Here is a 144179-nt window from a genome sequence, read left to right on the forward strand (position 1 = left end):
AGGCTGAAATGAAAATCAGGAGCTCTCTAAGAGGAATCGTCAGACACAGAATTGCAGGCAACCAAACAGGTATCTTTCCATTTTATTATGCGTTTCTCATGGAGAAAGAAAAACAGCTGCATAACAGCCCACACTCTAATTACATTTTTTAAAAAGGAAACAGCACAAGGGTGCTATAGAATTGATCAGAGAACTAATAACACTGTCTCATTATAAAAGGCTATATATGGAATCAACAATTCCCGTGAATTTCAGGCTTAACTGGCATTTCAGTATTATGAACATTATAAACATCCCCAGTTTTTCTACCGGATTCAGTGGGAGGTAGATATTAATTACATAATAACTGAACAACAAAAGTTATTTTTGAAAGCTTTGAACTTAATAAAACCCTTTGCGGTTATCAAAGGAGTTGGAAAAAAGCAAAACTGGAGAAATAATTGATTTCTGTAATTTCATCTGCCTAGCACTTACTGCCCTCTTTTGGTGGCTCATGTGAATTGTTTTTTAAAAATAGACACTACCTTATTGTTTGGGCTCAAACTCTTGAGCGATTATAGAACTTTGGTCAAACTTATTTACAATTTGTAAACTATTACTATGCTGCAATAGTTTACAAATTGTTATTTCATATATATATATATATATATATATATATATATATATATATATATATATATATATATATATATATATATATATATATATATATATTAGATAGATAGATATATTAGTTTCATAGCACAAGATTGTATTGCACTAAAAATAAAATTAAATCGGACTGAATTAGAGTTTATAAAAATACATAAACGTGTTGTGCTTTTTCTGTTCAGTCTTGAGATACCTTTTCTGCCATTGGTCAAACTCACAGTGACGCCATGGAGACCGCCCAACATCTCTGGACAGGAACTTTCCCGGCACTAACTGTGTAGAAATCTAAGCTGATAAGACGAGCTTGAAATGGACAAAGAAATCTGTTACTCTTTATTCAGAGGTGAACACATGAACAATTGTCAACATTGGTTTAAAACGAAGAAAAACGACATTCGTGAATGCTCGTGCGTCGAAAGATCGCTCAACAGACAAGTCGACAGCTGCAATCCATCATCGCCAATCAACCGCTGATCCGACCTTGTGCTTGCTGCTGATTGGTTGATTTCGGACTGGGGCGGGCTCTGTTTGTGCATCGGGCAGTCAGCAGTGAATTCAGTATTTTTCTGTGAGCAGTTGATGTGCAAGTGAAACACCTACCTGAAACTGGACTGACATCCACAGGTAGGCGGTAGGTTTGCCTGTCAGCTAACATTTACTATTTAATTTACCATTTAATAGAGCTTAATATTTAGTCTTTGGTTAGTGCCTTATGTGTTTTCAAAAGTTGCTGTTTCCTGGGTTATGGGACTACTTGTGATATTAAAAGGTATATAAGGCCTAGAACAACGCCAAATTTGTGTTTCTAATGTTGTCTTTTTGCATTCCAGTTCAAGACATTATGAAAAGTCTCAAAGCAAAGTTTAAAAAAAATGAGGTAAGATGCATCTGGGGTGGGCAGTGTTCAGGATTAAGTGTGTGAACTTTATAGGGACATGTCACTTTCCATGAAAATTATTTTTGTCCTAGCCTAAAACATTTGCTAGTTGCTTTCTGCAATTTATTTAAATGAGTCTGAGGGGGATGTATTAGGATACAGTGTCACTAAACAGCAGGAAAGCAGAACTGCCACTAGGCTGCTGTTATAACCAGTGATCTCAAGTAGCCTTCAATTATTAACATGTAGCCCGTGCAGACACACTGACTCAAACACACTAAAAGGAGTCCTGCTTCATGTCTGTCACTCTTTTCCTAATTTTGGGGGCTACTTTGAATACAAGCAGCAGTTAATAGAAAAATATGTAGCATTCAATTGCAGATTGTTGAACTGCTGCTGGGCCTTTAAACCAGCTGATAAATCAATTATTATATAAATTTAAAGCTACGCTCCCTCTAATGGTTTGTGTGTTTTGTTTGGGCACTGTTATTGATACCTTTATAGAGACCAAATTACAAGTTCAATGATAACAACCAGATTAAGCAATATGGGTGAACATGGTTAAGGGTCTTTTTAAGGCCAGCTACGCAGACAGACTCTGCCACCCGAGCCAGCAGGGCAAACAGGAGCTTATCCCACGTTTCTCCCCCCTCTTTTTGCTGAGTCCTCACATCACACAGGCCCCACTCTGTAGCTGCAGAGAAACAGATCTCACTATGCTGCAGGAGGGGAGCAGGGATTGGAAGGGGGAGCACAGTGCAGGACTTGACAAAAACTAATGGTAGCAAATAAGGGAACTGCTACAGAGAAGAAGGCAGCAGGGGAAATGATCAGTTCAGAGAAATGAGGACAGGAGGGAGGGGTACTGTCGTGGACAGACCGGCCGGGCCAGTGCATGCAGTTGAAGCAAGACGAAAGGAGACTATTTCCGAATCCGGACAGAGGATGCTGTTTTGGGATGTGTTGTGAAGACAGGGAGGGATTGTGTCAATGTGTGTATGTGACAGTTTATAGATCACCAGAGGTAGGATTTAAAAATAGTATAGATTCTCTGCTATGCAGATCTCTGCTGTGATGTTGCTCTGACCTCTGGAAGGTTTTTTTTTTCTTTCCAGAAACTCATTGATTTTTCTGAGAGACTGAAATGTGATGTAGGTATGTAGCATACAGTGGTAAAATTGTACTCTCTGGCAGTGTTTAGTTTTGGTGGACTCTATGCTAGCAATATGGATCCCCAGCAGCCTGTTTTTAGCCTAATGAAGCGGTTCTGTCCTTGTCTCAGCCTGCTGCCGCTGCCAGTAGGTATCTTCTGTCTCTGTTTGTAAAATTTCTAAACAAGAATTGACGTTAATTTATCTTTTTTTTTTTTGCCATTTATAACATATCTCAATGAATAGTACTAGCTGGAACTATTTTACATGAACAACAGCTTTCAAACAGTGTGTGGAATGTTGAGAGGTACAGGACTGGTCGGGTATTTACACATACTCATCATCGGCATGATTTTTAAAGTAATTTAGGACTTTTAATGATACATTTGAACTTCTCTTGAAGTTCTCTCACACAAGAAACAAATATAGTGCAAAATTTTGAATTTACTCATGGGTTCCTATAATTTAGACAGTCAAAATAGCATATTTCCTATTAACACTTGGTGTTGAACCTTAACTATGCAGTGACATAGCCAGTGACATGTGGTCATGTCACTGGCTATATCTTTGATTACTCTTTCACTTAGAAGTACAAGAACTCATTTGGATTAATTTAGGGCTCTTGAACTAGTTTAGCTTTTGACCACAGTCTGAAAAATTCCCTTTCCATAAGCTTAATATTGCTCTGCTACATCCATTTTAAAACCATTTGTAGTGTGAGTTTTGGATCATATTTCTGCTGGAACACCTCGCCATGTCAAAGTCATGTCATTCACATTGTGCAAAGTAATCCCTGGCAACAGCCTATACCATGAAGCTGCTGCCACTACCATGACAGTGGGCGTAATGTTCTGAGCTTCAGAAGCCTTACCGTGACTTTTTCACAATGTACTGCACTGTTGTTTGAGTTATTTGCCCAAACAAATGTGGGCAAATAGCTCCATATTTGTTCTCTTGGACTGTGAAATATTTAAATGAAAGGTAATTGATTTGTACAGGTGGGCAACTGCAAGGTTCAGTCATGGTAGACGTTGCCTATTTCTTGGTCAACATTCTTTCAACCCATGGTGATGCATACTGACCTTCTTACACAGTGCATACACTGGTGTTCCAAAATCTTGGAGTTTATGACAGACTTGAACTTTGGCAATTTCTTAGTTGGTTTTAGCGATATTCTGACCAATTTCCTTTCATCGAAGGTGGTAGTTTTGGTCAGGTGAGGCAAACTTGGGCACAGTTGGGTGTTTTAATGTGACAATGATTCCAAAAATACATCAAAATTGTTTTTTGAGTGATGAAGGAAGGCTAATATTAAACTTTTGGCATTCATGCCACTTATGAGTATATGTAAACTTCTAGCTGGCATTGTATAAAGAGGGTTTTCAGTTTTCATTGGGGCGTTGCTGATCTGGAAGGAAATTTTGCTTTGGCTCCCCCACTCCCATAGAGTCAAGACTGGAGCAAGAGTGATGAAAGGCTGCTGCAGGCTGTGGAGCAGAATGAACCTGACAAAGTCACTGCCCTCATTGTCAAAAAAGGTCTCTGTCCAACCAAGCTGGATGCTGAGGGCAAGTCAGCGTAAGTTGGACATTTTATCTTTACAAATGCTGGAAATTTTGTTCTTGGTGTTAATTGTTTTATTTACTTAGTCATAGCTTATTAGCTCTATTCATTATAGCTGTTGATATTTTAAAAGAAACAAGAAAAAACAATTACCTAAGCACAAATAATTTTTCTACTAACAAAGAAAAAAAAATTTGAGATAAGCTTCTGTTCACACGTTTAATTCACTCTTTACTGCGTGGCCCTTTGCTCATGAAACATGTCTTTTTTTAGGAACATTGACTTGGAGATAGAATTTCTTCTTTATTATCAGGAATCATTCCAGATGATTTGCCCTCACAAAACTTTTTCCCATTTTGGAATTTTACAAACACAAACTTTAGTGTGTTTTTAATTATTATTATTACTATGATTGGTATTTTCTGTATTAGAACAACACAATGTTTATAGTTTTCAAATGTTTTTACAAAATAAAATCTGAAAAGTTTATTATCTTTAATCTGATACCCCCAAGTAGAATCTAGTGCTACTGATTGCCTCAGGATGTCACTTAAGTAGAGTGAAAACTTTTTTTATCAAGACTTATAGAAAGCTCATCTTTTGTCATGCATAACTTCTGTAGTTTAATTTTAATATTTTAATGTTATCAGTTTCAAATATACCTGTGGTCTTTCTTGTAACGTAGAGACTAAAATATGCCTTCATTTTTAATAAAAAATATTTGGTAAAAGGAATCATGGCAAGAAATATCAGTAAACGCCAGCTGTATTCTTCTCATTTGTATTGACTTGTTAGTATATCTTCTGTCAGATTCCACCTCTGTGCATCTAGAGGCAGACTAGATTGCCTGGAGGTAATCATATCTCATGGAGCAGATGTCAGCGTCACAGACGGAGCTGGTATGATATCTGATTATGGGAAGCATGTTATGTTCTTTAAGCTAAGAATAGCCTCTGCCAGATATGCAAACATATATTTGGATTTTCTGTTTGCAACCTGCTGGCTACAGGTTTCAGCGCACTTCATCTTGCAGCCAAAAATAGTCAGCACGAGTGTTTAAAGAGACTGCTGCAGGTAAAAATCAGTGACACTGTATCTGATCCAGATCATGCAAAGAAAAAATGTTGCCAAATTTGATCGTTTTGTGTGGCGCCTTAGGAGAGACTGGCGGTAGATTGCACAGACGGCATTGGCAGGACACCACTGCATCATGCAGGTACTAGCAATGTTATCTGCAAATATCAAATTCTTCTTTAGAGTTTCTTATCATACCTTTGCATCTAAGAGTTATTAGATGCTGACACCAGTTGTTTGAATCATACAATGTTATGACATTGCAAAAGCTGTTCTATATTATTCTTTTATTTTTTATTATTTTTTGATTGGATCGTAAAGCGATCAGTGGCTGTTTGTCCAGCACTGAGACACTGTGGGACTTTAAAGCCAACCTTGATGTCCAGGACAATGTAAGTTTGATGACTGTAGTTATGTTATGTGTTATTTGGTTGCTGTAAGAATGTAATGCTCTAGGTGATGTTTGAATGATGTCATTTTCAGGACGGAGCCACACCGCTGATCCTTGCGGCCCAGATGAGCAGAGTGGAGCTGTGTGACTTTCTGTTGGGTCGAGGTGCCAATGCAAACACACAGGACAACCAGGGGAGGTACAATGTTGCTCAGATGTTTTTCTCCAAGACTAGAGAATTTGCTGCAGTAGTAATAAATGTCATATCTTTCTACATTTATTCTCTTAGCAGTCAGACTCAGGATGCATGGAGAGCTCCTAAGTTTTAGAAAATGCTGTACTAGTTACATGTTTATGAACCAGCTGGGATCACAGGCTCTCACTGTTTCTCCAAATGGCAGGTTCCGAAACGCGAAGTGGAAGTTCTTGAAATAATCCAGATATCAAATTAAATTATATTTTCTAATTGCAAATATTTTCACAGCAAAGACAATCATCATAGATGGAGAACAAATTTCAGACAGCTTTTGGAAATATAATGGACTTTCTTTTTTGAGTGAACTAACTAGCTCTCACTAGGGTTATTGTAGGATATTTTTTATATATCTTAAGTGATATTATCGAACACTGGTATTTATTATTCTAATAATTGTTTCTTGATGGTCAGGTCGGCATTGATGCTCGCCTGTGAGAGTGAAAGTGTCGAGACTGTAGAGGCTCTACTGAGAGGGGGCTCAAGCACACAACTGGTTGACCAACTTGGCCACAAAGCTGCTGACTATGCCATAACTACAGGCAACCAATGCATTGTTCGCATGTTGCAGGATGGAGTACCCCCAGGTACAAAACAAGGCCTTCTGGGTGTTTTGTGTCATTCTTGTTCTTTTGAAGTGCATAAATTTATTGTCCTGAACGGGTTCACAAGATCTCCTGTGAAGCTAATTGAACCGTTTATTTGTCTTACATAATGCTTCCCCAGAAAGTATCTGTAATTGTTTGATAAGAAGCACAACTGGGTGTGTTTGTAGACTGGGGTAAAAAAAAAAAAAGAAACAAACATTTTGCCCAGTGAGTCTGTGTGCGCATATGAAAACAGATGGGTCATGATAATGAAGATTTGATATGCACGTTAAGACTAACCATGAAATGATGTTTTAATTTGGTGTATTTACTTTGAGATTCATCAACAGCCCAGACAACAATGAAAAAACTGGTGGCAGGGAAAATTCGCCAAGTTTTCATTTTATTTCAATGTATCTCTTACTTTTAGCTCACTGTGTCTTTTTCCTCAATGCTTACATAGCTTCTCAGAGCGCAGGCGAGGAGGTAATGTTGCATAGTTGTATGTTGCATCACTGCTTCCATCTATGAGACCATGACTTATTTTGGCCCATCATATTGTGCATGTTTCCAATATGAAGTCATTCTTTCAGTGTGCTGCCTTCATTTTCATGGCTTTCTCTCCTCTTTGTCACTGACCCTTTCTGTTATCTTGGGTTTTCTTCTGTTCTGTTTCTTATTTTAAGTTCAGCTTGACCTCTGCTTGTCTGTGATCCCCCTCTTACTCCCACGCAGCCCATTCAAATCCCCTCAGCCGCTTCATCAGTGCAAGGGGGGACAACCCCCCGAAAACGGAAAGCTCCTCCACCGCCTCGCTCTCCTCTCCAGGTACAATAACAATCATTTCAACAGATGGCAAGTATTTTTGCATTTATAGTTCTCAGCCTTAATGTACACTCATCATGTCAGCTTGCTATCTACTATTATTTCACCCACAGTACAGATTTAAATAAATTGATCTTTTATTTCAGATAAGAAATATGTTTTGGATGATTATTAAAGTATGTGTACCTTAGTTATTGGAATTTCCTGCTTATAGTATCTAATGTTTTGTCAAAAGGACAGCACTTAGTGCTTTCTAATAACATTTCACACATCTTTGATCATTATTCATACAAATCTCTCTAGATCATCCAGACTCCTAAAGGTCTTTTCTCATGTGCTCATTTCTTTAACTCTCACCACATGTTTTCATTAAGATTTAGGTTTGACACTTAGTCATGGGAAATTCATTGTTTTGTGTTTCGTGAACTATTTCTATTTGGATCAATATCCTGCTGGACCACCAACATCACACCGTTTTCAGTTTCTAGCACAGACCAGCAGGTTTTTAATTAATTGTCCTTTTAGTTCAAATAATTCATAATGTCATTCAATCCAACAAGGTCCTCAAAACCTAAACCTTTGGTAGAGAAATGGTCCCACATCATTACACCTCCTACACCATGCTGAACAGTAGGCATGAGAAACCTTTCCCACAGTTAAAGTCCAGCAAGATGTGTTGGTAGTAGGAACAATATATCTCCCAATAATCAATTGGGACAGGCAGTATAGTTGTTATGGAGAATTAGTCAACCCAATATTCAACATTCTGCATAGTTCTGTAGCGCACTTGTCACAATTCTGGTTATTTAAAACTTTTCAATTATTGCTCTGATTGTTACCCTGCAACCGTGGATGTGCGGAGAGTAATGCAGGAATAATTTTCCCTCAGCGTGTGATGCTGGGGTATGAGAAAGACGAGACACACACACACACACACATTGAGCTTCCTTCACATTCAACCGAAAGATTTATTTTTCTTGTGTGCTCAACCTTTTTATGCCACCATCGCGGCAGCACCCCTAGCGGTTGTATGTGGTATTGCACAGATTAACTGAAATAACCCTAAATAACTTATTGTAACAAGGAATTAAAGATACAAAAAGAAATGTTGGGGTGCCTATTTTCTTACTTATTGTTTTCATTTACTATTGACTTGTTTTTCACCTCTCTACAATTGCATATGTCGGCAAATTTAAGTAGGTATAGTCACTCTCTTGTTGTCATTTGCTGACTTTTTACCTAAGACAAAACCATATAAAGAAAAAAAGACATTTGTCTCAATCTGTGTTCCCATGTAGATATTCCTTTGGTAAACATTTGATTGGCGGTATCATCTCTCCATTGACACTTTTTGTTCTTGTTCCAATCACAAAGATCCAGGACCTCTCAGCGGGATCTGCCAAGTCTTCAAGTCCAGCGCTCCCTGCCAAATCCCCTGAGTCCCAGAAATCCCAATCTCCATCTCCCCAACCCCCTGAAACTCAGCAATCATCTCAGGTAAAGCTTTACTTTTACTACATTTTCCTGATTTCTTTGGTTCTCATGCTGCATGAAATTCTGTCTCTGATTTCTGTGATTGTCTGTGTGGATTAGGCAGAGGATGAGGAAGTGTTTGAGGAGATCCGACGGCTGCGACTGGAGAGAGGGCGCCTGCTTCAGAAGATTAAGGCCTTGGAGCAGCAGCAGCAGAGCGCCCTATCTGCTCTGGAGGAGGTACAGACTTTTAGAGAAAAGTACTTTCTTCTGCTTTTATTGCTGAATCAGTCAATTTTATTCATAAACTAAATAATAAGAACTAGCTCTAATCACCAGTTGTACGTGTGCACAATAGCTGTCCCAACTAAAGCAGCATCTGAAGGAGGCAGAGGCTGAGAGGGACAAGCTGCTGGAAGAGCTGAAGGGGGCTCATGGGATAGGGGCCAGTGACTCAGAGGATATGGATGAAATGCTGGACTTCCCTGGTATACAGTCCTGAGAACTTTCCCATTCTAGGAATGGAACATGGATAGACTTCCCTGCATCAGACCTGTCTGGAAGACAATTGATTCACTTTTGTTTTGGTCTCTCCTGAATGTTCCCTGTAGAGAAGCTGCTCTCCAAGCGTTCTAGAGTGTCCCCTGCCCAGGATGAAGCCTCTTCACAAACAGATACGGACTCACCCGGCCCGTCTCCTGCTCCTGCAGACCCAGGATCAGTCGCTGAGTTGCAGAAACAAATAGAGGAACTAATTTCACAGAACGCCGAACTTGTCCTTAAAGTGCAGGTAAGGCAAAACAGCATAGTGGTGTCAATTAGATGTAGGGTTTCCCTGCTGAGTGTTCCTGACTCGCACATTAGTGACAATCACCAAAAGAAAACTCATCATGATGCTGCACTCACTTGCAGGTGACGGAATTGGAGAAGCTTACAGAGACAGAGACAGTTCATGACTAAATCCCTGAGAGAGTCATGAACAAATTAGCATCAGATGGAATCATTTTGTAAACATCACCCTTCATCTGGATAATTTTGGTTGCAGAAAATAGAACTCTTTATCTATGAAGTTTGTGTAAACCTTTTGTTGTTTGTTCGCCACCGCAAATATGACCATCAGGGATCCAGTCTCAGAGTGTAAGATTAGCATTGCTGCCTGACAAAAGACCTCACAGAGAAACATCAGCTCAGAGATCAGGGATAAAACCAAAAGAATAGACTTTGTAAGGATGGATAAAAATAAGAAGCAGAAAAATCTTCTAGTGGCTGATAAGCAAATGGCAAAGTGAGTTTGGTTCGCAGGTAGACACTGGTGGCTTACTGCTTTAAAACACTAAATATCTATGGTAAGGTTTGAAGTTGTTAAGCCCTGTTAAGAATTAAATGTATACTAAACTTTTAAAGGAGGGACAATTTTCAAAACTGGTTTTAATCAATCATTTTTGCTCCCGCACTCTGAGTTTCAAAATCAAGTATGGTATCAACTATTGACCCAGTCAAGGCCGTAATAACCTCATGTTTTTTGTTTTTTTTTTCAAGCCAGAAAGAAATCTGAGATTCTCATGACAGAAATAATTTGAGCCTGTGTGAAATCTTGATCGAAGAAAATCACAATGAAGTTAAACTCCAAATGTAGTGTTTTTGAATTGATAAAATGATGTATTAAAATACATAAATAACTTAAAGTACAAAAGAGAATAGTAGTAGACTGTTCATATGTCTGCATTATTAGACACACATTATTCACTACTTGAGCAAACAAAAGTCCGCTCCTGAAAGTTTTTTTTTACAGTATGAATATAAAATCCACAAAAAAGGAAGAAAAAAATGTGTCCCTATAAGATTTAACTCATCTTATTCGACTATGATTCTTTCTGTATTGGTTACAGATGCTGGAGATGTTTGAGAAAGATGATACGGACATGCAGACCACCAGCTCAGACTCAGTGCCCATGACTCAGTATGAGACTTTGAGGAAGGAGTTTGAAGCTCTTCAGGAGCGCTTCTCTCAAGCCCAGGCTTCACTGGAAGCCTACAGCGTTTCTGACGAGCAGTGAGCTGACTTCATTTATACACCACAGGCATTTCAGTGCAGCTTCTACACTTCACTTAGCCATGAATCATCTATTTTTAGATCAGCACAATAATATCTCTTTCAAAATCCAAGTATGTTTTTTTTAAAGGTCCTTTATTCAAAAAAGAAGCCATATATTTACTTCTACGTAGATTTATTGCACCGTGGTTTTCTTTTTATCCTAAAACACTTGTGCAAGGTTGTTAAAGCAATAGTTTGTATTAAAATTATCCTCTTTGTTGTAATAATAAATTAGACTTACTAGATTTGATTATCTTTTTACAGGTAAAAAATATTTCATGGCTAGAAACTGACTTTTGATCTTGTTTGCTGAGAAGTTGCATGTGTTGACGTCACTTTGTTGTCATGTCATGCAGAAGCAAAGGCAGCTCTCAGAATGGAGGCGGAGATCCAGAAATCACAGGAGCTCTAGAAGAAAAGCTGCGTGGTTTAGAAGAGCAGCTGGCCTCCTCCCAGTCTGAGCTGGAGGAGCTAAAAGAGCAGATGCGACTTGGAGTGCTTTCTGTGGAGTGCGCTGAAGGAAACGTTAGTGCAGCAGCTGCAGAAGAAGAAGGTGCGAGCCAGGAGGCGCAGCAGCTGAGAGCCAGGGTGACGGAATTGGAGGAGAAGCTCGTAGAGAGACAGGGCGAGGCAGAGGGTCAGAGCGGCCGGGACAATGACACAATCAAACAGCTGACAGAGAAAGTGAAGGAACTCCAGGCTGCTCAGATAGAGTCTGTGCTCAAGGAAGAAGAAGAAAACAAAAGAGGAGAGGCAGAGAGCGTGAAGTCCCTAAGTGACAGAGTTGTTGAACTGGAGGCAGCCCTGGCAGAGAGCCGGACTTCAGGGAAAGAGGGAGCAGCGGCAGGAGATGGGGATCGGGTCCGGCGTCTTCAGGAGCGCTTGGCTGAATTGGAGGGAGAGCTGAGGAAGTGCGTCCCCCGGTCAGAGCTAGACGAGGTTCAGGTGACCCTTGGACTCCAGTGCGAACAACTTGCCAGGGAGAGGGCAGACGTGGCTCGACGGCTCAATGATGCCCTCCTGGAGCTGGAGAGACTCAGAACTCCTCAACGTGGAGATGAAGAGGAAGAAGAAGAGGAGGAGGAGGAGGGCCATTCAGAAAGCTCAGAGCCCTCCGTCAAATCAGGTTGGCTTACTTTTCTGGATTGGATACTTCTGTGTTTATTGACAATTTAGCTTCTGTTGTCTTCCAACTGTGTCTGGTCAGATCAGTCCAGGCAAACTTTGGCAGCAATGAAGGAGGAACTGGAGGTGGCGAGGCAGGAAGCAGCCCAGGCTCTGGACTGCCTCTGTGCCGAGCGGGAGGGCCGTGCGCAAGACTCCTTGCAGCTGAAAGACGCTGTGCCACTTTCAAAGCATAAAGAGGCACTGTCTGCAGTGTCGGAGCAGCTTGCTCAAACTCTGCAGGAGCTCCAAGAGGAGAAAACATTAAGAGCTCAAGCTGAGGAGCAGGCAGCTAATCTCCAGACAGAGCTGCAGGCCAAACAAGACGCCATTCCCAAAGAGGAGCATGAGAAGGTCAAGGTCAGTGCAGAGAAGAAAGAAATAAAAAAAGTAATGCAAGTAAATCTTACAATTTTTCCCCTTTTTGCTTCAGTTTGTTTATAATATTCAAATCTCCCCTGGACAGATTTTTAGAAACTGAGATCTAACCTGTGCTTCCTTGTTTGAAAGGAAGAGCTCCAGCACGCCCTGCAGGCCAGTGAGAGCAGTGCAGCAGCAGTGCAGGAGGCCCTCAGTGAGAAAGAGACAGAGCTGAGAGAGCTGAAGTCCCAGAAGGCTGCAGAACAGGGTCTGATCTCCAAGGAAGACCACGAGGCACTGCGCCTCTCTCTACAGGCGGAGATCAATGCCATCACAGCACGGTTCAACGACCTCACCAGGAAACACGAGAAGACATGCACGGAGGTTTGTTCAGCATGTTACTGGGTCTGTTGTCAGTCCTCTTTAGTGGCTTCTAAAGCCAAAGTAGATGTTATTGTTTCTGCGACACACTGAGCCGTGCTTCCTTTGGGGCTTCTGTCTACCCTTTACATTATTCATCTAATGCTTTTCCTCTTCATTGCCTATCATTGTTGCAATGATTCCTCTTTGTGCTCATGGATGTTTTAAAAGTAGTGTTGAATTAGCACTCTGTAGTTTTGCTACATGTTGGGCTCTGGTGTTCTAATATAAATACTTGATCGAGATTTTTGTCCTATAATTTGATCTGAGACCTGTCAGTCTGGCTGTTCTGTGGAGATCTTTAAAAGTTTGACAAAATTATTGAATCGACCTCACCCTGAAGACCAAGGAATACTATAGGGATGAAATTGGGAAAAATATTACGCTATGGTTAATTTCTAAAAAAAAAACATTCAACGCTTTAAGCATACTACAGAACACTGTTCAACTCATCACCTGAAAATGTAAAAATGATTTCACAATATCAAACATACCAAATAATGGTCATCTACTTAAACAGTTCGTTAGAGAAGCGGCAAAGATGTTCAAGGTTGGTAAATCTTGAAGAGCCTCATGAATCCACAACTCAGGTGGCCAGTCTCTCAGCAGGACATCTATTAGACATGCACTCTACAAATCTGATCTTTTCGACGAGTGGTAAGAATTAGCCATTTCTAATAAAAGGTCAGAAGATGTCCCATTAAAAGTTTATGTTAAGACATATAGTGAGACTTGCAGTGAAAGGTAATTGTACAGAGTTAGACTGAAGGGGTTTTAGTCATGCTACAAATTAAAATTTTTGTACAAATAAAACCCTATATCCTTAACATTCCAACTTGTGCTGGTCTTTCAACATAAACAGGATAATATACATTAAAGTTTGTGGTTGTACTGTGACATAATGTAACCAAAATCTAGGTTGTACATTGATATCATTGGCTAATGAAGGTGAAAGAATCCTACAGCTGTAATCAGAAAACCCGGTCTGCACAATAATTTTTCTTCATATAACATTTGTTGTTAATCTGGTCTAGGTATTCCAGGTGCAGAGGGAGGCGCTATTTCACAAAAGTGAAAGGCAGGCGGCAGAATCCCAGCTGGTGGCTGTGCAGAAGCAGCTCTCTGAGCTACAATCCCGGTCCAGCCACATCCAGGAGCTCCACAAAGACATCCAAGAGTCCCAGGGTCTAGTCAAAGAGAAGGACCGTAAGGTAACAGAGTACAGCTCTGTTTTTAACAACACGCGTGGTTGAGGTTTTGAGATGGCAAACTTCATCCCGTCTTGTCTGACGTTTGGTTAGATAACAGAGCTTTCCAAAGAAGTCTTCCGGCTCAAAGAGGCCTTGGGAGCTCTCTCCCCTCCTCTCGGAAGCCCATCCCCTCCCTCGTCTTCTTCCATGCAACATGGCAATCCAGGCCAGCAGGTGGCGCTGCAGAACAGGGTTGGCATACTCACCCAACAGCTGCAGGTGAGCAAAATGTGACAGAAGTAGTTTAATGTGAAAAATATGAATACCATAAATATTTGTTGTATCAATTTTAGGGATGTATTGATAAATCTAAATACTTTTTGCACACAAATTAATCCAATGTATACGCATGATAACAACAATCAATGTTTTATTTCAGCAGAGGTTTGTGCAGGACAGTCTGTTGTTTCTAAGCATACAGTAATGCCAAAGGTATTTGGTCTCCACACACTATGATCACATTCAGGTGCTTCTATCAGGTCACAGATGTAAATAAATGTGGACAGCTAATTCACTTGCATAGGAAGGCGGTGGGCAGGGTAAAATGCCCTTTTAAACAATGAGTAAAACCTTGACGCTGCAAAGAGGGGGACCAATACCATAATAAATCCCACGGATTTCATTGAAGCTCCTATGTGTATAAAGGCAGCTCAGTGATTACCTTTGACAGAATAGTGCACCTCTAATTTATGTGAGAAACATTGTTCCTCAATACTTCATGATTCTGCTGATAATGTTTTTCACGCAGAGTAGTTTCCTGGAGTGCTAAGCTAATCCTGAAAAGACTTGTTGATAAATTAACTCATATTTTAGTGCTATTGTAGTTAATCATACTCAAACGTAGCAACAAAAACAAACAAAAAAAAAACTGTCCTCTTTGCTTATAACCTTAGCACTTTGTTTTTAACATAGGAAAATTAAAATTGCTCTCAGGTGAGATCACGCAGGCTGACGAGGAACTGTTGCAGACGATAGACTTTCTCTTTCACTGCAAAAGCAAAAGCCCTTGCAGGGCTTTTGACTTAAAAGCCAGACTTGTTGGATCAGCAAAATAACATGCCTGTGTAGTAAGACTGGGCTGTGATTTAAATGCACAAAAGCACAGATGATACAACAACAACCTGGATCAAGACATTGAATTTAGTCGAGTACTCCAGTATAGATAATTAAAAATAGAACCAACTTAATACTTGGGTTGCATCAGATCAGGATATCTCTAATCAGTACATTGAGTATCAGATACTCTGGCTCTTAACTCTGAAGTGATTTTTTTTTTCCAGGACTGGGAGAGAAAGCACAAACAGGTGGTGGCTGTGTACCGCTCACATTTACTAGCAGCTGTACAGGTCAGTTAAGAATACATGTATATGCACAAAGTAAATGTAAAACTGTCTCATTGTTAAGTGTATGTTACATGTGGTTAGTTGAGTATATGGGGTTTGTTTTATCTGGTTCATTGATGCAAAACTTCCATATTTAGTCTGATTCCTGAGCCAATTAAATTATGTTTGTACTGAGAAAAAAAGGGAAAACAAAATAGATTATGAGCAACTCGGCTTGTTGAATTACAGTTTGGCCAGATAAATATATATACTGAAAAATGTCATGAGAAACTCGAGATGAAATCAGCTTAATCTGTTGATTAGCCTTATACTGTTTATACGTGAAGGTAGGAGAGAACTTCTTGGACTTTTTTCAAAATTACCTGAGCTGACCTAGTTTGTAGTTTTAACTAACAACTATTGGTATGCCTAGGTTGGCCAGTGTCTGAAAGAGTTCAATTAAAGTTCCCAATGTGGAAGAAATTCAGAAATGAACAGTGCTCATGTAATAGTTTAATATTGTTGCAATCAGACCAGAAATTTACAGCATAATTTTTCCCTGGTAATGGGCTTTGGCACTTTGCTCAACAGGGTCGCATGGATGAAGAGGTACAATGTCTGCTGCTTCAGATCCTGAGGATGTCACAGCAGGGACACTGAAGTCTCTGCAACTGGCACCACACATGTAAAGCTCCATCACTCTAATCTATAGGACAAAGATAAGGGAAACCTAAGATAGAATGCCAAACACAGCCAATCCGCGGTCCGACATAGCTGCATGTGTATATTATGAACCTCAAACAACAACCCTAATTCTTGCCTGAGTAGTAATATTCAAGAGAATTGAATGGGGAATGCTTTTGTTTTGTTTTTTTTATTTGTAAGAACCTAATGATAGGAGATATGTAGATACAGAGTGGGTATTTTGATGATAGAATCAAGCACTGATCGTGTGACAAGTCTACTGATTTTACATAAAGTTGTTATAATAAAAAGGAAAACAATTGCTCTCCCTTGTGATTATTTTTCACATTTAGTCAAAAACTTTAGATGTAAAGGTCCACCTTTCATCTGAGTGGCCATGGTGTTCGACTGGCCCTGTCAAAGTTCATACCTTAATCCAATTGAAGAGCAGTGGTATAACTTTCAAATTGCTGTCCATAAATAATTAACAACCAATTTGGCAAAACAATTTTGCTTTATTTGCTTTTGTTAAGATGGTACAAAGATATCTCAAAGGACGTCCAGCTGTAGAATCAGCTAAATGTGTTCTCCTATGTACTAACTCAAAGGGGTTGAAAACATACATAAATGGTTTACTCACTATTTAGCTCCAGTTTTGAAAACTATCTCTTTCCTTCCATTTAACAAATATATAGCATTTATGTTGGTCTTTTGTCTAAAAGCTTCAAAATGAAATGAAAACCATCTATTTTTATTTTTAATCTTTTAACTCAGTAGCATAATTTCTCACTAAAAGTGAGAAAAACACAGCCTAATTTGAGTGCATTAAAGTAATTGGTTTTTACAGTCAGTGGTGTGGAACCAGTTAATCTTCCCAGTAATAATATTTTGTAAAACAGCATTTGGGGTCCATAGACGCAATATTTGACCATTCCCCTCTAGATAATATTTTTATTGATATTAGCAGGTGGGGACAAGGGTCTGTCAATGAATAAAGTTAAGGAGTCACAATTAACAACACATTATTTTATCTGTACCCTTTCATAATTTATTTTATTGACTAAACATAATAGTGAAGAAGGGGAATTTTTTTTTTTTAGAAATTCCTGAGAACGCAAAGGGGGGGGGGAATCATTCAAAAATATTCACATTCTGATCTCATCAAAAGATTTATCTAATTTACCTGTCCTTGATACACAGAAGAAAAAAATGTAATAAAATCCAAAAGTACTACAGTGACACAGATGTAATGAGCCACTTCCTGGTGTGCCCTGACGAAACAACACAAACCTGTTTAGCTTAAATACACAGACATGATCATTAAAGTACCGAATTTTCCTGAGCCGGGACAAACGGAGGGATTGCACATCCTTATCACTATTTTAAGTCCAATCACTGCAGAGAAAAGCAATCGGTGAAAGGAAAAGACATCTTTTCTGAGGATCTCACAAAAGAGATTAATAATAAAAACAGCTGAAAGACTGTGATTATCTAGCAGAAAACGGGAGCAGCTTACATCACTGTTTACAAATATAACAGCTTAATTATCCTGAACTTTGTTTATCTTTTCATTGGCATGACAACAAAATGTAGTCTTTTTGCAATGAGCGCAGAACTGCACATTATGTACACTGAGACAAATGCCTGCCAGTGTAGTTATTAAGGCACTGGGAAAAATGCATGCAGGTACCTCTCAACAAATAATGGAATTAAAACTTAGTTATTCAATTCAAAAAGTAAAACTCCTGACTTAAACCTCTCTCTGAGGTTCAGGTAAGGACAGTTGTCTGCCCAAATAAGCAAAGTGTTACCATGGTCATTAAAGTAGGTATTGGTACTTTTGGCAGTGTAGGCAGTTGCCAAATTCTCCTGAAAAATGAAATCAGCATCTCTTTACAGCTTGTAAGTAGAGAGTTGCGCTAAAATTCCCTGATAGACAGACGGCTGCGTTGATTTTGAACTTGAAAAAACACAGTGGACCAACACCTGTTGACAGCTGTGTCTCTTCACTCTTCCTCCAGACTCTGGAACCTACATTTTCAAATGAAAATAAAAATTTACTTTCATCTAAAATGATGACTTTGGAAAACTGAGCGACAGTACAGTGCCTTTTCTCTTTAGTATGACGCTTCGTATGTCTCTATTGCAGGAGCAACTTGAATACGAGTCATATTCAACGTCCTGTGATCCACCTGTGTGTCACCTTCGCTGAACTCTCCAATAATGTGCTTGGAAACAGCACTTTATGAACAGACAGCTTCTTTAGCAGTGACCTTTTGTGACTTATTCTTCTGCTGGTCACGTCGGTGTTCTCACCTATCCTATCATTGTAGAGCACACAACATGGTCGTAATATAACATTTCTTTGTTGTAATTAATTATTTTAAAAAAAAATTGTAATATTTTGATTTTTTTTCTTGGAAGCATATTTTTGGGACTTAAGTAGCCGTAAGTCATAATCAATAAGATTAACATAAATAAATGCTTAGGAGATGTCACTGTGTGTGATGATGTATAGAATATATGAATTTCACTCTGAATTATATTACAGACTTAAATTATTTCTGATATTCCAATTCATTGAGTTGTACCTGCACAGTTAGTTAGAAGTGGAGACATTAGCTTTGACTCAGGATAGAGGATTCATCGCAGAGTAAGTCTGCTCGGTCACAGGCTTGTGTAAGTTCATTATACTGCGATCAACTCCTTACAAACAGCAAACAAGACCACATTTGTTAATTGATGAAAATGTAGAAAAGCTTCATGTTTTGCTGATACTGTGGCAAAATATAAAGTACAGAAGCGTGTGCAGCTCGTACATCGAACACCGAATCCGTGTTTCTTCTTTGTGCCTTCTCAGATATTGGAGACCGATGTAGAAACAGCAAGTCGTTGCATCCCAAAGAGAGAGACGGCCGTCTGTTGCGTCTCAGACACACAAACCTACAGTCATTTTCTGCATATTTGAAGAAATTTGCTTCTCAATCTGAAGGCTGACATGTCTTGAGTTTATATCTGTGACAGATAATCGGTTTCAGTTTTTCCTCTGGTCAAGTTCATTGTTGGCAGAAAGAATGACCCTTAGTCGTGGATTACTGGAAACACTTGTTAGTTTTTTATGCTTAATGATGTGGCATTCTGGATTCTGGTTCGCTTAATGTCCGCATGTCGAGGCATTAATGACGTACATTGAAACATTTGGTTCAGGCTGACAGCCAGAGGAAAGAAGGAGCTTGACTTGATTCTGCACTTTCATGGGAAGTATCTTCAAGGCAAAAAAGTAGAAGTGTTCTTTCAGGATGAAAAAATCATCTATTCAGTTCTGAGGCCAAATGTTTCCCAGAGTCCAGACGAATTCAGCTGTGAAAAATGGAGAGAAACATATTATGGTTACTGAGGAATAACATATTGTGTGAATCATATATATTTCCATTTAATATAATATATATGTAAACTGCAACTAATATATATCACTAAGATGACACCTCCATAGTCCTGTAGTGACTTAAAAGTCTTAAAAGTTTTCATACCAACAAAATTTGTTGCGGGGAAATGATACTTGATTGTCAGTTGCTTCTTTCTTTTTTAAATGCAAAAGATTCGAGACTGAAGCAGAGGTTAATTTTCCAAGCCCAGCAGAATAAGAAACCTAAAAATAAACTAGAACTACAATGAAAATATTTAGACCAAAGCATATTTATTAGAATGGCACAGTCAATGTCCACACCTAAGTATCACTTAGAATCTGTGGCAAAACCGGAAATTTCTGGATCACAGATAAGCTCCATTGAAATGGACTGAGGCTGAGCTCCAGCAGCAAATAACAGGCAAATAATACAGTGTAAAGTAAAAATAAATCATGCATTATTTTCTTAAACGTAAACATTATAAGTGACTTTGTGTGGCTCCATCATATAAAACTTCTATCAAAGTTTGTGGTAATAACTTCTTTTTCAACACACTGAAATGATTACATTTTTAATCTATCTGATTCTATGCTTTTTTTTTTACCACATCAAAAGCAACAATTGCTCTGATTGGTAAAACACTGAGAGTGTCAGCTGCAATCAACTTTTAATATTTGCATGTAAAACCATTCAAATAATGATCTCTACATTTAAAATTAACACATGCTGTAGCTTACCATCTCACAACAACCCGGGTGGTTCACTGTTTCCTCCGGACAGCTTGTTTAAGATGAAGCTCACTTTCCGCTGCAACAATTGGCAGCTCGTTCTTCAAGTGGTACGTTATAAGATGGCTTATACTCTCAAACAACATGTCTTTAGTTCGGACCTGTATGGGGATAAACAAGTTTTACATTATGCAAACAAAATTTTGGTGTCAAAAAACAAACAAATTGTTTTATTTAAGTCAGGTGTAAATTGAAACAGACTCACTACGCCTTCCGGGTCCACTAGCAGCAGGTGTTTGGGCAGGCCACAGTGCATGCCTGTTAGCACGTACTGACCAGGGTTGGTGGTGCTCTCACGGACCAGGAAGTCCCCATCTCGAACCAGGAGTTTCTCTGCGTCTCTCCGGCTCATGCGACTGTGGTACCACGTTTCCCTGCGTAGTTGCTCCTCGTTTGGGGCCACAGGGGCTCTGCGTCTCGGCGGGCTAGGCCACTGATCCTCTACGTTTCGAACACCCCCACCTCCAACCTGAGAACCAGAACCCACTAATACACTGGACCCAACAGCTCCTCCACATGCCTCATGGAGCTTTAGGGCATCCTCGAAGGGTCCTGCAGAGGCACAAGAAGTTTAGTTATTCAGTTTAGCTGTTCTGCTTCCGTTTTTCCACTCCCTTGGGTATGTCTAGGGTAAATCTCAAGACTCACTCATATCAAAGAGGTCCTTTTTGGGACTATCATGTGCTCTAGCCCCTTTATGTCCATCTGCTCCATGCGTAAAAGATTCAAGGTTTTCCAAACTTTGTGTATTTACATACTGGTGTTCTTCATAGTCCTTGCTGCCTGGAGGCTGACCATCAGCACACAAGTAACCATCTATTGCAAGAAGTGAGACAAAATTACATTAAAATATCACTTTAAGAATGTTTTTATAACCTCCTGTTATTGTGACTACAGTTTTAAAGTTTGACTCTAACAGAGTTGATTAAGTTGTTCCTAAGTGTACCTAAGTTGTTTTTTCATACAAGAATCACACATATCTCTTTTTTAATAACTGGCCTAGAAATCAAGGAGGGTAGAAAAGGATAATATCATCAAATATCCAAAAACTTAACTATAGTAAACTGTTATCATAAATGATATAAAGCGCAGTGTAAAAGGATTAACCTCTTTGCATGTTTCATTGCTGAATTACATGCAAAAGGATCAAACTAATCAAAAACTAAATACTAATACAAGAATGTACTGTAAGTGTAAAGCAATACAAAAAGAGTGTAAGACAAAACTAAGAAATTTAATACAAATAAATAAGTTCACCATGGAACAATGAACAATAATTGCCAAACTCAAAGAATAAAGTGAGAACCTAACACTTACTGATAATGACAGAAATAATAAGCTTCTGAAAACAACAGTGAACCTCCACAGCAACAAAAGGACACTTAGTATAGCTCGTTATTAAAAACACTTTATGAAGGTTGTTGATACTAAGTCAGTAGGTGTAAGGGGACAAATATGTTTTCACATCGGGCCAATTTTGATTGGATGGCATTTTTCTCTTGCTACAATTATTATTGAAAATTTCTTTTAGCACTTACTCAGGCTTTTATTTGTTTAAAAAAAATTGCTTAATGATCTGAAGCATGTAAGTGTGAGGGGAAAAAAGCAAAACAGAAGAATTTTATCAGGGGGCAAGTACGTCGTTTTTAACCAGCAATAACTACTTTCAGCCACAAGGTGTCGCACCTGAGCCACAGGTCGTCTCAGTGTCCCAATGAAGCTCATAACAGAGTTGACCGAGTGGATAAGATCCCTGCTCTCTCCTGACCTGTGAGCCCATCTGTCAACACAACAACACATTTTACACACACAGTTATCTCTTCTCCCCTCAATGCAGTTCTGAAACACACAATTTAAATATTTCCTACAGTACGTCTGTATACAGTGAACAGGCAGCATAGCGAGAGGCATGCAGTTTCTTTTTATGCAATCATGTCTATAATAGTTATGGTGCAGGCACATCAAGATGAATTATAGCACATATATTGGGAGCTTGTGTGGTATAATTCTGTTTTAATGTGGGGAAGCAGCAGACAAATACGTCATAACCAATTTGAGGGATGCTAAGTCAAACATGGCATTTTGGTAATAAACTTTAATTATATGATTATGAAGGTCAGCTGTACTTTATATAACATCTGTGACAATATTGGATTGCAAGATAGCTATTTCACTGCTGGCAGCTTCAGTGTTAAAGCTGAATAAAAACTATAAGTGTATGTCAATATCTAGCTGAAAAATATCAACATTACATATAAGTTATCATGTCAACTTTATAGGTGTATAAAGACAGAATTTCACCTACACTGTTCTTAGCAAAGAGTCACAAATGCATATTTAGAATCCACAGCCTGACCTGACAGGATACCGTTTCCACATTCATGATGCTCACCTGAGTTGCAGTTTTGCTCTGTGGCTGGGTGTGGATGTGACCCAGCAGGGCCCCAGTGGGCCTCAGCCTAGAGTCCACGACTCCCCCAACAGGCGGCTCCTTCCCAGGGATGCTGTTGTAGTAATCATGCTCTGATGCATCTCCGTCCTCCCCCCACACCAGCTCCTCTGTCCTGACAGGCCTAAAGTCAAATGCACATTCTCTGAATTCATGGCTAAATGTCACAGGAAATAACCTAAGATTTTCTAAATTCTTTCCAGTTCAACTTCTTGCCATAATTAATTAGAAAAGGAAATCTCAGTTCACAGTTGTGCACGTCCAAATGTGATCTATAAAACTATGAAGACTTGCTGCTGGTCACAGGAAGGTGGATGTTTATTTGAAACCGGAACAGAAGGTAAAGCTTAGCTTGAGTTTCTGCTTTGTTTGCAAAAGCGTCATTCAATAATTGATGCTTGGTAAAAGTGTGAAAATATCTAAGCATTCAAAGTTTCAAACAAACACGAAAGTAACACAAGAACAAAAGTATTAAAAGATCAACAGTAGATCAGGTTTTCTAATGTAGCCAAAATGCTCTATGTATGAGGTAGCACAAAGGCCTGAAAAGCCCAATATTTAACACTTTTCTGTGTTTTTGTTTTTGATGTTTACTTATGACTTCATGTATGCAGTTGTTTCAGGACTGTGTTACCTCTCAACAGATGACATGGTTTTAGGAGGGCTGTGTAGATACTGTTTGAACTGCAGCTCAAAAGCCTGGCCAATGGTACTGATGACACTCTGGGCTAAGCCATCCGAACACTCCAGGATGTGACATGCTGTAAAAAATCCAAACGGTTATGGACCCATACAGAAAAACAAGTACCCATACACATCATCAGTATATGTAAAATGCAATGTGGATGATACATATAATGAAAAATACAAATTTAAAGGAGTACAAACACTGTGTACAAAAAAATAAACCTTACCTCTTTGATTTACTGGATCTTTGGCTACATATGCAACATAATCTGGTGTGTCCTGCAGCAAGGAAAGTGGAAAGTTCAATTAGACCAAACATAAATAAGAGGTTCTTAAGTAAACTAATTGATTTTTGGGCCACAAAATTAGAAACCAGGTTAATATAATTGATATGGATATGTTAAGATGAAAATGTCAATTCCAAACAGCAGGCATGGAGAGTCTGGGGGTTGAAAATGCCACTCACTGTGTCTCCTCCAGAGGCAAATGAGATGGACTGCATGGGATGGTGTGCAATCACCTGCAAGATACACATGTGTGAACATGAATGGCATGAGACCATTTAATACAATCTAAAAACATGTACAGTCAAATATGCTCTTAAAAAATTAAGAACTTGATTGGAAATCAATGATTCAGCAAGACCAAAAATCAGTGAGTCAGTTAATTAAATTGATTGATTTTTATTCTATTGTATACAAATAGATAAAGATATGAAATAATTGTAATAAAAAGAAGAACAATGTTCTTCATTACGATAATGTTCTTCTTATATATATATATATATATATATATATATATATATATATATATATATATATATATATATATATATATATAAATATATATATATATATATATACAGTATATACTGTATATATAGCCCAATTAAGGAGTCAGAGAGCTCTGTTTCTGCAGCTGCCCTCATACAGATCTGGGACAAATGTTAGGAAAACCTTCAATGTCCTCCTCAGCTCCCCTCACTATCCACTATCTGCATAGTCTACATTGCAGCTGAAGTACCAAGCTGAGATGTAGTAAGTCAACACACTCTCAACAACAGCTTTGTAGAATGTTGTGAGAATGCTGGGCAGGAGGGATATTTGTTTCAATTTCTCCAGAAAGTGCAAGATTCCAGTGGTATTCTTGGATTCAGAAGGATTTAATGCAATACAGTCTTTCCACTGCATTCTTGTGGTTGCTAGGGGTGCATGGTCAGGCGGTAGAAAATTGTAGACTCCTAAGGTCTTTTTGTCCGTGTTACAAATGGACAAATTTGCATCAGCCCTCTAGGTGTTTGTCTTCTTTCCTTTACACATACTCGTTACTTCCATGAACAAGATCGTGTATTGATGCAGACTTGGGTGGTAACAGTGTGAAAAGTGATGATTTGCACGGCCTTGAGACACTCCAGTCCTCATTGTAATAAGAGTTTGTTTGACTTGACTTTACTTGTTCAAACAGAACAAGTAAAGTTTATCTATTTGGAGAATGGTTGTATTATATATAAGTTTCTGGATGAGTGTTTTTGCTGTCCAGATGAGAGAGAGCTCTGTGCAGTTGAATTTTAAAGATCTTCACACTACCACAGATCTTGAAAGGCACCCACACTAAATAAGGAGAGCTGTCTAATTTAGTCTTTCAGGTTGTAGGAGTAGATAATTTCACCTGTCGTGTAGTTGGGACGAGAAGTCCAAGGCCATCTACAGAAATGTTGACAGCGATGTTCATGCCTGCAAATCGCAGGTTACTCTTTCCCATGACTGACTGTAGAGCTTTATTTGGGGTCTAAATGAAAGGAAAATGAATGCAACCACATACAGATGTTAATTGAGTTAATTAAAACCATTCATGTTTTGGTAAAATAATACTTATTATAAGCATATGACACTGAAGTAAAGATTCAAGGTAAAATATTACTACTGACCTTTTTCCTCCAAGCCCCTTTTCCACCAGGCACTGCCTCACAAAGCCTGTTGATGGCTTCCCTGATAAAGAAAATGTGGAGAGGATGCTGGTCACACTAATGAAAAATACATTGGTCACTTGTCATAAATAAGTCTTCTGAAGTAAACTAACGTCCTTTATTGAATTACAAGAAATTGGGAAAATTAGGGCAAATTTTAGTCAGATGTGCTGTCCCAAACCTGTTACAAGTGAACAACTGTTTTCTATCTGGCCTGTTGTTCACAAACTGATCTACAAAATGTTATGTGAAAGCTGAGATTCTCTGCTAAATTACAGAAAGAAAAAAATAAAATGCTTGTTGTGTTTACATGTGTTTTGCACAAAGCACCTCTCTCTCCAGGATTGCTCTAACTCTGCAGTGAAACGGCTGCAACCTGTGGGAATGGTTGACCTAATGGCTACTGAAAGCCTGATTTCTCCGTGTGTCTCTGATGGTGGGGGTGAAGAATAATGTAGACTTGAGGCTGTAGCTCGCTATCTGTCCGCCATTGGATGGTAGGGACAGAAATCAACAGGCCCGGCTATCGAGTAGCTCATAAATATTTAAAAAGCAAGCGTCCTGGGCCTTGTCTCGGGTAAAGGTCTTCTCAGGGATTTTTGAAAAACACCACCATGTTCAAATGACTCATGCTGATGAAAGCAGAGGGAGGTGGAGAGACAGGAGGAGAAGAGAGAGAAGTTGTTGTTATTGTCTGCAGTGCTGGTCTTTCCCTGTTAGTCCTGGTATCTAAATGCTGAGACTCATTACCAACCTGTGTTCCCCATTAGGAGCTGAACGTTTTCCTATTTTTCTTTTTTAATTTTCATGAAGTGGTAGTTGTAGTCCTCAAATTGGGAGAAAAGAGAAATAGGTCAACCCACTGGGTCTTGCAAAAATATTAATGCCAATTGAACTTTTTGAGATTTTGTCACATTATTAACTGCAAACGTATTATTTTTTACGTATTATTTTTTACATGATAGATCAACACAAATGAGTGTTGATCTCATGGAAGAAAACATAGACGAATCTGAAGTCTGTCATGAATTGACTGAACCACCTTCTAATTATACCAGTAGTTGTTTTGAAAACTGATCAATACCAAATTTGTATATATAGACCTTTTTCCCTAGATTTCTTAGTATTTTTCAAGCTCAGTCAGATTGAACGGACAAGGTCTATAACGATCAATTTTAAAATCTTGCCACAAATTTTCAGTTGGATTTAAGTTAAGAGTTTACCTGGGCAAATCTAACACCTAAATATAACCGTTCTATAACCTAACCCTAACGTATCCCTGTCTGGTTTCTTCCTCTGTCTTCATGATGCTATTTGTCACTAATATTGACAAAGAGGTAAAAAAATAATTACCTGAATTTATCTGAACAACCAAATCAAATTTAGGAGGAGCAAAAAGAAAAAGAAAATATGTCCAAAACATAAGCAGCCAGAATTGCCTTAGCAGGGTTCATGCCTTTGTTTTTCTTTTGCTGTTTTGTTTTGCACACCCGTAACCTCCTCCCTCTCCAGAACTTGCAGCCAAACACATTACCCAACAGGGTGCGTTCACAGAGACCACTGCAGCTTTCCACTGTCATTAGCAAACATCATCAATTATAGATCCCCTCCTCTATCACTCCATCTCTGCTGCATCCTCCTTCTCCTCCTCTCCCCCTGCACTTAAGCTTTGGAAGCATGGTAGGCTCAGATTACTGATGATCGATTGTAGAGGAGAGATAGGAGGGTGAGAGGTGGAGGGGAAGAGAGACAGAGAGGAGGAGGGAAGAGGAGTGCGCTGCTTCTTTGGGGTTGAAGATGACAACAACATCACATGCAGCGCAGGGAAACAAAAAGGACAAACAAAAAGAAACTCGCATGCCAAGAGTTTCAAGTCTGAACTGCAGGAATTGGAACCATCTTTGATGCATTTATGAAAAAAAAAATCTGCTGATCCACCAATTACTAATCAAATTAAGTGATTTAATTAAGCATTTTGATCTAAACATTCATCTAAATATACAAGCACTTTAATCTTTCAGCCATGCACATGTAAATAAACACTATGCTTATTGGATCAAATTCTCCTGACTCACCCCGGGCAGTAAAGACGGTTGCTGACTTACCTTGTCACCTGAGTCCGTGTGTTGAAGTCCAGGGAGCGCATTGACTTCAGCACTTCAATGCAACCCATATACTACAGAGGAAAACATCAAATCAGATGGGGCTCTGCAATATGTATAGAAACATATTTTTGTTCTGAGACTGACCCTGTTGGGCACTTAAAATACAAATGTTTTTTTTTTCTGATGCACCATGCTTTTAGACTATTATATCTTCCATTGTTAAGCGTGATAATTCCCATTTATATTTTATGTTACATCCACACACTAAACATGAAAGCAACTGTCTAGCACAGAGTTGCACTAATGGCTGTCAAATCAGGGTGCTAATGGCACCTTGACTAGATTAGCATCACTCAGCTCCAGATTGCGTACAATCTGCAGCTTCTGAACCCTCTAGGGGGGACGATCATGTGTGAGGGTGTTTGATCCTGCAGGCAGTTCACATGAGAATGTCGTCTTGTCTGCATCGATGTGAGAGAAAAAACCTGTCATAGAATAAAATCAGGGATATTTCTGTCTGCTACAATTAATAGGGCAAAATCATCTCCAGGAACACTTCTCGATATCTGGTTGATTTTTCCTGCTACAAATGAATAATAGAATCAGTGTACTGAAGTGTCACAAGGTTTAGATCCTGAAAACTCTCATATTTTGTCTTCTGTCTGGTTAGTTTAGTGTTGAGCAGTTTTTAATACTGTTAACACTTCTTATGTGAAGTGCTCTCAAAAGTGTTGCTTTTCAGTTTGTCAAGCAAATGGGATAAACGTTACAGAAGGCTCCATGACATTTTTAGTTTCATACATTGCCTTGATAAAATTTTCACATTTTCTGAAGTTATAGACCCAAACTTCAATACAATAGAATTATTGTTATCTGTATATTGCATAGAGAGGAAAGAAAAGCATGGTTTTCAAATTTATTTAATGAATAAAAGTCAGAAAAATGTGGCATGCATTTGCATTCATTCCCCTGTACTTCAATTAAATTGTCAAATAAGAGTTCAATTTGATCTCAGCACAAATTCAACTGTTCTGTTAGAGAACATTAATGGAGAAACAGCATCATGAAGATCAGGGAAGACAGCAGACAGGTCAGTAAACAAGTAGGAAGCTTTGGGTATTAAACAATAACTTAAGCTTCATAGATCTCACAAATCACAGTACCCCATACATAAATAGAAAGACACAACTACAAACCAAAAGGCTGTCCACCTAAGGTTTGTAGGCTGTGCCAGGAAAGACTTGATCAGAGAAGCAGCCAAGAGGCCCATAGTAACTCTGGAGGAGCTGCAGAGATCCAGAAACCAGAAGGGAGAATCTGTCAACAGGACAATGCTCCACAACTCTTCAACATTATTACTGAAGCTGTTAGTAGTGCATATTATAGTTTGTAACAAGGCATAAAGGAGACACAACAAGCATTTGCAAGAAGATTATCTGGTCTTATGATATTATGATTGAACTTTTGACCAAATGCAAGGAGAGGAGAAAAACTTGCAAGTAAACATGGTGAAACATGGTGGTCAGTAAAAAGTACAATAGAGGGTAGTCATTGAAGAAAAGCCTGCTAGAGGCAGCGAAAGGTTTGGGACTGAGAAAAGGCCATAAACATACAATCAAAGCAACAGTTTGAAAATTGTCCTTTTCATTTCACTGTGTTTTAACATATAAAATCCCAACAACATACACTAAAGTTTGTGGATGCGACATGACAAGATGTGGAAAACTTCAAGGGGTAGGAAAATTTTACAAGGCAGCGTATTTGGAGGATAGTTCTTTGCGAGAAGCAACCACGCAGCAGAGATTAGGAGACAGATAGAGGACCTCTGAGTCTAAATGAGCTTAATAAGCTCTCTAATCAGATTTAGGCTTGAGGGAAGTCTTCCATCAAGAAATTTGTCCCTTTTTTTCATTTCCATTTCATCTGCTGATGCAACGTCCCCCACACTCACAACCTCCACCTTTTCTCATCATCTGGATGTTGTCCTTCTGGCCTAAAGCTCTGACTTATACATCCCATGACTAGAGATACCGGGTTCTCAAGAAACATTCCTTACAAATTTAATAAAACTGGTATCCTCTTCTCAAACTCTGTTGTAGATGCCTCTTTCTTTGAGATTCTGGCAGCTGGGTTGTTTGTCATGTCAGGGAGTCAGAATTTTGTATCTGGAGGCAAGAATCACAATAGATGTTGCATAATGTTGGCTAAACAGACAAAAAACACCAAACAGATTCTCCTTTTATAGAGCTCAGTCAGTGAATGTCATGCCTTTTCTGCGTGGGAGTAAAATGTTTTTGTTTTTTTGTAAACTTAACAAGTCACATTAAAGAAGATCAATATGCATAAGATGACTGTTAAAAAACTGCAATGAAACAGAGTACAAAGAGCTTAATATGTGTAATAATAACACCCGCTGTGGCAGCTGCAGTGCTTGTTTTAATGGCTGCGGCAGTGCTCTGGCTGACAGAGATAGCAGACGTACGGGAGACACAACACATGACATGTCTTGGTGGACACCAGGAAGATATAAACACATGACTAAGAAATCCATATGTCTGCCATGAAGAGGACTGGAAGTCTGTGAATGACTGACTATATGTGCAAACTGAAACAGAGAGAGAGAGAGAGAGAGAGAGAGAGAGAGAGAGAGAGAGAGAGGTGCTCACTGGGATGATTACAGTGCAGCACCAATTCACTGTCCCTCTGACACTAATACATGCAGCGAATTGCTCCTCCCTGCATGGATTTGCCACTGAATTGCTCAAACAGGAGCACAGCAATCCTGTTATTTTCCAAACTGCCTCTTACAGGTCGTCTGTGACGACTGTTACCACGCCTACAATGCCGGACTCTTAGAAACACATACGGATCATTAACAGGAGACATTGATCAGAGATAAGATGAGCCCGCACTATGAAGCACGGAAAGCAGAGCTTTGTGACGAGAAATCACTTTTACGAAACATTCCGACCTCCGCTGCTACTGATCCAACTGCCTCATCCTCGTCACATGATGCAAATAACTGTGATTAAACGTAATTGAATATAGGAATGAATGGTGCTCGTATAATGTCATTAGAAATTGCACTCAGGTCCCCAGACTGCAGTAATCAAGAGCCGTGTCATTAAGTTTGAGGAGGAGGGGGAGGGAGCAGAGGTGAAGTGTCATCAAGGAGGACACCATGGGGAGACGAATGATAAACAAGACGCATAAGGATTCAGATAGCTCGGATTTATGAGATTTACCATCTAATAATTACTTTATTTACCCTGATTTTATTTATTATTTATAAATACCAATAAAGTTCTTTAATCTCCTAGGTTCCCCTAAACAAACAACAGTATATTATATTCATAGTTATGATTATAAGAAGCAACAGATAAAATTGATGCATAAAATCAGTCTATTCGCTTCAAAGATAAATGTAAACAGGCTCATATCCACACAAAGAAAACCACTCCCACACTCAGAGCTCACAATCAGGCAGATTACATGCTCCATAAACACAGTTTTTGTTTTAAATACAGTGTGACACAAGCCGTATTTATTTAAAAGTGTGGTTGAGCAACAATAGTCTCCACAGTCAGGAGACATAATTTCATGGTTTATTTTTTCTCTATACTGAAACCGTAAATGCAGCATGATACAGACTCTTAACCAGCAGCACCAAGCCGTCTATCTGGATGAAATTATGTATTCCCTCGGCACTGCCACATGAGCTGCCTAACAAAGTGCCCGCTGTTGAGATGCTTTGGTTTGTTTTTTCACATTCACATTTGGATGAAAGTGAATGAATAAAAAATTGGAGCCTTGATATTCTCTTCTTCCTATGAGAGTCTTTAATTATAGATGCATCACTTATTTTGCATCAGAATGGTCAAATTTTCTCTTAATGAGCAAGATAAATACAAAAAATTCAGATTTTTTAAAAAGATATATATTAAATGCTACACAACTGAAAACTCCAAACATTTCTGATCTATACATAGATCAAAGAACAATAGATAGGGACATAAGTTTTGGTGCATAAATGGGAACTCAGTCTATATCTGTCAAGTAAAAACAGATTAGTGTGTCACTAGGGTTAACAGTTAACTAATTATCCTCCTTTTAAATGTACTTACCCTAACAATGTAAGAAGCTCCTTGTCCCAGAATTTTCTTGTCTGGGTGCAGCCAACCCTGAGAGGGCTTGTGGATGAAGCTGCCCTTGGTGTGGAGCTCATCTCCCCCCAGCCACATGCCCTCCACCCTTGTCCTGCGGTTCATTCCTGACCTGGAGCTGCTGGAGACACCAGGGCTCACCATGACCTCTGCTGCGACCCCAAATCCATGTCCTGCTGGACCTCCAGAGGCTGCAGCTTGTGCTACGGCCCGCTGCCCTCGGATAGCCTGCAGGGAACAGGGGGTGACACAGACAGGGTCACAGGAGTTAAGTACGGCTGCAAGGCTGGCCACGGGGCCGCTGGCTGGGCTCGCCCCACTGGTCCTGTTTGATGGTGATGAAGATGAGGCCTGAGAAGAAGCTGTCTTGGTTGAGTCCTTGCTAGAGCTGGAGCTGGATGGGCTTCTGCTGAGCAAGGAGTTGGAGAACTTCCACTGGGGCATCTTGGGGATGAGCATGCAGAAGGTTGTGGTGGCCTCCTGCTCCCCATCCAGGCAGGGGGAGTCTGCCAGGGCTGCGGCCCCAACCGAGGAGGAGGACCTGGCGCTGGGATCCAGAGGAGGCAAAGGAGGCAGGGGGAGACTCTGTGCGGAGGAGGAGACCCCCGGTGTGGCCACGACTTTGCTGCTCATGGCTAAGCTCTGCATCAGGTCGTCAGAGGAGGTTACAGACTCGTTGCGAAAGCGGTCATACTTTGGCTTAAGGAGCATGCCCGGAGGAGCCGCCTGAAGCAGGAGCTCAGAGAGGGGATAACTTTCAGAGGATGGAGGAGAGAGGGGAGTGGGGAGGGGGAGGGATGGAGTAATGAAAGAGGAGAGGAAAACAAAAGAAGAAAAATTCCCAGACCGAGTCCTATATCCTTGTCAAAGTCAGCTCAGCGCTGTGTGCACCTCCGCCTCTCAGACATTGTCCCGCTCTCATGCTGCTGCTGCTCAACGCCTCCTGCTCTGAGCGGGCCCGCTTCCTCTTACTGCCTGAGGAGCGATTGCTTGTGCGCTTTCGACTGTCTCTCCTTCTTCATGGATGATGTCATTGGCCTGTGAGTCCTGCCCTGCCCAGCTGCTCTCAGACAGTATTTGCTGAAACACACATGCTTTAACCGCCCTCCTCTGAGACACAAACACACATTCTGCAGGTCACCTGCGGCTTTGCATGAAGCTACAATTCAGCAAATTACTCCATTTTGGGTTATTCAAAAGCAAAATCCTAGAATGCACCCAGAGATAGCAATGCATTTCTAATTATTAATGGGTTTATGTTGCTGCTAATTAGATGACAATAATAAAAGTCTTACTGGTCTGATACTGGCGTAAAAGAAGGTGGTAATCAATACTGTTGCTCAGTGTGTTAACCTGCAATCAATAAGATGTTTTTCTTTTCTTTTTTTTAAATCAATAAGACATAGGCTGAATACTAAAACAGAGGCCCAACAAATACGCAACAGAAAATATGATGGTACTTTAATAAAGTAAAAATTAACCCATGAACTTATAGTAGAGACATGGGAACAAGACTAAACCAATTAGTTGAAGTGAATTTTGTATGAGTCAGCATGATCTCATTTCACCCAAGCTATATAGAAGCACCTAACAAAAGGAACAATGGAGTCACCACCTTAAAGGACGACCCATCTGACAACATCCAATCTTTTCCATTTGCTTGGATTGTCTTTCCCTCCACCCTCTCATCCACCTCTCAGGGGAGCAATCAGGCATCTCAGCGTGACCCTTTTAGCTCTTTACTTGCACCTTCCCCTGTGTGTTTCACTAATTCCCTGCCATTTCTACTCACTTTTCTACTCTCTCATATTGAGTGGGGGTTTACTCAATTAACCATAACATTATGAATAGTCAAGGGATGGCCTAAAAACATCTGGGGATCCCTAGGGTGTGTACTCATATGTTGGGATTGTTGGGATCTTCTAGCTTCCTTAAAATGGAATCAAATATTTTAAGTGGATATACAGTAGTTTGGTTGTTTGAGGGAAATTTAAGCTTCTAACCCTGGTGGACTCTACTGTCTCACTGAGGATGAAGTTGGGGGAAGTTACTTCTGTATTAAGGTTCTGTTCCAAATATAGCAGAGTTTGAGTGGTTGCCAAAATTGTGCAGCTGGTGATATGTGTAATATTAACATCTAATGTCAGAGCACATTTTACCAAGTTGATAAGTGTTACATTAACTGTCAGTTGATATGCTGCATTTAATGCATTGCAATTTAGACCTCTGTCTTTTTAAGAGGTTCCTGCTCTTTTTGCCACTTCGCCTTCAGCACCTTATCACAACAATGTTTCTCCATTAAGCCTTTAACAACGTTCTTGAGAGCATTGCACCAAGATGTAGGTCATATGATGAGTTCTGCAGATATGCAGTTCCACCAGGTGTTTCCTAATTGCTCCTGCCACTAGTCTGGAGGAACTCTGTGGGGGAAACACAGGGAGGGATGTGGTGCTTGGTGAGAGCAAGCATTAATGCACCCCAAATGGTTACCAGGAAGATTGAAGGATTTCTCTAACATACTTGAAAGAATAAAGCAATGCTACAGGTATGTTTTGATGAGGGAATAGCATTATAACTTGAAGTAAAGCTCAAAAAAGTCACTTAATACACCACCTTTAAAACAAGATGTTTGTATGTAATATTTTATCTTAGTTTAATACTAGAATCACATGTAATTTATTCTTAACTTCAATTAGATTTCCTAAATTGAAAGAAAAAAAACTAACAAAATAGTATTTAAAATATTATTGCATCATTTCTACTTCTTGAAATTTACCACATCTTAATAAAAATTTTCTCTGAAGGAAACATGTAAACATTCCGAACAGTACCAAGCAAAAATATGTTTGGTGTACAGAGCCATGAAAAAGTATTTTTCCATGTACACATTTCTATTACTCCTTATGATTGCTTTTACTAAGGAGTGTTGTGACCATGATTAGGTCACAACAGTAACAGGTCCATAATTAATCCCAATATATAAAAATGAAAAAGCATTTCAGGAAAATAATGTCCATACCTATAATAAAACATGGTGGTGGTACTGTTATGGTCTTGGAGTACTTTGCTACTTCGGACTACTTGTCATAATTAATAGAATCATCAATTTGTAGAGCTGAAAATCCTTAGGGACAATTTCCAGTCATCAATTTGTGACCTCAAGAACACTCAGGTTATTTAGCAGGACAATGATATGTGGCACACCAGCAAGTTTCTCTAATACACTTAAAACAACTGAAGGTTTTGAACTGACCCAGTCACAGTCTTGATTTAAATCGACATTAAACAGATTGTTTATGCTCGGAATGCCTTTCCTGTGGTTGAGTTAAACCAATTCTGCTAAGAATTGTGGAAAAAAGAGATGCAAGAAAATACAGATTGTGGGTGGCTGTCATGAAAATACAGCTGTTGCTTTCAAGGGCTGCACAACCAATTATTAGATTTTGGGAGGCATTTACTGATTCATGTACAGACAGGTTGTTGTCATTTTCTCTCAACAAATGGAGTCGTAATTTGAATACGGTGTCATTTATTTTCTCAGGTTAACATTGTCTGATATTAAAATCATCTATTGGCATATGAGACTTAAAATTATTTAAATAAGCAAAGGAAATCTGTAAGGAAACACATACTTTTCACAACACTCTAATAGCGGGAAATAATTCAGAATGATATCAGGATTTTAAATATTTACCTCAGAATGAAAAAAGATCAAGATCTCCTCATGTCTGGCAACTTCTAGCTGAAAACATCTGATACGACGTTTGCTTCAGCCTCCAAGTTCTGCAGGACAATGAATGAAAGTAAGAGCAACTTATTTTTGTAATGGATAACATGTAACATATAAAACCAGTGTGCCTTTTGGTAAATAACCACTTCTTTTTTGTTTGCTGCTTAGTCATAAAGTTACTGATAAACCAGATGTAATCGATGTATGCTGACTGATGCAACAACAGCGAGCATTTCTCAGTATGTTTTGTTCTCTCTTTCCAAGAAAAAAAAACCCTACACTAACACAGATAGTGAGAAAAATGTTATTTTTTTATTCAAATTAAATCCAATAATCAGATGTTATTACTATGCAAACGGATCCTTTTTGTACTTTCACATTTATACTGGATGTTAAATTGATCTCAGAAGAATGATATTTGCAGTCCTTGTTTTGACAATAGGAAATTAAATGACATCAGACTTTTATAGAGCCTTTCAGCAACCTCAAAGATGTTTCACAAAGAATTAATTTACATTCACACACACACGCCCACCCCCATAAACGCACACCCCAGCAATAGTCAATTCACACATTTGGCCTAAACCTAACTCCTAACCCAAAAATAGTATTTCCCCTCAGGGCCCAATAAATTTTATTGAAATTTTCAATAAGGAGCAGTGGTTCTCACAACCCCACACTGTAGACAGAACTAGATCCCCACAAGGATATAGGGACCTGGTTCACACACACAGCATATAACTTTTGAACTTCACTCAACCTTTGGTTCGTCGTCGGTCTTTTTATGTCTGCTTTGCTTTTTTGGACAAGGTAGAAATTATACTTTGGTTTTGTACATCATTGCGAAAGGTGTGCGTACAGTATGCTTGTCATTCTTGTTTACGATTTTATGGAGTATTTGCCCCTAAGTCCTGTAACGCAGAGATAGAGAGACGCTAAAGCTCTCAAGATTTTCTGCTTACTCAAATCCCACCACGAGCCAGTTTTCGAACTAAACATAAATTTAGGCTAAATATATACAGTTTTCCTATTCAAAAGAAGAGAAGACATCATAGAAGCTCATATTTCTGGAAGAAAAATATCACTTATTTCAACTTACAGTACATCCTGGCTCTTTTGGTTTTGCGTTTGAGTGGCTCATCTTTCTACAGCTAGACGATCACTCTGAGTCCGCGAGCTGCCGTCTGGCCAATCAGGAGGAAGCGGGTAACGGTCGGGATTTGAATTGTCGTTGGAAAACAGCGGCAGATGACAGCAGGTTGTTACGCTCGTAACTAACGCAAGCCAGTTTATTCACTCGGGAACAGGATTATAACTGAGATAAGATGTCCAAGAAACAAATTTTCTATTCTGACAAGTACAACGATGAGGAGTTCGAGTACAGGTACGGCACTGTTCAAGTTTTCTATGCTGGTTTTATAGGCTAACGTTAACATAAGATCACGATTTCTCAGTTCTCTAGCTTTGTGGCTCATCATATAACTTAAGATATACTGCCAGTTTATTTTTTGATTGCAACAGATGAGTTAATTGACTATTATAAATACATCAGTATTAAGTTACAGTTTTCCTGTAGAATCAAAACATCATCCGGCTAACTGTTAACCATGCTAACAGGCTTATGCTAACCTCGGTCTCATTAATATTTAAATACGTGTCTTTGGACGTGGCAGATTGTTTCAGATGTGATCCTATATACCTCCTTACAGGCATGTTGTGCTTCCGAAGCAGCTGTCTAAACTGGTCCCCTCCTCCCATCTGATGACAGAAGAAGAGTGGAGAGGACTGGGGGTGCAGCAGAGCCAGGGCTGGATCCACTACATGATTCACAAGCCAGGTGAGTAACCAAGGATCCAGTGGACAGGCTTCTGAATAATGTAAAATCTGCTCTGCAGAACTTACTTGTTGCTCGAATATTGCTTAGTGTTCTAAATTTCTACAGTCGCATTTCTATACAAACATATAAACTGGAATTTTCTTAAAGAAATCTCTGAGCAAACCTGAGATTTTGTCATGAGAACTATAAAAGCAAGTAAAAATGTAACATTCAACCCATCATTTCACAGAGGCAGAGGGTATTCAGTGCTCTATTATGTGCTGATGTACTGTTTTGTCTTTAGCAAAGATCAGAGATTTTATGGACAGAGGGGCACCAATGAGGCTTTTCCTGGATGCCACTGTTTTCTGAATTTCTTTGAGCTCTGACCAGCTTGTTTTCATCATATCAGTTTTTTTCCTAAAGACAATATGCAAAGAAGGAAAAATAATAATAATATATTGTATATATATATCTATATCTAGCTATCTATAGATAGATAGATACTCTTTGAAGAATATAAATTAATGAGTTACAACAACATTTAATTTCCCTTTGGGATTAATAAAGTATTTTTGAATTTAATTACATTCAGGCAGAGGCTTTTCAATCAACATAGAAGCCCATGATAATTACAAGATTATCTTGTTTGTGCATCATAGTATGTGTCCCTCTGATTCTTTTTAAGTTCTTAAGTGTGTAGAGAATGCATGTTGTTGGTAAATGTATATAGAGAAAATACATTTGGGTGTTCTGAGTTTGAAAGCGAACAAGTGGAGTTGGTGAGTGTCTTGTTTCTTCCCAACATATAACCATCATTGATAGAAACCCATAATGGGGAAAATTGTCCCATTCCAATCTCTGGCCAATTGTAAAATAAAACTAGAAACTGGTGTCAGCCAAATTGGTGTATTTCTGCTTAATCCACCTTTACCTCTCAGTATAAAGTTATACGTTATCTAGCTTTGATGTAACATTTTAGATCAGGGGTCTCAAACTCCAGTCCTCGAGGGCCGCAGTCCTGCAACTTTTAGATGTGCCTCTGCTGCACCACACCTGAACAGAATAATTAGGTCATTAAGGCTCTGGAAAACTGATCTACACAAGGAGGAGGTCATTAAATCATTTCAATCCAGTGTTTTGTTCCTGTGGCACATCTAAAAACTGCAGGACTGCGGCCCTCGAGGACTGGAGTTTGAGACCCCGGTAGATGTCGTTGATGATGAATCCAACTTTTGTCCTAAGCCAACAAATCAGTTGGTATCATTTCATACCAATTTGATGTAGACATTGAAACAAATTTGCGTCCTACATGAAAGATGTTGGAGTTAGTTGAGCAATTCCAAAACTGTTTACACTCTAATACTGCACTATTTGTGCTAGGCTTTACCACGCAGTGAAGAGCACACCATGGTGGATGTCGATGATCTCACATAGTAGTAGTAGGGAGAACAGAAGCACTCTGTTATTATTAAAATAACAGGAATCAAATTTTTCTGCTTTTACATTAATGTATTTTTGGAGGAAATACCTTCATTTAATATTATTCAGTCTTTTCTTAAAATTTAAGGTTAGAATTTCAACTTATTACAATTCAATAATATTTTTAACAATGTGCAGAGATTTAACCTCCTTAAATCTGTTTTTTATGTTATTTGTTATGGAATCCCACTTCCCACATTGTGCTCACTTTAAAAAAATTTTTGTATAAAAGAGTATTTATACAAACTCTTACTCAAAATTAAGGAAGAATCATACTTTAACAGGTAGCAATCATACTTGTTACCTTTTCAGGTAACAAGAATCATTATGTAAATGAAGGGATTTACCATAATTTACTGATTGGAAACATTTCTTATTTCCATCAGTTTAGTTTACACCGTAGATCAGAATAAACCACTCACTACTGGACGTCTCTCATCATATTAGGCATGACTTGGCTTTTATGTACCTGAGGACAAAATCACACTACAAATAAAATGTTCTGATTTACAGTGTTCTACACAGTCATAAAAAAGTGCAAAAAAAAAAATTATTAAATTTTCAGAACTAATAAAGTATGAAAAAAATCTTTGACATGGTTACTTATTCAGTTTTCCCAAAAAATAAGTCTAAATGTCTACAAATTATGGGCTTTTTCTTCAACAATTTATAAATAAATTCAATTCTATCTTTGTTTTGTCACATCACAATTTGATTTTAACATTTTTACAGTTACTATTTTTGGTTTTCTAGATCCTATCTGATAACCCACACATTAATTCACAGCCAGAAACATGGGTCTGTGTCACTGCTTTTATGGCCTCAAGACAACTTTCAATCTTGGATTCCTAAACTTAACACGATGAGATTACGTATTATGCAGCTCATTTTTAAAATCTTCAAAACAGAATAAATTTATCATGGATCAAAACCACCTTATAGAGTCAGTAGTAAATTGGAAAGCTTAAGCATTATATATTTTGAAATGGAAGTGAACTTAATAAGTTAAGAAATCATAACGCATTGACATAGAAGTCCTTTACCAGGAACTGAAAACTAACTCCACTGCTTAGTTCATGATTTATACAGACCTAAAAGTCTAACTTCAAGAATTTAATGTCCACAATGTTATGAAAACTGAAATTGATTATTATTAATAATGTTTTTTTTATTTTAAAGAATATGTTTTTTCATTCTTAAAAATATAGAGTCTGCTAAAAATAGTTAAAATCTTTTACTGAGTTTTTTTTATAGGGTTTGGGAAACTTTTCTACTTGGCTGTGTTTTATTTTTTTTTCTACATTGTTGACTGTTAAATCCCCTGTTTTTTGTCACTCCCTGTGAGCAGAATGAGCCGTATTGCTAATTATGTTAAAGCAAAACCACACAAGACTGTCCTTATTTTATCCTCTATATAATCTGATTTGTCTTGTCTTCTCTTGCTTTGACTGTGCAGAACCACACATACTCCTTTTCAGAAGGCCTCTTCCCAAGGAATGAATGGGAACAATCTTCAAGCTGTAAAGCTCCTTTGCATCATTGAGCTGCACTTCTCTTCTACTTATATATCTCTGAAAATGTTCTAATGATTTTTGTAGAAACCTTTCCATTTTCCTTTCAGAATCCCTATATCTTTTTTTGGCTTGTATTGCGAGGCAAGCTGCTTGTGTTCACTGTGAATAAAAACCTTGTATATGCTATTATATGAAGGGGAATGTTTACTTGTCTGTTGTACACTTTAAACATATTTTTAATGTCTTTCCTTGTTCTTCAAGATGCATTTATGTAGTGAGTGACTATAGGGTTTTTTTCCTGTTAAACTTTTGTTTGCGTTATGTAAATTCGTTATTAAATGTTCGAAATGTTGCAAACAAGTACCTTGTTACTTAAAGAACAAAATAAAATGTTAACTGCAATATGTTGTTGCTTGTTCTTTTCTTCTTTTTTTTTTTTCAAATTCCAGGCTTGTTTATTTGACTCTGTTAGTCAGAAAACCCGACCACTAGTGGCGTGACATATTCTGAGTGTCTGACCCCCATGGAGTATGCTGGTGCTCTGGTCTTGTGAGCCGTGACGTTCTCGGGGTTATACGTCCCTGGACCGGGCTTTTTGGTCTTGTCTTTGGGTACGTCGTGACGTCCCAACATGGAGAACGCAGGCTGCCGCGGCCGATACACACTAGGGTCCGTACTGTTGTATCGGCAGGGCCCGGGAGTCTTGGCCAAATCTTCAGATGGTCCCCCGGTGCTGAAAGTACCCGGCATAGTGTAACTTGCGCTGGCTCTCTTATTTGGGATGTGAGATCCTAGGAGTGGAGGCAGGCTGTACTTGTTGGGAGCCGGGACCGGGTCTACGGTACGGTAGCGGGTACGACGGCCCATCGTGTAGGAGGGCGGTTTGCGCTGCAGGTTGCAAAGTGGAGCTTTCTCAGGACTGTATGTACCAGGTCCAGGTGTGCTGAATAACTCTTCTACTGATCAGAGAACAGGAAAATATAAATACAAAATAATAATGGTGGAGTGTAGTAGGCCTGTCACAATAAACATTAAATCAAATTAAAAGAAACAATAATTCCCATTTGCTTGATGTATCGTTTTCCCTCTTTTCTTTCTCTTTTTGCCAAAAACTGAATGATCGTCAGTCTGGTGTTTTGGTCCCAACTAGCCTTTTTTTGAAAGATAATTTTGTTTACAGAGACTTTGTAATTCATTTTATTTGTTGTTTTCTTTATTTTAGATCATTAAATTGTCTTCCAGTTCCAGTCTTTAAATGTTATTGATCCTTGAAAATGTGCTCTTGCGTCATTGTGCCATTATTACTATTGGCATTACTATTACTATTATATTACTTGAAAATGGGCTCAAAACAATGATATTATCGTTTATTACAATAAGTTCTGGGACAATTTATCATCTAGCAAAATTTGTTATCGTGACAGGCCTAGAGTGTAGTTCATATAGTTCAGACGTAACAAATGAAACTTAATTTCTGGAAAGATCCAAAGGAAATATAGATGAATAAAATGTATTAAGAGTTAACATCCATCCATAAAGAGTGAGAAAAAACTTACTCTGTGCTTTCATTCTACTCAACATTGAATATGCAGGTGTGCCATCCTTTCCAAAGCGAGTGATTTTTGCATCAACATGATACAGAGGCCCTGGACTGGAGTCGAGAGAAAGCACTGCAATAATAAAGTAAAATCATTCAGAACCCGCTTGACGTGAGAACTATGAAGTGCTATCTCCCCCTAGGGGTACAGAGCCATTACTACACCACACAATGGAGTACAATCTGGTGTGAAGGATAAATCCTGGGAAGATGAAATCAGTTTTAGAGTTGCTGTTTATATATAAATACATGAAGAAGCATTTTGATATTAACTCAGATGTTTTCACTTTTTTTTTTACCAATATCTGACCAGATCATTTTTGAACCCAGCGCAATCTGACTGTATGTAGCGTGACAGTGAGAAGAAAATAAAAGCATCTCCACAACATTAAACCTTTTTTTTTTTTTTTTTTATTTTCTTTTGGGTGAAAATGTTTGAAAACCAAAATCGCTTTTCACATGTTTTGGAACATGTGAAAAAGTTTAGAGACATACTGCATCTATAATCCTGATGCCACTCACTGTTATTACTGATCCTGCCGTGGAAAGAGTAGGCCGGGCTGGTTGGTTTTGTGAAGTCGTGGCCAACAAACCCAATGGTGGGAGGCAATCCATAGCGCCCAGGTCCTGGTCCTGGAGACAGGTGTCTGATGAATTTGCTCATACACAACCTCACGTAATCTGTATACTCTATTGCATTCACAACACAAATGTTTAAATGCACAGCTACAAATAAAAACCAATAGTAATTTATTGTGTACTGTAGCTTTGTGAAGGGAGAGAGTTTCCATTTGACCAACTTAAATCCTGACGAATTATTGTTAAGCAACTGATTCTGCTCCAGAAGATGTGCGCTGTGGAGCTGCAGCAATCATTTTTCTCAGAACAGAGCGAGTCCTGGCAGGTCGGCACACTGTGTATATTCCCGCTTTGCTCATGTCAGTTAAGTAACCAAAAGTGACTGCAAGATTTAATGCTAATGGTGTTTATATGCACACACACACACACACACACACACTATAAAGCTAGATAAATCAATATCAGCATTAAGATTTATTATTTCAGTCAAGCACTCACCTTTCTCCTTCCCTGCAATTGCTGGGTATTTCTTCTCCATTGGGCTAAGGGTCCTTCAGGATTTAAAAACTGTAGCAGCACTACAAAGATATTCATGCAACATGTCAAACTGGATGGAGGTGGAAAATAAAAGAATTTAAAAAAACGCCAGAAAAGCGAGTTATGCACCTCATTGAAGTCAAATTATCATGTTAGCCAAAGGTGAAGCAGGGTATGCACCAGATGAGCATCAGCGGTGCATCTTTCTCTCTACTTTATCCCACCATGGAGAACTTTTCAGCAGCCATTCAAGGTCAATCCCTAGTTTTTCTCTGAAACAATCAGGAAACCTGACACCAGTAATGCACATCAAAATGACAACAAAGCGCTAGACTCCTCCCTATAGCTCAAATTGTAACCCTCTGCCAGCTTGCCTCTTTTGTATCAATAATTCGTCCAAAGCAGCTCAGACAGGTGAATAGCCTCAGTCCCAAAAGGGTCGGACATTTATAGGTGCACTGAGCTGGTACTTAGAAACAATGTCATCACTCTGATTCACTCTCATGTAATGCTAGCTGTCCCCTGCAAAGCATGGAACCAAGATCCCCGTCTCCCCCTTCCTCTTTTCACTCTTTCTGCTCATTGGAGCGTGGACGTGAAACATCACTCTTCAGCCATGCATGCAGTTGCCACAGAGACTGCCTTGGGTAGCGTGTTGCAGTCAGCCCCCCTGCAGTGGAGGCTTGTTGTCTAGAAATGTTTTGATCAATCGTGAATGCTTAGATACAACAGATGCAGCAGCCACAGAGTATTTGTCTGGTGTATCGGACTTTCACTTTTGGAAGTTGAACCAGCAGCCTCTGAGTTTATCTTCTTATAAACATTTGGTTACACTGTCTTCATTGTGGCTGAATATCAGCAGCACACTAGCTATTTTTTTTATTGTATCTAGTGATTAGAGACACAGAGGTCTGACCTGCAATTTGCTGGAGGTTGAGGTAACAGAGGGGGCCGACAAGTGACAAGTGCAATCGCTAAACATTAAACTTTAACACGGTCTAGCTCCCTCTCAGCTGTTGCTTTGGTGACATGAAAACAAAAATGATGTACCTCCATATTTTGAGGTACACACTTCCAGTTAGAACTTTATGGTCATCATTGTCTTGTAATTAATTTACAACAGCTTTCCACAATTTGAACCAAAAATATGAAGCTAGTGTAGAAATGAAAAGAAACTAATTTTATCAGTTCTTCTGTTTTCTACAGCAAAATGACGCCAATTGAACAAGTTATTTCTATTAAATATTATTGTTATTCAGAAGAAGCATATTTTTTGGTCACCAAAGTTTTATATTATTCTTGAACTATACTGTAAAATTACATTTTATTTTGAAAATCAAATGCAAAAATGGCTCTTTCGATTGTAAAGGTTGCTGACCCTTGTTCTACATACAACTAACCCATTATAACATTGTAAAATGTTTTTATTTTTAGTTTTTTGCCTATTCATTAAAACTAAAAAAACTAAGAAATCACATTTAAACAATTCGCAGCCTTAGCTACGCAGCTAAAAAAAAAAAAAAAAAAAAATCTGTTCCACATCCTTCAGGTGATTCTACAACTTAAATGAAGTCCACCTGGTAAATTCAGTTGACTGGACTTAATTTGGCACACATCTTTCTATATAAGGTCCCACAGTAGTCAGACCTAATTCTAGTTGCTGAGACGCCAGTGTCATTGTACATAATCATGAAAGTTTTACATAAACTTTGAGTCGGTGCAGGTCAGGAAAGAAAGCTACATCCCAAGAGAAGACTGATATTTCTAGGTAATCTTCTCAAGAAATTAAAAGCAAGAAAGGTTTTGTATTCAGACAATTGTTGCCAATAGCAAAACCTTTGGAACAGACAAGGTGAGACTTTCAGGCCAAAGGTCACTGTACAAATGTCAAGCATGGCGGCATCATACTGAGGGACTATTTTACAGCCAGTGTTGGAATAATAAAGACAAACAACTATCTCGCTATTCTTCAACTCAATCAAAACTGTTTTAGGAGGAAATAGAGCAAATTAACATTAACCTCCTAAACTTGCTCCATTCTTGACTGTGCTTTAAAGCCAAGCACATGCATAGACACCAACTAATTTAAATCCACTCTAACAGTTCTGATAAAACAATTGGTCAAATATCCAACCAAAAATACCCCCGGAAGCTAAGGAACAAATTGCTGATGTTTATTTTTGACCTATATACAATTGCACTGTATATGGATTAAAGAAAACCCACCATAAATTCAATCCTGGAAACAAAAGCCTGGTTTGTGTATAAATTTTATTCTTATTTGTTTCAAAAACAGTATTTGATATGAATCAGGATTACATTTGGTCAAATTTGGTACATTTACATCAATCAGTTTCCTCAACATCCTTTAGTTGATCGACAACAAAATAGCTTATGATCTGTACAATCAGCTTTCCTGGCATGTAAGGTGAATGGTGAGAGATGGTGGTTGAGTAGTTTCAGAGACAAATGCAGTGTCCAAATGCAGCGGCGTTCAAAAGTTCCAGTAACATCAAAGTCTGTAGTTTGACAAGACCTATCCCATGTCGCTCTCCCTGTTTATGTTTCCTGTCTCTTCAAAGCTGTGCAACAAATAAAAAATGAAGATAGCATCTTACAATGAAAAAGTACATCAGCTTATGTTTCTGTAAAGCATATGGTTAGCATATGTGTTTCTCCAGCAGCATACCAGCACAATAATTTTAATCAGACCTTTCAGTTATTCGGTGTTAAAGCCAAAAAAGTGTTTAAATAAGCACATCAAGAACCACAATGGGAAAAAAAGTAGTCTGTGTGGGCAGGTAATGACTTTAAAATAGAAATGAGGAGTTCTAACTACAAATAAATACCACAGATAGAAAATATAATAAAACATATTGCTTAACATTGAGTGTAATTACAAACTAGTGATTATAAACGCAGGACACTGGATAAAGATTCTACGTTGACTATTGATGAGTAAAAAGGTCCGGAGGATTCTAGTTTTAAATCATTCTCATTCACACAAAAACAGACATACATGATGAAAGCATCCACTCTGACTCCATTCAACTAAAAACATAAACTCAGTTCCCAGACCACACCAACTTTCTGTCCAAGCCAGTCTGCATAGTCTCCATTTTCTTTCCATTCACAAGCATATTCACAAATATGGTACAATTTTAAGGTGGGCGTATGGCTTCGGTCTGTGTATTTCTGTGGACGACAAAGAAAAGAGGAGAGACGACTTTGTTACAAGAGTACCTCAAAAATCATGCAGGTAGTTCCAGTCAGAACAACCAGAGGAATATCAAATTCAGAGACACACATACCATCGCTCAGGGGTGCTCTTTGTGTCCATTGTGGGTAGCTGGGTATTTGCTTGTAGGGGCACTTTATGCTGCACACCTCCCCCACCTTCTGGTATGTCAAAATGGTCCCCTCCCTCTCCATCAGCAAGGAAAGGATCAGAGTCATATTCGTAGGAGTAGTAGGACACCTCTGGCATGGAGCCTTGTTCCTCTTCACCTAGAGGGACAGACACACATTCAGTTAAATAAAAGCTGATGATAGACAACTATGGCCAATGATTGATCACAATATCCACTGTGTAAAGGAGAAATTAAGTTGTTGAGCAATAAATTACCGTCTTAGTAGCATTCTAGAGTAGTGTTTATGATTCTGTGCCCAGAGTCGCTGTGTCCAGTTGAGCTTGGTTTAGCTGCAGAATCATTTCTCCAGAGATGGAGACTAATTTAAGACTGCTGTTTGTGCAAAGGGCAGGGAATTATGAGACAGCCTTGATTATAAAGGTTCATATTTAGGATATTGTATACAAGGACTTCCTAAGATGGAGTACCAAATGTTGACCAGGAGGGGACCCCCTTTCATAAGTTGTTTGAGACAGCATGTGACTAAGTCTATTTTTCTTTAATGTTTTATGTGACTAGAGGTATTAGAGTTTCACTTTAAAGTGACTCAGATGGAACATTTTGCACAAAACACCACATTTAAGGACTTGCACATGTAGAACCCAAAACAAATGATAAAAGAAATACCATAGATCAAATAAAGCCTTCAAGTCTGTATTTGACTGTATGTTGACCGCTGCAGCAGGTTCATTAATAAGACAAGTCTGCACACGGAAAGTAATTCCAGAGCTTCAGCTTCCTTCGGTGCGTCTCCTTTTCTTGGCCGAACTCATCTTTACCTTTTGCTTTCTTGTTACCACAGAAGACTGAAGTTTAATGGTTTACAGTGACAGTGATTTTACAGTTTATATAATAATAAATCTAAAGTATCACTATAGCTGAATGTTTGTGTCAGTGTGGCTCAAGAGACTGCAAAATACATGAGATATAATAATTAGCATTTTGCATATTTGCTTTTGATTGCAAGCAACAGGCATATACCTGCATTTGTGCACTGCATTCTTGTGTTGAGCATTTCGCTTTTGTACTGAGGGAGACCTTTGACTGAGAGAAGCTTTGTGAGGAGCAGCTACTGGGAGTTAGAGGCTGAGAAACAAGTCAGAGCAGGTCACACGACATCAAACATGCATGCACAAATGCACACCTGGATACCGCTAAGAAACTGTAGATAGGACTTAATGTTATGTGCCCCAAAAAAATGAACACCCCTTCACGCCCCCCAACCCCCCACACACACAACATTAAGGTGTTAGAACTTGACACTTTCAGTAATGTGTTTTCATGCTGTCATTGCCAAAAGGTAATACAATTACATCCTACATCCACACAGTGAAACATCTTTTCAGCAATTCTCTGGTTGCTTATCAGGAGAAAAGGTAAGCTTCCTGACAGCAACAAGCAACCCCGGTGTGTGAAACTTATCCTCCCATTTATCATACTGATTGTAGACGTGAGGTGGTGGCAGGGGAATGTGCCGCCACACACCTACGAATCAGTTTAACCCTAATCTCCTCACCCCTTTTCCTTTGTGTCTGCTCCTTGTTCTCTTGTTTACTCCTGCTTGCTTCTCTTTTGACTTTTTTTATGCTTTGTCACCCAACAACCATAAACTTAATTTATTGGTATTTCACTTGACAGACCAACACAAAGTAGAGAATATTTGGCAAGTGGAAGAAAAATGATGTATGATTTCAAAAATGAATGACTGAGATTCTTGTTCAATCTTCTTTGCAAAATACACCTGTCAGACTGAATGGAGAGCCTCTGTGAAGAAATAAACATCTTGCCACAGATTCTCAACTGGATTTAGGTCTGGATTTATTTGTGCCATTATAACATGTGACTATACTTTACTCAAAGTATTTTTTTTTCTTTGCGTGCATGGAAGGTAAGCCCCCTGGCCCAAATCCAAGTCTTTTGCAACTTCATACAAGTTTTGGTTCAGTTTTGTTCTGTGATTTGCTTCACCCTTCTTTCCATTAACTCTCACCAGCTTCTCCATCTCTCCTGATAAAAAGTATCCTCACAGCACGAGCTGCTTTCACCATGTTTTACTGTGTTGATGGTGTGTTTAATGTAAAATACACAGTTACTGTTCTGTATTATGGGAAAAGCTAAATTTTGGTTACATCTGACGACAGCACATTTTCCACATATTTACCATGGCTTGTTTGGCAAACTGCATTATAAACACAAAGGTGTTTATGCATATAGTAAACACCTTTGTGTTTTGCATATTAAGAATGTGTGGAAATATGTTGTAAATGTTAACAAAATGACATTAATCTGACATGACAAGCTGCCTCTGATTGATAAAGAAAGTTTGCACAAGCAGAATAACGGCCTCTTTTAGTAAACACAGCTGCTGATTCTTCCAGACGTGAATGTGAAGAATCAGGAGACAAATGTGGATGTGGTGTATGAGGAAGGTGTGGTATGGTTACCTGTGTGTACAGGCACTGAAGGTTGTTCAGTTTCTTGGTTCACCACTGGCTGGTTGTTTATAGTGGACTTTCCTTGACAAACACACACAGAGAAAGACTTTAGATCATTCACATAAATGTGGCTTCCACTTTGCCTAAAACAAGGAATGCTGGTGTTGTCCTCAGCTCTGGAGCACCTCACTGATAAACAGCGAGGTTTGCTTAGTCCTAAGAAAGACTTTCGTCAAAATGTATCCCTCCAAAAATAGAAGGAGCCAAATCATGAACAGTTAAACAATAACAGCCTCCTTTTCTTTCCTCAAAATGAGGAAGCCGTGTAACAAATCTGCCCCTATTGAAGCATACACAAACAAACAAGGTCAGGGAGCGCGTCAGTCCTTTTGATCATTTACAGCATGAAACACTTGGCACAGGCTCAGGACTTTTCCCACCAAAGTTTTGTCTATGCCTTTTCCCCAATCTGCTCCGCAACATGAAGGCTCCTTTGTTGTTGGGCTGTGCGTCGGAAAGGAATGTGACGAGGATTTCTGAGGAAGGACAAAAGCACTCTGTCATTTGGAGAGAGCCCTGTAATATGACGGAGAGCGAGTGAGGATTGGGGCGCAGGGGGGTAGAAGATGGGTAGAAGTTTTTATTTTCCTCTGAGGACTCGTCCAGTAATCAGCTCGTCACCTGAACAGCTGTTTCCTGAGCTCAGATCAAGGCTCAGACACATTTACAGGTGCACGCACATATTGACAGAATGAAATTGAGTTGCAAAGCAAAGTGTGTACGCAGCAGTCTCACATGGACCAGATATGCACATGGACCAGTAAATAAAGTATTTCTGCTCCTTGAACGTTTTCATATTTTGTTACGCTGCAACCACTAAAATCTGAAAACTGTGTGAATAAATATTTTTGAGCCAATATTTTATATAACCATCTTTCTCTGTAATAACAGCTGTAAGCCTTTTGAGGTAAGTTGATTCCCGCTCTGCACATCTAATGATGTTTTTCTCTATTTTTAATTTTTTATAAATAGCCCAGTCACATTGGATGAGCAGTGCTTCTTAGCATCAATTTCTTACTCACAGATTCTAATCAACTGTTTTATAAAAATGTATTTTATAGCTGTAGTCATCAATTCACCACTAGATTCAATACAGGATTTTTTTCTGTACCATTAACAATAAGATAAAACATGATTTTATTTTATCTGTGTGTATATTTAGGCTTGTTGTCTTGACGAAGGTGAATACCTAACTCATCTCTAAAGTCTTTTGCAGGATTTGTCAGAATTCTGTCCAATATCTTCCTGGATTTAGCTACAGGAATATTCAGTTTATATAAGCAGCATCACTGTCTCTACTGAAGAAATTCATACCCACAGCATGATGCTGCCACCACCATTTTAATGCAGGAATGTGGGCTTAATGAAATGTATGTTTGACATAACAACAACCATAACAACCTTTAAGGGTATTTATCTTTAAGGATATCAAAGGCACCTTTGATCTGACAATGAATCATGTCAGATTGCATCTTTTTATTTATTGAATATGACTGTATATTTATCTTTTTCTTCTAGTTGTATGGTAATTTAAATTTGATCATAAATGTTCACATAAATCTTTTATTTATGTGAGTGTAGCTTATTTAGGTCCTCAAGCTCTCACTTATGAACATCTTTCACTGTACCAAATAAAGGAGGATAAAACAGTAAAAATTAAAGAACCATATAGCCTAACAAGTAAATATCATTTAATTCTAATTATGTTCTCATTGGTTAAAATATATTTTACTAGTTGGAATTTAAGATGAGCTACTTTTTTAGTTTTAGGTTTCATGTGTAATAATTTGTGTATAAAAAGTAACAACTAGAAAGTCCACATGCAGTATTTTGAGCACTTACTGTGTGAACACTGGGACATGGGGACCTGTTTGATGCGAGTCCCATTTCGACAAGAAGACACCTCCATCTGACACTGGTTCTGGTAGAGATGCCCATCCGACCCACAAACGGGCTCCCCGTCGTAGCCACAGTCCCTGTAACATGTGCAGCGCTCAATCTGCTCCTGCTCCAGGCAGCATAATACATTGTTGCACTGGTTTCCCTGTACAAAACCTACAGAAATTGGTTAGATGACAGAGGAACAACTAAGGTGCATGAAAATCATTATGCATTTGTTGTGTTTCTCACCTATCCACTGATTTGTTGAACTCTCGACCTCATTGCAGGTGGGCCCATCACAAAGCTCCCGTGCAAGTGGGCTGCTCTCGCTAACGTTGTAGAACCTGGTGGCCTCAAAAGCTGCATGACAAGCACAACGCAACACCATATTTGCTACTTTGCAACATGAAAAGTTAAAAACTTGGCAAAGAAGAAACCTTAGTCAACACAGGGAAAAATTTAGATCCTTTGGTTTTTAACACTTTACAGAAATGCACCAAAAAAATTTTTTTAGAGGCATACCTGGTTCATAGTAATCATAGATCTTGACCGGAACAGGTGCTGTCTTGCCCACAATGTATTCCCTGATAGCTTGGAAGGCCACACATGTCATACATTGACTGGGAATCTAAGACAAGAAGTAGCACATACATACACATGAGCACTGTTGCACAAACTACAGATCTGAAATTTTGCACACCTCAGAATCATTCAATCCATACCTTTATTTCTACATACCTCATCAAAGTAGAACAAAACCTTTCTGCCATTCAGTTCATATCTCTTCAACCCCACTCTTTTATCCATCATCAGCTGTAAAGAGATACAGAAAACAATTATCTGTCAAAATTTGGATCTTTTTATTGTAAATCGACACAAAACTATTTGTACACTGAAGGTAATTTGAGATGTAATTATCAGGATCACCTCAGGCAGGTATAAGGTTCGTATGTGCAAAAAGTTAAACTACAGACTTGATAGAGCGAGTCAAAAAGTTAACACATTTATTGCACCCATAAGAAAGATATGGAAAAAAACGTAAACTTCCATTGCAGACAAATTTAATCTTAAACAAAAAAGAGAGAAAAATGCAACCTTTATTTTGAGCACATCTATTTAATGTGATACCTTTTTCACCATCTCATGAAAAATGTTGTATATATTTAGCAATAAATCTTTTCAGCAAGCAGGCAAAATATAATTAAAAATAACTATTTACATTGCATAATGTTTCAAATTCACAAAATTACTGTTACGACTGATACATATTTTTGCTTGATTTCCTAATCATGCAAGTTGAAAATTGTCCAAGAGAGATAAATAGGGACATTTGCAAAGAAGTTGAAAAGCAGATATCTGCAGTTTGAAATCAAATTGTGATAAATGAAAATGCATAAAATTCATCTTAATAGATATTAATAGCAATCAGCACCACAGCAAACTGGACAGCTCCACATCACCCCAGCCTAGTGCTACTTTTCACACAGAAGAAAATATATTTTCTGTGAATAAATGTTGTAGACCCATAACCAAAGCTTTAAATAGTTCCTATTGTCTACATGCCAATTTAGAGACTCTACATGTTTTATTACCACTTGTCTGAGTCATGATCTTCAACTCAAGCTGCCCTTGTGGGAAATAGAAAGGTGACTGCAAGGGCTCTCCGCAGAAAATGACTGGCAAATATAAAGAGTAATGAGCACACTGTTGTGAATCTGTGTGAAAATAATAATAAAAACATCCCATAAGTTTGTTCCCCCAGTCAAAGGTGGCAGTCTTGGGACAGTGGGGGGTTTATGAGGTGCTCACCTGGAGCTGGCGCCACAGAGACACTCGTATGTAGACACACTCTAAAAAAAAAGCATTGTTTGTTCATATAGCAACGCAAACCGGTTGTGAACGTCCGCAACTCAAACACTAAATTCACAGCGTCCTCTGGGCTGTTAATCACAGCTCGTTATGTCGGGGTGACAGGAGCCCTAAGCAGTTACTGGACTAATCATTTATGTCCACAGCACCTATGAAATAAGATGAGGCCAAGCTGAAGCCAGGGTTGCCACTGTAAACTTGAGGAATGTGAATGGCAGTCAGCAGTAAAACCCAAGGGAGGCCAGCAGGGGTTTAAACTCAGCTTGTTAGGCACCACCACTCAGGTCAGCCTCCAGTGACATACTGACAGCATGCTGTGTGTGTGTATGTGTGCATGTTTTACATTGCTCCAGGTAGCCACAGAGGTGTCTCTGTAGTAATGGAAGCCTGCAGACTGAGGCCCTATTACAGCCCAGTAATGAGGGACATGCTTCTGACGGGTGACTGGGGAGCTGACCTGGATTCAGCCCCAAAACCTACTCCATACTAGCTGCCACCTTTCTAACTACACACATTCCTCAATATACCAATGCAACCAATGTCTAATAATGCTTTAAGTTACTCATTCCTTGCCTAAGAAAAACAGATTAATTGTTTGTTAATGTGTTACTGCTTCCAGCTGGGTTGGTATTGCTTTTTTAGAGTAAAAAGACCAGATGATTTACAGCCGCGCTATGTGTGTGTATGCTACACCGTATGTCTATAAAGTGTTGGTGTGACTTCATTGAAATGTTATTTTATTATTTTTTTAAATCTGCCTACTTTTCACTGCCTTTGGAGGATCGACCATTTCTTTTCTCATTGGCCTTTCAGTCCATGTCAGTAGAGAACTCATTTCACTGATAATAACGCTGTCTTACTATCTCCAGCAGCATCGTAACATAACCTTTCTTGTTGTTCTGAGGTTGATACGACAGTGGGATAAAAATACATGGTTCCTATTATACAGTATAAAGCGAAAAACTTGTATCATTGCTCTGTTACTCTGAGGAACAGCGACAGTGAGTGAAAGGTGTGCATGTGTGGCTGAGTGATTCCATACTCTTTCCAGGCTTTCAACATCAGCTCTGAAACCAGAAATCATGGGAACTTCTATGACTGCCATGTTGGATGAGCCTGAATGGAGCCACCTAGACCAGAAAATTAGAAAAATAATGAACAAAATCATTTTTTTCCCAATCAGCTCTGTACACGGGAACACTATGAGTCTCTACCTAGCGCAAACTTCTAAAGAGATGTGGAAGCTCAGTTTGTCCTGGTGGGCCGCCGGGTCGTCATCGTCAATGGGAGCCCGACGCTTCCGACTGAGCTCAGAGCGGTTGTCAGCTCGGCTTCGGGAACGTGACGCAGAGTGCTTGGAAGTAGAAGATGAGGAGGAGGGCTGTAGGCGTCGCTCCTGTAAAGGCTCTTTCAGATCCACATTGAGTTGGAAAGCTGGCTTTGCTACTGGGTCAGGCACGTTATAAGACACGTCAATCTACAGGCAGACCAAAATAAAGAAGCAGAAAACACTTCAGACAAACCACATCTTTATAAACATATAATATATTTTTTTAATTATTCAGATCTGGTCTCCTCTGATTGGAGCACTTTATTTCACATGTTTGCCATATCCCACAAATAACTTGTGGCAAACAGGACATTTTATGTCTTTTTTTAACCCAGGGTTTCTTTTTGCCAATCTCCCCATCCCCAAAAAAGCATGGAGTGCATGACTAACAATTGTCCTGCATGTCAACCTAAAAAATAAGATTCTGCAGCTCTTCCAGAATTACCTCGGTCCTCTTAGGGGTATAAGATATGAATACTTTTGAAAAGCATGGTTTAGAAATTTGAAAACATACTAAATGATCATTTTGACAGTCTGCTTACAAACATGTGCATGTGGGGACTATTTGATTGCCCAGCTCTTGCATTTAATTATGGCCCAGATGTGGCTTGGCTAACGGGCAGCAATAGATGCACAAAAAAATGGGGATTGAGTGAAAGTTGTTCTTTTTCATTAACTTGCTGCAGCAGCATTTGACACACCTCTTTTTGGCAGATCAATGTGAGCCATAGCATTAGAGCTTCAATTTAGGTAATTTTCCAAGACGGCAAACAGGCATTTACACAAGCTTGAGTGCATCTAATACCTGCATGAGACAGCAGCCTTCACCTTTGGCGCTGACAAAAAGGCCTGTGGGGATACTGGGTATCTACAAGAAAAAAAAAAGCAGGAGAAACAAAGAGTCAGAGGGGGCAGGGAGAGGTGACTGAGTCATTTATCAAGTGAATGAATGCTGTAGGCTGCTGCACTGATGCTAGTGGCTCCCTGGCTACTTACCAGCAGCCCTAAATTGCCCCTAATTAAGTTGACACCCCTAATCATAGCAGAAAAAACATGCCTGGCAAAGGAACTGCTTGCATTCTCACCTGAAAGGCGTTGTAGTCAAGGGAGATAAACCTATCACTGTCAAGTTTGTTTAATGTGTGAGTAAACATGTCAGTAAAGCACAGATCCCTAATCAAGAAACCAACAAGATGCATTTCAAAACATCCACCAGGCTTGATTTGTAAAAACAGAACACAGAGATCGTAGCTTGACTGTGATAAATAGCTGTTCATTAATCACTAGATAGCCGTGTATATAAATTGCAGCTTAACTGAATGAAATGCCCCATCCATCTTGGTTATGACATCTGGAACTAATACATAAATTTGATAAAGTGTATTAATTATCAGCATGCCAAACTGGTGTTTCCATTCCATTTGTGTGGAAGAAGAGTGAGCAGCCTTGAAGCGGCAAAACAGGCAACTAAACACGCAGAGCAGTTGTTCTAACCCACATTCACCTTGGCCCTTTGAAGGAGTTTTTTGTTGTCCCGGTTAAGCTCAAAGGCCTCCTGGAAGTCAAGGTTGGTGGAGGCTAGAGAGATGGTGAGGTTGACCCCTCCTATGTATGAAAGGATGGCATACTCCGACAAGGCATGCAGGGCCACACACGTGTCCTGAAGAGATCGGTTAGCACAACATACATTTAGAACAACTACAGTGTTGGTCAAACAGTCTTACTTGTTTTTGTTGTCACACTTTAGTGTTTCAGGTTATCAAAACATTTTTTTTCTTTACATCAGAGAAAAAGAACTTAAAAACGAACAAAAAGTGTTTTTTTAATGAAACATCCCATTTATTTATTGTCAACACTCCCCTACAATATAGCTGGTCAGAGTTGATGCCTAAATGAATAATGCCAAATACAGATCAGTACAATTGGAGCTTAGAGTAAGAGAAATGTTTACCTTGTAATAGGTATAATAAGTACACCCTAACACCCTAAAGTTGCATTTTATCTTGGTGTCATAGAGCAGAAACTCTGCAGTCAGTCTTGAAACCTGAAGTTCAGACACAATCAGTCTGATCTTGAGATATTTTGCAAAAAAAGAGGGGCAAATATTCAAGAGACACACTTTTTGTATGTACTGCATTACAGGATGAAATCTCCAAACCATATATATATATATATATATATATGTATAAATAACCTTTGTCTGAATATGTATGTTTTAATTGTACCTTTAACTTGCTACTGGCGAACCTGAATTACCCCAATGTGGGACAATAAAAGATGCTTCTATTCTAATATAAAAAAAAATAATGAACAAAGTTACCTGTGTGGAGGAGAAACCACCCAAAGCATTCCTTTGCTGGGAGAGCCATTTGACAACAGGCAGGGCAGAAGCAACATCACCCAGGACGGTGTAGGTCAGAAGACCATAGGCTGTCATCTCCACCTCTGCTGACACAACTTGGAACAAACAGCTACATTTACAGACAATTCTCAGGGTTGTTTTATTTGCAGGAATTAAAACTAAAATTAGAACAGTCCAATCACGTCAGTCCCCAGATATTTTTCCAAAAGGTACCTGACTGAGAGAGACCATCGCTGAAGCCCATGAAAGTATCTTCGTCTGTCACCGTGCTGCCAGTCAGACTCCAGTGAGTGAGCCCATCTATGACAACAAATGTAGTGAAATGAAGGGAAACAGTAAATAGACTAGTTTCCAACAATCAATACCAATCTCTTAATTTAATGTTGCCCTAATAAGCGCTAAACATTGTTTCTGTCACTGAAATTGTACTTACTAATTGTTTAATCTACACTAGCCTCAGGTCACATTATGGAAATTGCATTTATAAGATGAGATCTCTGTGGAGTTCTGTACATGCTTTTAATTACTCATCCTCACACTTGGTGGGAGTATTACTGCAGCTTGAACTCAGGTTTTTGTTTCTTATTTTGTTGCTTATTTCTTTTGTAAATATGTTTTTTTCATGGTATGGAACTTGAACTGAATCACAGAGGTAGCAGTACCTTGAGTGATGGCCATGTGGTTGAAGCGACGCAAAGCCAACGGAGCATAAGGGCTGCGAAGCAAAGACAGGGTGTATGCAGACAGAGCTGTGGTGTAAGGGTCGTCAGCAGAATACGTGTTGCTTTCCAAGAAGTCCTTTGCTTTAGCCACTGCCACCTTCTCTACCTGTACACAACAGTAGGGTCAGAAACTCATAGAGTACTGATTAAAGTGATTAAAGTCTGATAATCACATTAACACATTAATTGTCACCCCAAAAACGTTTACGTATTAGTCAGTTAGTCATGACGACACCGATGTCCTTAAGATAGTTAAGGGGTAATGAATAAATCTAATATATATATATATATAAATGACCTTTGTTTTTTGTTATAAGTTATAGTCCATATTATTTTCTTCTTATTTTACCAACTAGATACATGTACTCAAATAAAATGCTAAATTTGTCTGAAATCTTCCAAGTTAGATTAACAAAAGAGGGACCAACAAATCTGTCCACATCTAAAGTTCACAATTTATTCTCCATTTTGTGTTTACTAGCACATTAAGAACCTACTATCTCCTCAGTTTAGATGCAAAAACCTCCGGTTTACTTTTGAACCGACCGCCCGCCATACAATGGCTCAACGGTTCCTTCTGCCCAAATGGAGTTGTTATATAAACACTCATTATGTCCTTAGAAAGTTTAGTTTACTTTCTTTTCATCCATTAGATTATAGTCCTCTAAAGTCATCTTGCTGTAAATGGCAGTGTTGCCTTTTAATTAATGGAAACTGGAAAGGAGGTCAAGGTATGGCTTTGAAGTTAAGAATACCTTTTCATTTTTTATCAACTCTAAAAGGGCAAATACTAAGAAGAATCCCTGTGGAGATAGACAGCAGCAAGAAGGTGGAGAGACAGATGGAAATGGGCCAAAGAGATGAAATTCCAAATAAATTCAACTATTTAGAAAACTGGTAAGAAAAGACAAAATGAGTTTCAAGAATTTGCATCCTGGATATTTATCTTTTGAGGACTGATTTTACTGAAGAGAAGTTTTTCAAAAAAACTCAAGATGGTTACATGTCCATTGAAGAGTGGATGAAAGAGTGAGAAAAGTACTAAAGAGGTGTGTTTTGTGAGGCTAAAACTGTCGCTGCATGTCAGCCTGAATGTTTTGAAGCAGGTACATTAAAAGTGCTGGGGCATAACAAATTTGAGTGGGCCGACTGCCAACACATCCATCTTCACAACTTTCGGGAATGCAGTGATACGTCCATACACGAACCGGCCCGGTGGGATGGGCCTCCTTCGCTTCTTTAAGTGGGTCGGGAATAACTCTGGGTGTTTACTCTTATGATAATAAAAACCTCCTTTAGTAAATTCAACAAAAAATATAAATCGAATTCCACATCAGGAAATTTTGAATCAACGTTGGTTTTTAGATTTGTTTATAACTGTCAAATATAACTCTATTTTTCCATCAGAAAACTCCCTCTGAAGACTGACTGTTAAATAAAAGAAACATGTTTTTGAACTTACCTCTGTTGTTATCCCCGTCTCCAACAGAGCTGCTACCACATAAGCAGTTAGAGATATCTTGCCATGGATACCTCCCTACAAAAAAACCCATCATAAGTTATTACCTTATAAATGCCCTGCAAATCCTCTCCTTAATTATGTACCAAAAAGATGTTGTAAAGGTTATATTAATAAAGTTATTGAAAGTATATTAATAAAGTCATTGAAAGACCATGCTATTGGTATAACATGGTCATACCAATAGCATGACCATGTTATTCATATTCAATCTTTAACATCACTGGCACATTACAGCAGTGATGAATGAGGGGATGGATAGGTGGATGGATGCAATATTGTTTCAAAAGGAACATTATTTCTTTTGAAACAATGTTTCTTGGCAATAACATTTATAACTGTTGGAAAGCCATGTAATTTCTCTTTAAACGATGCCACATTTGTAAAGAAACTGCATTTGTTGAATAGCAGACTTGAACCCACTAAAAACTGCCAAAAAGCTTTTTCTGCAGCGGAGTCTTGCTTAGAGGTTCTGTTACTTGAGGTGATGAGAATCAGGCGCCTGATTAACAGTACCTGTGAGCATCGGTCAAATAGCGTCTGCTCTAGTCTGAGAAAAATCCATGCCATTATGGCAATTTCAGTCCTCCAGAATGACAACACTCACCTCCATAGTGTGGGGATTATTAGGGACAATCCACAAAACTTGGAGGAAAAGAAAATGTGCTGTTCATGCCAGAATGACCAACACACCCAGTGGCTGCCGGTGTGGTTGTGTTGGTGAGGATATCATCACACAGCAATGTGTGATGTCTATGGTATCCAGAATTAGGCTGAGGTCCCAGGCAATTATTCCATGCACTACTCAGGCAAGGAAGTAGTGCATGTAAAATGAAAAAGTTGTTAAATTCCCAATCTGCCATGTACCTTCAAACATCAACTATACAGTCCAATAAGCAACACATCAGAATGAGCTGTTTGGCATTGACAGATACATTTTTCATGGGTGGAATCCAATTTCCTTACATATGAGTCACCATTTGACGAAACACTAGCAAACAAACCCAGATGGGGAGTACTGGAAAGAAACAGGGATTACCTGATTAAGTTAATTAAGTCTTAAATATGACAAAACCGCAGCCAGCTTTCTATATTCTTTGTTGTGTTACTGATTTCAATTTAAATTGGCAGGTAGAAAAACGGCAAACTGCTTTAAACTTACATCCATCCAAACATAGACCTACCTGCAGGTCTTTATTGAGGATGCGTCCCATAGCAGGAAAGGAACCATCTTCTCGCTGATGTTTGATAAGCCAGGACTTGGCTGCCTGGAGCTCTTCAGGGTCAATGAAGATAAATCCCCGAGACTGAGCAAAGGACTTCAGAACAAACGCTGTCAGCCTAGAGGACAGGTGAGTGGAGATGAAAGAGCAGGTAAGAGGAAGAAAAATTAAGATCCTTAATGAGCATTTACAGTACTTTCAAACAAACATCTGTAAATACACATCACCCCTTACAGGACAACAACTAGCATAAAAGTGTTTTTCAAAGAGCCACCCGCTTTCAATTTGTCATCAGAGGACAGGAATGTATAGATGATTTGATGAAATGGAAAGAAGAAAGGAATGAGGAGGGAAGCAGATGGGCAGTTTGATCAGTGCAACTGGATGCAACAGCTGTGCTCTTGAGAATGTGAAACTGCACACAAGCCAATCGAGCATGTTTCTGGTTGGGAGTAAAACATTCCCCAAAAGCATTCCTCAACTTATGAAAGCACAGATCCTAGGGATGAAGGTTTGTGAATCCGGACGGCCTAGGAGTGCGAATGAAGGTTCGTGAGCTACGGTTTCAGTGGGCTGAAGCGGAGGAGACTCTGTGGAGCGATAGAGTTCAGCCAGGTCAGTCCTGGGTTCATGACTGAGCTCATAAATATACATAAACAATAGACCTCCTGGTAGTGAGTGCTGTCTTTGGCCAATAACTGATGTGACAGCAAGTCTTCCATTACAGCAACCCTGACCAGAGTTAGGTAACTATAGGTGAGGTAAGTTGTTTACGAAGCAAAGAAAGAAAAATGAGATGGAAAGGAAGGAAAACACAAACATTCACACTTTACTTTCCTAATGTGGCCCATAAGTGAGATCATAGTCCAAGAAAACAGCAACAGGGGAATAAGTAGGAAAAAAAAGAATGGTACGTACACTCATAAACCAAAAACATAAAATCTTTCCTGACTGGAAGCTGGATTATTCCTCCCCTGAGACAAAACTGATGCCACAGTTCTGGCTTTAAATGTTCACCCTCAAGGAAAAGCTCTGGAGAGCGTAAATGTGAAGTGCTTTTGGAAAGGAAGGAAGCACAAGGGAAGCTGACTTCCGATCCTCAACCCCCAAGCTAGAGAATCCTCCTAGTAATTTTCTTCCTCTTTCCCTGTTTTCTAACTTCCCACTTAAAAATCGCTCCTCTCCAGCTCCACTCTGAGTGTATTTAAAAGAGGCTTCATGATAAATCCAATCCGGCTGCGGTTTTACTAGGAATGTTATGATTTGGACTTAAAACTGTCCAGATTCTCTCCGGATGATTACTTTATGGAAAAACATTATCAATCAAAAAGATAAGAGGACAAAGTAGTAAAGTGTGTAGACTGGGTATTTAGCCACCTAGCCTTATATAGGAATCTATTGATAAACACATATTGCCTGATAGAACCAGCTTGTAAAAATAAAAAAAGCTTTATTTTAAAAAAGCAACTGTTTTTGAGACTTTACATAATTTATGACAAAAGTATGTTTCTTGAAAGCCAATTTTTAGATTGTACATAACTTTATGTGTGTGTGTTTTTTGACATGGTAATGCTCTCTTGATCTCATCTACTTTGTGAAATGCAGCAGTCCTTCATGCAGAAAAATACCCACAAAACATGATGGTGCAAATCTAATACGGCACAACTAGGATGGAGTTCCCAAGCTTAGAAGCATCTGTCTTTTTCCTCCAAATTCAACAAAGATCATTAAGCAGTTATATTTCAGTTCCTTCCAAAAATTTACATTTTTGTGCCTTGAATGCATTTTGCAAACTCTAATCTGAGTTTTAATGTTGCTTTTGTAAGACAGTGGCTTCTTTTTCTCTGAGTGAACTTTCAGCCAATGTATGAATAATAACACTCTCTCACCAGCTTCAGTTTAGGTCTTTACAAGGTCTTTTGCATTATTCCACGACTAATACACACATTTTGTACCAAAACAGGCCTTCCTACTAAACGCAATGGCTGACTATTTAACTGATACATGTAATTGGTTAAGTATATCAATTAAAAAGATACATGCCTCAGATTTGTATTTATTGAGTGTACTGTAGTACCTACAACATGTGTATATTTTACAGTGTACCTTAAGTATGTTAGATAAGAATTGTATACATACATTAAATTACAGTAGCTGCTGAGAAGTTAGGCTTCTGAAGAGGACATTGATAAGAGGAAGTAAATATGTGTTGCTAAGCATATTTGTTATTCCTAACAAATATACCATCTTCTCCATGTGAATAAATTAAAAAAAACTGGAAGAATTCTGTCTGATTTAATGTCAGACAGTAAGAAAAATATATTAGCCTTTTTATACGTTGAATGTAAATATCTGATTCCAACTGCAAAACAGCATTGCCAGTTTTGTTATATACCAAAATCTTACTTCAATAAAACTTCACAAAATCAAAATATTCATATGAAAACAAATGTTTTACCCCAAGACCATAAAAATGATCATACTTCATGAAAATCTTATTATCTTCAGCTTTTGAACAAAGTACAAGTACATAAGAATGAATCTTTATAATTTAGATTAGCCAGACCAAGAGTCAATATTTGATAACATAAACTAAATTGTTGATACTGCTTTTACATAAGGTAGGTCATCCATTTCTGTGATTTCAGAATGTAGACACAGAGAGTATCTTGTCTCAGTTTATTTTTAGCCAAATACAATGGGATAACTAAATAAGTAAACATTAACACATATATTGGAGAAATTAAAGGCTGACCCTTTGTTTTTGACAGTGAGCAATGCATTTCTGCATATGGGAGGAGGAGGAGCAGCTTGATCTTTAAAGAGATGATTTGTTTTGCATTCTGCTATGTGAAATGTAACATGGTGACAGTTTTAACAAATATGTAATAAACATATATTTTTAAAAAGTTGTATGCTGCAGATTTAAGTCTTAAAGTATGGCACAATTCATGAAAAAACAACAACAACAAAAAACAGTCAATCCTTCTAGCTAACCTAAAAAATACTGAGCTCTTCCTTCTAAGCAAGAGTCCTCCTAGCGCTAGTCGTTTAGCTTTAGGTTAATTCTGTGAACTTTTAACTGCCCTGGAATGGAAAACCGTAAATACTGCAACCTAATTCACTGCCAGCTGCTGTCATTTATTCTGAATTACTATATTCCACCAATTTCCCCTGTAAAATGTTTTTTAAATGCTGGGAAATATTAACACAACATTACAGCAGGCAATTAAAGCACTGCTCCACTCATGAACTCTGGAACAACAACAAAAACCGGGCTTGTTTTGGAGGCTAATGTGTTGCTGATTGATTTATAAAGTGTCTTTTGCAGGTTTACTCATAGTTCACTATTTATTTAGTGCCCACAAACCACATTTCCTGCCCCGAGCACCGCAAGAAAGCCCCAAACTACTGCTTGTCACATCCTCACATGCTCTCATTAAGAAGATTTAAATCCTACCACAACAGTTTAATATCACCAATTACACTAAGCATAATGAGTCATTAGATAGCATTCATAACTTTTACTTTACAAGGAATAAAAAAAGGTAAAGGCTCCAGACAACATATAATACTGACTCCAATCATGGCACTTAGAGTTTACAGGGTCAAAACTGCATAGGTAAATTTTGATGAGAATAAATTTTACCTGCCTCAGGGACCCAATCATAATGTTTGTTTTCAATTGCCTGTCGTTTATAAAACCTGCTGTTTTACAGTCTTAGCTCTATTAAACATCACAATACCCACCTGAGCTCATAAATCAACAGGAGGAATGAACATTAAGAATGAGACCTTAAATTACAAGCAGAGGAACTCCGCACTGCAGGGATACATTTCTGTTTAAGAGCTAACTGGCTGTATGGAAAATAAAAAGTACTTCATTCAAATAAATTAAATATTTTATTTAGCAAATAAAATATTTCACATAGTGTATGCATACAGTTACGTAAATAAGTAAAATTGCATGCTAAATTAAAATTAGGGTTTTTTTTGTATTTTGTATTTTTTTTGCATTATAAATTCTCCACTCTTACCAAATACCTTTATTCCAAAAAACTCTGAACGACTCTGCTGCTCTAGACACGCCTTGTGCGTCTGCATGTAAAACTCATGCACTACACTTTCATTGGCTTACCACATACTGCCTGAGGAATCCCTTTCACCAAATGCACTGTACGAGCCATCCTGCCGTTTATAGGTCAGCTGTCTTTGGTAACCTGGATAACAACAGAAAACAGGTTTGCTGTGAAGAGGAGAAATATCTGGAATGATTAACTCTCTGAGTTTCCCATGCAGAATTTGTGAATACTCTTATTTTCATGAGTAGCGTGACCAGTATTAATAAAAGTCTTGTCCACGCAACAACTTTTGATATTAATGGAAGAAAATGTCAAAAGAGAGAAAAATAATGTTAGTAAGGCTGAGTGATGCAATTTGTGATATACAATCCAAAATGTAAAAGTTTACAGTATATGTGCTCATAAGTTGATTTATGGAAACATTGAGTACTTTTGTCACTCATTTCAGAAAGTGAAATTCATAAAATATATAGATTCATTACACACAGAGTGAAATATCTCAAGCCTTTATGTCTTGTTATTTTGATAATAATAGCTTATAGAAACGTTTGTGTCTGAGAAAATTTGTGATAATGTTAAATAGTGGGAACTTATGAGGGGCCGTTTAGGACAAAATTTACGTTTTGTCTCTCACACACTACCAAAAAGTCTCGCATACTCCAAAAAAGTACCCACGCACACTCCAAAAATTTACGTTTTGTCTCTCACACACTACCAAAAAGTCTCGCATACTCCAAAAAAATAGCCTCGCACACTCCAAAAAATTACGTTTTGTCCCTCACACACTACCAAAAACTCACGCATACTCAAAAAAATTACATTTTGTCTCTCACACACTACCAAAAACTCACGCATACTCAAAAAAATAGCCACGCACACTCAAAAATTACTCACGCACATTCAAAAAATACTCAAATTGCGTATACACACACTACTAAAATGTCACACACACACACACAAACGTTAACTTTCTCGCTCACATACACTACTACCAGCTCGCTCACATACACTGTACTAACAGCTCGCACATTCACAAACGTTAACTTTCTCGCTCACATACACTACTACCAGCTCGCGCACATACACACAAACGTTAATTTTCTCGCTCACATACACTGCTAACAGCTCGCTCACATACACTGCTAACAGCTCGCACACACACAGACGTTTATCTCTCACATACACAAGACTAAAGTTGAACACACACACAGTACTAAGACTCGTTTTATGTATGTGTGAGAGCGAGACTTTTTATGAATGTGTGAGAGCGACACTCTTTTTGAATGTGTGAGAGTTGTCACGGAAGAGGCGGGGCATAATTTTTGGATCAAACTGCGCATGCGTAGATCCTAAACTATAAGTTTCGATTGTTGACTCACTGTATGTTCTATTACTTAGTATATTTGTGCTTTTAAATATATATAGAACGTTTAACTTTCTTGTAGATTAAATGTGCTATAGAAATAAATGAATCTGATTGATTGATTAAAAAGAGCAAAATTGCTGTAGTACAATCTGTCCACTGGGTGCCAGTATTACAGGAATTATTAACCGGCGCCAACTAGTGCCGAAGAAGAAAGAGTTTGCTATACCGAACATGGCTAACTCTAATTCGAAACGAGAGAGAATTGGTCAGGCAGCTGCCATTTTAAACACCATTCTATCTTCTCCGGAGGCAACCAGCACTTTGGCAGGCGCATTAAACGATTCAACGACTGCCCGCAGTGCTACAGTAGATTCAGAACTCTCATCTCTGTTCCGTTCCGGAGCGGTGTTTAAAATGGCAGCTGCCTGACCAATTTTCTCTCGTTTCGAATTAGAGTTAGCCATGTTCGGTATAGCAAACTCTTTCTTCTTCGGCACTAGTTGGCGCCGGTTAATAATTCCTGTAATACTGGCACCCAGTGGACAGATTGTACTACAGCAATTTTGCTCTTTTTAATCAATCAATCAGATTCATTTATTTCTATAGCACATTTAATCTACAAGAAAGTTAAACGTTCTATATATATTTAAAAGCACAAATATACTAAGTAATAGAACATACAGTGAGTCAACAATCGAAACTTATAGTTTAGGATCTACGCATGCGCAGTTTGATCCAAAAATTATGCCCCGCCTCTTCCGTGACAACTCTCACACATTCAAAAAGAGTGTCGCTCTCACACATTCATAAAAAGTCTCGCTCTCACACATACATAAAACGAGTCTTAGTACTGTGTGTGTGTTCAACTTTAGTCTTGTGTATGTGAGAGATAAACGTCTGTGTGTGTGCGAGCTGTTAGCAGTGTATGTGAGCGAGAAAATTAACGTTTGTGTGTATGTGCGCGAGCTGGTAGAAGTGTATGTGAGCGAGAAAATTAACGTTTGTGTGTATGTGCGCGAGCTGGTAGTAGTGTATGTGAGCGAGAAAGTTAACGTTTGTGTGTGTGTGTGTGACATTTTAGTAGTGTGTGTATACGCAATTTGAGTATTTTTTGAATGTGCGTGAGTAATTTTTGAGTGTGCGTGGCTATTTTTTTGAGTATGCGTGAGTTTTTGGTAGTGTGTGAGAGACAAAATGTAATTTTTTTGAGTATGCGAGAGTTTTTGGTAGTGTGTGAGAGACAAAACGTAATTTTTTGAGTATGCGAGGCTATTTTTTGAGTATGCGTGAGTTTTTGGTAGTGTGTGAGGGACAAAACGTAATTTTTTGGAGTGTGCGAGGCTATTTTTTTGGAGTATGCGAGAGTTTTTGGTAGTGTGTGAGAGACAAAACGTAATTTTTTGGAGTGTGCGAGGCTATTTTTTTGGAGTATGCGAGACTTTTTGGTAGTGTGTGAGAGACAAAACGTAATTTTTTGGAGTGTGCGTGGCTACTTTTTTGGAGTATGCGAGAGTTTTTGGTAGTGTGTGAGAGACAAAACGTAATTTTTTGGAGTGTGCGTGGCTACTTTTTTGGAGTATGCGAGACTTTTTGGTAGTGTGTGAGATACAAAACGTAATTTTTTGGAGTGTGCGTGGCTACTTTTTTGGAGTATGCGAGACTTTTTGGTAGTGTGTGAGAGACAAAACGTAAATTTTGTCCTAAACGGCCCCTCATAGGAACTTGTGGTGTCACACCCTAATTAGCCAATTAAGTCAAAATATTTGAAAATATTTTCTGAACCTCCAAATGTTTTCTCAGTCTGTGTCTGTAGGCTGCTGAGTTGAAAGGGAAGGGAAATTATATAAATTGAGAGCAGCTGCAGATGAAAGTGAAATTTGTATTTAATTTGGAAATCAAGGTCCCAGCGTCTAGAAAAAGAGTTCAGAATCCATGTTGCTGTAAGTTCAATGTGAAGTTTTCACATTCCGATAGTTTTAGGCGAAATGCCATCTGCTGACCTTGGTCCAATGTGTTTTCTGAAGTTCACATTCTATACAGCCGTCTACCAGGATTCTTTTAAAGCACTTCTTGCTTTCATCTGCTGACAAACTTTATGGAGATGCTCATTTCACTGACCCACACTAGCAAAGGTAATGAAAGCTGATTCAGTGACCATGTTGTTCCTGTTCTTGATTGATCAGCAAACTGGCCTGACCTGAACCCCATAGAAAATCAACAGGATATTGTCAAGAGGAAGATGAGCGACACCAGACCCAACAATGTAGATGACCTGACAGTTTCATTTCTGACATGAATATGTATTGAACATATTTACTGTATATTTTTTGAGACACACTTGTGTTTGCAACTTGCTTGAATATCATCCAATTAGAATGAAGGTAAACTACATAATAGAAAATAACAGACTTGGTAAATTGTGGATTATCTTGTTGTTCCCTTGTTTTACCGAGTTCCTTGCCAACTTGAACAGTCAAGAGGTACTTGGAAAGTGTAAAGAAAGCAAAATAAAGCAGAAATGCTATTTTTCAAGGGTAAGGTAAGAATCTTCTGTTAGACTGAGGTTGAAAGGGTGCTGCAAAGCATCTGTCACTAATAGACAACAGACAATTTGCATTGTTATGCTTTTATTGAAAACTAATTTTTTTTTCTTTGAGGGCAACTTCCTGAGGGCTAGCTTCATGGAGTGCACACATTATGGCAGTCAGACCAGATTTCACCTAATTATCTATCTTATTGAGGTGGACAACTGGGTGAAACTGAGGGACAAAGTGGACTGAAACTTTTGTTTTGCTCTTTGTTTAATGTTTAATGTATCTGTATATGTTGCTAGTCAGTTGTGTGTGTGTTAAATAATTTTCTTAGTAATTCTTAGTAATTTAGATTTAGATTTCTTTGTAACTGCTTTGTTTAGTGGAAACAGCCTCAACCTTAGTGGTAGTGTCTCTATCTATTGAAGTAGGCTTGTAGAATGTTTGGGGAGGTTTTCTTTTTATGAAAAGGGTGGGCTGCTTTAGAGCTTTATGTTGGCCTGACCACTGATGCTGTGACCCTGTGCCAGAACCTGTAACTGGGTTCTGCAACACAAAACGCCACACAGGTAGAATTACATATGAATGTAAGACAAAAACTTGGCCTCCAGTTTCATTACCTTGAAGCAGATAGTCCGTGGCTTCGTTTTCAACCTCAGGACTCAGCTGCCCGGTCTTCTGAAGGTACTTCAGAACAAAAACATTGGGTGCAAAGTGAATCATGTTCTGCTCTCCACAGCCAAAGGGCAGCCGCAGCAGTTTATCCAAGTTGTTCAGAGTTGGTCCCATTACGTCTCCTGTTACAGGTGCACAGACGTATGCATAATTTTTTTTTATGTGTTACACTGAAAAAGTAAGTGTATTTTAGAGTCAATTAAATAGCAGTTTTACAGTGTGACCACAGATAATTTCAGTACCTTACAAAAGTATTTACACCTCTTGAACTTTAACCACATTTGACACAACCACAAGCTTCCATGTTATTGTGATGAGTTTATATGACAGACTACCACAAAGTAGAGCACAACTCTAAAATTCTTTACAAATACAAAAATGTAAACTCTTGGGAGAATTTACATCAACCCCTACAAACTTTTAATTCTCTAAATAAAATTCTGTACAATCAGTTACCTTCAGAAGTCACTTATTTCATAATCCAAGTCTTGAGGTTAATTTAATATCACTAAAAAGCCAGATGTTAACCTCAAGACTTGTATCTATCACAAGTGGAATGAAGTTCTTGCTATCACATGAAATCCTGACAGAGTATTTTGAGAATATGAAAAGTTTAAGGTGTATGAATACTTCTGAAAGGCACTGTGTATGCCTCCAACCATAAACTACCATACCAATCATAAATGCAGTGGCTCTTTCCGATCCAGGCACCATGTTGTGTGGTATCCCAAGAGTGAAGGCCTCATTATGGTCATCATCAGAGTCCTCCTTCCTCCAGATTTTAAACTCTCCTACAGAGCCCCACCCAGTTGAGAACCCAATGTGTTGCACCTAGATGGACAAAAACATACGCATACATTTCAAAATAATCTATAAGCATAAAGTACCAAAATTTTGTACATCATACCATGAAAAAGTCAAACCTGTCCTGGAAACTGGCCTGCCCACTGCAGGATGATAGATTCATTGGATGGATGCAAACCATGGCCCACCTAGACAGAAGAAAATGCAGACAGAGGAAAGTAAAACATGTCTTGATAATGTTTTTATAATTCGGGAAAATATTTAATCCTACACCCTGTCAATCAAAAGACATCAGTAATAAAATGAATCAGCTTGAGAAATATCCTGATATACTCCATCTTTCTAAGATGCGGTTGATCCCAACAAAATATAATTAGATATTTAATAGCCTAACGTACACCACGTACGTTAGGCGTGATGTACATTAGCCACACGTACACCACGTGTAATCCATCACCTGATTGAACCAAAGGACGTGCAAGGCAGAAGTACACAATAACTGCATCACAAAATGATGAGTTTGTTATACACACACAACCACACCCTCACCCCCCCACACACGCATATATATATATGTTTTTCTCCTACCTGTACCAAGCCTCCTTGCCAGCTGATCCAAAAACTGCGGAACTCATCCCAGGACAGTATCCCTGGTGTGGACACACTGACCAGGGGGTCACCCATTTTGCCCAAGGAAATCCAGGAGCGAGTATTTTGCCTCCCTCCGAGTACAATCTCAAGCATCTCTGCACTGTCGTGTGGACTAGCAGAGAGGGCGATGTGGGCGTCGTTGTGGGTCTTCACAGCCACCTCAAACTGTGTCATCTTGGATGGCTTTTTGACATACTGATACTCATATTTATTAGGAGTGGAAATGTGGATTCTCTCTAAAAGGGATAATATGAAATACACTTTTGTTGGGAAAGTTTTGGGCATGATTGTTGCACACTAAATACTTATATATTTCAATTAAATATTATTAGAAAAAAAGACTCTTTTTAGGAACACATTTGGTTTTTGGAAAACATTTTTTAGAACTTATAATTGAAACATATTTGCACTAACCATTGGGACAGAAGAAAACACTGTAGGTATAGTCTCTTGATAGCCCCTCTGGCTGCAAGCATTTTGTAAAGCATAGAAAAAAGAAAAGCAAGCAGTTTGCCATTATAATGTGTTCAAGCAGTATATAAACAGTTTTTAATAAATGACAATGAATGTCTACTCTTTTACCTCAACAAAGACAGTCCTGCGAACATAATCGTTGCCAATGGGGATCCTCTTTTCATCTGCATAATTACCACTCTTGCCTGACAGTATTCCATCTGAACAGCAACTTGGTGAACTGTAGGCAATAGCTCGAGCTTTAAAGATAAAAAAAAAAAAAACAGAATCATTCATGATTTCAAATTTTATACATTCTCTAGAAATATATCTGCTGCATTTTTCCTAGCAAGAAATATTTTCACAAAAGACAGAGAAATAACTATTTTAACTATTTTGCCAACATGCTCTTAAGCTGACAAATTAATTGATTGGAAATTTGACCATCAATTTTTACAGAAAATTTGCAGAGTAACTTGGACTCTGAGTGAATATGAATAGGCAAATAAACAAAAGTGAATAATCTAGCCCCCAAACTAAGGAGAAAATTAAGAAGCAAGTGATGCTAAGGTAATGTGGTTTCTCTAAATCCATGGAGAATTTCACAGCAGTCCTAAAGGTTTTCAAAGAACAACTGAAACCGGGCATCTGTTTTTGATATAGTCCAGCAAAAAGTTAGAGATCCACCAGTACATCCGAAAAACTGCTTTTCATTTGAACTCCTTAAACCCAACCGGGGCATATCGGCCTATTTCAACCACATGAATCCCTCTTACTGAGCCAAAGTCATTTGAGGATTGTTTTGCTGGATGTGCTGCTGGTACTGCCAACATCTCTTTTATTTCATCTCTCCACTGATGTCCAGTTGATTGAATGGTGCTGTCAAAGATTTTTCTTAGAATGCTCAATGTCTTATCTTTTACAGGAACCAAGCTGCACTCCATCCTGCCCATTGAAAATAAATAACATCCTTCTGTAAACCTCTTTCAGAAATCTGGTTAGTTTTTGTTGGTTCTCCAACCAAGGCAATGTCTGGTCACATGTAGGGCCACAATCATCTGCAGTTTTGTGATGAGGTAGGAGTGCTGGCAGAGGACAGTCTGGTAGAGGTCGGTTGTTCCTAAATCAGACATAATGGTCTCCTTGGAAGGTCTGGTCCCCTCTGATTAAAGTATAAAGCAGTTAGAACTTTGTACACATGCACTGGAGGCTTTAGCTTTTGGGGCCAGCACTGATTCCACTCTTTGTAAGAGCCCTTAAACAAGGAGTGAGAATGCCCACCAAGGTTTTTGCTTGGTCTATGAGCCAGTCTATGTCAGTTGGCATTTCTTCCCAAACCAGCAGAGGTTCAGCCATTTGATTCAGGTGTGTTGGACACATTTAAAAGTTGTAGAACACCAGGCCTTGAGAATCCCTCCAATATATTATAGTTGGAACTGTCTTTTTATCTGTATAATTACAAATAGTGGTTGTCAGTAATCTATGCAGACTGTAGTTTGAGGTATGATGTTTCAAAGTGGTAAAAAAGATGAGTGCCAACAATCAATAAGCACCATTAAACAGCTGCTGAGAATGTTCTCTGAGGTTATTAGCATCAGCTAAACCATAAAGCTTCAACACTGCTGAAACCCTGTCTGAAAATATACATGTCACATAAAAACTGAATCTGAACCGCAAGGAAAAATAATATAACAATGGATTTAAGAGGTTAAAAAAATAACAATAGATGAAAAGGGCCATATCCCTAATTATCTGGGTGTCAAACATGTTTCTAGATGGACACCCAGTTCGCTTCATGTGGAGGACATTGGCAATCTGGCACTGTGCCAAGATGAGTCTCTTTGTGTGTGTGTAGCGAAAAGGAAACACAAGAGGCCAGGAAACTATGAGTGGGGCTATGGGGGGCCCCTTGACCGCTGGTGACCTGAAAACTCATCAACATGCCACTGAGTGTCACAGTGCAGCTCTGGTTACTCTCCCCTACTGCTGGTCAGCTTTGTTTTCACATGCGCTCAGGAGGGGACTGCTTGTAACCAGGGTGGGTGACCAGATCACACACAGCTCAGCCTCTTGGCCCACACTCCATTCCCAAAGGGCTGGCTTTTCTGTAAGGACTCACACTGAGCGGACCCAATGTCCTAGCGAAAAGCTTATCATGCTTGATAATGATCATTATGCTTAATGATATAGTCTGATTTGCATAATCAAAAATCTGATTAGTTCTCCAGCAGGAATAACTGTTTTGCTGCTCTGACAAACTGGGACAAGAACTGTGAACCTAACTAGTGCAGGGAAGATAAAGTCTTAATTAGACTTTATCAATAAACTGCAGCTTAAAATATATATAAAGTGATGGAATACCTGTGATGTTTGCAGATCCCAGTTCAGTGAATGACAACACAATGGACGTAGGAATAGCCTCTCCAGGAGCAACGCATTTCTTTCTGGTAAGATGATGCTTTCCAGGATGGCCAATAAACTTGATACCTTTTGGAATAGATACTTTTACATGTACCTAAGAGAGAAAAAGACAAATAAGAACCACTTGACCTCATATGACGGCAGAAAATGACATAATCTTTGTTCTATCTCCCTCATATTGCGTGTTTCCTCAAACTGCCGAAAGAAAAGAGTTTTTGGGTTTTTTTTAAATTAACATTTCATCAAGCTTATTTCCATGCTGCTTGACTTAATGCCTCTCAGGCTTCATGAAGGATTAAAGTGTGGTCGTCATCCAGTTTTCACAGGGCGCGGTACCGCAAACAGGGTCTTTTAACAGTTCTTTATCTCCATGCCACGAGTCATAAATAACTGAGCAGCAAATATAAGAATCACATGTTTTAGGGGTGGACATCAAAGAAAGGGCGATTCTGGTTTGCATATTCACCAAACATGACATCAGGGCAGCACACGCAAAGACCATTTAACAGGCTCATCTGCACAAATCATGATGTCATGTAAATGGAGTGCAGGATGGGTCCATTTAAGGCCAGAATAAAGTTTGGATAGCTCTTCAAAGTGAGTGCTACAAACTATTTTGGAGCTAAAAATCAACTCTTCACATTGCCTTCCTCAGGAATTTCAAATACCTCTTCTCAAATACTTATCTACTTTTGAATGGTGCAAACTTAAAGATTCAGAGAAACAGATTACAGAAATTGCTGAAATTACTGAAAAGCAAGGCTAGCGAAAAAAATCATCACTAGTCATTAGTCACTAATAATTTTTTAAAATGTAGGATAAGTTGTGCTACAATAACAAACACCTCTGAATGTCCACCAACAAATTTCTGGGGTCCATGGAATACAGAACAATAAACCTTTTTTTAAATGTATAAATCAAAACATTTTATAGTGATCCAATATGTGTAAATGGATAATAATTCACTGTTAAACTGCATATTGAAGCTGACATACAGAGCCTGTCCATAATAACAAAGATATTTTGAATTGCATCTGTTTCCTTTAGCTGAAATTGTGAGCTGAAGAAATTATTGACAAGGAGTACAAAGTATCAGAAAATGCATGATTTCTTTCTTTTAAATTTACATAAAGTTAATGTTGACCTATGTTAAATCATGATGGCGTGTTCATCGGTAACACCGATGAACACGTTACCGATGATGCTCTGTTTGGAATATTCTTCAAGTTCAACCTGGAAAAACAAGGATGACCTCTTAAGTCAGAATTCCAGTAAGAAAATTTTCATCTCTTTGTTTTCACCTTGCTACAACAAAACATACAGGAGTGTTTGGAATTATTTCTGAATGACACAGGCAGTGTGTGAAAGTAAAATATCAACATTGGAAAAATGTTTATTCAACCCCCTCTCAGCAATCAATTTTTTTTTTTACCTCTGAACAAGTAGGAAGGTAGTTGTAGACCGTAAGAGGGACTTTGGTCTGCTCCCCTCTAATTAAACTGTAAGGCAGCATGAAGTCAACAAAGAAAGGCTTGAAAGTCCGAAGCTCTGTCCTCTCTGCCAGACCCAGTCCCTTCTCCTCAGAGAGTCCAACAGCTTCTGTGACCCATGTGGTGATCGAATCTGGGACATCCAACTGGAGGAGAGTCTCCCCAGTTTCAGAGCTGTGAGTGACCCAATGAAACACAACTCAGAAACGTGTTGGACAATGATTACATTTTGACATCATTTATTGATGTCATTTAACACAGGCAATGAAAAACCACATTTGATTGATAACGGTAGATTTAATTGGACATTTTTATACTGCTAACACCTGTGTCAACACCAACATCTCAACTGATGTAACTACAGCAAACACTCCAAATTGGATGGCGGAGAGGGACGCTTGGATGTTGACTTAATCTGTTCCTCTGTATGGAATGGCTTGAGGTCATTCCTGGCAGCATGCATTTCATGTTGGTCTTGGCGAAGTCAAATGACATATTAAACTTCAAAAAGCTGCATCACACTCCTCCCTTTGATTAAAGTTGGCAAGAATTCACTGAAAAATACTTTTTAGGAAAATCTGAGCTTTGAAGTTTACAGGAAAGCCGAACGGAATGTGGTCCTCTTCAAAGCCTTTGTAGATCTGTTGGACATTTTTTCATGATTTATTTTAGAGATTTTCTGTAATTTTACATAACATGAAAATGGGTTGTATGGGAGCGGGGGTGTAGTCAACTTCATAAGTTTCTCAAAAAGTAAATGAAAATAACCTCTCAGAAGGATGGCAGTATGGACCTGTCCAAGATGAAGCAAATTTTATAAAAGAGAATACTGACCAAGAAATAAGCACATTGACCAAAGTCAACTTTTAGTCTGAAATTTGTGCTGCCTACTTAAGGAGGCAAAATGCATTCACAAAAAAATTTCAGATGAAACAAAGCTTCAGCTCATAGGCTACAATGGCAAGCAGTATGTAAAAAAGAGGAGTTTACTCTTCTTACAAAACTTAAACACCTAATTCTTGTTATTCTTTTTTAATCATTATAGACGCATGCTGTATCATCAGCAAATAACTATCATGTGTCTAATACATTTGGGAAACTTGAAAAATAATTACATCAATGCCCACAATAACTGTAAATTTCAGACTTTAACTTTTTATTACCCTTTTTACAACACTCTCTATTGTGCAATGTACTTCTTTTTTAGAAAGAGGAATATAATGAAATTGTATTCTATTCTACAACCGTTTATTATCCCACAAAAAGAAATTCGGGTGTAACAGGAGCAACAGATATAAAGTTTCACACAAAACAGTTCTTGAGGTATTGAAATCCATATATAAATACAAGATCACCACCAACAACAATAATAATAATTATAATGTGCAGTTATTTCATTGTATACATAGGGACATTTTTCAAATGTATTTTCCCTTGATAAGACAAAGCTGAGTACAAAAACAAATGCTTCAGAGAGACATGAAGAGTCAAAAGATTTATTTACCTGATGTTGAAGCAGTGCCACACCCAAGTTTCAGGGAAAAATGTGCGTCTCCGCTTCTCAGTCCTACAAAGCAACAACAAAAGGATTTGTAAAACATCAGTGGAAAATATCATTTAAAAAGCAAATTATTTTCACTTGTTTTGTAGTCCTTCATTGCTTCCTTTGGCTCATGGGGGCTCTATCTTATTAGGAGAATAACAAAAAGACAAGCAATAACCATGTAGCATAGGCAACTTTGTATTGCTGCATCAGCAATTCTGGTGTGAAACATGGCAATTAAGAGTCTGGGAGAATGTCTCTAGGAGAGGAGCAATTAGAAATTTCTAACCGTGGAAAAAGTCAGATGTTCTAAGCACAGCATTATCCTCGCTTCACTGCCTGGCCAGCATCAACCCTGCCAGCTTACCACTCAAAGCATATTGTCACTGATTTAATGACATGAATAAAAATAAATCCTTAATCTCTGACCAAAGATATTCTGGCACCAAGTTTATGTATAAACAACCAACTCAAAAAATAGCATATCGCTTACAGATCAGGCAGGCTGTGAATCTCTGCTGCTCCTACAGTTGGCTACTTAATTGAATAATTGAACTCTTGACTCAGGAGTTACTTATGTGCACAACAATGTCTTCTTCTCAAGTATGCAATTGTGCCATATTATTTGTGTTTTTGCTTAATTTGGGTCTCATCTGACATCAGCACATTTTTGTTCATTTCACAGAAACAGATACAGTGAACATTGCTTCTATGTATAAAAGAAATAAGATGTTATGTGCACAGATTTCTAGTCTAAGCTAATTTTCAATGCATCTGTTATGTCCCTTACTTGGCTTTTGACAATCTGCAAACAGGAGTTTGGTACACCTTTCTTTGTTCTTACAAAGCTTTTATAAAAAAATGTACAAAGAAAAGTACAAAGCTGGTAATGGATATGTAAATGGATTTATCTATCAAATCTGTAGATGTCTGTTACTCTTCCAAAGTTAAAATGGACTTCTTGGTTGTTTATGAATAATCCTCTTTTTGTTCGGTAAGAGGTGCTGAGCTTTAGTTTTTCCTATCTCAAACTCAAATATCAGTTGTATGCTAATACATAACCAACAACAGTTAATCACTTCAAACTACTTCAGTAGTCTGTCCTACCTGGTTGTGGGCCTTGTGTGAATGGCAGTCACTCCAATTGATGTGTGTGGCTGAAAGGCAGGAACAGCCTCATCAGTGTACATCCCTCCGCTCTGCCGATGGTTTAAGCTCACCATATCTGTCATCACCACCAACCCTGTTTCCTGGAGAATAAACACATTTAAAGGAAATATTTACTACCTCGTTTTGCAACAATGTTGTGGGCATTTAAACTGTGTTTTCTCACTGTGAAAGCAAAGCGTGCATCTTTAGTGATGTCCCAGTGCCATGGGAACACAGATGATCGCCTCCGTCTCTTTGAGGACAGTCCAGGCCACCACATGTGTCCGTCATCTTTGGGAACACCAAAAACGTCTGACACGTCGAAATCAGCCATCTCTTTAAACACCTGCACAGTGCAAACACATTCATATGCAGGAAAGCAACTTGGAGTGTTAGGTTTCTGGTGGATCTCCAAAACACCTGGGTACACATCAAGCTACAGAATGACTGAGTTTTAAAACAATAATAATGTGACAAACCTTGTTGGTACTAAGCTGGAAGTCAGGCTTTAATAAATAAAGACTCTTATCCACAGTGGCCACACAAACGCATGAACCCCTCTCACCACGGACATGCAGCGTCACTGAGTCTCCTGGCATAGACTCATTGGATGAAAAAGAAACAGACACCTGGAAACCCAAACAACAAAGAACTTACAATTGATATATCCATAAAATAATACTAAAAGGCATTTCTAAATACAAAACCACATATAAATCCATTGTTTGCTTTGTATGTGATTTTTTTATGTCCATAAAACATTTAAGTTTTATTTTTGCCTAAATATGTGCTGGAACTAGCATGTGACGTAATTTTAGGAAGAAAAGTTGTAGGAAGGAAGATACAGTTAGAAGAAGCTGCATTTAAAGAGGGAGGGCTGTTAAGGGTCAGCCATAAACTTTCACACTTCAACACTATTTTCCCACCCACACAGTCACAAATTAGCCTCGTTAATCTCTTCGCTGCTGCCCTCCTTTCACCATCGGCAACCTGTCATCCTCTCATATTACGACTGTACTTATCTGCCTGTGGCCTGCACGGTTGCTTTATCATCATACCCATTCAACCCCTGCTCCAGCATACTCATGCACACACAGAGACACAAAAATATACACACACAATCCACCCACCCACACACCCACACACACAGCCCCATGCACGCACACGCATAGTGTTGTAAGGGCATACCAGAGAGCTGTAAATACTTCAGGGAGTTAACTCCACCTAATTCAGGAAGGAATTGGAGAGTGCTGTTAGGCCAACACAGCTGTTTGTTTACTGACATTACACTGTGGTGTAATGGCTGATGCATGGATACTTTGGCTCTGTTCCAAAATGTATACAGTAAGTCCACCCTTTACAGCTTTTAATAAATACTTATTAAAGATTAAACAAATTATTCTGCATCCCAAAACCTTTTCTTCAGCAGAAACTCATAACACACTGATCGTGAGACTGTTGTGTGTCAAAACAAAGGAAATACTCTTTAAGAACATGATAAAGTCTTTACACTGTGTCAAAATTATTTTAAAATCCAATAACATAATGAAACAACTAAAGGTTTACGGATAAGAAACTACTACTACTACTACTACTACTTTTTACTTCATAAATTCTTTCTGGTTCTGTAGGATTTAAGTTAGTCAAACTTATTATCAGTGTGACTATCTCTACAAAAAAACAAACCAGCCAAGGCAAAAAGACTTGAGCAATGATTTTAAAGAGACAACTGTTGCTGCCTATCAGTGTGTGAAGATGCCATTTCCACAGTTTGAATGCCCCCATTCTACAGTATAAAAGATTATACCCAAGAGAACAATATTTAAGACAGTTGTCAAGCTTGTAAAATGTAGCCATCCAAACAAATTTGGCCCAAGGTAAAACTGTGCAATGCTCAGAAAAGCTGCAAAAAAGTAAGATGCACATTCCTGGTTTTACAGGCCTAAGTTACCTGGAAAAATGTTTACATTCATTTCAACACAATTAGACATAGACTCAAGAAGAGAGACTTATTTTGGAAGGTGCTGAGAGAAGTTCCCTTGTCCCTAAAAAAGCCAAACCAGCAAGAGTTAGAGTGGCAAAGTTTTATATAAATGAACCAAGGTGCTTCTGAAAAAGAGTCCTTTCCTTAAATGCAAAATGTAGAGATGTTAATAAATAATTTACAGTAAGTTGCTCGGAGAGTACCAAACACAAACCTTTCATGCTCATTGTCAAGCACAGCAGTAGAACGGGTGATGATAAGGGCTTGTTCTGAATTTACATTGGCACCCTGCACATCAAAATATTTAAGAACCATATGTGAGTCCATCTATCTGACAGCTAAAGCTTTGTTCATTCAGCAAATTAAGAAATGCTATATAAAGAAGAAAGGGATAACTTTTCTCTATAACCATGCAAGAGACTAATAACGGGTTGCCAAAAAGAGCTTCTTCAAGTTATTGCTGTTGTGGAATTTAATGGATACACTGTGATTTCAGAACCTGATCTGTAGCAAACCAAGGTCATTATGTCCTAAATTGTAAAAACCAAGAATTGAGAGAGTACAGTATGTATGCTCTCCATAAACCCACTGCAAAAATACTTCCCGAAAATACTTTAACTGAATAAATGATAATACTAGAATATAAACAATTATGTCAACAGACCTTGTTCTCAAGTTCAGGCTGAATAGAAATTTGCAGACTGTCTGTTACACCCTCGCCATTTTCTCTGACGTAGTATACCAGCAGACGGCTGAAGGGCGCCATGATGTGACTAACAGGAAAACGAAGATAAGACACACAAGAGTCCATCTCAGCCTGAGACAAAGATCCTGCAACACCTGACAGAGTGAGAGAAAAGTGAGCTTATGGGATGATACAGTCTTATGCATTATTCTTTCATCTGATTTCTGTTCATTAAATAAATTGGACAAACAAAAATTGAGAACACAAGAAAAAAATCTACCAGAGGCAGAGGAAGGGAGCGGGGTGGTGTGAATGTTCTTATCAAAGGTCACGGTTGCCCTTTTTCCTCTGTGTGAGGCTGTCGTGTTGGCTGGTTCTTTGCCTGACAGGACGATGTTTCCCCTGGACGCCACCTCGTAGTGCAGCGTGAAGTTACAAGGACAGGTAGATTTTAGAGCCACTTCAGCCTCTTGGCCAACCTACAATCACAGAAACATTCAAAGTTGAGTTAACCACTACATGACTTATCCTTATACTTTTTGGACACATCTTTTTATTGGTCCAAACCCAAGTAAATCTGAACTTAGCACAAACTTCCAAAATGACAAATAAAGCAAACCGTACTTTAAGGGGAGCGCTGGGACTCTGGATCTGGATGTGACACCTACTTGGAGAATACCAACTGCTAATGGACAGGTAATTAGGTAAGTACTGGTCTCCCACTGTCTTGCCATCAATGGATGTCACTTTAGTCTGTTTGAAATAAAATGAACAAAATCTAAAATTTGAGAAAATGTATTTACATTTTTTCCCATTAGTCTTCATATTTATAGGAAGCTACTGACCTCAAGCCAGACATATTGTGCAGCTATCGGAATAGAAGGAATTTCAAAGGTGGCTTCACCATCCTTGGAGATTAGTTCGCTGGTGTAAATGTTGTCCTTTGGTGTAAGCTCTGCCTTAACACGCACCCTTACGCCATCAGCTGGGCTCCCATCAGGATAGGTAACCTCAATCTATAGATACAGAGGGAACAAGAATGGGAAAAAAGCCAACAGAGTCCATCAATAATGTAATTTCATCTACAGTGTCAATAAGTTCCTCTTTAGGATCTCACCTTCCCTTTGTAAGGTAGACCTGGCTTAAACTGTTTGCGTGTTTCCTTAGAGTACTTGATGTCAATGAGTTGTTTATGAACTGCTGTTGAATCATCAAATGTGGTTTGCCTGCTTCCATCGATGCTGGTCACTGATGCCCAAATGCTAACTGTCCCCCTGAAGTGATCAGCCACATCCAGCGGCATCATGTCTTTCACACACAAACTGAAATTTGCAGAGCCTTTAATCTGAAAAAAAATGAAGAAAAGACTGGTAAAGTTGAAGGATTGCAGTTTTTCTTTGCCAAGGTGGACATGACAAAAACAATAATACACTTATGAAAGAGACCTCAATTGTTTGAGACCTCAAATAATTACAGAACTGACCTCCATCGTTTTAATTACAGGTTGACCCATCTCATGGCGGTAATATCCAACTCCATTTACAGTCATATTCACTGTCAACTTTCCTGTTACTGGTTTTCCAAAGGTGTACCTGTGTGAAAGTGACACATCAGAGCTTAACATAGAACATGTTATTAGTAAGACACAGTCAAAGCAATACATCCTAAAAAGTTTATTTATTTTAGTAACTCAATCATTAGAGAAATATACTATACATTAAATACAAACAGAAGGGTGTTTTGAAGCCTTTACTTCTGTCATTTATGGTAGTTTTCCACCATGAATGAAAACATGATGTTTAAGATTAGAATATTACCTCAAACCAATAAAATACTTTTAAGTTGACAAACTTTCCTCCTCAGAAAGCATATTCTAATTTATTGAATGTGACAGTATAGCAGCTTGGAAAATTATTCATACCCCATAAACTTTTTCTCATTTTGTCAATGTACTTTAAACTCCAATATATTTTATTGGGATTGTATGTGATAAGTCAACACAAATAATAAATATTAGCAAATAATAAAATTATTGTAAAGTGCAAAAAAGCAGCAATAAACATGTAGCTTGTGCTACGATGGTTTAGATCGGTGGTCCTTTACAGGCGGTCCGTGCGCTTATATATTTGGGCAGTGTAAATAGACAGTGTAATTCCACAACTCAAAAACACAATGACAGAATAATTTGAATTTATTCTCCTATCAGCACAAGACTGATGTGCTTAACTTGTCCTGGCAGGAGACGTTTGTCACGATAAAAGTTACCAACTTGAAACAGCATTTTTAGAGCAAACGTAAGAATTTTTAAGAGGAATTTTCTCAAAATTCAGAGAGAAGAATAAAAGACTAAATGCAATAGATTATCTCATCAATCTGCATTCTTGTTACTTATATTATTTGAAAAAAGCGACAGAGTGCTTACTTAAAGTTCCATGGAACATAAAATAACTTTTCATTACATTTTGATGACTAAGATCTTGGTATTTTTGTTACTAAACTGTGCTGGGAAAAGTGTTGATTCTTTTTTTTCTAAACTAAAATCAACTTTTTATGTTATTTTAGCATGTTTGTATTTTTTTAACGCCTGAGATGCTTGACTTATTTTGAAAAACTCTACAATGGGGTGTTGCTTGACAGACTACAATCAAGGAACCTTTGACACAAAAACTAAAATATATTCAATATTTGTATTTGAGTATCCTCAGTATAAATCAAACCAAGGCCATGTGTTAAGGAACTACGGCAAAACAAAAGACCTGCAGTTATAATTGTGGCAAAAGTTGATTTGAAAATATATTAGCTACACTAGGTAGGAAATAATACAAATACTTGCTACACTTTTCAGATTTTTATATATATGAATTTGGGAAACTATTCATAATTTTTCTTACAACTCTTAACTATCCACTCCTTGTGTTACTCTTAAGAAAATACAACTAAAATATGTTCAAGTGTGTAGTCATAAGGTGAAAATCATCTCAAAAAGTTAAAACTGTAATGCATATTTTTGTAAGGAACTGTAAGACAAAATGGATATGAATATACAAAACTACTACATATATACTGTATGTACAACATATCATTCATATAACAAGCATTGAGCAATGTCTTGTAAAGTATTTAAACCCCTTGAGCTTTTTTAAATTCTATCACATGTCCACACAACAAATCAAGCAATGATGTACTAACTCCATAGTCCAATTGGGGAGGTCTTGTAAAAGTTATGAATACTTGGACAAGGAACTGTGTAATAAAGTTAAATGTAAAGTCACCTACCTGGCTGTGACACTGGCTTGCTCGCACGAACTGAGATCACGGATGTAAGGAGGTGGAACTATAACCAGCTCAAATTTGGGTATCACTATGAGAGAGGAAACAAAACAGGCTCCCTTTTGTCGTTGTATATCATTTGCCTCATAGAACACTGTAAAATACATCTTTATATTGTCCTTGTAATAGTGTCTGCTTGGAAGATATTACGTAACTTAAAAAGCGCTGGGCTATAACAATAAAATTCTGTACCTACTTGTAAAGCAGAAAGTGAAGCTTGCATGTATGGATGGATGTATGGGTGTTCTCACCATATTTCTGCACTTCAAATGACTTGTTGTAGGTTTGACCCTGCACTTCCACAAAGATGAACCACTCTCCAAACACAGGCTGGTCAGACAAAGGGAAACTCATGTTCACAATCCCTATGATAAAGGTGGGAGAAAAAAACAAACTATTACAGGTCTGGCTACTCCTAATCATCTATAGATTGTATACTGATGATTATAATGTTGCATTGATTTCTAACTGTTTATAAGCTAAAACTCTTCACATAGTTCATATAACGAACGATAGTCCTACAAAGTGATGATTGTGATATTGTGCAGGAATTGTGGCTTACCACAGCAGACAGATTTTAGGCTCTTCCACTGGATCATCCGAGATCCTCTTGGATCCTGAAAGAGTTCATTAAGATACTTGTTCATCTGCAGTCTGTTGTGCAGTGGTATTGTCACATAGACTCCTATTTAAACCAATTTAATCAAGATCAGGGCTGGGAGAAACCAAAATTCTAGATGGAGTGTGCCTACTACCAAAAACTCTTCTAAACCTTTTTCAGAATAAAGGCCCAATGTGCATGTTGCTAACTTTTGAGAAGAGTAAAAAAGAGAGAATAGAATAGAAAAGAAGAAAAAAGAGGACAAAAAGTTTCCTTTTATGTTGTTTATATTTGCCTTGTTTCAAAGAGCACCCTGTTATCTAGGTGAGCTGCCTTGACTTCTGCTCTTTAATCTTAAATCATGTTGGAAACTGAAAATTGCCACTGTCTCCTTCCTAGACACAGCTCTGCCAACTCTGGGTGGTCCGGTTGTTCACTCACCAAAATATATGCTTCCATCTGCAAGAAATGAAGAAAAAAAGCTTACACAACTTATAATGGTAAAAATACCTACAGCCATTACAAGAAAATATACTTCATCTTAGGTTTTTATCACATGTTGACATTCATTTATCCGTGGAAGTGAGTCCAGCTTTGTACCTGCAGTACTTTTATAGATGCAAACATAAATAAACTGCATGTCAGCATAGTAACACAGTATATTTGAAGCCACTGCAAACATTCCACATGAAATGACTCTAACTTTGCCTCTATAAATAGGTGACTGTTCACTTCACTGCACACAGGGCAAACTATGTTTCTCATCTTAACTCTCAAGGTGAAAAATGTCAAACTGGAAGACAAACAATTTTTTTCATATAAAATAAAACATCTAAAATTACAATATGAATATTCTGAATTTCAATTCAGCAACGAAGAATACTATAAATTAAAATGAATCCATTAGAGTCAGCAATATTGATCTCTTATTAAGCTTAATTATATAATTACCTTTTCATTTATGGGCCTCATATCAGGTGCCACTGTGTAGACTTTAATAAGCACTGAAAACAACAAACAAAACAGTCATTTTTAAAAATTAAAAAATATCATATGAATATGTAAGATTTCACAGATAAACCACGTATTAAATGCTAAACTATTTTATTAGAAATGTTTTACAGTGATATTTACCACGACTACTTAATTAAAGAATCTCTGGATTTCTTTATTTGCTAATATCTACAATCTACAGTGCCAAACAACAGTATTCCTAATCCTTTAACCTTTCTCATTTTATCATGTTACACCCCCAAACGTCAATAAATTTTATTGTGAACATACAGTACAGACCAAAAGTTTGGATAAACCTTTCTAATTCAATGGGTTTTCTTTATTTTTATGACTATTTATAAGGCAATAAATCCCACTTATTAACCTGACAGGGCACCTATGAAGTGAAAACCATTTCAGGTGTCTACCTCTTGAAGCTCATCAAGAAAATGCAGAGTGTGTGCAAAGCAGTAATCACAGCAAAAGGTTGCTACTTTGAAGAAACTAGAATATAAGGGGTATTTTCAGTTGTTTTACACTTTTTTGTTTAGTGCATATTTCCACATGTGTTATTCATAGTTTTGATGCCTTCAGTGTGATTCTACAATGTCAGTAGTCATGAAAATAAAGGAAACTCATTGAATTAAAAGGTGTGTCCAAACTTTTGGTCTGTACTGTCTGTGACAAACAAACACAAGATTTTCTACAATCATCAAGCTAAAAGAAAGTGAAAAATAAAATGTCTGTTTCATCCACTGAGACCTTCACAGAATAGCTGTATTTGTACTAAGACTGAACTGATCAAAGACAGAGTTCATTTACTAATTAGGCGACTCTGGAAGCAGTTGGTGCTGTTGGATTTAATTTAGAGTATCAGAGTAAAGGGGGACCTGTCCAGGGTGTACCCCACCTCTCGCCTGTTGAAAGCTGGAGATAGGCACAAGCAAGGGGATTCCTGACCCCAATGGGATAAGGTTGTAAGAAAATGAATGAATGAATGAATGAATGAATGAATGAATGAATGAATGAATGAATAAAGGGGACTGAATTCAAATGTCAATTAGAGTTTTCTGAGTTTTGTGGAAAACCATAATCTATCATATACAATTCAAATAAAATACAAACTTGTGGTTGTAACATGACAAAATGTGAAGAAGTTAAACGCATGAATAATTTTACAACACGCTTCAAAGGTACCTTTATCCTCCACATTTCTGAGCGATTTAACTAATTAACTACCAGCGGCCCTATAAGGGAACCTTTATGCTTGGGTTTGTAGATGGGTTTGTCAGTTTGGATGAAGACGGCGGAGCCCTTGCTCTCCACGGTGATGGTGGTGTAGTTGTGGAAAATGTAGCCTCTCTCTGTGAGCTGACGGTTTCCCCAGACCTTCAGAAGAGCCTGCCCTCTCAGCCCAGAAGGAACCTAGTGGTGGGAAGGCAAACATTCAGATGGATCAAGGCTAACTTAAAAATAGAGAAAAAATTAAATGACCCTGGAACCTTGATTCAAGTGTGTTGTAGCGGAATCTGGTATGTAATATAGCTACATATATATATATATATATATATATATATATATATATATATATATATATATATATATATATATATATATATATATATATACGTCAAAGGAAACAGTGGAGCACTGAGGTATGTTTAAAGATCAAAGTTAGACATGACATGAATGAGCATCTTAGTAGAAGTCACAGTGAGATGGGGATGGGAATAAAATCGTGCAACTTAGATTGATCGATTCCTGCCTTTGGGAGTGGCGGCGCAATACATGCACGTCAACAGCTGTTGTATATTACATAGGGGTTGTTACCTTATTCTCAATGAATGAGCAGGCACAGATGTTGAACTACAAATAATGCACGTGTTGATTTGCATACTGCCTGAGGACAAGAGTTCAGCTGCTGCACACATTGTGGTACTCACCTTCAATTTGATGGTGCCTTTATCTGTAAAAGTAGCAGAAGAAGAGAGAACACTATGTGACATGCTTTTGGAAATTGTGTTGCCCACACATTTCAGTAAGTTATTGTCAAGGTATGAGAGCTACAAGCATATAGTTGAGTTTGCTTTGAGGATGAGTTTTGCTTATTTTAGCAGGAGATCCAGCTGCAACCCATCTCCATGCCATTCTAAGCAGAACAGAGTGAGTAGCACCATCGATTAGCAGTGCTGTCAAACAAATCACGCTCTGTGTACACTGAAAGGCTGGTCGGATAGACTAAATTGATGCAATCATTGTGTGTCATTCAGGAACATACAAATACTCCTCCTACCTGCAGATTTCCCCTTAACTATTAGAAATGTTGTCCTCACCATAAACTGTGCTGTGACTGTGGGCGACTGCTTGTCCTTTCACAGACAGCTGCACCTGGACGCGTGTTTCTGCTTTTGCATTGAAGATAGTGACGCTCACACTCTCCTCTACACCGGCTCGAAACAGTGAGGGGGCAGCAACCAGGTATCCTCTGACAGAAAACCATGAGATTTGAAGGAAAGAGAGAAGAAAACATAGGTACAAATTAGAGGACAAGAAAATCAATAGACAAAAGAGAAAAAGGGAGTCATAATTTGAACAGATGAGACAGATGTCAGAAATACAAAGATCCTGCACAGCTCAACACTGACCCATAAGTCTCTCAAGTCTAGAATTAAGCCTCTGATTCAAATAACCAACCCGCTTAGCTATGACGCACTACAGGTAACTTCACAAGAAATTTAACTTAAATAGGCACTTTGCAACATCAGTTTGGCTCTTGCAAATATCACAAGTCTTTATAAAAATATAATGGGTGAAATAATTATTTTTTTGCTTGAACAAGGGTTTTTCCAGAACACTGTCAACAGAAAGCTTGGGGCATATTTATTTGGACTGCAGTGTGTTCCCACTTTATTGAAAAAAAGAACTGGAGAAAATTTGAGGACAGGTGAAGAAATAGGTTTGAAACAAATCACCACAAGATAAACTGCATCCTAAAGTAACGTAAGGTAACGTAAGGCACACATTACAGCAGCGCATGGTGTTGCAGAATTTATGGTCTAGCAAAAGGGTTAACACCACTGAAAATAGGCCAGATGCTGCAGGTTTTCCCCTCAAAGCTAGCTAAAATTGTGCTTTTTTGACAACCTGATGCTAGTAACTGATGGGTCCGCTAAGCAAATGAATAAAGTGGTAATGACCGAACAATGTAGAAACCTATGTGTCTCAGCCACTGTCACAGAAGGCAAGAATTTCAATAAAACAGGGAAAATGGTGTGTATGCTTGGTATGCAGTGGTCAGGATCTATCACACATATCTCAAGGAAGAACCAGTGCTAAACTAATAACAGTCATGTGAGTCAAAGCTCAGTAATGTTGGGAGCGAAGCTTTGCTCCTGTGGTCTCAATCAGTTCAATTTGATTTATTCACATCACGGTTCTCAACAAAAGTTAACTCAAAGAACTGTACTAAAAATACATGGTATGTAGAATGTATGTATGCCAAGTCAAGGGCATACATTCTAAATGGTTTCTGTTTATCAAAACACTAGCATCAGACAATCTATTGTTGCTTACATTTTTTTTTTCAAATAAAAACAAAAAGAAATTTATGCAAGTTCTAGAAGTTTGGGATCTGAAATGAGTTGCAGTTTTTTGGCTATGAGGCTGCATACCTGCAAAATAGTCATGGTGTCCTTGGTGACCTGAGTCCAAAAGAACCAATAACTGGCAGGTTAAGTGATCACAAAGCAATGGAAGAAGGTGGACTGGTATGATGAATCATGTTTTATTTTACATCACATGAAAAGCTGGGTAACTGTACCTTTCTATGAGAACATATGGCATCAGGATGTGGGAATAAGACAAGCCAGTAAAGGCAGTGTAATACTTTGGGTATCCAAGGAAACCTTTTGTCTTACCATCCATGTGGATGTTATTTTGACACATACCACCTACGTAAGTCCAGCTGCAGACCATGTAAATGGTATTCTGTGATGACGGTGGCATCTTGCAGTAGGGATAACCCACCTGGCCAGAAGGCAGAAATGTCAATCTTATGCTTGCGCAGCACAAGATTGAGTTTTAAATGATGACTTGGCCTCTGAATTACCCAGATCTCTGTAGGATGGGCTCGTCAAACCATTTCAATACACAGAGGACCGCTCCAAACTTACAGGACTAAAATGTCAAAATTCTTCTGCCAGATACCACAGCACAAATTCAGGGGTCTAGTAGAGTTCATGCCTCATCAGGACTGTTTTGACAGCAAATTAGACTACTCTATCAGAGGTCATAATGCAATACCCCTCACGTGCACAACACACAATTTATTGAAGAATCTGGCATACTCTGGTAAAACAATGTGTGTTTGAAAATGTTCCACACTGATTCCATCCTTTTGTAACTGAAAACCTTCTCTGAAGATCTCACAAGTCAGAGCTGAGTAAAACCTTGAGCACAAACCCAATTGCATGCATGAGAGTAAGATCAGGTGGTTGGCATTACAGCACTGCAGAATTAGGGCCAGAGGCAACCAAAGTTCCAGTGCAAGAGTCATGAGAAAATCCCTGCAAAATAAGACCTCAGGAGAAGGGGGATAATATGGGGAAATTGACTGTATGTGTTTGATCTAAGGAAAGTTTAACTCGCCCTATGATGAGCCTGGATCAGGCGGTACTTATTTCAATCACATGGCTGCTGTTATCAAGTTCTTTATGCCCAGCTGTTCTCCTTTTGAGTGGTTAGTTATTGCTTACCATGCAAGAGTGAGTATTTTAGGCGAGGTCTCAGAAAGGTGGTCACAAGGTGGCATGTTTTAAGGTGCTGAATCTGCAAGCTTTCTTCAGAGCTTGATACCAAACAATCAAAGCTGCGTTTGACCTGTCATAACTCTTTACAACTCCTTATTAATAACACTCAAAGTCCTCTTTAGTCCACTAGAGCAGCTGTCTGAGCGCATCACTGTGCCAGAGTCTAAGAGGGCACTGACAAGCTCAGGAATCTATTTATATTTGTCATTCTCACAGCACATACTTTGAGTCACGTTCCATCACAACAACATCAGCGGTGTAGGATCTCAAACTATCATTCTGACCTCAGGTCAATACCACCAAATAGTGAATGAACACTGTGAAAAAACATAAGCGCTAAGAAGACAGTGCCATTAAAAAGTCCAAGACAAGTTTTTATGTAGCAATTTTTAAAAAAGTCTCACCGATTTATATTAATTGCCTGGTTTCGGAATATTTACGAGAACACAGCTCTGCGCTCATCTCAAAGACACTCCAAACAATACGGGCTACTTACTGTCGTTCCTGCGCACAGCTTCTGCACACGCTGCAGATAAACAAGGTCCACGAAAGACTCCAAGCTCTCCAAAACATCCGCAGCATTTTTTCCTCTTCACTTTTTTTTTTGGCTTCAGCAAGCTGCCAAAACTTCCATATATCGGCTCTCTATATCCTGGATAAAGTTGGCTGCTTTATATCCGATAAACACGAGAACTCTTAAAAGATTCCTCTCCGTCTACCGATCCATTCTGGTTGATTTGAATGATAGGTGTGCAGAATTGTTGTGATCATCTCTCTTAAACAAATCTAGATCCAAGCATTTTTTTTTTTTTTTTTTTGGAGGGATCTTCCTCTTACAGCAGCTACACCACCAGTCCTCTCCCATGTGCCTTCACCCGCCCCGGTTCCGTTCTCTCATATTTCAGCATTAACATTTGTTAGTGTCCTCCCACTTCTGTCCGCTCGGAAATGTCTCAGGGAAAAGAAATCAGGTTGTATGACCTTTTAAGCAAACTCTCGCCGCTCATGTTGTTCCTTGTGATTTCAGATCGGTTTGTCTAGAAGCGATCAGCAGCAGGCACCGCTTCATTCAGATTTCTGCGTCCTCTGCTCACTCCTCTCTGCCAAGACAGCATGACTCTGACCAGAGCAAGGAACGAAGCGCCAGGCAATAAGATTCTCGCACAAGGCGTCCATTTCACTACAAGCAAGAATTATATGACATCTATTTGCTACAAAAAGAAGTCCGGAGTGTGTATTAAAAGTACAAATGATCAAAAACCAATAAATAAAAAGTTTGCAACAGTCTCATCTTACATTTATTTTGGACACAGGCTGCGTTCATTTCTGTTGCATGTTATATAGTGGCTCCAGCAAGAGGCGCTGTTTCTTGTGCGCACATTTACCTGTAAAAAGCCCTACACCGCGTCAATCAATTAAAACACATTTTAAAGCTATTTGTGAGACACCTGGCCCACATGAGGAAGCCATCAACACAACATTTTTTGGAAGGAAGTTTACCCTGTTTAAACCTTAGATAAGTAAGAGTCTAAAAGAATTTAAAATCAACCATTCCACTGAAAGAAAATAATCTAAAAAAAGAAACGCATAAAAGTCAGACCAATATGCTTCTGTCTGACCATCCAATTAAGCTAACCCACAATACAGACTGCAAGATGCTAAAAGAAGGCTACAAGAATACTACATCTACATCTGACGTTAGTTATTATTGAAATAAAACTAAATCCGTATAGAATCCAACTTCAACTTTCATAAAAGACTTGCGAACAGCAACTTTTGTCTCTTTCTAAAAAAAAATGACAAAGTGCTAAACATTAATGACAAGTAAGACATAAGAAAGCATAAAAATAAGATGACAAAGCTAAGTACATAATAATATATCAAAAATTAAACTCAAGAAACAATAAAATGACATAGAAAAGTTAAACATAGAAAAATTAATACCAATAAAAGTTAGGTAAAGTCAAGTCTCATGAAACAGAATCAGACAGAAGTGCCAGGGCAGAGGTTTTTGTGCTGCAGCAGTTTCTAGCCAGCTCACCATCAGACCCAGCATGAATTTCTGAAAGTGAAGGGAGGAGCAAGCTTTCCTCAGACTGATGTTAAAGGTTGGTTGACTATGGCTACAAAAGAACCATCTCCGATCTTATTTCAGCTAAATGGAGTAACACTCAAGAGCTAGAAAATACATTCTTGTTTATATATTGTCTAACTACTATTAAGTATAGGTAATCAATCACTTAATAGAAATAAATAAGATTATTATACATAAATGTGAAATTTTCTTAGTAAAAGGACCTGAGTATTTTTGAATATTCAAAAAGATCCCCCCATCTCCACCACACAAGAAAAGAGTCTGGAACTCTTTTCCAGACTGAAAAGAGTTCCAGACTGTATACCACTGGTTGTGGCATACAGTCTAAAACACCAATGCTGTTTAGTAGAAACTCTTAGGTGATATAACATTTAAGCTGTAAAGCTGAAGAGAGCACAACAATATTCCTGGGCCAAACAATTCTACAACCAAGAGGCAACCCCTTGCTGCCTGCAGCGGCACCATGAGCCCACAGAGAGACTATCGGTACTCTGAAGTTGTTTTTACTGCAGGTTCAGCACTACTTGTGATCAAGATAAAACAAAATTGAATCCTTAATGATCAGATGCAAACTTGTTCATGATAGGATTGCTCTCTCAGTCTTTGCAAATGTTCAATAAACACATATTTGATGTACATTATAAGGTGATTTGAAGAATAAATTTTTATATTAAGAGGTTACCAAAATATCCATTCATCCTTTAAGTCATCTGTTGTTGCTTGTCCTTTTCGGGTCACGGCGAGGTTGGTACCCATTTTCCGCGATCTCTGGGAGAGAGTCGCGATGCACCCTTTGCAGGTCATCAGTCCATCATAAGGCAACACAAAGATACAGGACAAACCATACAGACACATACTTGACAATTTAGTGAAGCTAGTCAACGTAGCAATCATGTTTTTGGACTGTGGGAGGAATCCAGAGTACCCAAAGAGAACCCATGCATGCGCATATTAGGGGGGTTTACAATAACAATTGTTATGAACTTATCCTACAGTTTCCTTTGCCAGCTATCAAAATAAAAACCCAAGATACACAGATCCATGCAGATTTATTAAATAAATAAAAATTGGAGATGCAAACTGCAAACCATCTAATTTACTGATCAAACATACACAACTACAAACAAATTAGGAGGGCTTGTAGCAGCTAGAACTTTAAATCAAATGTTTGAGGGATTTGGGTAGCAGACAAAGCGCAAGAACCAGCAGATCTTGAAGTCAAATGACACCATGATCACAAGTTTGTATGTAAGGTTTGTTTTGATAAAGGCTGCCACCAAGTGGTGACAGGATGTACATGCAAATTTAACTCAGGCAAATCAGGCAGACAAGTCAAAGCTCTGTTTGGTAACAAAAATATTTATTGAAATGGTTTCACAGTAAGCAGTTGGATCAGTGCAAAGGAATGAAGCCTGGTGCAAAGAAAAATCCAGCACAACAATCCAGCACATAAAAATCAACTGTTAGCCTTTGGAATTAAACATGGTGACCTTTTATTTCTCATTACATTATATTAAATGAAGAAAGCTGTCAAAATAACAAACATTACCAGTATGAAAGGAGTTCACATTCCGAGGTGATTCAGAGGCCTGAGGTAAGACCACTGACTTATTGCACAGCAGGACATTAAGAAACATACAAAATTAATGATGTTCAGTTAAAAATACAAATCAGCAATCTAGAAGAAAACTTGTTTAATGCAGATTAAACTCTGCTGTAAATTTTTATTGGAAATCTAAAGAGCTCTGTTACAGGAATAAGGCATGACAAGCACCGATTAAGAAACAAATATCTGTATCAAGTACATCCGTGAATGATGCTCTTCACAGTGAGGCCTCTTTGTTTCTCAGATACTATGCTATGATACAGTTTACAATCTAGTTCCCCTTGTTCAGGTTCAGTAAAAGCACTTTTGGAAAATAACACCTGGTTGTGCTGATTTACTTCAATGCCGTACACCTGACAAAGTTCGGCTGTAAGGGATGGTTCCAAGGACAAGAGCTGAGCGAGTCTGTCAAGAGGAAAGCGGCAGTTGCGGCTGTGGTATCCGTGGCTGTATATAAGCAATAAGTGTCTGCGACATGTCACCAGGTGGCGGTGCAGTGCACAGGTCTGCAAAAAGTCCAGCTTCTGCACTAGTCGGAGTAAATGTACATGGTTTCCCTCCAGAAATGCTTGATTGATTGCTAGAGCGAGTTTAAGAGAAGGAGTTTGGCGCAGGCGCTCAGGGAGCTCCAAAACATCCTGAGTGGCGGGACTTGAACCTACAGAGAAAGCATGAATTGAATCAGTTTAGGAGAGTTTATTCTTGGCGAATCACCAGTTGACATAAAAATATGAGACCACAAATAGATATTTCCAAAACTTATTCCACACACTAGTATTTGATATTTATTCAGCATAAATTAGTTAAAAGTAAAACATTTAAATGATGCTAAAAATAGTGATAAGATGAAAAATTACAAAGATGCAATCAGTTGATAGTACACATGTATACGCCTTAAAACTAATTTTCAGCACTTAAGTCTTCTTGAATTTAAGCATTTCAATAATTATTGAATTATATAGTCAATCTAATGTTTTGATCAACCAAATATTTGACCAGTCATGTTTCCTGTCATTGTCCTATATACATCCTTCTCAGCATAGTGGGTTGGGTGCATTTTGCACTTGCAAAAAGCGAGTGAATAATTCCTTTGTAGTATGTATCTGAACTATGTTTTGATCATGTATGTCAGGCTGAGTGTGAATATTTGCACCACCTGCCTGATACATTCCCACTTTACAAAGAAACTATACCCATTTATAGCCATGGTACCCTTTCATTGCTTTGGTTTCAGCTTGACGCATTAATATTTGATTTAACCATTAAGCATACGATGTAATGCAGATAAAAAAATCTTTCATATGAACATATTGTAGTTATGACATCAATCACATTGTTTACGTTTTTCCAGACTCTTATTTTTGGAAATATAATAAACTTTTTTTCTCCCTCTAAATGTTCTGAGTAACACATGTCTTAAGTGCATGTTCCCCACTGACTATTTTTAACCACTTTTTCTGATTATTTTTACCAAATCTCTTTGACCGCGTCGCTTTCATAATGATGAGCCCCAACACTTTGTCAGAGCTTCACTTCCTCCAGCAAAGGGGCACTTACAAGTCAAATTTCGACTGCTGATTGGTCAGTCATTGACAAACCCACTGGATTGATTGACAGGTGGAGTCATTTAATTTCAAATCATAAAATGCATCCAAAACAGCTAAACTGTAAATATACATATTTTGTCAAAATGGCTGCGATTCAACCAACTAACATCTTTAAATAGTTTTACTTCCATACTTTCCCAATTCTCTTAAAAATTGATGTTTATTTCAAGTGACCTCCTGGTTAAATAGATCTTAAATACAACATACATAAACATGAAAAACACCCAGAAGGAAATTTTCAAGACATTAACTGACCCAGGTTGTAGAGGAGACCAAGAGTCTGAAACTCCTCCTGGTTTGGATATGGTCCAGTTCCAGTTTTGTAGCAGTCAAACAGCCAATTCAGATATTCTTGTAGGTGTGTATCATTGATGCGTGGATCAAAAATCCGCAGCGGCTCACCACAAAGACGATAAGAAGCGTAGATGTGGAAACGCACTGTTAGCTCTAAAATGGCCACACAGTCCTTTCCAGACAACCTTTGGATGATCATGTCCTGTTTCACACTACGTAGTCGATCAAACACAAAGCTGTACACCTGAAAGAGAACAAGAAGTTCAATTCCAAAAATGCTCGCGTACAACTTTCATCTGACAATGTTCTTGGTAGTGAATCACAATGTCATAGATTCTGCAGTCAGTGTCTTGCCAAAATACTCATGTTTTTACATTCTGTTACAAGCCTACAAACACAAGCCTCCATGATTTTATGTTATAGACTAACTCAGTTGTCTAAGTCCAGTCGACAAGTTTAATCCTGCCCATCATCACAGCAGGATGCAAAGTCACTGTGAACTGGCACACTTTGAGTTATGTGGAATGTTAGCTGTCTTTTTCTCTGATCTGTCTGATGCGTTTCCTGGTCTAAATGATACTTTGTGTTTACCCATGTTCTCCAACAAACCTCAGAGGCCAAACTATTCTAAGATTAAATTAAACACAGTTCATGTATATTGATTAATTTTGTGATTTGTGATGTCATTTGGTTGCACTTGATTATACTTAGGTGTAATAAAGTAAACGGGGACAAACATAAATGCACATCTAACCTTTCTGATTTTGTTTTTGTTAGAAATGTTTCAAATTATGTATAATCTTCTACTTCAGAAATGTGTGATGCTTATTTGCTGGTTATTTAGATGAAATTCCAATAAAACACATGAAAAGCTGTGGTTACAATGTAACACAAATAAAAAAAAATAAAATAAAGGAGAATCCATACTTTTGCAATGTAAGCTGCACCCAAATCTTGAGGTTTAATTTATAGTACAGCAACATGTTTTTACATGTCATTATTATTATAGATGTAACTAAATTAAAATAGTCAGATCTTAATAGCAATAACTCAACACCTTTAGGACAGTAAAACAAGTTTTCTTAAAATAAATAAATAAGTAATGTGGTAAATCTACTTGCCTCAGTCCATGGGTGCAGACTAGTTGACCCTGCAATCTCATCAATAAGATAGCAGACAGTCTTTAGCAACACATCAGGCGGTCGCAGGTAAGAGGGCTTTGTGACATCTTTCCCTGCTGCTGGTCTGGAATACTCCTTGACCGCACGCAGAGGATCTCCCTTCGGCTTTCGAAAGCTCTCAGTACCAGGGACCACTTCGAAACAGTGGAGCCGGTTTTGAGACTCACGGTTCCATAGCTCTTGAGCAGGACACATGGTTTGACAGGACGCTCTGGGAGCCATTTCTTTTATTTCTTTTTCCTGGTCTTCTGCTTCCACCTCATTCTTTTGGGTTTTGCTTTGATTTTGACATTGTTGTTTGTTCCTCGGACTCCTCCATCCACCAGATGGTGCCCTACTGCTCTGCAACTGAGTGCTGTTTAAGAAAAGGTTTAATAAATGATTGAAGTAATTGCCCTTATTTAAAATACAAACAAAAAAATATTCACTTTGTTGTTCAAATAACATGTTATAGACTAAAGAAAAAGAAGTGGACTAGCCATTAGTTAAAATGCAACAGCAACTTCCAAGCACTTAATTAGCAAAATGTAAATTTTTGTCATGAGCTATTTAGTTAGTAACATAAGGATAATAAGCTAATATTTGCTTATTGATTAGTTAAGGTTTTTGCTCAGGTGTAGTCTGCCTTTTGAAAGACATTCTACTTGAACTTGTACAATTTTTGCTTTTAAAAAATGTGTATCCTGAATAAAATGAGGGGTGGCTATTTTTTCAGTTCCCAAGCAATAGCTATAATTTAATTAAAACTTTATCAAAGACACAGAATCCTACGTCTTTCTCATTTGTAAAATCTGATCACAGCAGAACAGAGCAGTAGATTTACAATTATGTACCATTTATTTCCATCAGCTGACTGACAGCACATAGAAACATGAGGGGGAGCAGAAGATCTATGCTCTATGTTACTGAAACTTTACTTTTTAGCAGGAGGGGAAAACTATCCAGAACTGTTCACTTGTCATCCAACATTCTAAATCCAGACACTTTTATTTGAGCCCAATTCTTGTAAAATATGTGAGTAGGCCGTTACCTGAGTGACACTAGCAAGCTAACTCCTGCAGTAGTTAGCTTGCTAACGACCTCAGCTTGAAAATAACCCTCATAAACAAAGACGCGGACATATTTTTAAGTTCATAGTAATTTAGTTACTCATTGGAACCTTGGACCTAAATTTATTTTTGATCAAAAATTACTTTTAAAACGATAAAGTCAGCTTTTGCACTTACATGCGCGTACCTCTCCTGCGGTTCATTGGCTCATCTAAACAGGAATATCGTCACTTTCTGCAAGTCTCCAATAAAAATGCGCTTGGTTAAACGTCATATCCGGAACAGGGTGCAATTTTGTTTACGGTAATTGAAGGAGCATTTTAAAATAAAAATAAATAAATGAATAAATAAATAACAGCCCATAAAATGACTATCGGCATTTTCTGGCACATGATGTTCAAAACCGTTGGCAAATTTTATGTGTATTATTGCATATATCATTATCAATGGACTCTATTTTAGAAAATGTGTTATTTGAGCAAAAATAAATTCATACAATTAACATTTTATGAGCAACATTTTATATCCACAAATGCAAGATTGTAGGAAGGAGTGTATCATCATTTGGCGAATATAAACCAACTCATGCTTTCCTGGATACGCCTGGATTCTGTTTTGAGATTATTTCGCTCATTATAGAAATGACCTTTTCACGAGAAACCACCCGAAGCTGAGCGGAAAAGCTTTCTAAGCAAAAATAAAATTTCGTCCCTTTAGTGACATAAGCACGGTAACAAGCAACACTAGACCATTGACACCATAACCCCTTGTCCTATTAATTTCCCCTTTTCCTTTTGATACAGCCATTGTATCATAAAGGTAGATTAAGACAATATTCATAATTTACGCATTGGCATTACATTTAATCGGTTTAAATATTGTCCACTTGATGGCGCACTAGAGCAAATGAAGTTCCACGGATCTTTGGCTCATGAGTGGAGAAATTGGATAGAAAGACCATTTGATTTAAATTGCTGAGCTAATTTTATTGCTGTATGAAACCGAAAGGATAAGTTCAGTTTTTAATGTGTATTTTACTGTTTACTAAACACACGTAATCTGTAAAACTGTATGACCAATTAATTACTCAACAAGACAAACTATAACACAATTACAGCAAAATCAAACAGACTATACATTTAAGAAAAGACACAAAAGGAAGTTACACAAATTAATTGGGGAAATAATACAGGGATTGAGGCGTTATCCAAAGTGCATGTACTGCGTATCCCATTCTGTCTGGTATTCTTCACTGTTTGGGGCAGAAGAGCAGGTGGGTTCTTGAACTCCCAAGTTGCTCTTCCTCGTTGACTTGCTGAAGCTGGACTGATTGGCGGCAGACCAACGATGACAGCTCCGAAAGCTCTGAGCACGTTCTGGAAAGAACAGGAACATCTGAGTACTTAAAGTTAAGACATCTTTACATCATGAAAACTGAAGAACACACGCTTGATCAATTCAACAGTTCAGATGGAAGAACATGTCTGATTTCCATTTGTAAAATCTGAGTCTAGTAGGTCAGAGCAGCAGCTTTACAATTATGTACCATTTTTTTGCTAACTAGTCTCTTACAATTCTAACATAATTTTCATGTTGAAACAAAACGTTACAGTATTTATATTTTGGGTATAAATACTTTTGCAAGGGACTGCACCATGTTATGAGTGTACCTACCCTGAAAGCTGCTGACTGATATCCTTTGATATTGTTTTAATTTCCCTGAGGCACTCTAAAGATGTGCTGTGGTCCAGATGGTCTCCCTGTGTGCAGTCCTGCAACAGCGTCTCCGTTTCTTTCAGGCAAACTTCAGCTTTTTCTAAAGACGGCAATAAAAAGGGACATAAATATTATAGCATGTAGTGGTAGTTTATATGAAACAATTGAGTTAAATCTTGATATCCAACTCCCTTATAAAGAAAAACTCCTAGTTTGTGTTTATTTGCAGACAATACAATAAATGTAGTAAGAATTGTTCCATGTCACTTTACGTTAGTTATAAACATTGTAACAACCTAGAAATTCTTTTCCATCCCCATTTATGTAGAAATTCTTCACAGGCAACTCATGACGAGTTGAATCAACAGCTGCAGCAAAACACTTGTAGTCCTTTGTGAACTGATTGGCTGCCTCGGCCACGGGTGTCAGGATATCAATCTGAAGGGAAAAAAAATAAAATAAAATAAATTATAAATTGGCCCATTAGTTAAAGTGCTATTGCTGATACAAAAGCACTCATTATTTACAAATGGAATGCTTACAAATATATGATGCATTAACAAAAAGCATATGTCTTCAGTAACTTACCCTATTGACAATTAGCTCATCAATAAAATAAATTTTGCACTGGCAAAAAATATTGAGCTCAACTAACAATTAATTTACAATATTGGCACAAATAGATCTGATCAAACAAAGTAAGGTAATGCAAATAACTTCATGCTTTGAGCTTCTGTGCAATTGGTGTTTATACTTACTACAGTGCAGCTTTAAGAAACAAAGCCTTTATTTTGCTGATGCTGTACCAGACTTACATCACACACACCTGTGTGTCCAAACTTTTGGTCTGTACTCAATACAGACCAAAAGTTTGGACACACTTTCTCATTGACTTCAATGAGAAGGTGTGTCCAAACTTTTGGTCTGTACTGTAGATCAGCCTGCAGTAAATGGACCATATGTGTAGAAATAAATCAGTTTATTTGGTGATCATCCAGAGAAGCCAGTTCTTCTCTCTCCATAATACAAATAATCTTCCTTAAAAATCTTAATTTTTGTTTAATAAATATATAAATGACACCAGTCCTTTAAGAAGCAACTACAAACACATTCATTAGGCATTCCCAGGCTAATGCTTATTATCTGGGGTTTTTTTGAGGTCCAACCAGTCAATTCCCATCCTCCCCCAACCCCCAAGACTTAAAACATCAAAAAATGTATTGCATGTTCTAATATGTACATTAGAACCAAACATATAAAAAATGAAAGAACTACAAGATTTCTTCACTTATGCATCACAACATCTGTCAATAATACATAGCAGGTCTTTGTCAAAATTAATAAAAGAAAATGTGTCAAGTATACGATCTTGATAGATGCGAGACCAACTCAAAAATGGGAAAATATTCAACAATTAGTTATTGGTGCACTTACCTGCAAGTCTAAGAGCTCATTCAGTTGTTTCTTCTTCTCCATTAGAAGATATTGGTGCTTTTTCTCCTTAACTTTCTTATGCAGTCTCTGTTCTTCTTCCATATTTAGAAGGAGCTTTGCCCCTGCCTCAGCTTTGAACTTTGCAGTGTTACTCTCCATCTAGTAAACAAAATTTTCAAAAAAAAGTGTTTTTCCAAGAGAAAACATGATATACATTTGTATGTTATGTTCACATTAAGGTAGCTTTATTCAGACAGTGTAAACCAGTCTTACCTTAGCTGTTAGATAGGCTAGAAGAAATGTTTGCATTTCTACAATCTTCTTCTCACTCTCTAGAGTTCTTTCAGGCTCCTTTGCATTCGCAATCACAGTTTTATCTTTGAATTATGGTTAAAAAATACCTTATTAATTCACAATTCAGTTCTGAAAGGAAGTCATGACATTGTAAAGTTGTTTTCCATTTACCTTTAATGACTGAAATATCAAAATCTGGTCGAAAACAGTGACCATCCGAAAAAGTGGACTGCAGGACACTTTTACCAAGGAAGGATGAATCAGTTTTGCATGTCAGTGTTGCTTAAAGAAAGCGAAAACAATATAACCAAAATTAATTTTAAGACGACTTATTTTGTATAAATTGTATTTTCCTCAAGAAAACAGAAAAAACAATCATGGCAATGCAACTGTTATTCTTATATTTTAAGACTCAAAACCTGACATTTAATAACATTAATGAAAACCCAAAGCAACCCCATAAAGATAAACTTACATTCTGCCAGTGCTTGTGGGGTCATTGAGCGCCTTGTTGGAGCGCCCACCTTTGGTTTTACAGCGGTGGGTTTGGATGAGGAAGGCCCAGACAACTCATTGGTCAATGAGTTGCTCTTTAAAGGTAGAATATAAAAAAAAAATCAATGGATCATAGGAAGAAAGAAAAAGAAAAAAACAGCAAGACAGTCCAGTTTACAATAGGATACATCAAGGAGAAAAGCAAATTCGCTACTGTATTATTTAAGAATATAGCCACTCCAATGTACATGCAAAGCATCATACATCAGTGGTCTGCCATGTAAAAAACACCTTAATATGTTTCAATGCAACAAAGATAAATATAGACAAATTGCTTTACCTTTGAAAGAGATGTCTTCTCAGCAGATTGTAAATATCGAGACTTGACAATAGTCCCACTTGCTACAAATCAACAAAGACAATAAATGTATTATGAAGTTATTTTTAAAGAAAGATTATGGTTCCTAAAGCAGATGATGTATAATATACAGTTTTATTTAAAGTGTAACTAGATCATAAGAAGTACATTATATAATCACTTGTAACATTAAGATGGTGAAACTTCTCATTACTTGCTTATAGACCTCAAGTTAATTTATTAACATAATTAAAACTGGTATGGGTCTTGTGTGTCACTTTTCAAGTTCAGTCTGTATGTCCTTTTATGGCTATAATTTGAACATATATTTTTTGGCAGTTTCTCAGCTGAACATTGTATACAGGAAAATTGTCAATTTGAGATTTAAATGTTTTATGAAAATATTTAAAATAGCATTTAGTTTGTCACAGCAATCAAAAAAGGGGAAGAGATATTTAAACACTTGAAAATGGTTGGAAAATAATAACTAGATCCACTGACAAAACATTAGGTGCATCAATAGGTATAAAAAGAGCATTCCCTGAAGAGGGAAGGCACTTCACATGTGTTAATGTATTTCAATCAGTGATGCTAAAGTAAAGACAAACTTCTATGCAAAGGATAATAACAAAGCCAGTATTTTCTCCATGATCCCTAATTCTTTAGACAATGTTAAAAGAGTGTTAACCCTGTAGAAGAAATCTCTGGATGTCAAGTAACAATCAAGAAATGTGCCTTAAGTTAAAGGTCAACGCAAAATTGAAAAGATAGTATTCGTTATCTAGTCAACACTAAATTAGCAAAGCTTGATTTTAAAATTTCTAACACTAAGACTTTGTAAATCAGCACTCAATTATCCTAATAAATATATATTCATTAAGGCACAGGTTGAGAACTTTGCAAGCTTTAAACTTTTGGTTAAAAAAAATGCTTAACATAGCTTGATAAGTACTGGTCAAATTTAAAATGGTAATATGAAATTGTTTTGAGGAATTTATCTCTAGGTTGTCAGTAAGTGATATTAACAAGAGCAAAAAAAAAGATACAATGTGATTTCAATCCTAAATGAAGAAAACAACACCACCAAAACAATATATTTGTTGAATTTAGTTTTGTTTACAAACTACAAACTGAAATACGGACTAAAGTGTGTAAAATTAACAGCTTGTTTTTCCATACTCTATAGACGTGGACATGATGAAAGCAAATCTTATTTCAAAAGCCTGCCTATGAACCCTCTCGATATATGTCAGTCATCTATAACGAACATAAGTGCATACTTACATTTACCAGTTTTCTTCCCATCTGCAGTGTTATTGGCTTTTACTCCATTATTGGCACATTTTGAACTGAAAACAACAAACAATTGCTGTCATGAATGGCAACTTTGTACATGAAAGCAAAAATCCCTTAACTTATCTTTAAAAGGGTAAACTATTGAACCATATGTCCCTTTTCCTGCTCGGCTTAAAGATATTATGATACTTGAAACGGCTGAACAACGTCATATTTTTTTTTCTTCATTTTATTCACCACAAAGTCAGAAGCCAAACAATCGGTATACTAGAGCATATTCACTTACGACGAAGAAAACGACTTTATTAAATACCTGTTTGCATCAGTGGATGTATTTTTAAAATTATTTGGCGCTGAAGACGTTCTTCTGGAAGCCATGTTTTGAAGTGAACCGCCCGTTCCTCTGCTTTATAGTCCGTGAGGAACACAAACACCCTACTTTCGTTCCGTGGGCGGGAACATTTATCCGATCAGATCAGTATCTCGCGATGGCACGCCACAAATTACTATTAATGCAGTATCGGAGTTCACATTTCAACAAAAAATAACAGATCGAAAAATTTATTATGATAAAGCTACTAAAATCATAATAAAAACGTGTTTGGATGTTTCCAGTTATATTTTTTAAAGTGCATTTTTTGTAATGACGAGCATATTTCTTTATATATCGATTTCTTTACATTTCATGAATGTAATAGTTTTTGTATTATTGAGCAGTTTCCTCAATCTAATGTAGTATAATATAAATATTTATCCAATACTCCCTCATCCGAACATTTTAATTCTGATTTTATTTGATTAAATAATTGATCACGTCTCAATGAAATTAGGCCTATCATAGCTGTGGAATGTTTTGCCCTAAAAACAACTCTTTTCAGGATGACAGTCGATTTATTAAGCACTAGATGGGGATGTAAAATTAGTTTAAGAAGTTAGACACAAAACAAATAGAATGTGATGCATACATAAATGAAATGTGTGGTGTGTGCATGCTGTACAGGTCCAGAGGAACTGGACCTGTGTGCTGTGAGAGTGACCGGTGTTGATCCAGTGTCTGTTCACAAGTGCTTGGTGATTTATTTTGTTTTAGGAACCAGTTCCAACATTTGGACTGCCCTCCCCCTGCTGGTAGGCCCCAGTACTGTGCACTTCCCTTCCTATTGTGGCTCTTTGAATTTTACTGCTTTTTCAAACATGGAACAATAAAATGAACTATTTTATGGTGGAATGAAGTCTTGCTCTCATTGGTTACGAACCTTGCATACCTTACCTATTTCCTTGGGCGCAATTCCCAAGGTGGTGCTGTGACACCCTCTGGTTACCCTGCTTTGAAGGGCAGAGTAGCAGCTTCATACCCTCGTGTTGCCACAATGCTAATACACAATTGATCTATTGGTTCCTGTTTTGTTTTTTTCAGAATCAGTAAGTAGAATCATTTTCTGCAACCACAATAAAATGAATAATTGTGGAGAGCATAAAGAGGGGCTGGAGCAGACAAAAAGGAAAACAATCAACCTTAGCCCATGTTGCATACCTGCATACATTCATCTTTTTCTGAGTTTAAAGCCGACTTGTGTGCAAGAGTCTTAGAGCACATAATGGATGCTGATCCCACCTAAGACCAACCTGGACAATAGGTAGGACAACGGGGAAAATGTGGGTGTGGTACTGGATGGCAAACACAACTACTGCTCTACTTGGTCTTTACAAAAAAGAGAGATATAAACCACTGAGTGGAGAACTAAAAGTAAGAGATGAATTTCGTAAGTATGAACCTCAAAATAAGAACTGTATTTTAATTTTGTTTGTGATTTTTTTTTTCTTTTCTCAATTGACATCTCTGCTTGCTTTCATTTGTTCATACTGTATGTCTTGCATTTTTGTGTGTTAGAGGCATTCATACCCTACATTAATCTATGGAAAGTCGGATCTTATCGCATCTCTCCCCCTCCTCACAGAGTAATAAAGTCTTGAAGTCAGCAAGTGTGTCTGCACACTTGCTATCCATCTCTCACCACCAGGTAATGCAAGAACCTGTATTGCAATGGACAGTAACTACTCTTGGTGGAGGTGATATAAACAGAGCAGACTCTTTTTGGGTTAGTTGGTAAAAAAAAAAATAGCCGTTTTATGGATCAAGTGACTCTCATTTGCAATTTTCAGAAGTGAAATAACCAATCTCTGGTTGATGAGTTGAAATGAACAAAGAGAAGTGCATGTTGAAAGATTGTGTTAGAAGAAGACATTTAGCACCTGAATGAAAGTCCTTGTCTCAGTCTGGAGCCCACCTCTCTGGTCTTTCTCTGTCCTGTGAAACTCTGACGTCTGTTAGAGGATTTTTTTTTTGTCAGTGTGACCTTACTGATACTCTTTTCGAACACATATGAGAATGGGGGGAAAAATATTATAGTATTTAAATTTTTCAAAAAAGCTTTATACTCATTGAAGACTATGCATCATGAGTGTACAGCCCCTTTCCTCAAAAGCCTGAGGAGTTTCAGATGCGTCTCTTCAACACAGCTGATTCAACTACTTCCTCAACATGTCAAAGTTCTGCAAAAGGCCTGCTGATGAACCATCATTTGATTGAGATGTATTAAACCAGGAAAGAAAAAAAAAAAAAAACTAAAACATGCTGGATACCGGTTCTTGAAGGCTGACTTTGTAGACCACTGCCATACATGATTACCCCTCTCACAACCTCACACCCACACACTTATGGACACAATGCTACTCTCTCTCCTTTTTAGGAAGCAGCTACTCATCATGCTTTCAGCCTGTCTGGTCCACGTAGCACACTGGGAATGCTTTAAATATACAAAGTCTATTTCCAGGAAAGTCAGCAAGTAGTGAATGTCCAGTTAAAATGTTCATACAATTACATTGCTGTTATCCGTTCGTTCGTCCGTCCGTTCATCCATCAGGGGTATACCTATTTCCAGCAGTCATTATGTGAACGATGCCTTACATCCTGAACTGGTCAATTCAGCCTAACAGCTCAGTTTTTGGGATTTAGGGAGGAAGCCAGAGTACCAAGCGATAACATGAAACACATGCTTTAGTTGACAGAGAAATGAAAATGAAATCCTGAAGGATAATGTCCAACCACAAGTTCATAAGCTGAAGCTTCAGTGGAATGGCGTTATGCAGCAGGATGATGATCTGAAGCATGCTAGAAAGCTCCTCTCTGAAGTGCTCAGTAGTAATAATAAAAACAGAAGGGGGGATTAAAATCCAGATTTTAATCCAATTGCAATATTGTGGTAATGCAACTTGTTTCCTACTGAAAGGTGACCCTTACGGCTCACAGATTCCATCACATAGCTCGGAGCCAAGCTTTCCAAAGTGTGCCCATTGCTGCTCACTTCCTAATTGTGTAATTACAGCACTTATCTTAACAGGATTTGACAAGGTTGTGGTGTTTGCTTCTGTGGATATTTTTTTTTTTCAGTCAGCACTTTAAGCTACGGGATTTCCTGCATGTCTTGGGGGACAAATGCAAACTCATTTAAGTCATTTATGAAGCTACACAGAAGAATACCCATGAGAAAACAAGTTTACTTGTCAACGTTAAGCACATTTAATTCTGCTAAAAAAAAACAAAAAAACAAAAACAGAACTGATTTGAAAATTAAAAAAAAAAATTCAAATCAGTTTCAATTTCAATTTTCAAATTTGTGCCAGATACGGCACAAAGAAAATTTTTGTGCCGTATCTGTGTTAATAGACCTATGAGAAGCTTCACAAATAAAAATGAGCAGTGGATGAGCATGAATGTGTGTGTCTATGTGTGTGTGTGAGAACCATGTACGCTGCTTTAGCAGGGCAGTGTAGCGTGCAGTGCAGGAGCGAGCAGAGGCGGCCCGGGCCAACGCAGCTCCAGCACCCTGGTAATCCCTGCGTTTTCAGGAGCCCTGGCCCGTACTTGATTAGCTTGAGCAAGAAAAAGGTTATGCGCGCTCTCATGTGTTTCTCTCGCCCTCTCTGTGTCTCCCTCTCTTTCTCTATCTGTCTCACTCCCTCATTCCTCCCCTCTTTCTCATGCCCCCTCCCCTTCTCTGCGTCCCCTGGAGCCACATTGTGAATGAATGGACTCTAAGTGTTTGCTCAGCAACTTCATCTGTTCCTCTCACTCTCTGTACTTCTCGGGATTTTTTTTTTTTGAGAACTTGCTGAGCTGATGAAGAGACAGAAGTAAACCTAGCATTAAACTGGAGTAGACACAGGGGTTTTTGCACTGCTGGCCACATTTATAGGAACCACTGGTAAAAATGTGTATAAAAATTGTCTCATTGCTCTAAAATAATCTCACAAGGATTTTTAAAAACCCAGTGTTTATTTTGAGTACATTTATTCAGTTTATCCGAGGTCGGGTCGGATACGCGACCCGACCTCGGATAAGCGGAAGAAGATGGATGGATGGATGGATGGATGGATGGATGGATGGATGGATGGATGGATGGATTATTCAGTTTATGCATAGCAGATTTTCAGAAAAATCACTTTAAAAAACTTTTTAAAAATATGTAGCTTTATGTTATTAAAACTAAAGTTTAATCAGTAATACTTTTAAAAACAAATCTGTGTCAGATCATGATTTTTTGGTTAATGTCAAGTTGTCATAACAAAGACATTTTGAATAATGTCAACTTTGTATTAAAAGTGTCATGATTTACTGAATGACACTTTATGACAATAGTCATAAATATTCATGAAGACTTACTCATGTTCATGACGGGTGTTATGTTATGCTTTTTCACAACCCATCAAATAAAGTGTTACCGTTAATGTTAATCACAAATGTCAAACATTGTAGCAATAAAAAAATGCAGCATGGAAGCTGATATATCTAGGTGCAATGTTATCTGATTTACTGGTGTTTGCAAACTGGCCAATCCAGGAGCACCACTAATTTTCCATGTCTGTGATTGGTTGTATCCCAATTGTAAGAGCAGAGATAAAAATGACAGTTGATGTTAGTCTCCTTAGTAGTGCTAATTCAATATCCATTGTGTACATTAATATATTAAAGTAAATTTGGATTTTGAACCAAAAATTATTCTCTGTGCTTTAATAAGATTCCCAGGGTCTTTGGTAGCATCACAGATCCTCCACCATACTTAACAGTGCGAATGAGTCACTCTTCCAAATAGTCATCCTTTGTTTTATGGTTGCTTGCTTGTGAATGCATAGCTCAACTCTGTGACCAAAGCAGATGATTCCAGTTATAGTCCATGCAGATTTTAGCTCAACCATGTTTGCAAGTATGATGATAGAACCTCATACTTGAGATAATAAATACAGTACCGCTTCCAAAACAATTCTCAATTTCTGAATTTTTGCTTCCTTTTTTAAATTTGATTGAAGAAACTCACTTTTGATAAATTTGCATAAGAAAGGACACACTGCAAGTTTGTGGTGACAACAACAAACATGAGTGGTTGAAAAGAATTCTACAGAGAATCAGAAGGAAGAAGTGTGAGGAAGCGAAAACACCATATGGTACAGAACATGACTGAAAGTCTGAAAGACTGAATATCTCTAAATTTTGGGGCACAGCTTGGACCATAGGTGACATTTGCTTTTCATTAAAAATAATTTTTTGGGCTCATCTTATTGTCAGCAAATAAGCAGATTTTACATCATTCTGTAATCTACAAATTACAATTTGAGATTCTCCAGACACTCATGGACAACTCCAGAAAGGTTTTATAAAGACAAAAATAATTTTAGAAATTAAAAATTTTACATTCAGCTTGATGCTTTCAGAAACTTAAAAAGTAATTCACTTTAGAAGTATTACTATGGCTTTGACAAATACAAAGATGCAATTAAAGATTCTGGCAAATGGATTGTATTTTGTAGGGCTAGAAATGGTGTCGTCCATAATTCTCTACCTTATCTACCCCATAGGAAAACAGCAATTTCCATTCTATTTAAACATCTACCTTGTTGTCAGAAGAACATTCTGATGCTAAATTTGTCTGCAATGTGAAAAGTAATGGAACCATCACTATCTGAATAGCTATAGCAGAATGTTTGTTCCATTTATGGGACCCAGAAACAAATATTGTCCTGAAAGGTGTATGGAGTCAGTGCTGGGGTGGCAGGGCGGTTCAGGAGGGGATTAACAAGAGGCCGCAGACCCTGAGGCAGGGGTCCTCGTTTCCTGGCCTGAGCCCCTGTTTGTCCTGCCTGACCTGGCAGCTCTGGGGGCAGATCCCGCCTAGATACATCCCTGCTCCCACGCCTGTCTGAAGCTGTTAACCACTGGCTGTGAGTAGCTAGCTGGGCTTAGTTATGTCTGAGCTGCAGCGTGGTGAGAAGGGGAGGGGGTTCCAGTTATCTGTGGGATGGGGTTGCCAGCTTCTGCGTGTTGGTAGAGGATGGGTTGTGGTAAAACAGACATCTGCCAGAACTATAGGAGGTGATGATTAATATCTTCTCTTTGTCTATGAGCAACTTTTATTCGCAGCAGGATTGTTCAAGAGGAACATAATTACTTTAAAACTTGTGGACAACTTTCTTTAAAATCAACTTACGTGGAAGATAAGTCAACATGAGAATCAAATGAAGTAGTACTGTAAATATTATCTCAAGTATGAGGTTCTATCATCATACTTGCAAACATGGTTGCAATGTAAAGGAGAATAACACCTTTTAGACTTTTTGTCTTTTTTTTTACATTTCAAGAAAGTACATTAAATAAAACAAAAGATTCAAAGTGTGTTTTTTTAACTTATTTATTTAACATAAATTTGACTTGATCTAATCCCTTCCATCAACCATCAAGCTCTATCTCTTTGTTTTGTGTCATCCTGCTGGAAGGTGAACCTCTTTCTTCAGTATCAAGTTTTTTTCTAGTTACTTCCAGGTTTTCTGCTCTTCTTTAACATCCTGTCAGTTCATGTGAGTGGCTATGTCTTGATTGGCTTGCAGTTTTGCTATACTCTTTCCTGTGATGCTGTGATGTTTTCCTCCTTGGAAAAATGCCGAGTAACCTAAATCTGCTTTAAACATCTCCTTAACTCGACCCCTGGCCCTGTCTGCTGCGTTCCTTTGTCTTCATGGTGCTGTTTGTTCACTAATGTTCTCTAACAAAATTCTGGGTTCTTCTTAATTCTGACACACAGGTGGACTCTGTTTAAAATTTGGGTGAATGGTGGCTGCCCCAAATTTGATTAAAGGTGCATGAAATAACTGTGTTCTAAACACAACGTGCTTGCAATTGGATAAACTGTGAAAAAGTTAGACCATTATGAATACTTTCCCCCAACATATTGCATGTAGCAAATTACCCTCATTCAGCATGAGATATCTTCTGCTTTTCACCAATTCTTCAGAAGATATCTCATTTGGTGTATAGATGTTGGAGATTTAATGTTTACCATTTGATTTGATAGTTGGGATATTTCAGAAGATATTTGGTGCGTCTCTATATATGTGGTGTCTCAAGTGTATCCTCCAGAGTTTTTTCCAGTCCTTGGTCATTAAAATACTCACTTACTGAAATCAACTTAATACAATAGTTTGTTTAATTGTGGCCCTACCTTATTGTGCTCTGTCTTTGCATCCCAAGTTGCAGATCTCACAATGCTGCTGAAAGCCATGCAAACAGCTTGTAGTTCTCTGTTTGCCTAAATAATCATAAAGAAAGACCATGGCTTTCACAGTGCTTAAAGGGTGTTGTCTGACTACCAACTGTGTGCACAACACTGTTTTTACTTCAAAATCCAAAAGACAACATGTCTCCTCATCTCCCAACTGGGTTGTTTGATTATCGCTCTCCAAAAATGAAAATGAAATGCAGGGATATTTTTCTTTCCTTTCTCAGAAGCTTGGATAGCTCAATTGCTTGTTTTCAGGGGGTTGTTATTGTTTTTCAATTGCTGGATAGGCTGCAGATTTTGGAGTAGCCTGGTGCAGCTCTGTGAATGTTGTTTCTGCCTTAAGCATACAGACAGCAAGTCAGTGAAAGGCCAAAGAACAGCAAAGTTACAGACACAGAAGCAGGCTCGGCAGTGATGTTTGTGTCTGCAACTAATTATTAATTTGTTCAATAAATCTCAAAATCGCACACACCCTGTTTAAAACTGGTATTTTGTGATGTTAGAAAAGATTAGGGGAGGATAAATTATTTAAAAACAATTTCTATATTTATTTATCTTGCCAAATTCTAGTAAAAGTCAACTACGCCCAACTAAAAATAAATAGTTGATGTTTTTTTCATATTATAGAGAAAATATGAAAATAAAAGGTAATTTCAGCAAACAGGATGCCGACGTGTACATATTTCTTCACCAATACTGTGCTGAAGTATTTTGGAGTTTGGAGGTGACATCCAGAGAATAAGATTTTTTTTTTTAAAGAGAGGGCAAAATATTGCCGAGTCAAAATGTGGGAACTTTGAAATTTCCACCAATTAAATCTTCTACTACACACAAATGATACAAAAATAGTGATGAAACCTTCAAAATATGTGCTTACATTTAAACCTTTCGCCTGCAACCTATAGGTGTCATTTATCGCCTCAGGGTTAACTTTAGCATGTTTGTGAGTTTCACTTTGAAAGGTATCACTAAGCTGGCTAAAGCTGGATTCAAACCTAAATGGTTGAAACTTTCTTAACCACAGATCTGGTGGTTGTTCTTTACATTCAATAAATTGATTTGTTTTTATATAATTCCAGTTAAATAAGCATATTATCCCTGTTGCTGTGAAAATTACACAATAAGTTACAGAGACTAAGCTAAGATATTCAGTGAAATTCTGATCAGGAGGTTTTGATTGGACTGAAATAAGTAGCTTAGTTTGTAGAATGTATCAAGTATTAACATTTACAAACTTATACTTGATTACAGTTCTATTAATCTTAATATATCATATTCTAGAATATAAATTCTAGAATATGAATCTATATTTTTAGATTCTGCATTTGTTTTTATTTGAGGAGTCGAGAAACTGTTATTTTAATTCAGGAACTTTAAATATTAAAGACCGGCTGCTCAAATCACTCGAAATCTACTACTCGGAGAGATAAAGTCAGTTTTTGGTGGGTGGGTTGTGAGTCCTCTTTCATCAATCGTCACTGTGTGGACCCAGTGGCGTCACTACTGCCCAGTCTTATAAAACTGTCAACGCCTTTCTCTCACCTGTACTGACACACACCATCCCAAACAGCGGAGTGAGGGCTCGCTTTGGTAACAGAAAGGAGACTGTCTGTCTTAAAATACGCACCTCCTTGAGCCATCCAAGGGAATTTTCCCCATCTGATCGTTTCGATACAAAGAAGGTTCTCCCGTTTATTCGTTTTTTTATGACTCTGGCAAATTATTCTTACTTCTCTGGCATGTGCAACATGACCGCAGAGCCCTCGCCTGCAGAGGCAAGCCCCGATGTCATGTCTCCAAATGTGAGCTTGGACTCGTCGCTGCCTCCGCCGCCACTGATGCTGCAGGCCCGGCCTAAGGACAACGTTCTGATCAAGTCTGAGCCCCAGGGGAGCAGCCCCAGCGCGGAGGACGGAGGCGCAGTGGGCCACACAGAGGAGCACCTACCCACAGGCAGCCGCCGCAGGAAGAGGCCGGTCCAGAGAGGAAAACCTCCCTACAGCTACATCGCTCTCATCGCCATGGCCATTGCCAACTCCCCCGAAAGGAAGCTCACCCTGGGGGGCATTTATAAGTTCATCATGGAGCGGTTTCCTTTCTATAGGGAGAACTCCAAGAAGTGGCAGAACTCAATCCGCCACAATCTGACCCTCAACGACTGCTTTGTGAAGATCCCCAGGGAGCCCGGCAGGCCGGGCAAAGGCAACTATTGGACTCTGGATCCAGCTGCGGAGGACATGTTTGATAACGGCAGCTTTTTAAGAAGAAGGAAAAGATTCAAGCGCACAGATGTGAGTACCTATCCGGGTTACATGCAGAGCTCCAGCGCCTTTACGCCAACCACCATGGGGAGGCCGTCCTACCCCAACACGCTGTACGCCGGGATCGGGTCAGGCTATGGTTCCCAGTTGACAGCCACATCTCCACATCCAGCCATGATGCATCACTACCAGCCCCCCTCGGGGGTCGGCCAGGGGCAGCCGCGCATGTTCAGCATCGACAACATTATTAGCCAGCAGACTGTGGTGCAGGGCGGCCCGGTGGGAGAGCTCAGCACCCAGGCACTGGGTCTGAGCGGCGGTGACCTGGGCTCCATGACCTCCAGCTGCTCTGTAACCAGCACCGATCCGTCAGCGTGTTTCCAGAACCAGACTGTGAACCCAGCGGCGACCATGCTGGGCAGAAACAGCGGAAACCTCACCTCCAATCTGGCAACAGGGTACCCATACTCCGCTGCCTCTGCCTCTCCTCCGAACCTGCCCTCGATGAGCCAGGCCGGGTTCTCCCCCGGCGGCTCCCAGGTGTACTGTTCGAGTAACAGACTGTCCCTACCTGCTCTGCGCCACGGCTCCTGCGCAGAGCACACGGAGCAGCTCCTGGGCCTCCCGAACCCCATGAACTCCTACAACAACAGCTACATGAGACAGGGCAACTTTACAACAGGATTAGAGAGGTATATGTGAGATAATATGCTCTTAGGTAAAAGAAAATTTGCAGTGACCGTACGCGTAATAAATGCGCGTTTGTTCCATTGTGGAAGAATTTTAAAACATTCATATTTAAAGAGGTACAAAGCCATCTATATCCGTTTGAAACATTCCATCTCTAACAATAAAAAGTTAGAGATTGATCCACTTTCTTCATAATTCACGTTTCAGTTTGTTTGATTAAATGTTTCCTTCTGTTTGTATGTGTAAAAAGCTTGATGTAGCTCAAGATTTTAAGATTTTAAAAAAAGTGTGATATTTGCTGGCAACCATGCCGCTGGAAATAAATAATTCCTTCTTGTAAATGAATTAAATGTGTCCCTGGTTTGCTTAGGGTGTTTTTATTTTATTTTTTATTTTGCTTTTCATGGAATGTCAGTCAGGAACTTGCTAAAACAACCACAATCACAAAAACAACCACAATCACAAAAACAAACAAAAACAATCACAATTGCAAACGCATGCACTGACTCTGAACAAGATTGTGAATGAATAATTATGATAATAAAAAAATAAATAAATAAAAAAGCTTACATCTGACCAGTTTCAACATAATCTGTTAATATAGCGGCATGAAGATTTAACAATATTAAAAAAAAAAAAATTTTAGTGGGTCAAATTTCACTCATCAATGAAGTACATCCTTGAAAAATTATCTTTTCCGTTCGCAGCACCAGCCCCCACCCCCGCTCCCTAAAAATAATTATAATAATAATAAAAGTAATAAAATAAGATAAAAGTTAGAAAAAAAATGCAGTACAACTGATAAAAAAACATAATATACATAATAAAAGTTCCATTGCAATATGCACGTCATAAATAACCATAATTTATGGTAATAATAATATCGAAATAATGATGCAACCAGCCACAAGACATAATTTCTCTGATTCAACTTTTTTGTCTCTTAGTCCGATAACAACAACAACAACAACAACAATAATAATAATAAAAATGATAATAATAATAATAATAATAATAATAATAATAATAATAATAATAATAATTTCCTCCACAACTTGAGCAATTTACACATTTTAGCCTCGAGATGGCAGCAACAATAAGATGTTCATTGGTTTCGTCTTACTTTTTTCTCAGGAAACTATTGCTGAGCTGTTGCTATATCTCACAGACATAGAGCACGGATAGGTTGTCAAAAATCTGTCAATGAAAGTGGTGGCTTGTTGTAAGCCAAAGTGCCTCCAGAGGTCAACATCCGGGAGGGACGCGGGGATGGAGGAGACGGATGGGGTATTTTGGATGCTCAAACGTGGTGCAGCAAGAAAAATAGAAATGGAGAATAAGTAAGTGAATAAACTGAATTCACTAGTCGAGACTTACCCATGTTTAACATTTTGTTAGTTTATGTGTAGCCTACTGTTTTCTTGTGTTGCAGCTGAATCCCCAATTCCTCAAATATATTATTTTGTTTTTGTTCTTTGGCCAAATTTTATCTTGCATTTTATTAAGAGATGCACAGCTATTTAGCAAAACATATAAGTTTCAGAAATTTGACTGGAAATTGTGGATTCTTAAAAAAATCTCTCTTTTGGGATCCAAATCGTAAAAGACACAGAAGCCAATTCATCCAATGGATTTTTTGCTTTGAGTTCACCAGCAGGTGGCGCTTAAACACCACAAACTACAGCAAGCTCATTCGGAGCGCTACTGGTAACTCCATGAACGTCCACACTTCTGAAAAATAGTAAAACCAAGACACTCGGATTCAGTTTTCAAATAGTTTAATCAAATACATGTAAGTAAATATTTGTTTTAATCCTTTCCTTGTAGAAGTTCAACTATAGAACGATAGGTGACTTTTAGTGATATATGACAAGTCAAAAATATAACATATCGAGGTTGTGGCAACTATTCCAGTTATTGAAAGCAAAACACATTATAGACAGTATCGATCGTTTATAACAAAAATTTTGAAAAAAACCCCAACTTATTCATATGCATGGAAACAAAAAATAGAAAAAGAAAAAAAAGTAACGTTTCAGGGAAAAAAAAAACCCTTCAGTGTCTGTTTTCAGACTTTAAACAGTCAGTTATGACAACAACACACAATGAAATAGGATCCGGCATCTCATATTTCAATTGAACTCGATTTACCGGTAAAATATTTTTCAGACAAAAAGACAACAAAAGAGATAAACAAGCGAATAATATCCAGAAACAATGAAAAGCAGAGGATAGCTTACATGTAAAAAGTCTTATACATAGGACGTGTTTATATTGTGCTGCCTGATCTGCTATTAGTGCGAGCCTGAATGGAAGCATGACGGATAACAGCTCAGTCTAACGAATGAGAGGAACCCGCAAATATTGCACTATCATCTGCTGACGTTTCATTCCTGATGAGAAACAACTCGGAGCATGTTGCAGCGTCTATAATATCCCATTCGCCCTTTTACAACTCATGCAAATGGATGATTGTCTGCCTTGTTGAGAAGGAGACAGAGAAAAGCGACTTGGATATTTTCACCTGTCAAGTAGCAGCAGGAGTCAATTCCTACGTGGCGATGAACGTTTGTTTTTGAAATAATATTAATGATAGGAATTGTTTGTATGAAATCATTAATGTTATGTATGTACTTATTTTTTTTACTTTTTCTAAGAAGGGAAAAACTAATTTATGTTCATAATAAAGGTAAGACAATACAACAACAATTCACACGCATGTAATTATCTATATAGCAAGCGTTTTCAGTAAGTTATAAACATATAAGGAAAAAAAAATCTACTCACAGACAAGACGTATTGACCGAGTATAGAAAGCATCGTTCTTTTTTTTCCTTTTTTTAAAAAGGAAAATCAGATAATAATAATAATAATAATAATAATAATAATAATAATAATAATAATAATAATAATAATAATAATAATAATAATAATAATAATAATAATAATAACTTTCTCTGCAAATAAATATATACATTTACGAATAGAATGAATCTATTCTAATTAGTTTGATTTGGTTGTGATTAACTCTATTAAAAACAGAATAAATCAGCAACGTCGAATATTTTCCAGGTTTCAGTACGGTCTATATATTCCTGCAAGTCTTTAAGAAGTAAAATTCAGGCAGATTTCGTTAACCCACGTTATTTTAACTGTAATTATTCCACTTGAGTTTTAGAGTTTTAAAAGTGCATATGACCCACAATGAGAAAACAGTGATTTTATGATTTTTGGGTCGCGAGTTCAGTTCTTTTTTTATTATTACTATTTGAACGGCAAAAAAAGAAACATTGATTAATGTAAAATACAAATACAAATATTACTTTTTGGAAGAAAAAAAAATCTGTCCAGTTCCTGGTAACTGTGACTCAAAGATCACGTGATCGGCGTGCTCCTATAAATACCATTTGAAAGCTAAGGAGGATAGTGTGACAGTCCGACTGGATACCTCTCCAAACCCGTGCGTAAAACCTCTTTTGGAAAGACATTCGGATACCCAAAAGTAGTGTTTTGACTGAAAACCATCGCATCTGAAGAAAATACAAACTCTGACAGCTATCGGTGGAAGACATTGACTGTATCTTTGGCTGACTCTTTTACACGAGTGCATCAGAATTTTTTTTTTTTTTTTTATGAAACCACCCTCGGATGCAAAAGCAATCTCCAGATTCGCAGGTCAATAAGATTTATGTGTCTCTTACCTTTTGTAGCTATGTGTGCATTGACTCGTTGGAGATAAAGTGTCCACAATAATACCTTTTTGTGAGGGGGGGAAAGGGAAGGGGTGTGCGCGCTCTCGCACTTCAGCCTTACCAGAGAAAGGAAGAAATCTGGGAGAGACGAGGGAAGAGAAGTTGCGTCTCCAAGGATGACTTTAGGGACGGATATGTCCGACAGCTCTGCATTGTCCGAAGATGTAGACATTGATGTGGTCGGAGGGGACATATCCGTCGGGAAAGACGGGAAATACATTCACCACGAGTTCAACTTGGACAATGACTCGGACGATAATTACTCCCAGAGCGCGGCGGAGAGAGGTTCCTCTCCGGGGCTCAGCAGCTCCGACTGCCCGTCAGAGCCTCTGGGATCCGGCGCGGAGTCTGGGACCTTGATCGGGGACAAACCCCGAAAAAGTGCACTTGTGAAACCCCCTTACTCGTACATCGCTCTGATCACAATGGCCATCCTGCAGAGTCCCAAGAAACGGCTCACGCTCAGCGAGATCTGCGAGTTCATCAGCAACAGATTCCCTTACTACCGGGAAAAATTCCCTGCGTGGCAGAACTCCATACGCCACAATCTTTCCCTAAACGACTGCTTTGTGAAAATCCCACGGGAGCCCGGTAACCCGGGAAAGGGCAACTACTGGACCCTGGACCCGGACTCCGCAGACATGTTCGACAACGGGAGCTTCTTGCGCAGGAGGAAGCGCTTCAAGAGACACCAAAGTAACGAAATCCTCAGGGACTCCGGCGGCTTTCTGCCAGGGTTCGGATACGGGCCGTATGGATACAACTACGGACTCCAGCTGCAGAACTTTCACGCAGCCCACAACCCTTTCCACCCGCACCACACCGGCGGATCTTTCCCCTTCCCCAACGCCCCCTGCACCTTGCCTTCACCTGCATCCATATTCCCCGCGCCGCATCACTTGCCCTCCCTTCTAGGGACCGACCTGAGGAAGCCTTTTTACCCGCAGCTCAGCCCGTCCCTGCCGCCTCTAAAGACGGACTCCAGCTCCACAACGAGTCGGCCCTCCTTCTCCATTGACAACATCATAGGAGCGGCCAACTCCAGCGGCTCTTCCTACAGCGCGCAGAGCAGCAGCCAGGCTCAGATCCTGGCCATGCTCACCCCGGCGCTGGCCTCCGCTTCCAGCCACCTGAACATTTCCCAGGAGGGCCTATTCCAAGCAAGCCCGCAGAGTCAGACTTTTCCCACCAAGACCTCCAACTTGAACACTTGCCCTTTCTAAAAACTGAAAAAGTGAATAAGAAATAATAATTGTGACGTCGTCCTATGTGAAGGTAGGATGAACATTTTTGCTGCAGAAAGAAAGAAAGTAAGAGAGAGAGAGAGTTTGTTTCGAGCTCTCTCGGTTTCCTAACAATGTGAGAGGAGACTTTATTTATGCGATGTAAATATATGTGCATAACACTGAGAGGCGGACAACTTATGAAAGATCATAAAAAACAAACACAATGCAGGCCTGCAAGTCCGGTCTGCGGTCCTCATTTAGAAGGTGATGGGATTTAAAATAATAATCATAATAATAATAAAAACTGATATTTTAACATAAGTTAAAGTTGTCACCAACGACCAGTGGGGCTTATTTCCATTTTTTTTTATAAATATAACTGAGAATTTAATTATGATTTATATTGTGTTTATTGTAAGATAGTGGCACTATTGTTGTTGATATCTAGAAGAAAGACGGCAATCTCAGGTTTTTACTTAGAAAGCACATGAAGACGAAAGGGGGGTTTCTGACTTTACATAGAAAAATCACTCCAATCTCCAGCAGTCCCCCTCCTACATGGTGAATTTGTGGCAATATCGTTTCCTGTTGTCAGTGGATACATATAGGTTGTGTGATTGACTCTCTCAACCTTTTTTAAATTGTTCGTTCCTCCCTATATTTACAGTTGAATCTGTGAAACATTTGTCTTGTGTTGCCAATAGCTGAGCACCTAAATGTTCATAGGTCAGTTCTTTTTTGTTGTAACGACAAGAATAATAAATGTTTGTGAGTTTAAGAAACAAAAACTCTTTTTTTTACTTTAGTTTTTCTGCATTCAAAATTACAAGACATTTAAAAAATCTTAAAGTGCAAACGAGAGCTCGCAAACTTGTCTTAAACTTGTCTACTTTTCTTTATCATTTTTTTTCCTTCAAATGAAAATTCTTTGAAGAGGTTCCAAACTATGGGATTTATTTGAAATCACGTTCACGACCCAGATTCTTTCCCATTTTTGCGTATGTTGTTAGGGATTTCCCAAAAAATAAACTGCCGCTTAATGTTAGTGGAAGGAAATGATTAATGTGTTAACGACAACATTAGCAGCTGAAGCTTGCACTAAATTGATGTCTGGGTATGAACAAGACACATAATTCCCCTTTATGTGTTTCCACATGTTGATGTGCACAAAATTGGAGAATATCACGCAACAGTGGGCAAGTATATTCCTCTTGTGTGGCTGTTACTCGTTTGTAAAAGGACCAGCGACGTACAAAGGCTCCCCCATATGAATGGGAGGGGGGGGAGACGTTACAGCGAGCCTCGGCACTCTGTAATTGAAAGTGAACAAGGATATCCCCACGGTCTTTGGGGGCTTTCGTTGCTAATTTGTAACAGCATTTTTCATCGGGCTCTCTAATCCACAATAATGCAGCTTTTTTTTTTTTTTGCTCGTTTGTTGATGTTGTCAGCGTGGACCCCTGGCCCAGGGGACTGAATGCGCACACAGCGAGCGGTCCAGCCACACACATATAGGCTCTGAAAAGCAATCTTCTCAAAAGGCCCTCGGTTTTGCTCCGCTTTCATGCCATCCGTGTTGTCATATAAAAAGAAGCAGTGGGACTCGTCCTGCAACAGACAAACAGGCCTATTGGTCTTTTTCAAACTTGTTGGACCACATGTTTCCATACAGAGGGGAGGCGCAAAGACCCTCCCCATTATTTAGGAAATCTGTGCGCAAATGGCTGAATTAGTTTGCGGGTGTTTTGACAGATGATTATGGTGGATGAAGGGGTCTTTGAAACGAAAACCAACACATGACCACGTTCTTTATCCGGACCCGGGCCTTTTGTTTCGTTTCTACTTCTCTTGAGCTCGTTAGTGGGACTGAGTGAAACCGATGAAAGTCGAGAACGGATTTGAGGGAATCATTTTGATTAGCGCCTCTCCTGCCCATGCCCTGTAAATGGATGTTCTCCATGTACAATTTGCAAAGTAAATGGACTGGAAAAAACATTAGCAGACTATTAAGTTCTTCCTCTGCATAGGGAGTCATTACGCACCGCATCAGACCATTGAGATCCACATCAAACGCTTGTAGGGGTGGTTAAATATTTTAAGAAGGAAAAAGAAAATTGCAACACAGGCTGGAGCAGATGCACACACTACGGATCAACCACCAAAAGGGTTCAAACCGTGGCACACATTTGAAACAGACAGTCTGACAGTGAGCTCACTTGATTTTCTGCTCAAATGCACACAGACATGAGTCCAGAACGGAAACTCGCTGGTTACCCATCAGGCACACCCGGGTCACACTCATCCGCCCTTCTAATGTTCCACATACATGCAAGCGGGACATCATCCGTTGATAAATTCGTCATAAATATCGTGCTTTCCACGCCGTTGTCACTCGAGGACCACCCACACCAGCATCCAGCACCAGAGAGCATCCTGATTTAGGTACCGCAGAGACATTACTCATTTTTTTTCTCTTTTAATAAAGAACTGAGTGATATGTGAAGTGACAGCCAAATGACTCAACAGTCACTATAAACACGTTTATAAATTTCAAGGCAATTCCCATCTTTTTTCTAACTGCTTCCATATGCGCAAATTGGGCGCTACACCCGCGATTTGAGCCGCTGTAATTTATTGAGAGACGTCAACGAGATTTAGCTCTTACTTCGCTATTTTACAAATTCAAAGGATCTTTAAGAGAAAAATACCTATTATTATTATTATTATTATTATTATTATTATTATTATTATTATTATTATTATTATTATTATTATTAATACATTCATAACATTAAGCCAATCTATGCTTGTTGATGTCGGTGCCCTGTCAATAATAACCTCACTTATCCATAGATTTTAATTTTCATTTGCAGTTGTACCAGGTAATATAATATAATATAATATAATATAATATAATATAATATAATATAATATAATATAATATAATATAATATAATCGTTTTTAAATTTTAAGGATGCTCCTGAATTTTGGACATCTTTCTAAAGTGAAGCATCATGAAGATTCAACTGAGAACATAAGCTGAGCATTTTGACCTTTTTCGCATTAAATAAAACCATCAAACCTGAAAACAGGATGACCTACCCAGAACAAACTTATTACTTAAGAGTTAAAATACTAAAAAAAAAAAGAAAGATACTCATTCTTTATTAATCTAAATGTGTCTAAAGCACATAGCGCACACACACTCTCACTTGTATACTAATGGTGAATTTTGTTGCTTTCCCAACATGTGGAGTAGTTTGACAAGTGGGTCAACCTAATATTGTGTAATGTGTGTGTGTGTGTGTGCGCCCCCCCCCCCCCCCCCCCCCCCCCCCCACACACACACACAAAAAGCCACCACAGAACAATCTTGGCACGGTCCGTTCGGCCTCCCGCCCGACTCTCCCCCCACCTATCCCGGCCTGGAGGAGAGGCGAGCGGCATCTGCAGCTCCCCTATAAATCAGCGAAGCTCCCGGTCTCCCTGCTCAGCCCTGTGTTTTTCCAACGCGCAGAGGATTCCTCTGCTTAATTAATTTAGAATGTGTAAATAAAGTGAGGACAGTGACCTCTCCGTCATCTCTGGAAGCACAATATTAACTCTGGACCATCTTTGCCCTCGCTCTCTGGCTCCTATAGTAATGCAGACATTAAAAGAACACCTGCTGCAGAAAACAAGGAGCAGGGGCCGGGGGCCGGCGCGTGTGCGGCTACATGCACACGCACAAGAAACTTTCATGCTTTATTGGGTCAGGAGGTATCAATGACAATGTTAGTGGTCAGAGAGGACAACTATATATAGCCTATATATATATATATATATATATATATATTTCACACTTCTGCAATGTAAGCTGTTTGGACCTTGCGTTGTACGTTTTTGGCATCAGTTGATATTGCATATAAGTTTGCATTCACAAAGTTACCTTAAGAGGATTTTAAGACTAATAACATCAGCATTGGCGGGCGAACAAAATAATAATAATAAAAAACATGTCCTAAAAAGCATAAATAATGGAACTAATGAACAAACTTGAAGATAAAATAGTGTAACAGATAATACCAGTTAAAAAAACAGATTTGTTTGGAGTCCTAAAAAAAACAAAATAATAAAAAACGAATAAATATCTGTCCACAGAAGTTAGCCAAATGATTATTTCATCTCACGTAATCAACCTTTTGCCATAATAAGAACAAGACACAAAACACACAGACAAAAAAATAGGAAAGAGTCTGACCAAATAGAAAGAGCAGTTTTTTTTTCAGGTTTTTGTAACTATTTCATCAATAAAAGCAAAACAAAGCTCAATAAATAAATAAATAAATAAATAAATAAATAAATAAATAAATAAATAAATAAATATATAAAACAAAACAAGAAAACTAAAATGCCCAAATATTAAACTATTAACTAACGCAAAAAAGAAAAAAGCGAAAAAACCCTATCGCTTCCCGCAAAATACGCACGATTAGTATCAAGCTAATTCTTAATTTAAATTTAAAAATACAGAAGAAATGCAACAGACAAAAACAATGGGGGGAACTTGGGACATTAGCATCAGAGCTATATTACACCCATGCGCCAGTAGACATAAGTGGGTAGATGTGTATTGACCATGAGGGACCACGCATCCCGGAACATTACACATTCACTCACTGTGCCATTATCTAATTAAACTAAGCCAGTTAAATTAGGACCTGCTGGCTGTTCCGCATAACCATTTCCCCTCTCTAATCCCGTTCCCGCCTATCTCTCCTCCCTCCGTGTTGGTCATCGGTCTGTCTGTGGGGCGCCTCCATCCATTGGGGCTTACAGTGAAGTCGTCACTGCAGCACTTTTCCTCTGTGCGGCTTTTGATAGAGGCGCGCAGCTGCTGCAGGAAGCTCTCACACCACCATCGGCGCTATGATGCGGGCGCCTTTTTGCAGGTTTCTCCTATTTGACCTTTGATGCCAGCAGGGAAGGGTCATGTGAGTTTGAAGGTAGCTCCAGCCTATTTACAAAATAGGCTACTACTTTAGGATTTGAAGGGTTTTATGCACTTTGGAAGCATTTTTCTTTTACTACATCGAACAGAAAGATGCACTAGACAGTACTTCATTATCGGCTGGATTGGATCAGTAACTTCTCCGTGTTGACAGATTGTAAAGCGAAGTCTTCTATAATCATTTGGACTGGCTGCTTTATCTGACAAACTTGAAGGGGGATATTATTATCGAAAATCAAGTCAATAATCGTACGTTATTGTATTAAAAATGAAATCAGATTTCAGTATTTAAATTCGCGCAGAAAACATCCGCGGATGTTCATAACTTAGTCAAATGTAACTTCTGCCGTGGAACCTCTTCTGCCTCCTCAGGTGAAAATGAAACTTTGTTTAAGTTGATATCCAATCGTCTTCGGCGTGAAAGTGTGTTTTCTAAAAGTGGAAAACCTCGTGATAAAGTTGAAGTTTACTATCCAGGGGTGAAATGCGATCACGCCGAGGTCGCGGGGCCAAACTTTTTAAGACTAATGTTTATTTAGAGAAGTGAGCGCTGTCTATAGGACTCCCCGTTCTCCCAGAATGCAGCAGTAATGTCTTTACCAGGCCAGACTGGACCACCGGCAGGACAGCAAATGCAGCTTTGCAAAAGTCTGCAGCTTCTTGTGGCGCTTTCCACACAGAGATATGCAGTTCAAGTACATATGCCACCATGCTAACATTTATGGCCGACATATTAACATTTGGTTGTTAAGCTATAAACTGGAACATAGTTTCTTGCACTGCAAAATAGCTACTATCTTCTTGTATTAGTCTGAATTATTGTAATTTCAAAACAAAAAACAAAAAGTCACATCCCATCCAGCAATGCAAAAAGTAAATAGCTCCATAATGAGGAGTAAAAACTGACATATTTTACAATGCGTTTCCAACTACTTGGAGAGCAGAAGCGTGTTTTCTTACAGATTGTAAAATTGAATTAGATATGCTTTGGAATCTGACCTCTTGCCAGACCCACATGTGTTTCCCCCCTCATGTTTTAGTGGTCCGTGGGTATTTTTTTGTTTTCTCAGCTGGAACTACCATTAGACAATGTGTCCATGCTGTCCATTCCTATCTTTACCATCTCTCCTGGCTGAGCTCTCCATGCAGAACCACTTGCAGTACAACTTTCTCCCTCCAATCCCCTCCAGGTTTCTCCAAACACCTAGACTCTCTAGTCCTCTGACAGAGCAGCTCCTCTGCAGCCACCAACGTTGATGGAAGAAGAAGTAAGCTGAAGAAATGATGAGGATTGGATTTGCACAAGCAGAATACCAAGAGAGAAAAAAAAACATCCCCTGAGGAATCTTATCATGAGATTATATAAGTAGGTTATCTAATTTATTTAAATTTAAGTGTATTAATATAATATAAAGATGTTAAATATGTTCTTTGATGTATACAGAGGCTGGTTTATTTTCGTAAATAAAAAAAAAGAAGAAAAATACAGATGGAATAATGTTCAGAGCTCTGATTTGTTGTATGAAGGACAACAAGTGAGTTCAGAAAACAAAACAACAACAAAAAATCTGTTGTCATAATTCTGTTCTTGGTAGTATTTTCTTGTATCGCTTTCAATGATTTCAGAAAGCCCACAGTGGAAATGTCAAATCATTGTTTTGTTATATTCTGCATGAATCTTATTATCATAGGATGTAGCTCTAGAGTGATTAATAAAAACCTGAAGGCCATGGGGATTCTTGGGTTCAAGACAATGAGGCAAGATAAGATGATATGTATAATTGTTGGTTTTTAAAAAAACTAAGAATTTCATTTTTTTGTGGTTTTCACAAATAGGCTCCATGAATCCAGACCAAGTGTTGAAAAATGTGTTATACGCATTAAAACCTCAGTTCAAGTTCGAGTTGATATTTTAGATTTTGATGGTCATTCGAAAAAAAATGCACATTCTTCAAAAAAGAGATGAAATTCCCTTCATTTTATTTTATTTTAAGTTTTTTCTGTCTTGCAGCTTAGGATAGTACATGGTGGGTTTGGCTTCCTCATAGTGTGACGTCAATTGTTTTTCCCCCAAAAGGGGAAAATAAAGATATACCTCAATTGAATTTACTCACTAAATAGTGTGACAGATGGAAACTAATTAAGGCTACATGGTGGACAGGCCGAACAATTACAAGGTAACAAAGAAGACTGTTGGAGCAAGATAACTCGCCACAAAAATCATAACAATAGTGTTAAAACAAAGCAAACAACAAAAAGGAAAAATATAGTGTGAAAGAAAGGTTAACAGAAAAGAATATTTAATGACAGAATGAATTAAGTTAACTAAACACCCCTTAATTTAGTGTTAATAGGAATATCAAATCAGAAACAAATTTCAGCACGATTAGCCAGTCAATGTGTACAGACATAATTCTTATGATTTCATTTTCAATGTACTGCACTGTACATTTTTAATGTACTGCTAATTTCATTGCCACCATTGTACTCAATTTTCATTTTTAATCACAGTGGTGTTTATAATCACCATTGTTTTTCTGTGATGGATTCTCTTATGATTTTAATCTAATTCAAAAATGTGGTGCAGGTTTTTAGTCTATGTTGAGTTTATCATTTCAATATAATCAAATATGTCTGCAGATTTATTAATAAAACACATTGTGTCCTTAGTCAGTCGAGATATACAACTTCAACTTTCTATGTCGCAAAAACCATGAGGTCTATGCACCTGCCGACATTTCCCCTTCTGCCATCCCCGACTCAAAGGCGTCCTGGGCAAAGAGCCCTGTAAATCATATCAAAAAGTACTTGAAGGTGTTGACTAATGAACAAGAATTAATATATAACTTTTTGACTTGTGTTGAGAATAAATAATTCTGTGTTTTCCTTTTGTCTCTTGTAGCTAGTTGTTAAGCTAAAGCTAAAGAAAATCACATGTTAGTAAATGCAAATTGGAGCTGGAGTATGCGATGACACACTAGGTAAAGCCCTCTTTTGGGGCATAGCTCAGAGAGACAAAGGGAATGAGAAATCCTTGTGGGATGCCTTTTGACTGTTAGCTCTTAAAGGTAGCATGTCAAAATGGACCAGCTGTATTTTGGTGTAATAAATGGAATTCATGAATTTAACTCACCGACCTCTTCTGTAACCTCTTACAAACTTAGCATGGAGAACGGATAATTCTCCTCACTTGAAACTATCTTATTCATTCAAAGACTTAATTGTGAACTGTCATAATCACATTTATATAACTTCAATAAAGCTTTTTTTTTCTTTTACTATCGAAGAAATTGAGTAGCTTTACAGATGAATGAATGCCCATTTTTGTGGGAGCTAGTGGCAATGCAATCACACACAATAAACGTCCATATGATTCTTCTGTGGAAGTGGACAGGAGCAACAACAATGCAAACAACAGTCACTTCACTGAAGAGGGCAGCTTTTAGGGCACTGAGAAATAGGTACAGACAGATTATGGATGCTTTTTTCCCTCTGAATGTGTGTATTTCAATTTATTGTCTCTGTGTTAAAAATGTACAATTTTACTTGGGATTTTTGTATATTCATGAATCCGAAAAAAAAAATAAAAACAAAAATAAAAATAATCAGCCATGTAAATATTAGAAGCTGTGGTTTTGGAGGTTTGAAAAAAAAATCTCTTTTTAATTTTGACATTCTCCAGTCCAGGGTTGAGCTTTTAGTAGGTAATTGTAAACATGCGCATACAGAGAGAGACAAAACACTGTGAGCCTCTTCTCAAGTAGGCAAAATAATGTTCCTTTTACTAACCGTGCTGAGTCAAAGACAAAGCACAATCCGCTAGAGTCAAATTGAATCTGATAGCTAAATCAAGATGGTATTTTTTAGCTTTTAAATGCTTTGCACATGCTCACTTGAAAAAAAAAATAAAAATCTTAAAACGTAAGTATTTTATTTCACTTATAAAATATGTGTGTTCTCCTTGCTTTCTGACTGGTATGCAGAAATTTAATTGGAAGTGATATATTGCAAAAAGGGTGTTTTATTACATATGTGAGTGCATCTGTGTGTGAAAGCGTGTTGGCGTGCGTGTGTATGTGGGTGATTGCTGGAGAGTTCACAGAAAGCACAGGTTCAAAGGCAGGCCAAATGAAAAGGCCAAAAGATGATAAGGCCACTCTGAGGGCTCCTCTCTCAGAGGAGAAATGTCACACATAAAGAAGAGTGGAGAAACAACAGCCTGCACAGCGAGAAGCTGATGCAGAGGTTGAGTAGTTTGAGATTGCACTCTAAGTAGAGGTAAAGGGACATCTGATCACATGTGTGTGTAAATACGTGCGGGCGTGGGTGTGTATGCGTGTGCATTTGGATGGGGGGAGGTTAATGATGTTCATGACTAGTAGAGTCATTTTGCAGGGCGAGAGGCGCGGCTGGATGATGGATTGGAAGCTGAAGGGGCGAGCAGATGGGTAAGTAGAGAAAGTGAGGTTAAGTGGCAGTTAGATGTTGCCGATCTACGTAGATCAAGAGTAGAGGACTGTGTGTGTGTGCGGGCGTGTGTGTGTCTGAGGGAGAACCATAAAATACAAAGTTTGCCAGACTGACAAACACAACTAATTTTCAAAAACTGCACATATTTTTGCACTCTGTGCTGGGGCAGATCTAAGACTTTAGGTTCATTTGAACCTTCTTCTTCTGACAAAATAGATGAATGTATTGTTAGTGCTGAATGACACATAATAGTTAAAGTGTAGATGCAAAGAAGGCTTGCAGTCCTTAAATTTTACTGCTGTATAAGCCCTTAGTAATTAGTTACTACTTTACTGAAGTATTTTCAGTTTGACATAAAGTCATTATTTTAAAAAGTACTATTTGTTTGCCTTCTTTCTGCTTTTAAACTGGAAAGTAAAAGAAAATCAAACCAGGAAACCATATTGCTTTAAGCTCTGAAGTTTTTATGCCACTGATAACTAAAAAAAATTGTACAATAGCAAAAACAGTTGACATTACATGATTTGAAGTCTTTTATTGCTATAATATAAAAAATTTCCAATTTATTAATCAACTTCTTGAAATGTTTTCTGGTTTAATTTAAATTTAGAATCCCTTTATAAAAAAATGTCATATAGGCATTAAAAACCAGATATTAACATGCACTGCATTCTTCAAGAACTGAAAGAATAATTAAAAATTATTGGGGAAAGATGTTTTGCTGTCTTCAAGTTTAAAAGTTCACATACATTTCTTTAATATTGGGTAGAATTCTGCATGAGACTCTTTTGTGCCCGTGTTTGAGAAACGTAGCTCATGACGCCTTCTATTTTGTGAAATGCAGCAATCCTTCCTGCAGGAAAACACCCATTGAAAGTGATCCTCTTAGTTTGTAGTTCAAAGTTGGGAGGGTGTTCTCAAGTTTTTCATGCACACAATTAAACCAAAATAAAGATCTTTGTGTCTGTGTGCATCTACAACCTGTAATCTGGCTTTTTACTGTAAATTTTATTTAGAGTGTGACCTCCTCCTGGCTCACAGACCTTTCTTTAAAACATACAATGAAATGTCTTTTGAACACAGACTAAACGAGGGAAAACATCACAAGGCTTACTATTCCTGTTCTCTGGACGCACAATGCATTCTTCTGTATGTTGGTGTCAATCTGATCCTGTCCAAAAGGTAAATCTGAGCAGTTAGCTGCTGTGTCTCACATAAAAGACGTCTCAAAGGTAGGAGGCTGGCCCACACAACCAGGCGCCATAAAAGTTTAAGGAGGAGGAGGGAAGTGAAGTGAAGTGTTTGTCTTTGCTCATGGCTGGCTGACTGGCTGGCTGGGACAGACTGCCCGGGTGGCACGCTTGTCACAGCCCTGTCAGTGCCCTGTCACACACCATTGTGGCAGTTTGGGATTGATGAGGAGCAGCAACAGGAAGACTGAGGGCTGCTGGGAAACAGGAAGAGGAAGAACAACAGATGAAAAGCGGAACCTGAGGAGGAAAAGTACTTAAGTTACATTATGAAGCAAAATCAGAGTGAAAGTGAAAACAGGACCAACTCATAATGCAGCCAAGAGATGTAATATGACAGAAGGCATTGTTTATACACAGAATTATTGGGCTGCTTTCTTTTTTAAAGGTAAGAAATTGTTTTGATATCTTGCAGTCAAGCTCTCAGTTTTCATTCATCTTGCAGAATCCTTACTGAAAATGAAATAAAACAAAACAAAAAACAGAGAAATGAAACAAGGCTTATTATATTATTCACAAACATTTATTTAAACAACAAAATCAACTCTCATAATCACACGTGGTTAATTAAATTCAGAAAATAGCCTGAAAAACTAATTTATAACTGTTTTAAGGGATTACGGCAAATCTAACTAAAGGCATTATAATTGCATAGTCAAAAGATTGCATTTTGTTCAGAACCCAAATATTTACACTGAATAAAAGACATAGACACATTTTTACTCACTCTTTGAAATTAAATCAGACCAAACTTCTCTTGTTTTAAGTTGGTTAGACGTATCAAAACTATTTCTATTTGCTAAAAACCAGAAAATGCGTTCCTCGGGATGCCAAGTTCCTCTTGCAAAACAACCCCACAGCAGCATGTGAACACACCAATACTTCACAGTTCAGGTAGGACACTACAAACATTCCTGTTTTGCCTTCAAATGTAAATGCGTGGTTGTTTGTTCAGTGTGTCCTATTGTCCGGGGCAACATATGCTGTGTTTCCATTGAGCATTTAATTGCACAGACTGGAATTATGAAAATAAACTTGATTCATGGAAACATGCCAGTTTTGAAAAAAAAAAAAACCCTCATATTTTGCAATGAAACTGCAATAAGAACACTTTTATTTTGCATCACATGAAGCATCACATGAGTCATGTTTCATGTGAATAAGTTTGTTCATGTATCACACAAACAAACTTATTCATGTGTGACATTTATTGCGTTTCGTATCAAATGGAAACACTGTAAATGTGTTGCTGTGATATTAGCCAAATATTGACAAAGTTTTGCACACATTTGTAATGGAAGTGCAACTACACTGACAAAGAACAATTTAGAGAGAATAATTTATCCAATTATCACGTTTTTGGGCTATAGGAGGAAGTTGGAATACCCAGTGAGAATCCACACATGCACAGGGGGGAAATATAAACTCCACCTAGACCCTCATATTGCACCAGAGTAAAGCACAAAGGATAATTGTCCACTTTTTTGTTTCACCTCTTGACTTCTTTCCCTTCAGTCCTCTATTTGAATTCTGCATGCTGTCCTTGACTCAGTCAGCTCCTAACTTCATTAAAAGGTCCATGTCACATTCTTACTTTAAAACTTTTTTTTTTCAAAACTACTACTTCTTTCTTTCTACAGCATTCTTCATTTTTTTTGCTCCAGGTTGCTTTGCACTGGGTGTGTTGCTTCTGGTTTTCAATCCCTGGATGTTCCCCATTTTTTCCTCCTTCCCCTGAACTGTCTACCTCAGAGGGAATGGCTCTCTGGAGCTGAGTAGGGTCATGCCTGGGTGAGGAATATCACTTCACACCCATCTCCTTACTTAAACACCTTTTCTTAATTCTCCCTGCTTTCTCACTCTCTTCCTTCAGCTGTTTTTTTTTCTTTCCTCCTACTGGTTCAATTTTCTTCTCTCTCTATAAATTTTCCTCTTCTCCCTTTCCTCTCTTACTCTTTCATTCATTTTCCATTTGGTAGATTGCCCGAGGAAGCAGAAGAATATAAATTTTGATGGCACATTTAAAATTTTTACTAGTAAATATTTTGACCAAAATGGTTTTGGTTTTGTCTAGTTCTCATTTGACTTTCGTCATTTCTTAGGATCTTTGTCAAGGGTAATTAAAGCAACGAGGCACAGGTTTACATTTATCATTTGAAACGATTTTATTTGGATTTGCATTTTTGATAAAGTTCTAGAACCCAAAATTCTAAACAAAGAGGTGAATTGTACAAAATACACAAAGCATTCTGGAAGTAGTTGGAAACATTTAATCTGAAAATTTACAGATTATATTTTACAGTTTCACAAATTGGGGCTGCACAGTTGGTAGCACTGTTGCATTGCAGCAAGAGGGTCCTTGGTTCGATTACCAAGACTTTTCTGCATGAAGCTTACATATTGTCTTCGGGTACTGCGGCTTCCTCAGTCAGGTTAATTTGGTCTCGCTAAATTCTCCTTAGGTGTGGGTGTGCGCATGCATGATTGTTTGTCCTGTCTGTCTCTGTGTTGCTCTGTCCAGGGGGGTAAACCCTGGACTGGTGATCAGTCCAGGGTTTACCCCACCTCTTGGCTGGCACCAGCATCCCTTGTGACCATGCTCCACAAGATATGGGTGGATGGATGGAGTTTTACAAATTGCTATTGTCAACCATTGTCAATCATATTGTAAACATGAACAGATCTGTAAATGTACATATCAGATATCAACATTTATTCTGTAAATACCATAGTGCAGCTAAAAATGTCAACATCCAGAATCAAAATGAATCAAAATCCCCTCCAGGGATTTAAACTGAACATGAGTGTTGAACTGTTTAACCAACATCTCTTAAATACCCATCAGAAACAATACGTGCAAGCTTTCCATTAATTTTCTTTACAAAAAGTAATCATGAAGCTGTAAACACCTTTAGAATTAGATAACGTTTGGCAATCAGATTTCATGTATTAGATATATTTGTGGCTCACTGCTACTGCTACTGCTATTTTCTCCATAGTTAAAACAAAGTCCTCATCTTCAACATGAGTTATAAGTAATTCTCTGCACCCAGCTGTTCATTGGATTCTTCTTGGTTTGTTGTCCTTTACAATCACCTTACCACTTTGCAGTATCTTACAAATTATAAGGTGTGAAAACACCCTAAGTCTGTATGCTTGACTCCGAAATAAATAAAAAACATCTTTTTCTAAACATTGATAATGTGTTATTATAATTACCATGACTGCAAGTGAAAATGAGTTTTAAGTGATGCTTTATGACATTTTTCCATGTTTTGCAGGCTATTTTGTGGGCCTGATGAAATGCTTATTCCCAGTCTAATTTTAGACCACTTTTAGATCAGGCGATTTTGCTTGGCCTTAACATGCTGTACATTTAAGCCAGAGCAACATAAGGACCTAACATTGACTCATTTTGGAATTAGGCCGACATGTAAGGTTTAATCTTGAAACCAGATCCAGTGGTCAGTGAGAAAATGAAGTGTAAGTACTGTCCATACTCTGACTAAAGTTAGATCTGATTGGATTCCAATATTTTTATCTCAATTTTCTTCACTGAAAAATGAAAATGTACGTTTCTTGTGTCACAGTTCAGGTCATCATTAATGACGACCTACGTGGCTCTTTAAGGAAGTTTTCATTTATCCTGATAGAATTGATTCTGTCACTTTTTTATTTTTCAAAATGAAAAAGTTCCACTGTGTGGAAGTTTAGGGCAACATCTACAAAACCTCATTCCAACCATCACGGACATTACAGAAAAGAGCCATCTGACATGTTCAAAAAGTTGTTTAGTACAGCCATACCAACAATTTATTTATAGATTCCTACATCCTCAAATTACCAGATTTGGTAGAGGTTTAAACTGTACAGTTTAGGTACGAAGCTATAAACAAACTACTGCCAGATAATATTCAGAATTTTTTTACTGATATAATGGGGAGCTATGACCATACAGGGAACCTTATAGTCATAATTCATTACCTTAATGTTGTTGAACCTTCAGTCTTCAGACAACCATGAAGAGAATTTGAATCTCTGTCAGTGGTGTGAAGATTTGGAATAAACTTGCCAAAGAGCAAAGTTTTGACTTTGAAGCATGGAGGTTGTGTGAGAATTTAAGCCTCTAAATGGTTATTTTTAAAAGGTGAACAGGGGGGATGAATTTGGACTGGAATTAAAGCACTGTGGATGGGTTGGGTATGTTTGTGTTTGTGTATTTATATGTACTGTATGTGTATATGTATTTTTGTGTATGTATATGTATGTGATTGCGTATATGTACATACTGTGTAAGCCTGTGTGTAAGTGTATAGGAGTATACATATTATTCACATCCGGCTTAGGAATTACTTTTGATTAAGAAGGGAAACAGGAAATGGGAAGATTATTCAGATCATGATCTACAGGATGGAAAAAGTGTTTGATTAAATAAGTTCAGCTTCTTCATGCCCCTTTTCAGACACATAGTTACCAAATAAGTAATGTATTTTACATGTATTTGTGTATGTGTCTGTGTGGTATGTAGAATGTTGCATTTACACTTAGAAATATGCAAATGCTTCCTTTATTTTGTGATGTTCTCTTGGTGAAAATGTCTGAAATAAAAAATCATCATCATCATCATCATCATCATCATCATCATCATCATCATCATCATCATCATCATCATCATCATCATCATCATCATCATCATCATCATCATCATCAAAAAGTGGTTCATTGAAATGATCAAATATACCCTAAAATTATGCTTTGCTCCTAAGAGAACAAAGACTGTTGGCAATACAAGAAAATCAATCAAACAAATCAACACTGAAGCAGATCAAGAATAATCAGCTGTAAATCTACATTTAAAATGAAAATTTAACTGCATGTGTTTTAAACAAATCAAGATTTCATCATACATGTAAGCGCATCACTTATGCCAACTGAGGAACCCTAGTGCAATTGGGAGAAAAGGAGGGTGTAAGAGTTCTTATGAAATATGGATAATTAGAAGATGGAGCTGCTGAAGAGCTGTGTGTACACAGATGCAAAATGACACAAGAACCAGGAAGAAAAAAATGATGAGCAGAAGATCCAAAAGGGGAGCAAAAGAACCAGGGTTATGTATGTTTTTCAGGGGGCAACTTAAGGGATTGTCTTCCCCCTTGGCCCCTCCCTGGCCCCAGTCAGATATCTCCAGGGGTCCCCGGGTTCCTGAGGAAAAACATCTCGGCCCCCCATCACCCCTGAACCCGGTGCTGGGCTGTTTACCTTGGCCTGGCTGCCTGACAGCTTTACTGATGTTACATACAGGCACACAGGGACCCTGAGTCAAAGAGGGAGCAGGAGCTAAAGGAGAGAGCAGGAAGAAGGAGGTGGAGAGCAGGACAGATGAGGAATAGAGAAATAAGAAGGATAGATGTCGAGCGATGAGGACAGTGGGTGTAGGATAGGAAGGGGGGAGGAAGTAGAGGCATGGGGATGAGGCGAACAGGAAAGGAGGAGAGGGAGCGGGAGCTGCGAGGGAGCGAGAGTGTTGGCTTACTCTGATCTTAATCACCAACATCAGATCCATTTGGGGAGATCTCCAGAGAAGAGAGCCGTTCAGAGGGCAGCTGAGTGCACACTGAGTACACAGGCGGGAAGAAATATCGTCTCCAAAAAGTGAGCACTAAAAACACAGGCATTAATTTTCATCTCCCCTCTAAGTCAATCACTGTGTATATAAGGCAATATTTTGTTTTGAGGGCAATTGCTCAGAGAAATATGTGAGATTTAAAAGCAAATGTGGAATGGAGACACAATATTTTGACAGGAGGTAACATTACTCATTACACTGTGCTTCAGAAACCTGTAGACATTTTCCATACAGTTCATGGGGAGTGAAGCAAGGGACCACTGGCCCTCACTGTGCAAATGTTGACTCAAGAGTTTTATATCTATTTTAAATAAGTAAACATGATGAACTGCCTTTAATTTATATTCGTCCTTTAGGGCAAATGTATGTATTGAGTCAGACGTGAAAATATTAATTTGGGAGAAAACTTGTAAAAAGTTTGCACAGTCTGAGCTCACAAAAATCATTGAAACAACCTTGTTTTGATGTTGATTTGAGTTTCTATTCATTCCTCATCTCCTTCTGACAAAAACTTCCTCTAATGCCTGGCAGTTTGTCTACTTGTAGGCGTCTGTTTGTCCATTTCAGAGCCACAGCGTGCAGGGTTGGGCTGGACCGCAGGGGTTTCTGCGATGGGGTGGGAGGCCTGTGTTTTGTAGCTCGGAGCTCCAAGTCTTGTTTGTCTGTCCCAAGCAGCTGGACAAGCTGTAATAATACAAACAGGCCTTTGAACAGGCTGCTGTGTTGTGTCGACCTGGCTTTGGTTACATCCCACACACTTGTTCTCACAAACACATACACACTCATGACTGGCAAACCGACCAGGGACAAAAATTCATGTCAAAAACATGTGGTTTGGTGCTCATATAAACTGAAGCTGGTGTGCAGACAAGGCAGATGCTTTGGAAAACTATTCACTCATTGGTCATGCTTCTTTGCAAAATGAGTCAAGTTCATTCAGACTGGGTGGAAAACACATCTAGTCATTGACAATTTTCAAATCCTGTAGCTGAAATTAGGTGCAGACATTTACTGAGTCAATCTAGCGCATAACATGTTTTGATCTGAACCATTCCATTGGAGATCTGGCTGAATGTTTAGGGTCATTGCCCTATTTGAAGCTTAACTTGTTTCCATCTCTCTAGTTCTTTGGAAGCCTTCAGTAGGGTATCTTTTACCATGATCCTGTATTTTATCCATCAATTCTAACCATATTCTCTTTCCCTGCTGAAGTGAAGTATCCTCATAGCATGATGGGGATGGTGTGTTCAAGGAGATGTCCAGTGTTAGTATCCCTCAAAATAGCCTTTATAAATGTTTGTCTCATCTGACCAGAAGACCTTATAGCAAACTGCAAACTGGATCTGTTATGTGTTTTCTTTGAACAATGGCCATAAAGACCAGATTTTTGGGGTGTCTTCCCCCACTTGAACTAATGCTCGGTGAAGCTCCTCAATGTGTTGGTTCCGCTGGCTGCTTCTCTGATTAATACTGTCCCCACCAACCCTGAAAATTTAGGTCGTTGGCCATCCATTGGAAGATTTCCAGTTGGGACATTTTTCACGTGATGAAGAGAAGAGTTAACCATGAGATGTTCAAAGCTTGGTATATTGTTTTATAATCTAACACTGTAAACTGACTTATCTGCTGTGTCTATTGACAAACAAACATTTTTTGTTTGTTGGGTCCACACAGAGGCACCTAATTTACTCAGTTAGCTGCTAATGCAGTTGGTTGCAATTTATTCATGAGTAAAAGGGGATTAACATACATGCAACACACTTTTGAAATCTTTTTGGTAAGAAAATGAATGACTGAACAAAATTTAATTTTTCTTGGACTTTATCTGTTGTTTTTTTTTTTTTTTGTTGCTAAATCCTAATAGCAAACACTGACAGTTATAACGTGACAACATAAAACTTTCAGGGGTATGAATATCTTTGCAAGGGACTTCACATGAATGCAAAACACCATTTGTTGCTTGACACAACTTACAAAAACTCCCGCTGATCTTTTCCTGTTGAGTGTGATTGATCATCTTCAGGCCGACCATCACTCTGCCTGACGGCCTGTTTGTCTGTCTCCTTCTGCATGTTTGTGTGTTTGTGTGGACAGGCCGGCGGATTGCTTGTTGTTTGTTCATGGCTGATCATTTGTCACAATAAATCATTAGGGAGGGACAAACACACACAGAGAAATGTTCCCTTTGGAGTTGTGTGGATTGCTCCTCTAGTCTTCCTCAGACCCATTTAGGCTTACACAAACACTCCAGCCCCATTGCCCCGTCACCCTTAAAACACTGGAAGCAGCAGATCCCTCAGAGAGAGTGAGAAAAAGGGGACAGGGTTAAGGTCCATCCCAGTCCGCTGCATTGACGGATGACTTCCTCTGCCATTATGCAATGGAGTTCAGAGGTTTGCTGACTGGGCCAGTGGCCTCTGTACTCACACCAGGATATGAGAGGACAGGGAATTGGGCTGCAGGTTGCCCCGGTCAACACTCTGGGGAACTACATCCCAAATGGTACAGGTTAGAGGGAGAAAGTTGCTGAAGTTGTCTGAGCAGCAGTCCAGCAAAAACATAAACTGAATGCTGAGCATAGCAGTGGTTGTGAAAGTAAAAGCCACTGTGGTATTTTTTATTTTATGTGCAATCCAATACCAGCAAGGTTTTAGTGTATAGGCAATACACTACACATAATAATGAACATTTATCATAAGCTGGGACTGTGAATGCCAGAGAATATACTTAAGTTTATTTATAATTAACACCTGTCAAATGCATTTTGTTTTGATACACAACTGCTTTGAAGAAATGTACAGTTTAGCTCTTTTTTATTTCGGCTTATTAATTTCTAATTTTTCTGCAAATATTGGTTGATCTTCACACTGTGCTTCAGAAACCTGCCCACAGAAGACCTTAAGAAGTCTTTAGGACATCTTAAGAAAGTCCTTATCACTTCCTTAAGATGAAGTTGTAAGGAATTCCTCAGAATTTTAAAGTTAGTGTAAAGATTAGTACACTCTTATTTTTTAGGTTGATGGTCACTTTGTTGTGTTTGATTTCATTTGCCAGGCCTGCGACTGATTACTGCTGGACTTGTAAAATTTAAAAAAAATTACTTGACTGTGACATGCCAGATGGCATGAAGTAGTAAAAGATCTTAAAAATCAACACATTAGTACTTGATCTACATTGCAAGAAGAGGTCAGAAACCCAGTCTACAAGGTTTTTTGGTTTTTGAAGAATTTGCAAAGCCATTTTGAACACCTTTGGTTTCTGGTTAATCACAGTGATAAGCAAATAGTTAAAACAGAACCCAGAGCAACATAAATAACTCTAGGACTCATTTGCTTAAGTCAAGCTTAGTTTTCAAGTTTCAATAATAAGAAAGAGACTGGGGAGAAAGGTCATCCATGGGAGAGTTCCTATGCCAAAACCACCGCTGACCACAAAGGCACAAAATTGTGTCTCATGTCTACCAAAACATGTGCTGATGATCCCCAAGAGTTTTGTGAAAATATTTTGTGGACTCATGGGAAATAATTGGAATGTTCTAGAAAGTGTTTGTCTAATCAAGTCTGGCTTGTTAAAATCAGTTTTATTTAGCGATTCTGAAATCACTAAATAATTAGCAATTATTTAGCGCGAAATTAGATTATTTACTGATACTGATGCACAGTATCAGTATTCTGATACTGTGGTTCATTTCCCATGATAGTTGAAGTAATAAGATGAAAAGGACTGTTTTCAACTTCACCAGAAATCTACCACTACTGGGTTTAACTAATGGCACAAAAAGGTGCTTTGATATTAATCCCAAACCATGAACTCAACTCTGTTTAAAATAATTTAACTATGCGTAAAAGTGAGGTCTACCTTAGGAATTCAATCAATTTAAATTAATTCTGCCATTTCTGTCTGGAAAATTTGTCAAACATTTACAGTAGTCAGTTCTTGATTACCAAACCTGGAGTTGAGCTACAGCTTGTTAATAGACATTTACCAAAGTATTAAGTCTGTGCAAATATTTCTGAACCTGTCTGGATTAGAGAAAATGTTCCCTCAATTAAAACTTAAAGGTCAAAAATTAATGTGGTATTTATGCCTATGATGAATGTATGTTAACATCTGAACACAGGTGTGGGCAAATCTGAAAGTTTATTTAAGATTCAGATTACACTTAAAAGCTAATTTTGAAGCTCTAAAGTTAAAATCTATTAAAGAATACTTGTTTGTCATAACATGCGCAAATCACTTTAAAATGCAGGGTTTTTGCTCTTTTTATTCTAGTTGGACATGAAAATTTTACTGCAAGGAACAACATTTAGTTCTTTTAGATTTACTCTCTATTAACTAAACTATTCAGATGAAACAACTGAAATAAATCAGATTCTTTGGGTGAACTTAAAACCTCGCCTTTGTTAGTCTGACTTCTCAGACTGTCTGTATATCACCACGGCTGACTGACCAGTCAAGCATGCATATTCAAAACACAGTTCTGACCTTTACCTTCCCACCACAAATACTGTCCCCTGTCATTAAATGATGAAGACTGTGGTGAAGGAGTTGAAAACCAAACAAAAAAACAAATCTCAGCATGCCATGGAAAAACAAGAAGTGCTGAAGGGGGCTGGGAGAGAGAGCGCAAAAACAACACTGAACAAGCCATAAGGCACAGTTCATGCGAAGAAAGTGCCTCTTTACAGTATGTACACTCATAAAAGGGCCTGCCGCGCATGAATCAACACATAAGCTCCACTAAATATAAATGTAACATGAAAAGGAAGAAGTACAAACAAAGGGAGACAAACGAACAGCATGAAAAAACACTGGTTGTTGCTTTCCCAAATCCTTAAATTTAGATTTTGTTCGATCTTTTAGATCTATTTTGCATAGAGGGAAGTGTAGGACAAGAAAAGGCAGTAAAATGATGAAGCCATTGGAGAACAGTTTTCAAATTCAGCCCAATATCCTGGGGTCAGAAGCAAAGGCTAATACGGTATAAGGAGAGAATGGCAAAAGACATTTTGGGGAGTTTTGCCATTGCTTTTGTCTGATTTCACCCCTTTAATCTGTTTAGGAGAAAAACTGCACCAGTTTCTCTCCTAATTTGATATGAAACATGAAAATGAAGTATTTACATGCATACTCCATGTACATTTTAACAATAAAACCTTTTTCTTGAACCTTTACTAAATAGCTGAACGTGTGTGACCAAATTACCCACCCCCCCACCCCCCAAAAAGAAAAAAAAACAAGATACAAGGTTTGTCCATTCTAACATATTTCCTTTAACTTAAGACAAGCAGTTTGAGTCTTCTGTTATATGCTTCTTTGCGATGTGAGCAACTTGGAATCTGCAGATGTTTAGAAATGGCTCCAAAAGACTTTCCCAACTTGTGTAAACACACAATTTCCACTCTTAGATCTTTACCAATCTCAGTGGACTTTCCTATTGTTCAGCATATTGGTATATCCAATGAGATCTGTCAAACAAACCAAGACAATAATGACCATAGGTAATCTTTTGACCACAATTGCAAGTGTAGAGTCTATGCAATAAAATCTCAAACTGACAAAACCAAATGTTCCACAATTTAAAATGGATTTCATAAATATTATTGAAAGTTATCCAAATTCCAAACCAAAGACCATAAAAAAGACTGTTATTTTGACAAATCGGTATGTGCAGAATATGATGTGGTACCCATAACCATTTCAATGTTATTTTCATAAAAGAAAAGGTTCAATGCATGACTGATCTACATGACATACTTGACAAGTCTAGTACTGCAAAAAATTAGGAACTGAGAAAAAAAAAATAACAGAGCCATAGCTAAATTCAATCAGATTTAATTTTGTGAGTTTGACAATAAATATAGCTTGTTTGAATCCAATTTTCATATACTCAGGTTTGTTTTTCTGTTTATTCAGACCTGCCATGAGTCATTGAAGTGACAACCTCAGTTGGTAGTTGCATCTTGTGAAATACATTTTAAGTCTCTCTCTCACACACTCACACACGCCCCCACACACTCTCCCACTCCCGCACACACACACAAACACTCACACAGCTTTGCTTGGCCCCAACCAGTCTTGCAGTTCACCCCTGCTGTTTGTTTAGTGTTTGTCAAGTTTATGGTTGCCATGTCAAATGCGTAGTAATAACATATGTTTTTCTCATCAGACCACAGAGAATCCACCTCAAAGAACACCGAAAAGATGAAGAGGTGATTACTTTAGATATTGTCTAAAACAAAAAAGGGAAAATAAAAGGTTGGAGGAGTTCAAATATACATTGAAAATAAAATTAAATGATTGAATGGTAAAATACTTGGTGCAGCTTGGTGGATAAAGGGGATTAAAGAGAAACAGTGTATGTGGAGGGTATGCAACCCACTACAAGTGAGCAAAAATAAAATAGTCTATAAAGTTTTGATGACTTGCATAGGCGAGATCAAATGTGTAGGTCAAGAGGTAGGGAGTCATAGTGATGAGGCTTAAGAGGGGCTATCAGGAGCAACACATCTGCAAAAGCCATTAAGGACTGTGTATGTATGCGGCGTGACACTGTGTTTTCTCTGCCGGGGCCTGGCTTGGGCCTGCGCGGCAAAACTGGGATCAGGTTTCGTCAGCATGCAGTGGGGGGCCGTCTCCAGTTGACGCGTGATGATTTAGTCAGGTGTGAGCGTGCACTTTCCAATTTGGAGGGAAATAAATTAGAAGTGATTTTTTACGAGACCTCTGTCCCAAGCTGTCTGAAAGCCCCTCTCTCCCTCCTGTTGTGCACTGTCAGTCCAACTGATGTGTTTATAAAGAGTGCTGCAGTGGCCCATAAACACACTCTGACACACACCCTCACACACACACACGAGAGAGGGAGAGAGCGAAACATGCGCAAGCATCCTGACTTGACTAAACAATGGCATGCATGAAAAACACACATATGTTGAACACCCCCAGAAACCCACATTTTCTGACTGTGTCCACTAGGAGTTCAGAGCAGGGGGAATAATGTTTTATATATTTCCTGTACATGCCTACAAATGCTGTAAAAATAGTCAATAATTGATTTGTTGGTCTGGCAGCTTTATTCAATAATTAAATAAAAAAGAGAAACAGGTGGAAATGCAGACCAAAACAGATGAAGAAATGATGGGAGGGTGGTGGTATTTCAATGTGAAACCTGAGCAGAGTTAGAAAAGCATTAGTTAAACACATACAGTACTAACCTTCAAAATTTGAAGGTGCTAAGTTATTGGAGTCAAAATTCAAAGCTAATTTTGATGTTTCCACTGCTAATAAGTGATGCTACTTTTTAATATTTGAATCTTTCCATAACAAATTCTGTTTAACTGGTTAAAAACCTAAACTCACATAGTTGTCATGATTTTCATTTTAAAATGAAATCCTTTTGTGAAGTATTATATAATATCTAAATAAAATGTAATACAGCAGATGCCTGTAATACAGAATATTTTATATCTATTAACTTAAAGTATTGCATTTTTATTAAACTTGTATAAGTAAGGACAAACAACTCAAAACTTTGCCAACAGCAGTTGTCAAATATTATCAGGCCCCAATATTCTTTGAACTCAATATTAACAACAACATCAAAAACATAATATAAATGCTATGGAAATTAAATAAGAAACCAAATAAAATAGTTTAAGTCAATAACTGGTTGAATACTGTTCTATTCTAATAAACACTTAAACCCCAGTAATTGAATATTGAATAAATATTGGCAATGGGCTGAAAAATGTCAAGCTAAGCACGTAACATAGTCTATTATTATTTACTACTGTATAACTGGTTAACTTAAACAGGTTGTGGTGAAAAGCAGAAGATAAATAATAATCAAGTATTGACCCTAAATAAACTTTTGTCTTGGCTTGAAATCACCCAATGTACTAACTGTCATCATAACCTTGATTAAAAATGAGGGGCCTCTGGATGAGACTAACATGGTTTAGCTCCACCAGGGACCAGAGGCAGGAAGCCCTTTGACCTCTGTTTGGTTCCCCTGCCTCTACTTCCACATGTGGCTCTGCCTGCTTTCACTAAATAATTTCTGGGCTTGTCTTGTCTCCCTGACACTCTTCATGCACGTCCATGTCAGTCTTTCTGCCTGTCTGTTTTTACTGACTGCCCGATCTGAACGTCTGTCAGGTTGCCATGCTGCAAACGAGTGTCTGTCACTGTCAGCCCTTTTAACTGGCCTCCAGAGGTTAAATTAACACACTCTGCCTACGCCTCCTGGTTCCATTAAAAAGACGGCAAATTCAATTACAAAGTATAGTAGATATTGAAATAGCTCATTATTAGAGCAAACTAAGGATTTCACAAGAATAAGAGTCGGGCACAGTTAGAAAATTAAGAATTGTTTGTGACTGCTAAGCTCTTTTACACAGAGCAGCTGCTTAGTGCATCACCAAAACACTGGTGCCATCTGCAAATCCATAAAAGTTGTGCAAAACAGGAATTTTGCTTTTGAATCAAAAGCCAAACAAATGCACATTTGTTCCAGCTGTGCACTTTCCTGGCAAAGAGCATGGAAAGAGCACAACCTCCCAAAGGTATTCACACTCCTTGTCACGTTAGAACCACAAAATTAAATATTGTTGTTTTGGAATTTTATTTAATAGACCAACACAAAGTAGGACATACTGTGAGCTGAAGGAAAAATAACATTTGGTTTTTATCTATTAGGTCTAAATACAATTCAATGCAATCAATTTCCTTCAGCAATCACCTACTTTCAAATAATACCCACCCCTGTGTAGTTTGATCATAACATAAAAATAGTCCCAGGCAGCACATTAATGAACATACAGCACTAGTAAGACCCAGAAACACAGCAGAAAAGACATTCAAAGCAACATTAGGTTATAAAACGTTATCTAGAGTTTATGACATCTCAGAGGGTTCTGTTCAATTTATCATCTGGAAGAGAATGGCGCTGTCTGCTCACCTAAACTGAAAGGCTGGGCAAGAAAAGTGTCGATCAGAGCAATAATCAATAAGGTAACTCTGGAGAAGTTCAAATATTAGGTGAGAGAATGTGTGAACAGAATACCATTGGTTCTACACCCTACAAATGTGGTCTCCATGGAAGAGTGTCAACAAAGAAAGTCATTGTTGAAGCCTCTTAACACTCTGGTATGTAAGGGAAACAAACATATTTTACTTTTTAGACTACATGCAAAGCCATGTGTTGTGAGAAAATGCTGCACATCACCCTGAATCTATCATCCCAGTAGTTGTGAAAGGTATTGGTATTTGTGGAAATGATTTTCTTTAGAAGGGGCAGAGAAGCTGGACAAAGTTGGTGGGGGACTGATGGAGTTAAATAGACTGGAGACGTGAGATGGGTTGGAGGTTTACCTTTCAGCAGGACAGCAACACTAAACATGCAGACAGAGTTACAATGGAATGGTTTAAATCAAAGCATATTTATATTTTAGGGTGACTCAATCAAAGTCCAGACCTAAATATGGGAGAGAATGTGTCAAGACCTGCAGAACCTGAGCCTGAGCTGTTTTGGCACAAAGGA

At 38.3% G+C, this 144179-nt stretch overlaps 9 protein-coding genes across 11 annotated transcripts; 4 read left to right on the forward strand and 5 right to left on the reverse strand.

Annotated features, from left to right (window-relative positions):
* Nucleotides 1–2198: 2198 nt before the first annotated feature.
* On the forward strand, nucleotides 2199–16465 carry ankrd24 (ankyrin repeat domain 24). The gene is made up of 22 exons (XM_014471367.2): nucleotides 2199–2826; nucleotides 4127–4257; nucleotides 5053–5141; nucleotides 5252–5316; nucleotides 5401–5458; nucleotides 5638–5708; nucleotides 5800–5906; nucleotides 6375–6547; nucleotides 7011–7033; nucleotides 7283–7375; nucleotides 8747–8869; nucleotides 8966–9085; nucleotides 9204–9333; nucleotides 9457–9635; nucleotides 10735–10898; nucleotides 11297–12066; nucleotides 12148–12464; nucleotides 12615–12848; nucleotides 13919–14095; nucleotides 14186–14353; nucleotides 15415–15480; nucleotides 16048–16465. The coding sequence occupies exons 1-22, from the start codon at nucleotides 2755–2757 to the stop codon at nucleotides 16114–16116; spliced, it is 3399 nt and encodes a 1132-aa protein (XP_014326853.1). The 5' UTR covers nucleotides 2199–2754; the 3' UTR covers nucleotides 16117–16465.
* A 170-nt stretch (nucleotides 16466–16635) lies between these two features.
* Nucleotides 16636–36553, reverse strand: LOC102216631 (SHC-transforming protein 2). Of its 3 annotated transcripts, XM_023339565.1 has the most exons (15): nucleotides 36535–36553; nucleotides 35400–35488; nucleotides 31667–31933; nucleotides 27543–27613; nucleotides 25399–25459; nucleotides 25140–25259; nucleotides 23938–23991; nucleotides 23699–23750; nucleotides 23419–23545; nucleotides 22728–22908; nucleotides 22022–22115; nucleotides 20984–21151; nucleotides 20541–20887; nucleotides 20285–20436; nucleotides 16636–19500 (listed from the first exon to the last, which is right to left on the reverse strand). In XM_023339565.1, exons 3-14 carry the CDS (start codon nucleotides 31847–31849, stop codon nucleotides 20308–20310), a joined length of 1587 nt encoding a protein of 528 aa, XP_023195333.1. In that variant the 5' UTR covers nucleotides 31850–31933; nucleotides 35400–35488; nucleotides 36535–36553; the 3' UTR covers nucleotides 16636–19500; nucleotides 20285–20307. The 3 variants fall into 3 exon arrangements, with proteins under 3 accessions (XP_023195333.1, XP_023195332.1, XP_014326694.1); XM_023339564.1 differs by lacking the exon at nucleotides 36535–36553 and having other exon boundaries at nucleotides 35400–35572; XM_014471208.2 differs by lacking the exons at nucleotides 35400–35488; nucleotides 36535–36553 and having other exon boundaries at nucleotides 31667–34322.
* Nucleotides 36554–36645: 92 nt separating this feature from the next.
* Nucleotides 36646–40649, forward strand: LOC102216377 (cyclin-dependent kinases regulatory subunit 1-like). Its single transcript, XM_005795656.2, has 3 exons — nucleotides 36646–36819; nucleotides 37145–37272; nucleotides 40190–40649. The coding sequence occupies exons 1-3, from the start codon at nucleotides 36761–36763 to the stop codon at nucleotides 40231–40233; spliced, it is 231 nt and encodes a 76-aa protein (XP_005795713.1). The 5' UTR covers nucleotides 36646–36760; the 3' UTR covers nucleotides 40234–40649.
* A 61-nt stretch (nucleotides 40650–40710) lies between these two features.
* Nucleotides 40711–43384, reverse strand: LOC102221361 (outer dense fiber protein 3-like protein 2). Its single transcript, XM_014471382.2, has 5 exons — nucleotides 43090–43384; nucleotides 42922–43001; nucleotides 42367–42477; nucleotides 41804–41917; nucleotides 40711–41206 (listed from the first exon to the last, which is right to left on the reverse strand). Exons 2-5 carry the CDS (start codon nucleotides 42959–42961, stop codon nucleotides 40716–40718), a joined length of 756 nt encoding a protein of 251 aa, XP_014326868.1. The 5' UTR covers nucleotides 42962–43001; nucleotides 43090–43384; the 3' UTR covers nucleotides 40711–40715.
* Nucleotides 43385–45212: 1828 nt separating this feature from the next.
* Nucleotides 45213–90604, reverse strand: cpamd8 (C3 and PZP like, alpha-2-macroglobulin domain containing 8). The gene is made up of 44 exons (XM_023340075.1): nucleotides 89834–90604; nucleotides 86863–87014; nucleotides 86473–86495; nucleotides 85789–85954; nucleotides 84488–84540; nucleotides 83978–83995; nucleotides 83498–83552; nucleotides 83187–83300; nucleotides 82882–82966; nucleotides 81089–81197; nucleotides 80723–80950; nucleotides 80451–80621; nucleotides 80230–80358; nucleotides 79886–80084; nucleotides 79585–79760; nucleotides 77416–77565; nucleotides 77121–77282; nucleotides 76895–77037; nucleotides 75749–75811; nucleotides 74187–74418; nucleotides 72695–72848; nucleotides 70463–70593; nucleotides 70295–70346; nucleotides 69818–70116; nucleotides 69349–69417; nucleotides 69100–69256; nucleotides 68371–68547; nucleotides 63910–63991; nucleotides 59733–59889; nucleotides 58492–58566; nucleotides 56970–57135; nucleotides 56521–56607; nucleotides 56266–56402; nucleotides 55450–55605; nucleotides 54751–54813; nucleotides 53830–54092; nucleotides 53658–53745; nucleotides 51485–51559; nucleotides 51269–51374; nucleotides 50996–51106; nucleotides 50708–50920; nucleotides 48815–48886; nucleotides 46272–46467; nucleotides 45213–46155 (listed from the first exon to the last, which is right to left on the reverse strand). Coding segments are annotated over exons 1-44 (5601 nt in total). The 5' UTR covers nucleotides 89920–90604; the 3' UTR covers nucleotides 45213–46154.
* Nucleotides 90605–92771: 2167 nt separating this feature from the next.
* sac3d1 (SAC3 domain containing 1) lies at nucleotides 92772–97390 on the reverse strand. Its single transcript, XM_005795755.3, has 4 exons — nucleotides 97347–97390; nucleotides 96061–96475; nucleotides 94901–95183; nucleotides 92772–93696 (listed from the first exon to the last, which is right to left on the reverse strand). Exons 1-4 carry the CDS (start codon nucleotides 97370–97372, stop codon nucleotides 93230–93232), a joined length of 1191 nt encoding a protein of 396 aa, XP_005795812.2. The 5' UTR covers nucleotides 97373–97390; the 3' UTR covers nucleotides 92772–93229.
* Nucleotides 97391–98149: 759 nt separating this feature from the next.
* haus8 (HAUS augmin like complex subunit 8) lies at nucleotides 98150–103155 on the reverse strand. The gene is made up of 10 exons (XM_014471408.2): nucleotides 103076–103155; nucleotides 102751–102815; nucleotides 101449–101510; nucleotides 101089–101203; nucleotides 100785–100895; nucleotides 100593–100696; nucleotides 100320–100478; nucleotides 99182–99323; nucleotides 98844–98985; nucleotides 98150–98545 (listed from the first exon to the last, which is right to left on the reverse strand). Exons 1-10 carry the CDS (start codon nucleotides 103138–103140, stop codon nucleotides 98419–98421), a joined length of 1092 nt encoding a protein of 363 aa, XP_014326894.1. The 5' UTR covers nucleotides 103141–103155; the 3' UTR covers nucleotides 98150–98418.
* An 8923-nt stretch (nucleotides 103156–112078) lies between these two features.
* LOC102238182 (forkhead box protein E4-like) lies at nucleotides 112079–113335 on the forward strand. Its single transcript, XM_005795655.1, has one exon. It carries the CDS (start codon nucleotides 112079–112081, stop codon nucleotides 113333–113335), a length of 1257 nt encoding a protein of 418 aa, XP_005795712.1.
* A 3415-nt stretch (nucleotides 113336–116750) lies between these two features.
* On the forward strand, nucleotides 116751–119697 carry LOC102237920 (forkhead box protein D2-like). The gene has a single exon (XM_005795654.2). The coding sequence runs from the start codon at nucleotides 117192–117194 to the stop codon at nucleotides 118296–118298; it is 1107 nt and encodes a 368-aa protein (XP_005795711.1). The 5' UTR covers nucleotides 116751–117191; the 3' UTR covers nucleotides 118299–119697.
* Nucleotides 119698–144179: the final 24482 nt, after the last annotated feature.

Source organism: Xiphophorus maculatus, chromosome 9 (assembly GCF_002775205.1).
Source record: "Xiphophorus maculatus strain JP 163 A chromosome 9, X_maculatus-5.0-male, whole genome shotgun sequence".
Lineage (NCBI taxonomy): Eukaryota > Metazoa > Chordata > Actinopteri > Cyprinodontiformes > Poeciliidae > Xiphophorus > Xiphophorus maculatus.

Coding starts and splice junctions, on each gene's coding strand:
- LOC102237920 (XM_005795654.2), top strand. CDS start 117,192: ATGACTTTAGGGACGGATATGTCCGACAGCTCTGCATTGTCCGAAGAT.
- cpamd8 (XM_023340075.1), bottom strand. CDS start 89,919: ATGCTGCGGATGTTTTGGAGAGCTTGGAGTCTTTCGTGGACCTTGTTT. Junction 75,812..76,894: donor CACACAAGGCCCACAACCAG/GTAGGACAGACT, acceptor GTTGCTTTGTAG/GACTGAGAAGCGGAGACGCA. Junction 72,849..74,186: donor ACCTTCCTACTTGTTCAGAG/GTAAAAAAAAAA, acceptor TTTCTCTCTTAG/GTACATGTAAAAGTATCTAT.
- LOC102216631 (XM_014471208.2), bottom strand. CDS start 32,416: ATGCTCCTTAAGCCAAAGTATGACCGCTTTCGCAACGAGTCTGTAACC. Junction 25,260..25,398: donor AAGGGGCTTGGAGGAAAAAG/GTCAGTAGTAAT, acceptor CCTTTCATTTAG/ACCCCAAATAAAGCTCTACA. Junction 23,751..23,937: donor TTGCCTCTGGAGGAGACACA/GTGAGTGGCATT, acceptor TCCTTGCTGCAG/GACACACCAGATTATGTTGC.
- LOC102216377 (XM_005795656.2), top strand. CDS start 36,761: ATGTCCAAGAAACAAATTTTCTATTCTGACAAGTACAACGATGAGGAG. Junction 36,820..37,144: donor GATGAGGAGTTCGAGTACAG/GTACGGCACTGT, acceptor ACCTCCTTACAG/GCATGTTGTGCTTCCGAAGC. Junction 37,273..40,189: donor CTACATGATTCACAAGCCAG/GTGAGTAACCAA, acceptor TTGACTGTGCAG/AACCACACATACTCCTTTTC.
- ankrd24 (XM_014471367.2), top strand. CDS start 2,755: ATGGATCCCCAGCAGCCTGTTTTTAGCCTAATGAAGCGGTTCTGTCCT. Junction 9,086..9,203: donor CCCTATCTGCTCTGGAGGAG/GTACAGACTTTT, acceptor TGTGCACAATAG/CTGTCCCAACTAAAGCAGCA. Junction 9,334..9,456: donor TGAAATGCTGGACTTCCCTG/GTATACAGTCCT, acceptor TGTTCCCTGTAG/AGAAGCTGCTCTCCAAGCGT.
- sac3d1 (XM_005795755.3), bottom strand. CDS start 97,372: ATGAACCGCAGGAGAGGTACGCGCAT. Junction 96,476..97,346: donor CGCAGGAGAGGTACGCGCAT/GTAAGTGCAAAA, acceptor TTTCTTAAACAG/CACTCAGTTGCAGAGCAGTA. Junction 93,697..94,900: donor TGGTCTCCTCTACAACCTGG/GTCAGTTAATGT, acceptor CTTTCTCTGTAG/GTTCAAGTCCCGCCACTCAG.
- haus8 (XM_014471408.2), bottom strand. CDS start 103,140: ATGGCTTCCAGAAGAACGTCTTCAGCGCCAAATAATTTTAAAAATACA. Junction 99,324..100,319: donor ATGAGCTCTTAGACTTGCAG/GTAAGTGCACCA, acceptor TTTTCCCTTCAG/ATTGATATCCTGACACCCGT. Junction 98,986..99,181: donor GGATGGAAAAGAATTTCTAG/GTTGTTACAATG, acceptor TGCCGTCTTTAG/AAAAAGCTGAAGTTTGCCTG.
- LOC102238182 (XM_005795655.1), top strand. CDS start 112,079: ATGACTCTGGCAAATTATTCTTACTTCTCTGGCATGTGCAACATGACC.
- LOC102221361 (XM_014471382.2), bottom strand. CDS start 42,961: ATGGAGAAGAAATACCCAGCAATTGCAGGGAAGGAGAAAG. Junction 42,478..42,921: donor AATTGCAGGGAAGGAGAAAG/GTGAGTGCTTGA, acceptor ACCTGTCTCCAG/GACCAGGACCTGGGCGCTAT. Junction 41,918..42,366: donor CGGCAGGATCAGTAATAACA/GTGAGTGGCATC, acceptor TTATTATTGCAG/TGCTTTCTCTCGACTCCAGT.